This window comes from Agelaius phoeniceus, chromosome 9, assembly GCF_051311805.1.
Source record: "Agelaius phoeniceus isolate bAgePho1 chromosome 9, bAgePho1.hap1, whole genome shotgun sequence".
In the NCBI taxonomy this organism is placed as follows: domain Eukaryota; kingdom Metazoa; phylum Chordata; class Aves; order Passeriformes; family Icteridae; genus Agelaius; species Agelaius phoeniceus.
In genome coordinates this window covers 54,666-174,918 of record NC_135273.1, presented here as the reverse complement: position 1 = coordinate 174,918, position 120,253 = coordinate 54,666, and the positions used below count along the sequence as shown (strand labels likewise).

The window sequence follows — 120,253 nt, the reverse complement described above, 5'->3', positions numbered from 1 at the left end:
TGCAACTCTGTACCAATAGGCTGTTCCAGTACAAGGGTCTGTAAAGAATTCAGGAGTAGATTCAATCTTTATCTGTACTACATAACCCTTCCCTGGCCACAGTACCCATTTAAATCAAGTAACTGTCTTGCTTCTATGAATATCAATGAACAGAAATAAAACTAATCTGAAATTAGGTGGGCAAGGAAAAACCCTATAGCAAACCTGTGTTGATTTCTGAAGCAGAAAGCAATATATTGGTCTTGTGTAATCATGTTAGATAATAACAACAGTGGCTTACTGGGGCCTACTGTGATATTTATATATATATATATATATACACACACACACACGATGTTTGTACCCAAACTTTGACTCAGGTAAGACTAGTGTCTCCTCATAAGCAAATAAGTATGTGAAAGCTCAACTGACTTCTGTAATGTAGAAATTAGCCAAAATGGCACCACCACAATATAAACATCTAAAATTTGTCTATTACTTATTTATCCTCATGAAATACCTAGGTGTTATGACCAGTTTAAACCCTGAAGAGCAAAGAAAACTAAGTCTCTCTGCATAAATTAGAAAGAACCTTGAAGGTTCAAAATATATCCAAAAAATGTGACTAAAATCAGACAAGGTCAAATGTTGTTGCCAAAAATGGGTATCTTTAATAGTAAAAGAGGCAAAGAGAAAGAAAGAGAAAATAAAGAAATAAATAGAAAAAGAAGTGTGCAAATACTCTTTTTGTATTTATGGGTTGGGGGAACCGGGGGAGACTGACAAGAGTTAGGGGGAAGCATATCACCCATCCGTGGGTCCCAGCGTCTTCTCCTTGCTCCCTTCGATCTGGTCTTCCTGGCGCTGAGAGTCCCCTGTCCCCGCCGCGCCACGCCGAGTACAGAATCCCGTGGATTAATACGGTTTTGGGCCAGGTGGGAACGCCCAGGTGCCTCCCTTGCAGGGGGCCGGGTTGACACTGTCCTTGCAAGACTCTCTCTGGCTTTGTTGCATCGTGCTGCCGTGCTTTGGTGCAGGCTCTGGGGACCCTTTTGGAGGGGCTTTGATGGGCCGTGAAACCCCGCTGCTGTCCTTGAGTGGTGGCGGCTTTTTCCCCGGGTGAAGGGTTCCTCAGCTGGGCTCCTCTGCGCAGTGCCGGATGGGCGGTCACTGCGCCTCTGACCAGAGGATTCTCCAACACACACACAGAGCCTTTTTCCTCTCACCCTTTGGTGCAAGGGTCTGTGCGAAGCCTGGCAGCTGGTAGCCCTGGGGCTGCGATCTCCGCCCTGAAGGTGTTAAGCTTGTGCTTTGGGAATGTCCCCAGCCCTGAGTTGTTACTTCATCTTATCTTCGTCAGTGAGCCGTGTAAAGCCTCAGTCAGAGTGTGGTGGTCTTCTCTGCAGCTTTTGTAGTACAGTTCTGCTACAACAGACAAAAGTCTTTAATGAAAATGTTTAAGTCATAAACTATAACATTTCAGTCTCTGACACTGTGCTAGGAGTCTGGATGTATTATCTCCAATTTCAATGGAAAATTACTGGCTGCTATATAATGAAAAGTGGTCACATGGTTTGTGACTATCAAAATCAACTAATTATATCATGGTGAAATGACCAGGAAAACATAGGAAGGAAACAAACAAGACGAAGTTAAAATCAATCATATGAATTAATTTTTAAGTTAACTGAAGGGAATTAAATCAAGGAACTGGCTAAAGAAAAAAATAATAATTGTATATTTGGGTGATGGTCATATATCCCCTCACTAAGCTTTTTGACTTTTCTAAAATCATAACCCAATATAGAATGACTGGTATCCAAATCTGAAAACTTAAGAAATAGGTATTTGTCCTCCCATTTGCTATGCAACAACAGTTATGGTCTCCTGATACTTTATAAAACAGAGACCAGTGGCAAATTGCTGGTAGATTCTGGTAAAGGGTCTGTGACCTTTACTGCCACTAGAGACACATGTCTGTACAAATGAGAGATTAAAGTAGTCATATTAACCCACATAGTAAAAACTTTAAAAATAGAGCATCTCCTGTAAATGGTCAAAAGAAAGTGCACCAGGGAGATTACTTTACACTCCACTTGCCTTCTACAGGATTTCTTTTATTTTCCTTGAACAGCTGAGGTACTAGATGACATGCCTGATTCCAGTCCTCCTAAAGGCAAGGTGAGTCTAGAGAGAATGAGAAATAGTACAGACCAAATACTTTCTAATGAGAATTATATAGATGTCAAAGGAACAATTGGTTTGCTCCATCTGCTTTTTTATTATAATTACTTCCTGATTCTTTTGCACTCTGATTTCCAGGTTCAAACATCTCATTTCATGTGTTACATGCTTGTCCTTCTCAAAGGCCTTTGATGCAGTGTGCTTTTTTAACATGTAAGAAAATACAAAAAATTTCTTACATTAAAATGTTTATGGTTTTTTTACAGTTTTCCGTAACATTTTCTCACCTGTTGCTCCTCTCTTTCTGTTCTGCCCTGAAGCAGCTTAAGGCCAACTTCATTATCTGTACTGTGAGTGCTGTTCTTTCTCATTACATACCGTGGAATTCGTGTGACCCTGAGGAGACTAGGCATATAGATTCTGTTTATTCCCAAGCTGCATACTAATGTAGAGCCATGAATGCACATAAAGGGTAAAGAAGGGGAGAAACAAAAGGTTGCAAAGAGATTTAGACAAACTGGAAGTATTACCTATAGACACTATGCATCTTATTCTTTTTGTTCAGAAATTGATCATGATCACATAACTTGTATTATTATTTTCCATTATCAATCTGAATAAAAGTTTAAATCAATCTTTTGATTTTTTTTGTTTTATTTAGGTTTAATCACTTGTTCCTAGAAAGCACTTATAACAAAATCACTGAAACAGTTAATCTACTGAGGAGTGGGTGTATTTCATATAGAATGAAAGACAGTAAATGATAAGTAAATATCCAATGGACAATGACTCTGTTGTCTGTGCTGTCCTTACTTGCCAAAATGTAGTGGCTTAAGGTATCTGTTCTCCATCTTTGCTTCTGGTGAAAATTTAGTACACACTGAACATAGGAATGAAACTACATCAAAACAAAGGCCTTGCCAGTGAGCTTTCCTTTGACAGACATGAGCAAGAGAAGGTTAAGGAAGAGTTTCAAACATGGTATTGCAATGTTTCCAGAGTAAGGAATCCCTGAAGTATCCAACAGCTTAAAACCAGCAAACTTGAGCAGGCCCGTCACAGTACCCGCATTTTTGAAGACCTTTGGCATGCTTCCTTTCATGAATCTGGCTTGACTCCTTGAATGCATACTGACTTTTTAATCTCCACTATATTGCGCCAGTCAGATTCAGATGTTAGGTAGATATTGCCTGAAAAAGAACCTCATAAAAAGTACCTCGAAAAATATTTTTATTTAAAAGATACAACTGTAAAAGCCAAACTCTTCCAGGACTTATCTGTGTGGAATTTTAACTAAGCTCTGGCAGTTGTTTGGGAAAAATTTTCATGACGTCAAAATTAAGAATCTTCTCCTATCTGGTCCACTGGGTAGAAATGCTTCTGATACAAAGTCTAGAATTAGTGAAACACTGTGTTTTTACCTAGGCAGCTCTGCAGACCAATTTATGCACTCTAACGTAAAGTAAAGCAGTGATTACTTAGTGACCAACTCAATTTATAATTTAATATAAATTATATAAATGATCCCAGAATAGGGTAGCTCATGTTGAATGTTAGACACAACTGCTTTTAGCAAAGTCATTATGACATAATATGAATTCATTAATGGTAGATAATTGCTAGTAGCTGTCAACATAGAGTAGCTACAGTTACCTGAAATTAACTCTTTTAAACACGCTATTTTAGAAGAGCACTGCCCCGCCCTGCCCCGCCGGCCGGGCCCCGCCCCTTAGTGCCGCGCAGGCGCTGTGGCTCCGCGGGGTGTGCCGCGCTGGTGGGCGGCCATGCGCGGGTCCCGCGCGGTGCCCCTGCGGCTCCTGCTGATGGCGTCGCTGCTTGCCCTCAGCCCCGCGGGCGCGGCCCAGCGCTCCGGCGGCAGCAGGTGGGTAGGGGATGGGCTTCTGCCGCTGCCGGGGCGGGCCCGGAGACCGGGCTCGGGCCGCGCTCCCGGCGGGAGCTGTGGCTTGGCTGCCTGTGCTTCGCGGTGGTATTGCCGCGCCCCCGGGCCCAGGGTCATCTTAGCGCTGGGCCGGGGACTGGGAAAGGCTTCCCGGGGCAGACAGCACAGTGGCCGAGATGAAGGGAGGCTTGGTTACTCCGTAATGAGACAGTTGGAGGTGGGAGCTGGGAAGTCCGGGTTTAAGTAAAAGGTGCTTTGGAGTGCTGTGAGGAGACGCTCAAACAAGTACAGACCGCAAGATGCTGTCAGTGAGGAAGATGGTTTCAGCTATTGGAGAGTAAAATCTGTCTTTGCAGATTGGCCTTGTGATGAGAACCGAGAGGAACTGTAATATATGGGCACTGATTTTCTTTTTAATCATTTTTTTTCCCAGGAAATGTTAGAGTGATTTTTAATTACACTAACCGAGTGTCCACAAAGTTACTACAATGACAAGAGAGGCTTTCTGTAATTGATTATCAATGCAGATTGTAAACCAGCTCATCTAAACTGATGAAAAGTTTATTTTCATCAAATAAAACTGTGTTGCGTTCTTGACATTATGTAATGTAAAAGATGAAATTATGCAAGTATGGTCAATTTTATAGTTTGCTGGGGGGGATTGGGGGGCTTGTCTTTACAGGTCTATGAGTCAAGTGTGTGTGGAAAAGTCACTAATTTTCAGAAGTAATACCCCTTATTCTACAGACATCGTTTCTGATCCTGGTGGACAAGATCCACTGTTCTGTGTGCAGTTGGATGACTGTAAGCAATCTTTCTTTTCGCATATTTTGATTGCCTCTGCTTAGGGAATATTTTTTTGAACTACATGTTGTAATTGTTGTTAATTATTTTGACTAGAGTTACAGTTTTGGAGAGACCATAGTGAATCAGGATCTTGATCACCAAAGACAAAGATCATTGCACTATTATTAAGGGTAGGGTTTCTGGCTGAGCACAAATAAGTCTTTATTAATTGCTTATGTATCTGAGATACTGTACCTAGTTGGCTACACATAGAGCAGCAGATAAGGGTTGACGTTTAAAGTATCCCACTACTATAATTTTCAGAAAGTGTTTTTCTTATTGTGTCTTGGATTCTTTATTATATATGCTTATTTTCATCCTTTCTTCTCTACTGGTGGTGATTTTTTCCACTGGTAATCATATATACTGTAGGATATGCCATTAACATTCTTTTCTCTTTTTGCTTTCCACATTGTACTTCATTTGAGTGATTCAATGTCCAGTTCCTGGCATTCAGTGCAATTGCTGCGGTCTCACATTTGAACACTTACCATTTTCTTTTTTGAGTTGTCTGGGAATTGTGACCCACAGTTCCATCTGCTTCTGACCTAAATCTTTGAGTATTTTAGGTTGAGAGGGGCTCAGGAGATTAACAGGTACAACAGCTGGTCAAAACAAGGTTAGCTTTTTATTATCTTGTCCCGCTTTCAGCTCTTTACAGATTTTGTCGGAGTGTTTTGCATACAAGGAAGAGCAAAGAAATTATAAGAGGATACCAATAGGAAGTGTGGGTTTTTTTTTAGGATGCCTATTGTCTATTCATACTTATCTTGAGTTTTACCAATTACCAGTTTTACTTAACTATTTTGAATACATTTAATATTGCTTTTAGTGAACTCACAAATGGGTGATTAATTTTGTAATTCAGATTTCATGTGTGTCTAATATGGGCATCTCATGGAAATCACAGCACATATTAATATAGCTGTTAAGGAGTCTTATGCTTTTTGGAAAGTCGCTTTGTGTATTAATACTTGTTTCCTATGAACTGTATTCATGATATCATCCTGTTTTGTAGATCATATTAGCCTATTACAAGTATAACTAGCCTATTATAAGTATAATCCATTATTAATTAATATAAGGCACCAAGTAGCTTACAATTACTAAAGTTATTTATTTTAAAAATATTGGCACAGTATTTACCCTTATCTTCTCTAGTAACTTAATATTGGTGGATTTATTTTTTTTCTCTTTTCAAACTCTAGCAAAGCTGAACTATTTCCAACAGCCACAGGATATCAAAGAATCTGATTTTGCGGAGTTCTTAGAGAAGTATGGCAGGCACTCTTTCTTAGCACCATCACAAGTTCAGCCATCATTCTCTGCTTTTTACCGCGTGAGTTGAAAGAAAATAGCAATCAATTTGCACATATGCTTTTACTAAGCCTCTCTGTAATGATGTCTAATGAGAACAGATGGAAAGATTCTTATTTTGTACCTAGAAGCCATATTATCATAGGATCATAGCATATCCTGAGTCGGATGGGACCCACAAGGATCATCAAGTCCAGCTGCTGGCCCTGCACAGGATGCCCCAGCAATCCCACCCTGTGCCTGAGAGTGTTCTCCAAGTGCTTCTTGGGCTCTGTCAGCCTTGGGACTGTGACCATTACCTGAGGAGCCTGTTCAGGGCCCAGCCACCCTCTGGGGAAGAACCTTTTCCTGATATCCAGCCTGAGCCTCCCCTGACACACTTCCAGCAGTTTCTTTGAGTCCTATCCCTTGTCACAGAGAGCAGAGATCAGTGTCTGCCCCTTGGGAGGAAGCTGCAGAGTGCAGTAAGATCTCCCCTCAGTCTCCTCCAGGCTCAACAAGCTAAGTGACTTTAGCGATCCCTTGTGTGGTTTCCCCTGGAGACCTTTCACCATCTTTGTAGCCCTCTTTGTAGCCCAGAATGCTCTCCAACAGCTTTATGGCTTATGTTGTGGCACCCAAAAGTGCCCTCAGGGCTCAAGGTGAGGCCATACCATGGTGCAGAGCAGACTGGTAGCAGTTGGTGATGCTGAGCCAGATGCACCCAGGACACAGATGGCCCTCCTGGCTACCAGAGCACATTGTTGAACTGTTTATCTCTCAGTACTTTCCATACCTTAGCGTATAAAGTATTTCTGGTCAGTTGCCTTGTATTTAAGAGGTTGGACAACCTTTTAGACAAAACCAGGTGTGCACAGAGAAATATAGATATGTCTCTTGCCCTTGGCATTAGTATTCCACTGTAACTTTGTGATTTCTCCAATTTCTCTTTTCAGGCTGGTGATCCAATCCTCATCTACTTTGATTCATCATCTGTATTGAGCGTGCTTAAACAGCCAATAAAAATGGGAGCCAGTGGACTTTGTGTTGATGGGAATCCTGCTGGTTAGTAAAGGGGGAAGAATATCTTAGGGTGGTTTGCTTCTGTTTTATCTGTTGTCATGTCTTAACTCACGCAGGCTTCCTGGACAGTAAAAGCACAAGCTGTACTCGGATTTTTGCCAACTTGAGCAAGAGCTGCATGACTGACCCTGCCCTAGATGCTGCTTCCTACTACCATGACTTCACTGTGCTAAAGGTGCATTTCAAATTTCTTGCTTTTTGTCAAAATCTGAGTTGTTTGACTTTGCATTGCCTTCCACTGTGACTTCAGATAACTGTAAAACTGAAGGTCATTTGGTATGTCATTCCTGATCTCCCAATTGCTGAGGCCTTCTTGCTGGGAAACTGTGGTAGCTGCTCTCTGGCCTCAGAGAGCAGCAGGCACAACTTTGCCAGGCATAGTCCCAGGGAAGACTGTGAGAAGATCAGAGAAAAGAATGATAAACAATTCTTATCTTCACTTGCTGCACCTGTTGTTGTGAACATGTAGAATGTGTTATGGAGATTTGTTTACCCAGGGGTGATTTCTTAATTGGCCAATGGTGATAGTGTTTAGATTCAAGGACCAATTAAGAAAAACTGTGTCCGACTGTTGGTAAGGACGATGTGTTTCTTAATAAGTATAGTATAATAAAGTGATTGATCAGCCTTCTAGAATCATAGAGTCAATGCTAATTATCACCACATCGGGGATGCTGTGCTACAACAGGAAACCTGTAAAAAAATGTCATGACTGGTGGTAATCCTTCATTTCAAACTACTTTCCAATAAACTTCCATTATTAGCAAATTCTTAATGTATTTAGCAGGTACTTCATTGATACTTCATCGTTCTAATGGCCTATCTAAAATTCTCTCGCATTTTAAACAGATTGTTTATCAAAGTATATCTTGTTTATTCCATCAGCTTGATCAACCAAGCAGTACATGTTCTCAGTAAAGAATTAGGGTGTTTTTTTTACATAAAGTGGTATCTCTAAAATCATACTGATGCCCTCTTATTAATATTAGCTTTATTTATGTCCATATCAATTTCTTTACTATTTATCCTGACAATAAATTCAAAGTAACCAGTTTACTGTTCTGGGTTCATCCCACTCGTTTTACTGAAAGCTTATATGAAAATGTCTCCTCTCAGCTTGTAGAGTTGTTCTGGTTTTCCAAGAGGAAACAACATTGTAAATAGGAGTACATATTAAGGCTGATGACTCAGTATACCCTTCTACTGGAAATCTAAATCTACTTAACTAGTAGAGAATAGTCTATTGATCAGATTTAATTAATGTTTTCAGGACTTTCTTTGTCACTGTTGCCAAAGTACAGTTTTTCCTTAACTGAAGGCTGAAGTATTTGATTGCAGAAGATGGAGTTTCAGGAATGGATCAGAGATGTGGCACTTAAAAGTACCTGCATTCTGCAGGACATTAACTAGGCCAAGCTTAAATTTGTCTTTTGGTATTTTAAAATGCCTTCTGTGAACTATGTCTGTGATTTATAAATTGCAAAATGATGACGTTTACACATCTGGAATAAACAAAGTAATTTTGACAATAACTATTCAGGTTCTTTTGTAACAATTTTATGGCTTTAGTCACAAACACAGCAATTTACTTCACTTTTTCTTGGAATTGTAAAATGGTTTGCTTTTTTTCCCCAGGTCCCAATTAATGACACCGTTATGCCATCCATGAAGGTCAGTCTCATTTCTGGTTCTGAAGGGAAAATGGGAATGTGCTGTGTCCAAGACAAGATTTTTCTTGACAAAAGTAAGACATTATAGAAAAAAAGGACATAATAAGGGTGTATTTTTGAATGAATGGTAGGGCTAAATTCATGGAGGTAGCTTACTTTCCTGGAAAAAGATTGAGGATCTGGAGCAGTGTGATGTGCCCCCCAGATCACAGCAAGGAGGTAAATCTGACTTAGATGGAAAAGCAGTGAAAAAGAGTAAAAAGTGCACTCTCCTTTTAAACAGGTACTGATTGTTAATGTGCTTACTGTCTCCAGGTAAATGTCACTGCAGTCTCACCACCTGGAGCTCCCCACATGAAAGACAGTACATGCGTCAATGTTGTTTCTGAGGTATGTGAATCTTCTTTCCTTTTCGAGCAGCTTACCACAAGCTTCAAGCCATTGCCCAATTAGCTTACTCTGTCTCCTATTATTCTCTACATTGGACTTTCAGGTGATCTATGAGATAGAATATAGTGGCACAAGTGGGATTCAGAGTGTTTCTGTCCAGTTCAAAGTCAGCAACATCTCTGTGAACTCCAGATCCTCTCTGCAGCAGCACTTCACCATGCACTTCTGGGTTAGTATCCCCATCCTCCCTGGAATTTTACCAAGTTTGTAGTCTAGCTTGTGATTAATTTTTGTACAGAAGATACCTGGAGGGGTTAGAGCAGTTTCACTGTGATATAGTAGTAACAGAGTCCTGGGGTACAGATGATTGAAGAGGGGAGGCATTTCTGGTCTCAAATAAAGCATGCTAGTAGAAAAGTCCAGGCTCAGCACAAGCATGCAGTCTTTCATTGCAAAAATTTCAAGGAGCTGATTATTTTTATATGATGAATTTTGCTCTTGGTTTGGTCTGGTGGTTGTTTGGGTGTTTTCTGTTTGTTTGGGGGTTTTTGGTGGTTTTTTGAGGGTGGGATTTTGGGGGCTTTTTTTGGTTTATTTGGTTTTGGGCTTTTTGGCACTGTTTTAGTTTGTTTGGGTTGTTTGTTTGTTTTGGGGGTATTGTTTTGGTTTTTTGTTTGTTTTGTTGCGGGATTTGACTTTGGTATTTTTGGAGGGGGGTTATTTTTTGTTTTTATTTGTTTGCTTGTTGAGGTAGAAGGGAAGATGATAAGTCAGCAGCTTGGCCTTGTGAAGGGAAGGGTTGAAGCTAAGGCTGCATGTGACGTGTTTAGTGTTTGTGAAAGAAGTTACTAAATTTATTCCAGGTACTTAACACTTTTGCCTGTGCAGCAGGAAAGAAAGTTACTTTGAGGGGGGTGGAAATCTGGGAAATACTAATGTGTGTTAAGTTCACATAAATCATGTCCCATGATTTATGTAATTCAATGTAAAATTGAATAAGTGATGACCTCAGGGGTTGGTAAGTGTGCAATGCAATTTTGTTGAAGTTATGCCCAGACTGCCATACAACCATTTAGAAGTAGAATGGTCCACTAAGAATCAGCATCAAGGCAGGGTTTGTTCTGCAGTTCTTCTGTAGAATTGCCCTGACTGATCTGTTCACTTCCTCAGAGACAAATGTTGAGCAATAGCAATTCATTGTATTGAGAGCTTTCCTGGTATTACCCACATTTCAGGATATTGACATTTAGTTTTTTACCTCCTGGACTGCAAATTAAATTGGCCAGGTAAGAAAGAGTCCTTGGAAACAAATAGTTTAAGTAGTGTATAATGATCTGTCATTCAAAAAACAGCTTACATCTACATTTTTGAGAATGCAAATTTGATCTTTGGAGATGAATGGATGTCATTGATGCTAATTTTTTCATCTTTTTCCTCTATTTCTTCTCTTTGTTGCTTTGTAGACCAGGACTCTTTCTCATATGTTGCCTAGAAGCGGAAACCCTGGCTATATCACTGGAGCACCACTGTTGATTGCAAACAGTGGTGCCAAGCAACATGTATCCTTTTTCTGCTATGAGTTTTTGTTTATCACTGGGTTTTTTTTGATTTCTGTTACTGCACTGTCTGTACTTTTATAGTGCCCTAATAGGAAAAAGGAGGAATATGGGGTGAGTGGATTGTTAAATGAGATGAGTGTTGTATGTTGTCTGTTTATACTTTTGTTTGGCTTCTTGATATGCAGTCTGTCAGATGAGCATATTAAGGAGTGAAAGTGATGGAAGTTGTTCACAATTCCTCAGGCACACAGTACAGTTTGGAAGGAATATGAGAACAGGCTGCAAAATCAGGTAACAACACACTCTGCAGTCATCCTTTCCAACAGTTGGAAGTTGTGGACTCAGAATGTTTTTCTGTAGTCTCTCATGTACTTCTGTGGAGCCTAGGTCCTTCCCTGAGGTCACCAGTGTTTCTCTACAGATCTTTCACAAACTCCTAAGAGAACATGAATATAGTAAAGATGGTGGACTGCTAGAATAATCTGAACATTGTGAAGGTCTTCTGGGACATTTTGAGGCTCTAGTCTGGCAATACGTCTTGGGCAAGAGTAGAGTTGAGGAGTGAATCTTGAAAGGTGGTTGTTTTGATGATTTAGATTATTCCTTTGACATGGCAAGTGTAGGACCACTGATGCGATAAGATGGCTGAAGAGCTGTCAGTTTTCCTTATCATTGTCCCTGCCATATTTTTCTCCTTTCTTGTTGCTAAAAGGATTGAAACTGCATCTGTTTAATGCCAATACTTGTTGACTCATTATAAGAGCAGAAGAAATAATACTTATTGCAAAGAAAGGATGTTGACAGTGGTTTGGATTTTTTTTTTTGTCCTGGAAATCACTTTCTTAAAGGTGTTCTTTTCTCATTTCCAGCCTATCCCCAATATTGGAAGACAGTAACTGTAGTTACATACAGCAGAAGTTATACAAGGCTTTTCAGGGGATGAACAGAACAGAAGACTTTGCTGTAACTGGCAGTGCTCATTCAACCCAGGCAGAAGAGTGGATGACCATTCTGATTGAGAACTGCAGTGTGGAGGTAATATGAATGCAGACACACTAACTGTAAATATTTTTCCTTTCATATCTTTGTATTGCCTCAGGGAGGTGGGGTTATCAGGACTTCTTTTGTATAATGAACCTATGACTCTCAGGGGTCTTAATATGTGAGAGCAGTCATTATGGTTCATGTTCATCTTATTAGAGTACTTAGCAAAAAAAACCTCAAACCCAACAAACCCTGACAGATTTCCTATCTCTTGAATCCTGGTCATGCTATTTAAATGGGCAAAAAGAGTTAATTGCGGAATCCAGTGTTATATAATTTTCTGACAGCCTTTTGGAACTGAAAGTAGCTGGCTACTTCCTATTAATTATTATTATTATAATCCCTTCTGCTTTTCCAGAATAGGGAATATTTTTGTAGGGATATTTATATCCTATTATATTTCCTAATAAGGTTAAAGTTTGTGCGCCAAATGCTTTGTAATAATTGTTAATCTGTGGGGGGATGGCTAAGTGGAATATGAAATCCAAGGGGTAAAGCTGAGACGAATTCTAATTGGAACTGAGATGACAATGAGATGTATGTAGCTCCAAAATGGGTGGTTGACATGACCAGAAGTTATAGAGATGGTACTGAAGTGATTGATTCAGGTTCTGTTACCTGTATTATCCAAAATATTAGACTTTGGCCATAATGGTCCTTTATCACTGTTGAAATACTCTATTAAATTGATTAGCGTGTATTTTATTTTCAGGCTGTGAATTGCACTTCCTGTTGTATGGTTCCTGTGACCCTGGAGATACAGATATTGTGGACTAAAGTGGGCCTCCTGTCCAACCCACAAGCTCAAGTAGTGGGTACACGGCACTTTTACCAGTGTCAGCCCCTCAAGGTATGGAATCAAAAACCCTCCATCACACACAGAGGTTATTGAAGGGGGTTTACAGGTTATTTAAGAACCAAGGAATCAAATGGTCTTGAAACTAAGTAAGTTGAGATTTATTGAATTTTAGCAGTTGTCTGGCTGCAATGGTAGCCTTCTATAGAGGAGGGTTGTTTTGTGGTCTTTTCAGTACTGTCCTCACTCAGTTGTATAACTGGAAAAGATACCTTCTTTCCAACCCTGAACTACTTTCTGCCACTTTAGGACTTAATCTTTAAACTTTCAGTTATGGTTGGTATAAAGTTGTACTTACAAACATCCAGTAACTCCATGGTTAATATTTAGTTGTCTCTTAAAGCCTTAGTATGGGATTTGAGTTTAATAATATTTCAGAGACTCCGCAGGATGCTGATAATCTGTGCAGAAGATTCTTGTTCCTCTAGAGCTTCTGAAATCACCAACAGGTAGCTGAGGAAGTGACTAATGCTGATGGCAGCATATTTGGAGAATTGGGGAGGAAGGCTGTAAGCCAGAAAAGAGGGTATTCAAGGCCAGGTTGGATGGAGTACTGAACTATCTGATCTATTTGAAGGCATCCTTCCTCATCATAGAAGGCTTGAACTATGTGACCTTTAAAGGTCCCTTCCAGCCCAGCCCATTTTGTGATTTTGTGATGTCAGCAGGAATGTGTCAGCTAACATGACCACAGAGGAAAATGAGCAGTTGAGCAGTCCTTTTCAAGCATGTCAGTGGATCCCATTGTGGTTTTTTGTTTTTTTTTTTTTTTTGATATCACATAGTCTTTTGGGCAGCAGAAATATTTCAAGGCTTATACTTCTCTGTAAGGGCTTAGGCTGTCTGATGTGTTAACACTCTTTGAACTTCAGACTCAGTCTAAATGAGATTTTACACACTTGTTTGAATGCATCTCATGGTACCCTTTTGTTCTCCCTTCTTGCAAAATACATGAAGAGAAGAAGCTAGGAAGATGTTAACCATGTAAAACTCATTGCCCTGAGGCAAAGTGATACTCCCACCCCATGAAAATATTTTTTAAATCACCTGTTACATGGCTTCATTAATAAATAAATTATTAATAAAATTAATTAAAAAATCTTCTGTCTGAGGAAGAAGATTTGCATTCCTAGTAAAAGTGTAGGGTGCAAATCCCTCAGGATTAGCTAATCAAGAAGAATGAGATTCAGATTTGATTTGCTTGAGCAACTGATGCTAATTACTTTAGATCCTTAAGGTATATTGCAAAGCTAATTAGAAGAAAGCAAGTTTCTGACAGCAAAAAAACCCCATGTCATTAAAATCAGTACTGACTTCATCAGTGACATCACAAATCCACAAACTAGGATTGTTAGTAAAGACATTTTAGGAAAGGACCAACTTGCTCTATAGCCAGCAGTTATGAAGTGCAACTATTTGTAAGCATACTAGGCTGCACATTACTTTCAAATTATGCCACTTCCCAGCTTTAGCCTACAGATTCTCTATCTGAGAACTATCCTTTAGTTCCTTTAATATTTTTTAGAGAAATCTTTTTTTATTTATACAGCACTGTGTCACTGGAAAGTTCCCTAAGTAACTGACCAGAAAACAGAGAACCCAGGGAAGACATCCCGATTTCCACACCCATACACAATATCTGATCACAGTTATATTTGGACTTGATGAAAATACAGGACGTTTTAAAATGATGTGGAGTTCTACAAGAGCATGCTGGAAGTTGCTAATGGTTGCCTTCTCCCAGCTGTTCAGGAGGGTTTGTGTATGGAGCTTTTTTCCCTGCACTAATCTCTCTGATTTTAAGGCAGTTTTTCAAGGTCCAGGCACTTAAATCAATCATCTTGAGGCTTCTTATTGACTAGGGCAACTTGGCCTATTTTTGAGTGTGTTTACTCATTGATAGGAGAACTTGTATCAGAATTGTTTGGGAAATTCTATTTGTAACTGCTCAGCAGTGGTGAATTGTGATCAAGGTCTGATCTGGCATGGAGGGCAAGAAGGTTGTAAACTGGCTGGAAGGAGGAACATTAGGACACTTTGCAAGTGAGCGAAGTTTCCAGGTGATGACAGAAGAAATAGCCTCAGCATTTTCTTGTAGCCATTCTGGAATGGGAACTGCTCAGGGGCCACCTTTGGGCAGCAGAGCAGGCCTGGGGAATGGACCCACAGCAGGCTGAAGTGCCACATGCTGATGCTCTCAGGACTGGTGCTGCAGATGCAAAGGTGCACAAGGAATCTGCTCATGATGCCTCCGCACACTCCTGTAGAACCAAGACTGTACTCAATGCATTGTTCATTTTGTTTGGTTGGTTTTTTTTTTAATTTAGGCACAGTGTTTTTTAATTCACCTTGAGGATGCCACAAAAATTCCCCAATAGGAGTCGCAGTATTTTTTTCTTAAGAGTCGTGAACTCTATCTTGCAAATTTTTTGAGTGCTTCCTACAGAATTTTGCTCTGAAGGCAATCTTTGAAATTCTTCTCAGTGAAGTGATTGAGATGGTAATTTCACAGGTTGGCATAAACGAGTGCAAGCACAGAAGGTGTGCTGCCAGTAAATGCCCTCTCAATGTTGGCACGCAGAGCTGGGAAGTAGGGCAGAGAGTGAGGTTGCTCTTTTGGCAGCAGCATGGTCTTAAATCAGCCCAAGGTAGCCATGAAACTCCATGCAGTTCAAAGAGCTAGTGTATTAGTTTTCTTGCTGCATTCCGTTAAAACAGAAAAGAACTGAGGCCTTAGAGGTTCAGTCCCCTGTGTGATCTTCACTGATCTGTCTCCTTCCTGAAACAACATTCTAAAACGTGAGCAATATATTTATATTGTATTGGGTCCCTGCTTTAGTTTACTGACATTTATTGATTGCATCTTGTGGCAGTTCTTTCTGGTAGCAAGCACTTGTCCAAGGAGTCAGCTGATCTTTTATAAAAAATAAAGCTAGCTTGCATCTGTTCTTATTACTAACTATTTGGTATGTCTTTCCTCTGAGTAGAAGGCTTACTGTAGCAGAGCTTAAGTCACTGCTGCCATTTTGGAGATCTCTAGCATACGATACACAGTAGCTACTGATCTTTACTATACCCTTAATTTACCTGCTAAGTATCAGTTTTGGGAAAGAGGTCTTACTCCTAGGACACTGAACTCTTACCATCCCAAAGACATCATGCTTGCCAGTCATCTACAGTGAGTCCCCATTAGAAAATTGGGGATGGGTATGCCTTTTGTATTAAGACTGTTAAACTCTTTTTGCTTCCCTTCTTGCTGCAGTTTCTAAACATGAGCACGGTACCTGTGACAACTATTGTTACCTTCACTGACATGACGGATTGGCCAGAACCTCCACGAGGCCAGCCCCAAATGCACTGGAAACTCCCATTTGACATCTTTTTTCCATTCAAAGTAGCCCTGAATGTAGAAAGAACTTACAGAGGTGATCTGGCTGGGTATTTACTATTGATTCTAATAATGTCTAGTATTTTCTGCTTTTGAAATAGATGGAGCCTGTATTTAAAGTGTGGTGAGTGAATTGATATATTCAGGATATGACCCAGATGATGGACTTTAGTCATCAGGTTTTTATACTATTTCTGTGATATCTGTGTGCCTTCTGTTCTTGGATTAAGCCATGTGGGCTGCTTGTCCTCTCATGTTCCTGCTCTTTGTATGTGAACCATCTGTGAACATCATTGCAGTGACACACTTGAGAAATGTAGAGATCCAGGGACATTGCTTTAATGAGGAACTAGGAAGAGAATATTAAAACTATTATTCCGTGTTCCCAGAAACCAAGAATGCTCTCTAAACCAGGGAGTATGGAGAGAGAAGCAAAGTTCAATCAAAGCATTTTGGAGCTGCTTTCCTGTTGGAGAAGCATTTGATTTTTCTATGCGAAACTAATCGAACATTTAAAATACAGGAGCTCTCCCAGGAGGCCTGAATTCTATTTTATGAGTAAGCATGTGTGCCAGTCACCCCTAACCTGTCCTTGTTAGATGACGACAACTGCACCTCTGTGAGATTTTTTGAATCTTGCTTTTTTTGTGTCTTTTCAAATACAGATATTCAATTGAAATTTTCATGGTTTAATCACTTTTTACATTAGCAACACTGTTGCACAGAACAAAGTAATTGTGAATGCTCTGAAATACAGTTGAATTTTAGTGGTTTGTCAAAACATCTTCCTAATCTTTTTTTTCTCCCTGGAAGAAATGGGCCTGAATAGACTTTTTCCTAGATAACAAACATTCTCTTGTTCCAGATAGGAACTGAACTGAAAATGATAACTACTGAAATTCTAGTAGCACATCAGAGAGACTTGTGAATAGTTCTGAAGCTAAAACATTGAATATTTTAGGAAAATTTGTGGATGTATTGAGACTGAAGCTTGCTGCAATACCTTACCTCTGGCTCACTCTCTGGGACTAGGAAATAAATTTATTGTTTTTGATGTTAAAGGTGGTCTGATTATCTAGACTGCCCTCTACCATCACACAGGAAATCTGCTTAATTGTTCCAGGAAGCTGTTGGATGAAAGTATATTTTTTAGCAAAAGATTTTATTATTTATCTTCTTCAGATGATGGAAAAATCTGCCCCATCTGATGCCAAGTGCTCCAATGGAATCAATAAAAGCTAAAAATTTCAGAGCCTAGTTTTAATAAAATATATTTGTTGCTTTTGTACCTATACTGCACATAGCAGCTCTGTTGCTTCTCCTCATTACAAACTTTAAAAAGAATGCAAAAATAAACTGAAAAACTAGTAATTAGTCAGGATATCAAAGGAGATAACACAAGTAAAACAAAACTACAACCCATCTAAAAGCTTCTGGGTAAATGTTACATATTTATCTTTGTCCTTATTTGCATGATTTATTAGCTGGGAACGAATTCTGTGCAAGTGTCTTCAGTGTCCGTTGATTTCTATTCTGGGGCAGCCCAACCAAGGTAGTGTGAAGATTCAGAACTGCGTGCATTCCAGTATTACACAGGACTGTACCATTACACAGAAACAACCTTTGATTTTTAGGTAGATGTGGCTTCTCAGATGTGCCTGTAATACCTTTGAAAAGTTTTTCTCAGAACACATTTGTAATGTGTCCCATGTCCTCTCATGTCCCTAATTTGTGGAATCCAGGAAATTAATTTAGAGGTGACAGCAACTGAATTACAAAGGGTTAGCCAGAGAAACTTCCCAAATGTAACCTGGCAACACATGATAAATGTATTGGGATAGGGCTTGAATGAAAAGGATCTGGCATCCTTGTTTTCTGCATTATTGAGGTAATTCACTTAGGTATAACCACAGAGATACTCTTTGCTCTATGGGCTGTAAGAATGCATCACCTTTTATACTATAATTATCTGAGCTCCAACGTCCTATTTTTTAGCTCATGTTTGTCTCCTTTCGCATTTTGTCATAGCAAGAAATAAGAGCGGGAAAGAGCCTTGTCCATATTCTGGTCCAGACTGAATTAAGGCATATTCAAATTCTAGCCACATGACATCAGTGCTTGTGGGTTTAGAATCTGTAGTTTCCTATGGCAGTGCATTTTCGTGTCTACTTTATCATGTTGTGTTTTTCCCCCCCGCCTGATCTGAAATAGCCTGTGTTGCAATTCAGTATCAGGCAACGTTATGACATTACCACACACAAAGCAGACCCATATGTTGGATGTACAGGAATGGAGTGTTTGTACTCCACGTCAAAGGGCTGAGACAAAACTCTTTTTCTGCTGCCAGCATTCTAGCCAGAGCCATCTTTCCAACATCTCCCTTTTTTGAGGAGGTAAGTCTGTTTTTCACTTTCCGAGTGGAAACGATCTTTTCTAGGTAATTTTTAAAGTCCTTTCCAAACCTATTCCTCATTTCTTTAGAAGACGTAATTTAAAATTTCAAAGCAGGAGCAATTTTCGAAGCCGGGGGCGGGGCGGGGTGGGGCCGGAAGCGACGGGAGGCAGAGGGGAGCCGGGCCGCGCCGTGCAGAGCCAGGCGGGTGAGTGGGGCCGAGCCGAGCCGAGCCAGGCTGGGCAGCGCCGAGCCGAGCTGGCCACGGCGGCCTCGGTGGTGCCCGGAGCGGAGAAGTGGGCTGGGCGCGGGGTTGCGGCTCGGCTCCAGCCGGCCCGCCGGGCGGAGGTGGCAGAGGGAGCGCGGGGTTCCTTGGCGGAGGGGCGGTCCCGTGCGGGGTGGTGGCCGCCGTTCGTCGGTGCTGCCCGTTCCCCTTCCCTGTGGAGAACCGGGAGCGGCTGCTGTGTCGCCCGTGATAGAAGGTTGAGGGCTCTGGGGGAAAGAAGTGAGCTCAGCCTTAGAACTGCCGCGGTGCACCGCACACCGCCGATCTCTCGGACCCCTCAGACTCTGCAGAGCTGCACAGAGTCGGGGTCGCTTTTTCTCGGCGGTCTCAGAGCGTTACTGCTGCGGGGAGTTACCGGCAGTGTGAAATTGCAGTTTGATCCCCAGCGAGCACCCGGCGAACTGGTAAGAGCTGCACGGGCCTCATCCATCCGGAGGTCTGTGAGAGCAGACTGTTGCTCCTCTAGAGGTTTCTTTTTCCTTGCCGGTCTCTTGTGCCTACTTACAAGATTTCTCCATGCTCAAAGAAAGTATTTAAACCCTCCTGACGCTTGCATGACAGCTAACAGTCACTCCCTAGGTTTTGACCCAACTTTGTGATAAGCCTGTGTTCTTCACATACTGTTTCTTCACAGTAGACAGAACAGGATCAGATTAGAGGTTTTTTTAAGTAACCTGATAGCTCTCTGGAAAGAGTAATCAAACTCTAGATAATGGAGACTTAGGCAAAGTTTAAATGGTTTACCAGAATTATTTGACAACTGTGTCCATACTATGAAGTCAAGAGTTTTAATTTTTTAAATGAAAAATAACTCAAATATTTCCATATGCTTATAAAAATTTTCCACCTGCTTATGCCTATGCCGATGCTGTACCCTAAAATTGATGGATACTTCGAGTGTTTACCTTCTTTCTCTTCCCAGATTTGCTCTTGGGGATACTGAGAAGAAATTTACGAAGGGTTAAAATAAACTCTTCTTTTCTGCTCTGTAGTAAACTATTTATGTTTAGTCACTTTGGAAACAATATTGCCTGTTCCATATTTCTGTCAGTGAATATTTTTTGTTGTGTAAACTGCTTTGCTGGTTTATTTTTTGCTGTATTTCCTTGCTCTTCTAATCTACTGTTTTGTCATGATTGTCGTAAAAATTGTCTTCAATAGCAAAGTAAGCATCTTTCAAGCTTAGCTTCAGTAATTGTTCAGCTGTTCTTATTGCACGTTGTTTTACTAGGAATACAAAAGCAATGGTATTTTTATGGTTTTCTGCAGCATCTGGGGAAGAAAACATCTGAGAGTCACTGTGCATGATAGTCTGAAAAGTCAGTTCAAGATGTAGTGGAAAAGAAAAAAGTGAATAGAATAATAGAAACTATCACTTAAGGAATGAAATGCAGAATAAAAAACCATATTATGCCAGTATATTAATCCTTCATCCAAATTTGAGTACTCTGTTCTCTACTGCAGTTCCGGACTCTCCCTTGGCTAGCATGTGGCACTGTGTTTGCACTAATCAAGGAGGTGGAGGAAGAGCAGTGGAGATCATTATATATATATGAAATAGCTTCAATATAATAAGCTATTCGATATGCAGATGTCTTAATGGCAGTGTAGTCTAAGGAATTGCTGTGCTTCTCTCTTTCTGGTGCTAATATTCACTTGTATAGATGGGTGGGTCAGTTAGTCTCTGACCAGAGTATTACCATGATCAAGCTGTCTTGCTTGGGGACAGGAATTGCAGCTTTGATAAGAAGGAGTGGCAAAAGTGGTTGTTCAGGGACAACTCGAGCGTGACAGCAGATGGAGGAATGAGGAGGTAGTTGCACTGCAAGTCTGTAAAATCATCAGTCGTATGAAGGTGAATAACCCCAGTCTCTACAAAGCTGGAAACTAGGAGAGTACTCTACTAGTTTTGATTGCTTTCTTGTCCTACGCATGTACTTTATCTGGGCATCTGATAGACTGCTGTTCTACCTATGAGTTTGTTTTATTGTTTACTTACGCGATGTCTGGCAATTGTACAACCTTCATTTGATGGATGTAGAGAAACTGGAACAGAATGGGATGGTTAGTTTTATCATCTTTATCTTAACAGCTGGTGCAACCTGATGTTTTGCTGCTCAGTGCTCAAAACAGGTGGTAGAAGAAAGTAGCAAGATTTAATTGAAGCAAGAGTAAAGAGATGTTAGGAAGAAGGAAATGTTTGAAAGCTGCTAATTAATCCTATCTCGAGGTTTATTAGTGGTTTAATCATGCTTGATTAAATTAACCTATCCTTATGTTCTTCATTTAGAAAGTTTGATTAAAGCAGATACTCTGTGATTTTTTTTCTTCTTTTTTTGTCTTTTTAATTAACTGGGGAATAAAATATTTGCACAGAGATGTACTTGTGTTTCTTGCAATTATGTCTGGGATGGAGGCAGGTGGACTGAAGCATGTGTGCCTACACATATGGTTATTACCATTAAGATAGTTTCATGCTTTTTCTCGAAGATGGAACTCTCTTTAGGATTACTGAAGGTTCACTACCTTTAACTGTCTGAAACTGCAGTTTTACATTGCTCACTTCTTAGTATGCTTGCGAAGTACACTAAGGTAAGTAACTGCTGACCAGATAGGAAATCTAGGATTCCCTGCCACTAACAAGGGTCCTTCAATTAAAACTACTGGTTTCATGTGGCAAATGCAAGTACTGATTTATTTTGTATGCAAAAATGCATTTTGTATGGGGAACCTGTTGCTTTTTGTTTGGAAGGACATTTTATAGAAGTTGCACATACTAAAAATTGGTCAGGTGAGCTTAAAATGGAGCATTTCCATTTCTTGTTAGCTTTTTGAAATGAATCACAGAATATTCTGTGTGGGAAGGGACCAGCAAGGTCCCTTCCCAACAAGGATCAGCAAAGTCCACCTCCTGAAAGGCTTGACTTAATATAGAAAAAAGGCTTGTCTTAATACAAGAAAAAATAAGTCAACTGTTGTGATATACCTTTAGTTACCATTCTAAATCTTTTGTGAGTGACCAACATTCTGGTGTTGTCCTTCGTTTTACTCTGCAATTGCTAATAATTGGAGTGGGGAGGAGGGGAGAGCAGGGCTTACATGCATTATGATGATTAAGCCAAATTCTACTTCTGGAAAAGTAGAGATCTCCAAGTAGTCTTCTAACAAAGACCTTATGATGACCTTATTTTTCGGCTACGTTTTTTTTGTTTGTTTGGGGTTTTTGTGGGGAGAAGGGTGGGGAGGATCTTATGGTTTTGGTATTTTTTCTTCTTTTTAGCAGGAGCTGGGGGAGTTGTTTAATTTCCCTTGTTTGGAGAGAGTGATGTGTTAATGTCAGATAATTGTGAGTTGGATTTTCTGTTAATTCTTGATACACTGAAGTTTTTCCAAATGTATTGAACTCCATTTCCCACCACTTGAATATTCTACATTCTTTGTGAAATTTTCCTCTGCAATTTTGAGACCTTCATTTAAGATTGTTACTTGATCCCAGAAGGTGATGACTAAAAAATAAACAGCCCCCCAAACAAATAAACAAAAATAGTCCACAGAACAACTCCCTTGCAACAATATAGGAATTTATACTGTTGGGATTTATTTGAATTCTAATAGAAATATAACAGTGGCAATATAACATAGGTGAGGACAGGAAACAGTATATCTAGTGTCTGAGTTAAACTGGGGCATTACTGTGGATTTGGTGGTGTCTTTGAAGATGAAAAGCTGTAGATTTGTGCTTTCTACCAATTGCAGTGATGAGTGCTTGAAGATGACACTGAGTTGGGCAGGAGTGTTTGTCTGCTGTTGTGCAGGAAGGCTCTCCAGAAGGATCTGGACAGGCTGGATTGATGGGCCAAGACCAGTGGTATGAGGGTCAACAAGGTGAAGTGCTGGTCGTGCCCGTGGGTGACAACAGGCCCATGGAGTGCTCCAGACTCGGGGAAGAATGACAGGAAAGGGCAGGGTGTGCTGGTCGACTGGCAGAATATGAGCCCACGTGACAAAGAACACCAATGGCATCTGGCTTGTATCAGCCATGGTGTGGCCACATGCCCAGGGCAGTGATCACTGCCCTTCACTGGGCACTGGTGAGGCCTGCAGCTTTAATCCTGAAGTCAGTTTTGGGGCTCTCCACTGTAAGAAGGACAGTGAGGGACTAGAGCATGTCCAGAGAAGGCAATGGAGCTAAGGAATGGTGTGGAGCACAAGTCTCATGAGGAGAAGCTGAGGTAGCTGAGGGGGGTCAGCCTGCAGAAAAAGAAGGCTCAGGGGGAAACCTTGTTCTGTGCCATCCTCCCTGACAGGAGGATGCAGCCAGCTGGGAGTCTGGCTCTGTTCCCCTGGAACCAGTGACAGGATGAGAGGAAATGGCCTCAAGAAGTGCCAAGGGAGGTTTAGGTTGGATATCAGGAAAAATGTCTTCAAAGAAAGGATGGTCAGGCACTGCTGATCATTGCTCACAGCAGCGATAGACTCACCATCCCTGGAGGGATCTAAAGCACCAGGCAGTGCCCATGGCAGCTGACAGTGCTTTTCCTAGCTGTGTAGATGTGACACTTAGGGTTGGATTAGGGCCACCACGGTTGTGGGATTGGTTGCATTCAAGGCCACTGCAGTCAGGGATGCATCCAAAAGAGGGCTGCAAAGATGGTGACAGGTCTCCAGGGAAAGCCATACGAGGAGCTGTTGAGGGCTCTTATCCTCAGTCTGGAGGAGTCTGAGGGGAGACATCATGGCACCCTGCAGCTTCCTCCCAAGGGGCAGTGGAGGGTCAGGACAATGACCTCTGCTCTCTTTGACCAGCGACAGGACCTGAGGAAACCACTGGAGCTGTGTCAAGGGACATTTAGGCTGGACATCAGGAAAAGGTTCATCCCCTAGAGGGTGGTCAGGCCCTGGTCATGGGCCCAAGGCTGACAGAGCTCAAGAAGCATTTGGACGACTCTCAGGCATGTGGTGTGATGGTTGGAGCTGTCCTATGCAGGGCCAGGAGCTGGTCTTTGATGATCTCTGTGAGTCCTTCAGTGTTCAGGGTGTTCTGTGGTTCTAAATTACCCCAATTCCCTTAATTTAGAAGTGACTTCAAATGGGATATGGGAAGTAAGTGGAGAGCAAAGCCAGCACTCTTGCACTTGTGAAGAGGTTTGGGCTGCAGTGGAGAAAAGAAAGGATGTAAACGGTTTAAGGAGCTAAAGCCAGTCTCAGAAGATTGGCTGCAGGTCCCTTTCATCTGCTGTGCACCAGACGGCAAACATGTGGGAGCAAGGAGAATCCAGGTTAAGGGAGGCCGCTGTGGGAGATGGCTCAGCAGCTCGTGCTTTGGGTAGGGCAGTCTGAACTAGTCTGGGGCTAGACTAAACAGTTGTTAATGCTGTAACATACAAAGGCCAGGATTTTGTGCTGCAACGTGGAGTGGAATTACATCATCTACCGCTAGCGCCGGGGGGAAGGAGCGCGGGCGGGTACGGCGAGGCGGCGGTCGGTGACGTGACGTGGCTGCTGCCGCCGCCGCGGCCGCGGATTGGCTGCGGTGGGTCAGCGGGGCCGCGGCGGCGGGAGCGCGCCCGTGTGTGGCCGGGCTGCCTGCGCGTGCTGCTCCGTGGGCCCGCGGAGCGCGCGCGGTCCGAGAGCCCCGGGGAGAACCGCGCGGCGCCGCGGCCACCGCTCCGCAGCGAGGCCGCCGAGGGCCCGGCCCTGCCGCCGCCGCTGCCGCTGCTGTACAGCCCCTCCTGTACTGCACAACTCGTTTATTGGCTGGGTCTGGCAGAATGGACTAACACCAGGCTCCTGCAGGTACTGCCCTGTGAAGCACTCGGAAGGGTTCCGAGGCCAGGACAAGGTGCTGCTCTGCCGCGCCAGGCAGTACTGCCGTGACCGCACTGTACTGCTGGGATGCGTTCTTGAGAGAAAGGAATCGCGTGGTACTTGCTGCTCTGAATTGCCGCTTCTCTGCGCGTATACCATCTGCAGAACCCCGGTGAACCTATATGCAAGCTGCTCTAAATACCATTTATTTGAAATTTTCATTTATTTTAGTCAGTTCTTCTGAACTGGCTTCTCTCTGGGAATGTTTCTAGGGTTAAAGTTTGCAGGAAGAGCTTCAGATTGGGTTTTTTTTCCCCCTTGCAGTTGGTAAGGTAATGAAGCGGTTTAAATAATAAAAGCCTCTGAATGTTACCGAGGACTTAAAATTTGTGTTGTGGGAAAGACTCACTTCATAGACATTGTGTGCATTTCCTTTGAACTTGTTTTATCTCTGTTTCTGTGCTTAAGTGTTTTGCAAAAAAGTTCTATCGATCAGAGTTTGACTTCCAGATTTTTTCACTTCTGGAATGTTTTAATGCTCAGATATTTGCCTTTATATCTAAAACTGTGAAAGCAGTTTATTTAGTTTAATCAATTTACTAAAGGTAATTGTGGACATGATATGGCTCTGCAGCCAACAGACTGTACAAGCAGTGTTATAGACTCTGGTTTTCAAGACACAAATTTTAGAATTTGAGATCGCTGGTTGCTTTGGAGGGTAACTAAGTCTCTTTACACTGATCTGGAACAGCATCTAAATGTACTATGCTACTTAACAGCTGTTTTTATGATAATAAGTACATTAAAACTAGGTCATGGTATTTCTTTCTGTGAGCAATAATACAAGGATAACTTTCATTATTTAAAAAGATAATAGGAAAATGATATTTTTAAAGGTCATATTTGGAGACTAGTTTGGAAGAATTAGGTTCTAATGGTAGTGGAAAAAAAAAATTAAGCTGATGCTAGGGGGAATACCTGAATAATGCATTTTGCTTTTTCTTTATTGCTTCCTCCAAGTAAGGCAGGAAAGTTTTATTTTTTAAAAAATTGTTTTTAATTCTACACCTTTTTTTATTTTTTTGTCACTAAATCTCAGAACCCTTCCAGCTATGGAAGTGGTGGAAATGTGAGTGGAATGGAAAATGAGGATTAAAATTAACTTTAAATCCTTGACTGAGTGAGAGGAGAGAAGTTTGATTAGCCTGAAAGAAAGCCTGTAGTTACATACCATAAACTGTGCTCTGTCTGTGGTTTCAGGCACCATCCATTTCCATTTCACATACTGATACTTGCTGCTGTTTTAAACTCTCTGTTTTCTTGCTAACTTGCTGTCCTTGCCTTCTCTCACAACCCAGTTTCAAAAACATGCTATATTTTATAATCTTTTTCCTTCAAAAGATCCACACTGACACTTCTCACTCTTCATTGTCTGCCCGCTTTTAGCAAAGTTGTCTCCGGTAAAGGGAAACGGGAGACAGTCTTCCAGAAGGACAAGGTTGCTCTTAGTTGCAAGCAGCCTGTAGTGAGAATGTGAAGTGGTTCTCCAGCAGATCAGTAGGAGCAGCAAAGGAGATGGCACAGTTTGATCTGGCCAGTGTGGGTCTGTATTCTGTGATAGCGAAGCGCCAGGAGGTCATTACTGTAGCAGGAGTTGAAGGTCTGACAGGAGAGGTAAGAAGAGGTGTCTGGAGGTGAAACTTGAGGTAGCATGCCTGTTTCTGTCCTTTAAGGGGCATACTCTGTAGAGGGAGCTGAAGAGGACCGGGCAGTTCCACTCAGGGTATTTGTTGTGGAAAGGGGTCTGGATAAAGAACCTGGTGTTTGCCAGCTCATGTCAGGAGCTGCTGAATCTGGAGCATCTCTCTTGAGACACAGCTAAGACCCCCTTGAGAAGACAGTGTCTAACAGAAGAGGTCATGGTGAGCTTCAAGGTGGAAGGTTGAAACATAAATAGTGGGAATTGTGCAGCCCCGGAGGCAGGTGCATGAGGTTCCTGGTAAGGGTTCAAAGGGGGAACCTTTGTCTAGGTACTACTGGTCCCCCGCTTTAAGCTTACCCTGTTATGAGAAGAGAACTTTGTGACAGCGTTGCATGGTCTGCTCAGAATCCTTTGTCTGCCTCACCCTGGAAATACAGAACTGTGAAGGACATTGCAGATTAATATTAAAGTGCCATGCAATGTAAGCTTTACTAGACAAAACAGGAGGAGCATTATGTGCTGGTGGCTGCCTTGTCTAATGTAGATGTATATGGGTATAGGTGTATATTTTGGTAAGGATTTTAATGAGGGATAATAGTACCCCGATGCAGAGTAATGAGGCCTCTTCAAGTGTCCTCTTTTCAATGCTTCCTCTGTACCATAGTTTGTGCAGTATTTTTGCTTTATTTCAATGTTGCTGGAAAATGGATTGAAAGCAAGGAAAGGAAGGAAAATTTTGTAAAAGGGGAAGGAGAGGTTTTGTGGTTTAAATACTGTCTGGGAGAACTGGGTTCTTCTTAATCTTGTTTGTTTCCATGGTGAAACTGGATGCATTACTTGAACTAGACCTGTCATAAGAGATGGGTAATTTTATATCCCTTGTTTGCTGTGTACTTACTGTAGTGAACTTTAGAGTTAGAAGAATCCTGAGTGTTTAAAGGTTCAGTCAAGGGAAACTAATGCCAAATGCTTGCAAATTTGTGTCTTTACTTGTAATCATGGATAAGTAATTTGATAGTGCTCAGGGAAAAGTGAATGACCATATTTCCTGTATTGAATAGGGCTGAGATTCATGAGAAATATAGTAAGATGCTTTGTTGTGAGGTGTACAGAGAAGTCTGTATGATAGAACCTCTCTACTTTTATCTTTTTCTTCCAGGCTTTTATCCATTGTAGGTACATTCACTAATAGTGTTATCCCTTCTCAGGGGGCCATGTTTTATTCTTTACCTTTAATAAAGATCTGGCAGCAAGTAAGGAAGAGGGGCCTTCAGTTCTTCTATATCATAGTCTGTGTGCAAATTCTGCAAAATGGAGAGTTGGCACGAGGAAATTTTATTAAAATGGTACAGAAAAGAGGAGTTGGACTGAGGGAGTGGGTGAGGAGAGAAATATAGATGAAAAGTCATTGTTATTTAACCATCCTCCCTTCGTTTTAACTTGCAGATATCCTTGATTTGCAGAAGGCATCTCAAAATGTTGTGTCGAGCTGCTCTGAGCCCTCTTGTCCGTTCCCCTGGATGGTGCTTTGTCTCACCGCCGCATGTCACCGCAGCCATTTCTCGTTTATGTATGTATGAGAGAAAGCACACATTTCTAAAATGTTGGTTTGTGTCTGGGCATGCCTCTGCTCTTTCCTATGTTGGAAGGAAAACCACCTCATTAACGTCATTGAAAACTTACAACCTCTGAAGTGAGCTGTTGTTGAAGCTCTACTTTTTCAATGTTACTTTCTCCCTTAACTCAGTAATATTCAGCTGGATGTCTGTGTATTTTTCATTCTGACATACATTTCAAGGAAAAAAAAGTTGTGAAAGTACTGCTGCTGTAAAAGTTCCTTATTTCAACTTCATACATTCCTGGAAAACAAGATCTGATTGTGTCTGCTCTTGCATTTTCAGATGTCTTGAGTAAAGCAAAGGCCAAAACTCAAATTTACTTGGATTAAATTCAAGTGGAAAGTGCATGCAGGTTTTATATAGTTTAAATACATAGGTGCCCTGTTAATAGTTCTTCCCTGAAAACCTAATTTAAGAGAACCATTCAGTGTCTACTTGATTAATGGTCTGAAATACAAAAGGTAAGGATAGATAAACTCTATTAGATCAAGAGAGTAGCTGTTTACCATTACGTGCAAGAATTATTTCCCACTGGTCTGTCTGCTAATAGTTTTCTTTTATTAATAACTATATGAATTAGATGTTAAAATCTTGAAAATTCTAAACTTTTTATTTATGAGCTACAGCTCTGTTGACTTCTGTATTTGTAACATTTCTAAGTATTCCTCATTTTCTGAAGTCAGTAATTTTCACAGTGCTACCTATGAGAAGTTTGTTCCCAAGTATTGGTAGTATCCAGCAGTGGAGCGACTCCTGTCACTTCATCAGTTGTGGTCTAAAGCTGGAGTCATCATTTATGACAGGGATTTTTTTTTTGTTCTCTACTGTTTTCTGTTTGTTCTCCACATTTTTTTCCTGTTCTGTTCAGCTTATGTGTTTGGAAATTCTGCTTCTTTACTCCTGAGAAGCAAGCCTTGTGCAGGCTACACAGTGAAGGATCTGCAGTTCCAAATACTGAAGTATGTTTCACACATGTCCCTTTCTTTATTAAGGAAGTGAAACTGTTGACAGGTATGGGATATAAAAACTGGAATCCCTTTAAGCCTACTTGTCCAAAACCTTGACTGGATGGCTATGTCAGTTTCTTCCTAATTGCATGTGGAGCAAATTAATGGACTTGCATCTCCATAAATGTTTAACATGTGTAACGTGGGAGCCAATTTCACATCTCAGTCCAGTGTAAAATGACTAAAAGACATAGACTTATGTGGCCATAGAGCAAGACTAATGATTAGGACTTCAGTGGGGATGAATTGAATTCTCTGCTTGTTCTAGAACTGTGGTCTTTTCCCTTATTTTTCTTTGAAAAAGTTAAGAGTTTCTTTTCAGATACTGGTTAGCTCTCAACAGCTACCTTCTTGGAACCTTCTAAACCCTGAAGCCAAGAGAACTGGAAATAAACTCCTTTCTGATTATACTGTGTAGGTTAGGCAAATACTAAATAGTAGTACTAAATAGTAAGGTGTAATGTTCACTGACTTGTAAAGATGCCTCTGCATCTTCAGATGATACATTAATTAGAATTGACTAGAATAGAATAGTTAGTTGTAAGACACTTAGAGTGGTCAGCTAGTCCCACAGCCTGATGCTTCAGGACTGCCCAAAGCTAAAGCACACTCTGGGCATTGTCCAAATGCCTCCTGAACATTGGCAGGCTTAGAACACAAACGCATATTCAAGAGGCCTGTTCAAGGGCTTGAACAACACCATGTCACCATGTGACTTGGAGTTTGTATATCTGTCGTGCCCCTTCATTTTCCCTAGTTGAGCAATGTGCAAAAATACCTGGCTTAGAGGTGTTGTAAAAGCTATGTTTCTTTTCTAAAAATCAGGCTCTCTGTGCTACTTCAGACAGGAAAACTCTCTGAACCTGTTATCTAATGAGGCAAGGCAAAGTAGATTGTTTTTAAAACTAGTCCTTGAGATGTGAGCTATATAGGCTGTTTTACAGTGTCTTTCAGTTTGGTCTTCTAGATTCCCAGAGTCAGAGCTCTGTGTTGCATGGGATATTGTCTTCTATATCTTAGGGATGGTTAATGCTGCTCAGATACTCCTGTTTCTCACTTTGTTTTAGTGAATTGAAAGCTAGCTTCTCATTCTTAGTTACTGGGAAGTGTATTGTGAAGGGTCAAAAGTCTCAGTGAAACACTTAAAACTGTTTTTTTTGTCTTTCTTTCTCTGTCCACAGATCTCCCTTGCCAAAGATTAAGGAATGAATCCATCCGTTGTTGGAGCAACATTCCATTTATCACCATGCCACTCAGCCGTGCACATGGAAAATCGTTTGCACACCGCAGTGAGCTGAAGCATGCAAAACGGATTGTAGTAAAGCTGGGTAGTGCTGTTGTTACTCGAGGGGATGAGTGTGGCTTGGCCCTTGGGAGGCTGGCTTCTATTGTAGAGCAGGTAATTCTGTGACTGAACATTTGTGTTTACTTCAGGTACTCAGTGATTGTTGGATGCTACAGAAGATTGTAGTAAACCATCATAAAATATTGATACTCTTTAAAACAATGTGTTAGCCTTTCCCTTTTCAACCCTCTATGCTTCAGTTCTATAAATCACGTAACTCAGTAAATTGTTTTTTGAAGGTGTGGTAGGTTGATCCTGACTATCAGCTAAGCATCCACACAGATTCTTGTTTGCTCCCCTTGCCTGTTCCCACCACCAGTGGGATTGGGAAGAAAACAGGAATAGCATAAGTAAGAAAACTCATGGGTTGAAATGAAGGTAGTTTAATAAGTCAAGGAAAGGGGAAAAGAAATCTGTGATGGCAATCGCTACCTCACACAACCAGACCAATGCCCTGCTAGTTCTTGAGTCGTGGCCACCTTGGAAGATAACCTCCTGCATCTTGCTATTCTGCAACTCTCTTACTGTGTGTGACATTATATGATGTGAAAAGTCCCTTTGGCCAGTTTAAGGTCAGCTGTCTCAAATGTGTCCTCTCTGAACTTTGTGCCCAGCTGCTACCTTACCTGCTGGGATTGAACATAGTGGAACAAGGAAAGCCTTGATGACTTGCTAGTGGTGCTCCTCATAGGGGAAAGATGAGGCTTTGATGCTGTGCAAGCACTATTTAGCAATAGGCAAAACATTAGAATGTTACCAAAACTGTTTTAGAACTGAAATCTGAAACACAGTATCATACAGACCCCTGTAAAGAATGTTAACTCCATCTTGGCCAAGCCCAGTATAGAGGGAGAAATTTGCACAGTGATAATTTTGTGCAATAAGTAAGACATGGGGCATTAGTTGTCTGTAGTGGGAAAGTGGCACTGAAGGATGTGAACTCTGCAAAATGAGTCAACCCTTCTTGATCACCTGAGCATTAGCAGAGTTCCTCCAAAGAAAAGCCTGACACCTCATTACTTGTAGGAAAAACTGATGGGATCAACTCATGTATTTCTTCTCCAAAATGAAAGGATTATCTTGGTGAGCACTGGACATGTCCTTCCTGGGAAGTAAAGTTAAGCTAATACATTAAATTAATGTAAGACATTTAGCTTTGGGGCTTTGAAAGGAATCTGGCCAGATACATGTAAGGAGGAAGTAATCAAAAGCTTTACTATTGGGAGTTGGCCTCTTCACTTCTAGAATTCAAAGTTACTGTATAATGGTAGCTTTGGGAATGGATGGATTCAAGTATTTTTCTGTCACAGAAGCTGGTATTGTGAAAAGAAGGTTTGTAAGAAGTTACAGATTGCATGCAGTCCTTGGCATAGCTTCCAAGTGGCTGGGAAAGTGTGCAGAAGTATCATGAAGGGTGATTGCCTTGCTTTGCACATCCATAGAGAAATCAAAATCCTTGTGTCAGCAGGAATTGGTGAGCACAAGGTTATAGTAGCCAGGACTGTTTTGCTCTTACTGATCATATGCCAGGCGCTGTTTCTTATTTCCTGTACTTACAGGTCTCAATGCTGCAAAATCAGGGCCGAGAGATGATGATTGTCACCAGTGGGGCTGTAGCTTTTGGAAAACAGCGGTTGCGTCATGAGATATTGCTTTCTCAGAGTGTGAGGCAAGCACTTCATTCCGGCCAGAGTCAGCTAAAAGATATGGTGAGAGGCTGGTGGCACTCCTGCTTTTCCTTGAGTGTTGGGTACTACCTGTTCAAGTCATTGCCTGACAGCTGCTCTGTGTCTTTGTAGGCTATTCCGGTCTTGGAGGCCCGAGCCTGTGCAGCAGCTGGACAGAGTGGATTAATGGCTCTGTATGAGGCCATGTTTACACAGTACAGCATCTGTGCAGCTCAAGTAAGGCACTCCTTCTTTCCTAGATTGACGTGATACTTTTGGAGCTTATTATTGTCACAAACTTGGTAGCTTATACAAGAATGTCTTGCTAAATATTTTGGAAACTGAGTTATCTACTATTAAGATAAAATGAATATGCTTTTTGTTTTTGGAGTTCAGGTGTGTCCTGCTCTTTTATAGGCAGGGAGGATCTGTTAAGATCTCTTCACAAAACCTGAAGTTGATGGTTCAAAGGGAGGGTTTAAAAACTGCAAGTGGCTAAACTGCGACACCTTCTGTAAAGCTGACAGAAGTACATATCCACACTTCAGAACTTGCTGTCCATCTCCTCTTGGAACCTTTCCAACTTGTGGATGATGTATCCCTGGCCTGGGTCTTATGAAGGCTGCAAGTTGAATTACTCTTGTATCAGTTGAATTACTCTTAAACAGGCTTTGCTATCTTAGATACTCTGAAAATGAAGAATTGCTTTAACTGTAAGGCCTTATTTGTTTAGACACTTTTAACAAATGTAGGAGCCTAGTATGAAGTTTTCTTGGAGGAACTCCTTACTGTTATATGGTAGAGCCAATATGTCCAAATTGTTTATAACATAGCTAAAAATCATGATAGGTCATGCTGGATTGTAATCTTGTTCAAATCTGTAGATAACCATCACTCCTTAGATATAAAATAATTGATTGCCCATGCCAAAAAACTTAGCATACACATTGATTCCAAGTGCTATTGTACATTTGAGTGATGGAGTTGTTTGCTTAGTTCTCAAATGTCCAATGACAGAGTAAAAACAAACAAAAAAAATCTCTCCAGAGCAGAAATTGAGGGTGTTTTTTGTCTTAAAACAAAAAAACAACCAAAAGAAAGGGGTGCTATATACATGCAGGAGGCAAGATTATTTCAGAAGAGCAAGTGAGTTCTAGTGAGTGGAAAAAAAGTTTTGATATAAAGCACCCCTTCTGCTTGCTACAAGTAGGAACATTAAAGTGGGAGGAAAAACTGGAAAGGCAGCATCTTGAGCAATCTATTGAATTGTCCAGTAGTTATCGTGAGCATCTATGTTCGATCTTGTTTTCCAAGTTCATTCTTGGAACATGTGACCTACCAGCTTGAGATAGGCTATTACAGGCTTCAGTGGGATAAACCTGCTCATATTATGGAAAGAATATTTCTCGCTTGTATTCTATATCTTTTAAATGTGGCTTTTGTTTCTGTAGTGACCCAAAAGGCATGACTGCTCTGTTATGACATGTAAATACATAAGTTTATATGATGTTCTTACAGGAAAGGTAGGCTAAATAGTTTTTTTTTCCTCTTAGATTTTAGTCACCAATCTGGATTTCCACGATGAGCAGAAGCGTCGCAACTTAAATGGAACATTACATGAGCTTTTAAGGATGAATATTGTCCCTATAATTAACACTAATGATGCAGTTGTTCCACCTCCAGAGCCAAACAGTGATCTGCAGGGGGTAAATGTGGGTAAAGTATTGCAATGGAGGGGGGTCCTGCTTGCAGATGGTGCAGCACTTATGTGTACTTGACTAATGCCATAACAGGGGAATTCTGAAGTCTGCAGCAGAGAAACAAAGATACAGAATTAGTATGTGGACAGAGAGTACTGGAAGACTCTCTGTATTTGGCATGATACAGTGTTGTGGTGTGAAACCAGGGCAAATACTGTCTGCTTTACCAAAAGCAAGCATGCCTCTGCAGCACCCCTTCTTAAAACAGTGTCAGTTAGTGCCTCTTGCCCTGTCACTGGGCACTAAGGTCGAGAAATGGAAGTACTGATGACACTGCTTGTCATTTGGATACCACTTTACTGAAGCATATGTACTTTCACACAAAAATCACCTTTGAAGTTTCCAGTGGGTGTGAAAAAAGTAGCACAGAAGGACTTGTTAGTTCTGAGGTAAATTGCTTTTTTATGTTGGCACCAAATATTTCTTAGTTCCTCACACTATTCACTGCTTCTGATATGCATGTGTATTGCAGGTAATTAGTGTGAAGGATAATGACAGTCTGGCAGCACGACTGGCTGTGGAAATGAAAACTGATCTCCTGATTGTACTTTCAGATGTGGAAGGTTTGTGAGTAATTTCTTTAATTTCTGATTTTAGTGAAACACGTCAGATTGTCAAACCAACCTCTTTTCCAATTTTACTTATCTCTTCAGTTCATCTGTTTTTCAAGGACAATTGCAATGTTCTACAATAACTCTTTAAGGCCTATACCCTGTGTTGATGCTGTGGCATCAACATTGGGTAAAGGCCTTAAGGAGTTATTGTAGTACATTGCAAACCAAACACTGTCTGACACACTGTTGAATCTGAGTGGATGAGAATGCATGTGAACCTGAGACCTCTTCCAGATCCCAGAATACCACATGTACTGTGGTACTTCTGATACTTTCTCAGAGTTGTATGATAGTCAGGAATAGTATGCAGGATAAAAGCTATGTGTCTTGAATCAGGAGTATAAACCAAATACTATTCTACAATAGTTTGTTTCTTCTGGCAGCAGGTTCTGTCAGTGAATTATTGGTGTATAGCAAGTCCTGGTCATTGTTTTCCAGGTACCTGGGTCTTGCTAGCTTTTTCTGTCTCCCTTACTTTTGACTTACACTGCTCTAGTCTTCTGAGCTGTGTTGTTGTGACGTAAGCCTGTCACCTATGGATGTTGAACTTCCTGTTCTAGAGAGAGGAGGGTAGTGGGTACAGTTTCAGATCAATGCAGTCCAGATCACCTTAAGTCACATATTCTTTTCATCTTCTCCAGATGGGTTTCTTTCAGTAGATCCTGGCCTTCAGCACATGCTTGTGGTCCTGAGGAGGAAAGAGGTGTCTTTCCATAAGCACTGTTTCTTTTAGCAGATGCAGCTGGTTTCATTCTAGTCTAGCTGGTTAATTCTGTTCTAGCTGGTTAATCCTAGTCAAAATGACTGTCTTAGAACTCAGAAATAGTCAAAAGAGTTTGTAAAACAACCCAAAACCAGCCCACCTCTCCTCCAAGCTTACTCATTCAATGTGACAGCTTGTTTATGGAGAGATGTCCTCTACTTCCCAAGCTATCAAGGATGGGCACAGATAGACTGCACTTGTGCTCTCTAGTTTGTTGTGGCAGTATTTGTGCATATAGCATTTCTGGGAAGTGTAGTGGTAGAGCTGAAGTTTAATATGTTGGATAAATCAAAGTGTCATTCAACTCCAAGCGTAGTGACATTAAATAACTTGATTTTAAAAAATGCTAATAAGAGCATGTCTCTGTAGTGTTGTGTTCCTTCTTAGTAGAATTGAATTGTTACCCTTTTTACATGTTTCTGAATTGCCTGTTTTCTCACTGTGCAATCCACCTTTCAAGAATATTGTCTGAGTGTTTAGTGAGGAGGACTATTCTTTCCAGTTTGGTTGAGGGTTTGTAAGTTCAGTTGAGGTGTATGTAAGGCCCGATTTTGAACATCTGAAAGCTGCAAACTGTCTCAAACCTCAACCAAATGTCATTACCTCCCAGCCTGCTTGCTGCTATTCAGCATGTGGGCTTTTGGCTTCTTACTTTTAGGTCTTCAATAAACCTATACCTTTTGGGTCTGCCAGTTAAGAATTTTGTGCTTTCAGTCCCATGACAAGAAAGATTCAGTGGAAGTTTTCAATCCTATAAAGCGAAACACAGCTTTTTAGCCTCATGTTGGTTGCTTTTGTTGTTTTCTCTTTTTTTCCTTTTTTCATGGGTGAGCTTTTGACATGAAGGTATATAACTGGTTTTTATGATTTATTTCAGGACTCTTTGACAGCCCTCCAGGGTCTGATGACGCAAAGCTTATTGACATATTCTACCCAGGAGATCAGCAGTCTGTAACATTTGGAACCAAATCCCGAGTAGGAATGGGTGGCATGGAAGCCAAGGTAGAAATATGGAACAATTACTTCACAATTGGGAAGGAGAGGGAGCTACATGAGATGGTTGTGCTTTGGGCTGCTGGATGGATCTTGTGCTTCAGATGGATCTTGGCAGGTTGCAGGAATGGGCAGGCAGGAACCTTAGGAGTTCAATAAAAGGAAATGCTGAGTCTTATGCCTAGGGACACTGGTATGAGCTGGAGAACTGACTGCCTTGAATGCAGGTTCAGTGAAAAGGGCATAGGGATCCTGGTAGACACCAAATGGAATGTACACCAGCAATATGGCCCTTGGGCAAAGCAGGCTAACCAGGGTTGTATGGAAAAGAACATAGCCAGCAGGTTGAGGAAATTATTACTTTCATCTACTCAGCACTAGTGAAACCACATCTGTAGATTTGTGTATGGTTCTAGATACCGCAGTACAGGAAGGACATGGCATGCTACAGTGAAACCATCAGAGAGACATGAATATGATTAAAAATTGGAGCACTGTCACACTAAGAGAGGCTGAGAGCTAGGATTGTTTACACTGGAAAAGAGAAGGTTTGGGTATAAGTAGCTGAGGGAGGGGTTTACAGAAGGCAGAACAAGATTCTTCTTGGTAGTATTCAGGGAACAGACAAGAGGCCATGGGCTCAGGATGAAATACAAGTGAATAAACTGAAATGTGAAAATGAGGTTGCTGAAGCACTGGAGCAGGTTGCCAAGAGAACCTGTGGATTCTCTGTTTGGAGATGTTCAAAACCTGGCTGGATGATGCTTGCTCTAGTTGACCCTGCTGTGAGCAGGCAGTTGGACTATATGATTTCCAGGGATCCTTTCCTGCCTCAGCTATTCTTTGAGTACCCTGAAATGGTATGTGGATTCCTTTTGCTTTTCTTTTAGGTCAATGTGAATTGAAAAGAGCAAGTAAAGAATTACACTCAAGTAGATTTTAAAAGGTGACATTTGGATCTGTATTTTTGTGGTTTAAATTAGAGTCTATCTCAATTCTTTCTTACGTGATTAATTCAAAGACTTTGGGAATCCCTGTCTCTTAAATCTGATATGGTACCTCCCTCTCCTTTCTGAGTTTGTACGATGTACTGTTTGCTTCTGAAGGATATATTGGTGGAGACCAAGGTACTTCAGTTTTTGAGCGGAAGATTAGTAGAGGTGGGAGGGCTAACGGGTTTTAGTCCTGTGTACAGTCAGGTGGTCTCAGTATTCATTTCTGTGGGTAGATAAACATGGGTGTGTTTGACTTCAGCATATGTCTCTCATGAGGCTGAGATATGCACTGCTGTAGTATTAATTGCTGCAGGTTTCCCTGGGATATATGTGGAAAGTTGTCTGTAAAAACCAAAGCAGATCTTGACTCAGCAGGAAAAGACCAAAGTAAAATTCTTCACCAGTTATGTTGTTGATTATTCCATTTTCTGAACACTCAGGTAAGGCACACTCTTAGGTATCAGAGCATGGGCTGGAAGGTGGCAAAAAGAGGAGGCATTTGTAACTATGGAATGTACAAAGCTTATTCAGGAATGACTTTCCTTTATCTGGCTTCTAGGATAATTTAAACAATTCCAGGTATTAAAGGTAAGGCTGCCAAGGTTAGAGAGTACTTTATTGTAAAAGTAATAATCTGTAAGAGTTACTTGGTGTCTTTTGAGTCACAGAGAGGCAAATCTTGATGCAGGTGTTGTAACAAAAATTTGCTACAGTTGAGAATGTAGGAGACATTTTTGGAAAACTGTAGCCTCAATAATAGAAAACAGATAGTGGTTCAAAGAACAAATCTTGTTTTTTAGCGTGAAATTTGAGCAATAATGAAGTGACTGATGATCTTTTGGTTGCTGAGTTTGATGGGATAGGCCTATCTGACATTTGTGTCTCATAGTGACTGTGGACTGTAATACCAAATTGTAGAACCATATTAGGAAAACATAGAAGTGAGTAAGCAGAGAAGCTTTTGCAATTAAATAAATGATGCATAATTAAATATAAGTAGTGGATAATATTGCCCATATTGGCAAGTACTTGACTGGGAAAATAAATGAAGGAAATCAGTGGCAGTACCTCTTCAGCAAATAGCATCTGGGGTTTGAGAGAAATAATATTCTGCTCAAAAATGTGCAAAGAGGCTTATCTTAGGACTAGTCAGTTCACAGGGATTTCAAAGGACCCTTACTAATGAGCTAATCGTTATGTAAACTTAACATACTGTAGAAGGATTAAGCAAATATCAGTATTCCAGCACTGGAGTTCAGAGATTCCCAAAGTGTGTTGAATGCTCTTTGAAAGCATAAGTGATCAATCTGGCCATCAGAGTGGACCAAGAAGTCTTGTTGAGAGTGGTGATTGAAATAACCAGTGGATCTCTTGTAACCTGCTCTGTCCTTTCCTGTAGGTGAAAGCAGCTCTGTGGGCCCTGCAAGGAGGCACTTCAGTAGTGATTGCAAATGGAACTCACCCAAAGATCTCAGGTCATGTCATCACAGATATTGTAGAAGGGAAAAAAGTAGGAACTTTTTTTTCAGAGGTAAAACCTGCAGGTGAGTACAGAGTTAATGTGTATCTTGAGAGTTGTGGAGATTTCCTGAAAAATTAGAGTTAAAATTTGTCTAGAGCTGTGCAATAACTGGAAAAACACTCTCTGTTTGCAAAATGTATTTTGAAAGGTATTTTCTGAAGCAGGGGTAGAAACTGCTGAATTCCCTGCTCTTCTTCCCTCCAGCTGATAAACTGGTACATCAGACTTGCATTTGAAGAATGCAGTGAGTAGAGTAGAAGTTTTGCCTTTTGTAGTCTTAAGAGTTATCATCAAGTATCCATGATTTCACTGTGAGAATATGGATATAGAATGTGCTACTGAACTAAGGTAGTGTTTAGGTTTTGTTTTTATCATTAATTTCTTTTATGACTCAGTCTTCTAGTATGGTAGGTAGGAATGTTTTCCTGTCACTGCATTGCTGGAACTGTGTAATAATTGCTGGATAAAATCAGACCAAAGATCCCTCACCTTAGCAGAATAGATTCTGGAGTGGTACTTTTGACTTTAAGCCAAGTGAATTTCTTTGTGTATAGTAATCCTTAATGGATTTCTTGTATAAATATGTCAGATCATCCTTTGAACACACTTGGTGTCGTTATGCTCAAGTACCTTTTTGGTTAGCCTCACTATAATAAGTTGGTATCAGCAGTAAAGCTTCTAATCTTGTGGTCCTGTTCTGAGTCACAAACATTGTAAGTAGCAAAAGTCTGTCCCTGTGGACTGTTGTGGTCTTTATTCCAGTCATCTCTTTGTCTTCTATCTTCCAAAATCCACACTTCGGAAATTCAAGTAACTTTTAAAAATCAAGTATATCTGCTTACATATGTAATTTTTCTCCAAGAATACTAAAAAATGCCATATTTTGTAAAGTATGATATCACTTCAAGAAGCTGGCTTAAGATGTCTTAAATTAGTCTAATTATTCTCATGTCCACACATTCTTTTCTTACACTTCCCACTATACCTCTCTATAATTTCTACTCTGGCAGTTTCCATGGAACTCTTCTTAAATGGAAGTTGGGTTCAAGATACCTGGTTTACAGGCTATTTCAGGAGAGTTGAAAATGGCAGATTTTTCACAAGCTATTTGAGAATTCTTTGCAGAAATGCAACCTGAACACGGTGACTTGAAACAGAAACACAATCTGTCTTCCGCACCTTGCTTCTAAAATGCATACATGGAAAGGCAGGGAAAGCAATTTTTCTGCAAGCTGTTTCTAGGATTTTGGTTTCCATTATTGTTTGTGTGTTCCCATGCATACATTCCTCAGCTGGATACTTAAACTTTTCAAAGTTTGCCTCTTTTCTTTCAGTAGCCTACTATGCCCTAGTGACTTAGCTATCCTGTTGTTCTTTTGGCCTTTATCGAGCCTTTTTGATACATGCTGCACACTTGCTGTTACACAGAGACAGAATCCTTGTGATGATTCTTTATGTAGGGACCATAACAGTATTTTTGTGTCAGGTACAGACTTTTCTGTATTAGGATACAAAATTTTTCTTGAATTTGTCTGTTAAAAACTGTTTCATGCTCTAAATAAAGAATTGGAAGACAAATGGGCTAGTGCTCACTTCTGCCTGTGCTGTTACTTTGTCTGCATACCATATTTTTGGGGTTTTTTTGCAGGCCCTACTGTAGAACAGCAGGCTGAAATGGCTCGAGCTGGTGGCAGGACCTTGGCGGCTCTACAGCCTGAGCAGGTGACAGAACAATATGACCAAATTGTTAATAATGTGCATGTGTGGCAAGTTTTACAACATAGGCTTATAACATAAATGAACCTCTTGGGATAAGAATCTATTATTTCTGTGTCAGATCCATTGTTTGTATTGTAGCCTGCTTAAAGATGATAAAAGCAAAAAGATCATGTTCCTTGGGGTTGTGAAGTAATATGAGCTTTCATGTGGGGTTTTTAAAAATTTTGATAGCATCAAGTAACACACAGAAGTGAATTGTGATTCAAGCTGCTGAAGAATTGGCTGGAATAACTTGCTCCATTCACACCTGAGTTTAGCATACAACATGTATACAAAAGTGGAGCTGTAGACAATTACTACTCTGCAGCTAGGTGAGTATGATGTGGTACAAGGTAGTCTTAAAGGAAGAACATGTGAGTTTGGTGAAGAAGACTGGGAAGGGAAAACAAGAGAATAAAAATCAAGGTAAAGGCTGAAGCAGTGTTTGGTCTTCTTTTTCAGTGTGATGCGGTCTGGAAAAATCAGCTCCCCAAGTATCGGGAAGCTTAAGATAGTGAGAGGATGTGGTCAGCGTAAATGGACTATAGGAACTAGGTGTCAAACAGCACGGACTTTGAGTAAGGAGTCAGTTTAGAAAATGTTTTCTCTTTCAGAGAGCAGAGATTATTTATCGTCTTGCTGACTTACTAACGGACCAGAGGGAAGAAATTCTCTTGGCAAACAAGAAGGACTTAGAGGAGGCTGAAAATAAAGGTATTACTTCAAACCTTCCATAGTAATACTGTCATCTTGGACCTCTCTGGGCCTCAAGACAAATGAGCAGAACTAGAATCTTCTGTCACCTGGGATTGGGCAGTATTGCTGACACAGATTATTGAACCCAGGACTTTGAGAGCTTGTCAGTGTAAACAGCCGCAGCCTCTTTCATTCATAAAACAGATGCCTTCATCAGAGAAGATACTGAGGCAGTGCAAAACACCAAGTGGTGTATCGTAAAAAAATTTTTAAAAAATGGAACAAATATCTCTGTTACTGTCATGAACAAAGTGAGTATCTTCTGGGCTGGTTAATGTAATGTTTGGTTCCTGAAGGAAAGGCTATCATCTCTACACCTAAATTGATGCTTGCCAAAGCATCAGTTGTCCCCTTCTGATTGAAGAAGATTCTCTTTAGGTGGCTCAGATGAAGCCCCCTCTTCTGTGTTAGACTGATACATTCATTGAGAAGCTGGGATTGAGATGTGTACTCGGTGGCATAACAAGTATATGAAAAGGACACGTCATGAATTGTAATACTATGTGGAAGGCATCACTGACCAGAGTATTTGAGGGGACATTGCTGGGTTAACTTACTGTATGAATGTATTCAGACTAGAAATTTCAAATTGTTCTTGCCCAGCCTGCACAGAAATGCTATGCATGTGTCTGTGTTTTGATGTTTCTGTTTGTAAAACAGAAGGATGCAATTACTGCCTAGACCTTCCAGAAATACTGCAAGGATAGAAATTTGTAGGAAATTCAATCATGCATTCAGTACATGAAATAGGACAAACCTTATCTTTCTGGGTGTTGGTAGCTTGTGTGGTTGCTTCATATACCGAGCACTTAAACCTCATTAATTGAAAATGTGGTGCGTGAGATAGTCATCATATTTGAGGGGTTTTATTGTGACTACTAGACTTGTTGCTATGCATTTTTAATCTCAGGTAGATTACTTGCTAGGGTGTGGGAAATATCTTAATTTTCCTTAGGTTCAGCACTCATTTAAGTAATTTCTGCTTGAGCCTAGGAAGACCAATCTATCTTCAGCACAACTTTTTCTTTCTTTTAGGGAGATTAGCCCTCCCTTTGTTGAAACGCCTAAGTTTGTCTACTTCAAAGCTAAACAGCTTGGCTATTGGTCTGCGTCAGATTGCAGCATCCTCGCAGGACAGCGTCGGCCGTGTAATTCGACGAACTCGAATAGCAAAAGACCTGGATTTGGAGCAGGTTACAGTGCCAATTGGTGTCCTTCTCGTGATCTTTGAATCTCGTCCTGACTGTCTTCCACAGGTTTGTAAGCAAGGTAGATTACACCGTTGAGTATTTCTTTTGGCAAGCAAACAAGAGACTACAAAAAGTATTGTTTCAAAGGACTCTTGCTTGGATTCTTCTACAAATGATTTTTTTGGCATCACTGTTTTTTATGCAGAGGTGTTTTCAGGATTTGCTTCTGCAGTGTTCAGGTAATCATTTGTCTTATTCCAGGAATAAGGCAGTTATGTTAAGGACAAATGCTTTCCTCTGCAGCACTGTGGAAGTGTTGCTATAAGTAAATCCTGTTAAAAAATGCATGAAAATATGGGTGCTTAACTAATGTTGCAGAGGCAACCTTGGTCTTACTTTCTAACTCCTGACTAGTTTACTGAGCAACTGAAGTAGATTTTAAAATGAAAACAAACAAACCAAAAAAACCTGATTAGCAACATTTCTTCCCACAATTAACATTAGGTATGTAGGAAGCTTGATTGAGGAGTTTTCTAATGAGCAGGTGTTTGAGTAGAAAATGATGGGTACAGCCACTTTGAGGATGTGAGGCTCAATGAGTGGACAGCTTCGTACTTCATGCCAGATTTTTGTGAGTAGTCCCCGCTTACAGTGAAAAGGAGTATGTGGTAAGAAAAGTTCTATGAAACAAAAAGGCACTAGTCTTCTTTGACTACCAGCACTGTTTGTTACAGATAACCAGTATGTTAACATGTTGAATTTGTGTCTGTCTTCCTGGGCTTCAGCCCAGGTCTCTTGCCTTGCATAGCTGATGCCTTCCTCTTTCTCTCTTTCTCTTTCTCTCTTTCTCTTTCTCTCTTTCTCTTTCTCTCTTTCTCTTTCTCTCTTTCTCTCTTTCTCTTTCTCTTTCTCTTTCTCTTTCTCTTTCTCTTTCTCTCTTTGTTGTATCTTAAAACTTACACCAGACTGACTCCTGCTGGCTTCCCTGCCCTCCCTTCCCCTGCTTTGTTTTACAGACTTAGCATAGCTTGTCTTGGTAGTTGCTTTGCTTCTTGCTAACCTCCTGTCCTCATACTCACATTAGGCTTCCTGATGCAACTTCAGAGGATAATCTTTGATAACTCTGCATTTGAATTGCATTATTTCTGTCCCATCCTGTATCTGATAGTAGGAGGGTCTCTGATTGAGACGAGCAGTCTCTCCTCTTGGTCTGCTACTGCATCTCATGCTTATTTGGGTTAAGATTTAATAAGCTTCAAGTGAGCATATACAAAAGCATGTTTAATACTTACAGGGTGAAATTGCAAGCATCCTTCAGAGACTGTATTGTATAGATTCCACCAAATCCAGTTGTTGTTCTGAAGTGTAGTCATGTTCTACTAGTCTTTGAGGCTGAACCATTTTGAAACCCCTTACCTGGTGTTCTACTTTTAATCACAGAAATTTTTGATTTTTGTGTCTTAATTCTTGGTATTTTTTTCTTTTCATTTTTTCAAACCAGGTCAAAACTTTTCTTTTAATCTTATGCCTCTTTACTTAAATAAGCTTATTTGTTTAGTTTCCTTTCGTGATAGTGATCTGGAGGGGCAGATAGAAGGTACTTTTGAAATACAATCAGATGGCTTTTTAATGTCTAATTATATAAGTTAAAAAGATGCATGATAGTTATGTAAGGCAGATTTCCCAGATGGTTACACTTCAGTGTGTTTTTCTAATATGTTTCTTGTTTTCAATATTCTTTTCAAATGAGGTAGATTATCAAGCATTTTGATTATTATTACCTATTTGATTCTAGAAGGGGAAAGATGTATCTGGCTGGTTATTTTATGAATCAGGATCTAAAGTGTGCCACCAAGCTAACTTCTTATTAGATGTGAGCCTGGCTAATTTTGACTTCAGCATCTCAACAATATACAATAGATACTCTAATGAGTGTACGTTTGGTGAATATATATACAAGTGATGATAATGATACATATAATATTTCCCAGAAGACTGTAGTACAGCAAAATAACTTAAAATACTGAGTTTGTTTATTCTAAAGAGAATAAACTCACCTCTGGAAAGGAGGTGATTTTTTTTTCCAAAGGAGTGCATGCTTTTAAACTTTTTTTAAGTAGGTGGACAAATTGTGAGGCCATAGTGAATGAAGTTGGAATGACGAATACAAAAAAGAATACAAAAGTAAAATAAGTTTTGAAAAAGAGCTTTTTGCATGGGATGTACTCCGAGATAGAAAGGAGCAAAACCCTCTTGCGTTGCTGGACTTAAATGGGTGAAATCTAACACCCTGAACAGAAGGGCAGCAATATCTATTGGTTTCTTCTGGTGATAAACATGGAAGCAAAGATGATGCTGGGCCTAGTGTCTCAAATTTTTTTTTATTTTTGCTTAGAGCAAGTGTTGTCTGTTTATGACTCCTGTTTTAGACAGCATGATGAAAATGTTTTTCCTGTTCATAGGAAGAGCTTATTTACCTCTCTGCTGGAATGGTTCGAGACAGGAGTTCTTGCAGCTAAAGTTATTCTCCTCGGGGTAATTGCCCACACAGCTGTGCAATTCATATGAAGCCCTATGTCCATAGTTTCTTCTGACTTGTTCACTGTAGTCTCTCCATCGCAATAGTACCCTGAAAACTCTAGTTTGTTCTTGAAATTAGTATATTTAATTTCTGGAGTTAAATGTGCTGCTACTTGTAATGGTTTTTCAGAGCCATGAAAGGAAAACTAGATTAATATTGAGTAAATCAACTGAACAAAAAATCTTGCTTTTATTTTGTGGGTGTTATTCTGACAAAAGAACCAGAATACATTTAAAGTTGTTTTTTTTTTTTCCCAATAATAAACTCCTTTAACAGGTGTCTGCTTTGGCCATAGCCAGTGGAAATGGCTTACTACTTAAAGGAGGGAAAGAGGCAGCACATAGCAATCAAATCCTCCATCATCTGACACAAGAAGCACTCTCTGTTCATGGAGTCAGAGATGCAGTGCAACTGGTAAGTGCCTAGAGTTAAATCAACTATTTCTTTGCTATGGTTTGTATAAAAAGTGTGGGCAAAACCTGAGAGGTAAAACTGTAAGCTCTTTGTATTGCAACTACCACAGGTGAACACAAGAGAGGAAGTAGAAGATCTCTGCCGTTTGGATAAGCTGATAGATCTCATCATTCCACGTGGTTCATCACAGCTAGTCAGAAATATCCAGAAAGCAGCTAAGGGAATCCCAGTGATGGGTCACAGTGAAGGGATCTGTCATGTGTATGTTGACACGGATGCCAGTGTTGAGAAGGTCACACGAATAAGTAAGCTGTGGGAGGGTGACTTGAATCTCATGGGTGTAATTGAACTTGGGAGTATGCAATGTAGTTATGGTAATTTATAATTTATATATTATCCAAAAATCTTTGTTGTAAATGCTATGTAACTAATTATGTACTCTTAAACCTCAGTCAGAGACTCAAAGTGTGAATATCCTGCTGCCTGTAATGCTCTGGAAACTCTCTTAATTCATCGAGACTTGCTGAGAACCCCATTGTTTGATCAGATCATAGACATGTTGAGAGTAGAACAGGTTAGTCACTCATATTTGTGTTTTGTTCTGTGTTTTTTGTCTGTTTGTTTTCTAAAACTTTTCAAGCATTTGGTCTGGCTGATGTAGCCCTGTTTCCATGGCACAACATTTTAGTTACCCTCATGTGTCTTTGTACATGGCAATGAACTTTGGTACTCCAGGCAGCATCAAGTGTTTCTGTAGAAATGATCTGAAAGCAGCTTATTCAGTACAGCTACAGGCGATTACTGGGATACCTTTGTTTTATACTTCCTTGTATATAGCAAAAATAATCTTCTGCCATGAAAACATATACACAACCTTTCTCTACCTTTTCAAATTCAGTCAGATGCAAAGCCTTGTCTTCCTGAATCTGTTAATTTAGCTTCTTACCCAAGTGAATTCCTTTCTGTTTTCATCCTTTCTGAATTTACTTCATACATGTGTTTTTTAAAATTTTCCTCTTGGATGCCCTTTGTTTCCACCCATTTTCCCTCCTGGTATGTCAAAGGATATCAAAAGGCCAGCATACTAATTAGTTGTCTAGACACAAGCAATGTTTTTTCAGTAACGATAGCAGAGATGCATCAGGAAGAAGTATCCATGAAGTAGTATGAATTGCACATAAATCAAGGGTTTTCACACAGCACTGTGTATTTGACAAATAGAGTGCACAGGCAGTGATTAATGGAGGATAGAGAGGTCATATGTTTTGATGCTGTTAAAAGGGTTATAGTAAAAGAAGCTGGTAAGTAGTCAAGGAGCAAGTTCTCAATGTTTGGGGCTCTTTAATGTCTAGTTTAGTTGTTTCTTGGGAAGGGTAGAATGCAAGGTAGATGTTTGTATTTTGGATGGGAGGAATATGTGTACCAGAACATTTCCACCACCAACCCTAACCGATCTCCTTATACAGTGGTGAAGATACTACTTCTGTCTAACTTAACCTGACAACAAGAAATATGCAAATATTGGGCAGGATTATGCAATTAAAGTAATTCATAGTTGCACAAGAAAATGCTGGTTTACAGATATTGTCTTAAAAGCCTTCATGTTTAGTAGACTTAAGCCTTATTTCCCATTTATGCTTCTCTTGTCAAAATTTCCTGTTTGAATGGAAATTCATCTGCATGGAATTTCTGTGCTGTATCTGTTCTAAATTATCTCTCATTGTTTAGCTGTTTTGGCAGAGGTGGTTAATGTGTTAAAATTTTCTTTATAATAAATGAAAAATATCTGTGTGAGTTTTTTTGGTTTTGGACCCAGTAACTTCTTTGTGTCTTAGATGTGCTTCAGAGATGGCTGGTATCAATTTATAAAGTAAAAGGATAAAAGTCATTCAAGATCTTAAGACTTCTGTAGGTGCAAACTTGGAAGCATTCCTTTCGTTATTCTCTGCATTGCAGTTGCTGTCTTAAAACAAAGGCTGGCATCAGTATTTTAGCTGTTTTCCTAGCAGTGCTGTACTGGCCTTTTTTGCCTGGTGACTGAGTGATGCAATTGCTTTAAGTAATTTCAAATGAGTCCTGAATTAGTGTTTGTCATGGTAGGTAGCCAGCCTAGCATGTAATTTGTTGTACCTCATAGCTAATTCACCTATGTGCCAAGTTTCCCAAAGTGTAGGTGTATTTTTCTTACACTGCGTGCATGTTGTGGATTAACTCCACTGAGTGACTAAACACCATCCAGCTGCCTGCTTGCTCTCCCCTGCTCCAAGTGGGACAGGAGGAGAAAATTAGAACAAAACCAAGGAAGCTTGTAGGTTGAAAGATAGCTTAATAAGTGAAGGAAAGAGGAAGAAGAAAGGGGACAAAGAGGAGGAAATAACCCAACAAAAAAAGTAAACCCTGAAACAAAACTAAAAACCCACCAGCAACACCCACAAGGCAATGCCCATCCAGTCTCTTGGGCAATGCCTACCTTCTTCAAAAACCCCCTCCCCTCAGCTTGTATTGCAGTACATGACATTATACAGCATGGAATACCCCTTTGGTCAGTTCTGTTCAGCTCTTGGCTGTGTCCCCTCCCAAATTCCTGCATACTCCCGGTCTTCACACCAGGGGCCCTGAGTTGGAACAGGGGGGAAGAGACAACCTTGTGTTGTGCAAGCTCTGTTCAGCAACAGCCAAAACATTGGTGTGTTTTTAACATGGTTTAGTCAGAAGTCCAAAACATAGCACCACAGGGACTGCTATCCCTCCCATATTGAGTACACTTTCACCTGAAAGGCTCTGGTATGGTCAGTAGCCACAAACAAAATGTTTCTGGTGTTGCAGGTGAAGATTCATGCTGGCCCAAAGTTTGCATCTTACTTGACATTCAGTCCTTCAGAAGTGAAATCTCTGCGCATAGAATATGGGGACCTGGAGTGCTGCATTGAGGTGGTGGACAGCGTTCAAGAGGCTGTTGAACATATCCACAAGTATGGAAGTTCCCATACGGATGTTATTATCACAGAGAATGGTTAGTGACCTGGCTCCTTCTTTAAGCTGCTGTTTTGGTTTGACTGCTAATTCCTGGTCTTAGTGCAACTAACCACATACATTGTAGTAGTTCATCTCTTGGGTCTGTGCCAGTTCAAAACCTTACTAGAGCTGTGCCAAGACAAAGGTTGACTCTCCAACCAAACCAAGCCCAGAACTTCTGTGAATCAGCTGCAGTTAAGGTCATGTTGATCTGTGGCTGGCCAGTATGAGTCAAGTAGGCTTCTGTTTTTCTACTTCTTGCTGAGCTAAATGCTTGTCACTAAAAGGCATGCATTCAATACCATAACTACTGCCACAGGACCTGGTGAACTAGTGATTTATATTGGAAATAGAGTTGCTCTTGAATGTCTGTCTTGTTGCTAAGGGCTACTGACCTCCAAGTAACTTACGTGTGGCATTTCTGCTTAGTAGTTCTCAAATAGTACTTGCAATAGCAATTGAGTTTAGGATTCTCAGTATTTGGAACAATTCCATGTTTGAGACTAATGGAGAGCTGACTGTAGCTTAATTGTCTCAAAATGCTGTTCGGGTCAGCTGTTCTTTCTCCTTGGTCATGCAACTAAATCTCTCTTTAACTAAACTGAATGGAGTTAGAATTAGACATCTTTTTGCTTGCTTCTAATCTTTGTGAGCTTATTCTAAGATTTGCAGTTGTGTCTAATTGATAACCATACTGGGAGGAAGGTAAAAATGAGCATGGCTTAGCCCAGGCTGTTTAAGTACTGTCTGATAAGGTCGCACGTGAAAGTTGTATTGTTACGTATGTTCACTGTTTTATGCATACATGGCATACATGATCATTCTGTATGTAATGGATTTCATTTTTCTCTGCCTCCTTCCCAGAGAAAACAGCAGAGTTCTTCCTCCAGCATGTGGACAGCGCTTGTGTTTTCTGGAATGCCAGTACCCGATTCTCTGATGGCTATAGGTTTGGACTTGGTAAGAGGGAAGATATTGTAGGGTTGTGACTGCAGAATTTTGTGGTGTGTGAACAGTGTGGCGGTATGAGTCTTGAAAGATAGGATTAGTCTCTTATCTTACTGTCTAATAAAAGGTTTTCAGGAAAGGTACTGTACCAAAAGTTGAAGCCTAGAAATTTCATCCACACAAAGATATTTTGGATCCTTTGAAGCTCTATTCAATTGCAGTAAAGTATGCTGCATGCATATAGTGATAGAACAATGCAGTACAGGATGTGAAACTGCTGAACAGCTTTCCTTTTGTTTCTCCTTCTAACGATGCTGTAAAGAATGCAATGCTTCAGTCCTGCTGGGCGGATTGAGGTGCTGTCCAGTGTGTGAGTCCTGCTGTGTTAAGGAATGAATGGTAGGAACTAAACTGACTATCAACTGATAAACAGGTGCAGCTACTGTGAATTGCAGAAGATAAAGGAAACATTCCTTGAAGAGGTAGAAAATCAGAAGTCTCCATTACACGCTGTTACTGTGTTAGCTGGAACAGTGTTCCATGTGACTGAAAAGTTCCAGTTAAGGTCTTCCAATATCTCCTCAATGTGATAAAAAAGGACGTAAGATCATAATCTTTACTAGTTTAGCTTTTTTTCTTGTTTGAAGGATTATGCCCTTAGATCAGTCTAAGAGCAGCAATGTAGGAGATACCTCTCTCTATCTCTCTCTCTTGCATCTTTCTTTCTGAAAGTAACTGTAGTAGCCAGAAGTATAAGCATTACAATCTATAATGTAATATTTAATCTCCTCAATCTTCTCTAATGGGGAAATGGAACTGGTATTTGGAGAGGACCAGAGAGAAAATGGCAGGTCCCTGAAAGGCAGGCAGATTTTTCTACTTTGAGGTACAAAAACATTTAGTATGAAGTGGACATCATCAGAGGATTAACTACCTTTATTTTCGGTGTTTCCTACAGGTGCTGAAGTGGGAATTAGTACTTCGCGTATCCATGCACGTGGACCAGTGGGAATTGAAGGACTCTTAACAACGAAGTGGTTGCTGAGGGGGGACAATCATGTTGTTTCTGACTTTTCAGAGCATGGGAGCATGAAGTATCTTCATGAAAGCCTCCCTCTCCCTCAAAGAAATGCCAACTGAAAACTGGGGGGAAAACCCAGGATATAATTATTTCCTGAAGTTGTTCAGGCTTCAGGATAATCTCTGAAGGTGAAGGAGTTTGTTTTTCATCGTCAGAAACATTGTCCTTGGTCATTTTGCAGTGCAATGAATACAAAATTATCCCATCAATGAGAATTCTTCCCCTTCCACCCCTTTCACTTTCCTTAGACAGTATCTGCAAACTGACCTCACTTCTCCCAAAGACAGATTTTTTCAAATCATATAGGTAACATAAGGATTTCATTATCGACTACATTCCTTTTTTATCACAGTGCTCTCTGTAGCAAATATGTTTGGTGGTGGAGCTTAATTTTTTTTTTAAGTTTTGTTTTATTCAAGTATCTGTTCTGGAGAACAGACTCAGTAGTTTTGGTTTTGAGGGTTTTTTTCTTCAATCTTAGGATCATGGCATCTCTTGAGGGCCGGAAAGCTTTATGCTTAATTTCTTTGTATTTGACCAGTCTTGAGATGGGGGGACAGATGTTCCAAATGTATAGTAAACTTTTGACCAAGAAACCTTTTATATCTAATTCTTTGTATTGTTGGCTATTTTAGATAAAAAACATCATTGTCTGCTACATTAATTTTGGTACTTATTTGTATCAAAGGTTTATTTTTCTTCTGTTTATATAAAACTTACTCCAACAGCATTTTGATCATGGCTTGACCAGAATGAAGCTCTCCACTTGCATGAACACTTCTCATGGTGCACTGCAGCCCCGCCACACAGCTGGCAGCCAGAGCTCCCCGATGGCTGCAGGACATCCCGCTCTCAGTTGGGGGGTCCCGGTGTCCTCCTGCCCCTTCAGGGCACTGTTTCCCATCCTGCCAGCTGCTCTCCACTGCTGTCCTGGCATGGGTGGTGGATGCACCGTGCTTGGGATCTGGTGCCGCTGCACCCCTTTCTCCAGTCACAGGGGCATCACGATAGGGCGCAGGGTGCATCTCCCCTCTGAGCAGATGCCATAGGCTGCTGGACATGGGTGAGGCGAGTGAGACGCCTCGGTAGGTGTGGATGGCTCTTGTTCACCGAAGGTGGCATGGCAGGAGAGCTCAGATTTGCATCGGAGGGTTGCAATGCAGAGGCTACGATGGGGTTTTTGCCTGGTCATGAGGGCCATGGTGCTGTCATGACCACAGTCAGTGTGTGCAGTCAGCCCCAGGTGCACAGACACCCAGCAGTGGGTGGGCCCCAGAGCAGGGCAGTGGTACTGAGGCTCCCCTGCCTGGGCTTGCTGGCGAGTAGCACGGAAAGTGGCTTAAGAACCCCATTCCTCCAAAGTGAAGGTGAGGGAAGGATGCTGAGGGTGGGGGGGGGGGATGTCTCTGTGGAGAGGAGGCAAAGTTGGGAATTGCAGGGAGGGGTTTAAAGTCAGTGTAGGGGACAGAGCTGCTCAGGAGCAATTCCCTTGGAGCAAGTCAAGGGAGCAGGTTAGTTCTCAGCAGGATGTGAGAACTGTGCCACGGAAAGCCGTTCCAGCATGTGTCTGTGTTGTATAAACTCTGTTAGTCTATCTTCTGCATTGTACACTGTACCTTCCTTGAGTCTTGATGTCTCCATAGCTCTTAGTGATCACTAGGCACCTTGATAGCCTTCCTGCAAGCTACAAGTGCATTGCCATATCAGCTTAGTGCCTGTCAAGCCTTTCTTGTCTTGCAATTCCAGGTTAAGGTGTGGATCTGTCTGATGTCTATCATATTGTAGATGTTTCTGAGCAGTCATCCCTCACAGTGGTGAGCCAGGTAGTGCCTTCAGTTCCATTTCTGTGAGGGTTTGTTTGACAGAGTTGTCTCCAGGGATTGCATCCCCATGTCCATAACAGTCTTTTGTTAAAGCTTGGCTTCGTGGTCATCCATCATTCTGCATTTGATGGCTCTCATCCACATCTCTGCTGATGGCCACAGCAGTCACCACTTTCCAGGGCTGCTGTAGAGCACCTGCACTGTCAGGGCACTGTTGGACCTCACTGCTGGTGGGTGCCATATTCCCTATGGAAGTCATTGTTGCTTGTGCACTTACTGCATCTCACAGTCACAGTGTTTGCAGTGTTGGGTGTCTGTGTCGCGGTTGGAGCTGCCCTGCCCAAGGGTGTAGCAATACTAAAGACAGGGTAGCACAGCCTCAGGGTGGTGTAATAGTACGTTGATCTATGTAGATACTTTAGTCTACTATGTAGACCATAATGTTCATCTCTGGGCTGTAGAGAGCAGGCACAGTTATCTTTGTTTTTTGAGGGTGCCAGGCTCTCGCCTTCAGTGAGCAGTAGTTGGGATGGTAGTGGAGTGGCTGGATCTTGAATGTGCCTTGCCTTTTACAGGTGGGGCTCAATATCTAGGTTCTTGGGTTCTTTTACCTGTGTTAGCAGAGAGTAAGCTAGAACTGGACAAAGTCAATATTTGATAGACCTTTACTTGTCATGGATTTCAAAAACAAAATGTGAATTTGAGTGCTCAAGCATTTCTAATGAATTTTTAAAGCTTACAGGCTTTTAGTTAAGGTAAAAACTCTACTCCTTTTAACTGCCCACTTGCCTGATGAATTCTTCAGTCAAATCCTGGAATTTTATCTTTCAAGGTTTGGGAAAAAAGTTAAAATTAAAAGCCTTACAAAAAAGGCCTTGTGTTGAGTGTGAGGGCGTGAGAACACTGATCAGGTTTTATTTAACTGTAAAGGTTAGCCAACAATTTTAAAGTAGTTTTTTTAAATTTCATTTCTTTGCAAGTGCACTTGTTTTCATCCAGGAAAACACAGTTTAGTAGCTAGAAAGTTGCTATTTTTCCATGTTCAGTAGACAAAATGGAATTGTCTTCAGAGTTTCTCATCTCTTACAGACTGAGATAGCCTGGGAATTAATATGTGGGTGATATTGCACTGCAGTGTAGAACATTTCACTTTAGATTGAAATCCTGTTAATATTATTGGAGTTCTCTGATGAAAATTTGATCAATGTAATTTCCTAAGTCAACTGTGATTTCTAAAGATCTTATACAATTATAGGTTAAAAAAGGTGTGAGTATATGGAGTGTTTCATAATGCGAGTGTATTTAGTGCCAGAGACAAAATAGTGCCGAGTCAAAATGTGAATTGAAACATTTTAGTCGTGTATTTTACATGATGGTAATATACAAAGCAGTGTTAGTGTTCTAAAACATTCCTACAAGCAGGTGTTTAAGACAACTACAGAGGTAAACTAGCCTTGTGGTTATTTTGGGGATCTTTTTGTACCCAAACTCCTGAGCAGGAAGAAAACATTGCTGAAGCTCATGCTAAAGTCTGAATGGTGAAGAATTAATGCCGGGTAAAATACGTTGAAACGCAGTGCTCTTGCTTTAAATAGCAGAACAAGCACTTCTCTTGCGTGGCTGTGGCCCTTGCATATTTATAATGAAACCTGTTGCAGGGCCAGCAGCTCTGTGCACTGCTGTATCGTTTACAGCTGCAGTAGAGCTCGCAGCTTTTACCAGCGGAGCCCGTCTCTGGGCGCAGCAGGTCGGGCCCGGGTGCCGCCGTTGCCGGCGGTGGGCGCGGGGCTGCGCGGGCCGGGGCCGGTGCTGAGGGCTCGCACCATGGCGGGCGCGGGCGGGCGGGCCGCCGCCTCGGCCACCTCGGAGTCCTACACGGGCCGCGGCTCTTCCACGCCGGGTGTGGGCGAGCGGACGGAGCACACACCCCGCTACACCCTGGGGCTTCTGCAGACGCCGCACAGCTCGGAGAGCACCGGAGGCGCCTCCAGCGGCGGGACGCGGCCGGGCGGCTCCAGCGGGGAAGGCCTCGCAGCCCGCCGGGCTGCCTGGAACAGCGCCGTGAAGCCGTCGGTGTCCGAAAGGGGAGGTACGCTCTCTGCCTGGGCCTTCACCTGTTTATTTCTGCCGTCTTTGCTCGGGCCGGGTTCGAAAGAGCTGTTAAAAGCGGTCCTTACTGAGATGGGGCAGCTGCAGCTAAGCTTCATAGCGGCCTTTGTCATTTAGCTGGACAGAACAATGGAAATAGTCCTTGAAGTAGCTGAGCTCTCTGGTGGGAACAATAAACGTGTTTGAATTGCTGCACAGCGTTTGCTTTACAGGAGAGAACCGAAACATGGATTTGTGTTTGATTTGTTGGTTGTTTCAGGAGTTTTGTTGCTTTTTGGTTTTGTTTTTATTTTTACGCCTGGCTTTGAAATAGTTTTAAGAGCCTGTCGGTCTCGGTGTGCGGTAAGAATGTTGTGTTCCTACAATGCAGTACTGCTACTTGCCATTCTTTATAAAAATCTACTGTCAAAGTCTGTATCTTGGCAGGCAGCAAAAAGAAGTTAAAATTGTGGTATTTTCAGACGAAAGGAAACTATGAAAAGAGTTGGAAATTATTTTAACACTTGCTGAAATGAATTCTGATGTACGTGTATCTCCATTGTGTATAAATTGGAAATTAGGTAAAATGCGTTTGGGTATTATATATGACTACTGAGGAGTCCTAAAAAAAAACAAAACCAAACACAATGCTAATTCAAGCAGGACGATCTAAATGTTGGGTTTGAGAAATAGCTGTATATCACTTGGTTCATTTGGTCTTTTAAATTACTGTTTTTCCCTGTTCTGCCAGATTCGGTGCCTTCTACAGGAAGTCTCTTCTGCCGAAATTCTGACTGAACTTAGGCCAAAATCTGAGTGACTGCTATTAAAAAAAATATGCTGATATGTCCACTCTTAAAGAAGTCCCCAACCAAAGATCTGAGCTAATATTTTTTTCACTTGTCACAGTTTTAAGATTAAAAAAAAACTCCCAACCAAACAAACACAAAGTAAAGCCCACCTCACCTGAGTAAACTCCAGAATCCCAGTACAGTAGATGTTTTTCTACCAGCCAGCCTCGATAAAGACTCATGCAGTTAATTGATCATTGAAAACCATTACTTATGTATTTTGTCTCGTGTGTCAGGTTTTAATGTAGTATAAGAAACAGAAACATTTGTGTTTGCATGTTTTATAATACATGGAGTTTTTTAAGTGGATCTGCTGTTTATATTTTCATTCATTTTTTAAATCTTAGAAAGCAATTATCTAAACTAGATTAAGGATGTCTTCAGTCATCTCGAGAGAATTTAAAACAAGTAAATTACTTAAATAATTTATTGAAAATTTAAAGTGTTCTGAGGCAAAGATATTTTGCAGGACTTTAAAAACATAGGTAGATCTTAAATACATGTGTGAAAGAAACCGCTGTTAACAAATACATCCCAGATTACCATATAATTTCTGAGAGTTGATCCCCATAAATTCATAGGGTTATCATTCCGAAGTGGTTCTTTTTTTTCTTTGATTGTCCTGTTTTTCAAAAACTTTTAAAAAAGGTTTTAAAAAGGATTTCATAAACATGTGTGCAGTTTTAGATAATGATTTTTCAAATGATGGGCAAATGTGAGATAAAGTTGATTTAAAGCATTCTTTCATAAATTTAGAATTCATTAGCATATGAAATGATACTTAGTAAAGTGACTTCTGTTGTATTATTTCTGTTCAACAATGTAAATAATTTTTTTTATTAGCACTGCAGATAATATCATTGTAAAAGAATCATTTTAATGCAAGCTTGTTTTCAAAGCAGTCTGATTTATTTCATTTTATACTCTGGAGAGCTTTCATAGAATGACATTTTGTTTGGATATCTCTATTTCTGATAATAAAAATTGAAGTTTTGTAAGCTGTTTTTTTGTATGTTGCTTTCTGAATAAAAATTTGTTGTGGCTGTTTTCATAATTAACTTATTTCTCTCCCCTCAGAATCATATTTTGGGGACAAGAGTTCTTGTGTAGAAAATGCTAACACATTGAATCTCACGAGTTCTTCTTCTGTGCGAGGCCTGAATAGCACATGTATAGGAAAAACACCTCTATCTTCTGGTAGATCTGGTTGCAGAAGCCATACCCCACTTATGGGATATTCGGGTAAGATTAACAGCTCTTAGAGGAAACAGTCCAACTTATATTTCTGATGTTATTTTATTAAACAGTTTAATTTTTAATATTATTATTTTAAGATACTCAAAAAAACTCAAAACACAATGTGTTTTGTACCACAGAGGATACTGCCAAGGAACTATACACGAACAGGAATACACTATTTTGTGTACTAAGAAGATGTTTTGGTATTGCATCCTCTTACTACTTAGTTTGCATTCATGTATGAATTATCAATGTAGTTAGAATTCAGACTTCTTTCAAATTGTCCAAAATCAAATTTGTGGACATGTAGTGTGGTCACTAAAGAGCCCAAATTCATGCTCAGAATCTCTAATCAGGGTTCATTTTTAGCCTTGTAATGCATTAGACATCATATATAACATATTATCAAGTTCTTGATGCAAGTTTTATGTATTTTATGTTGACGTGTTCAGAGGTGTAGAACACTAGTTCTCCTGAACCCTTAGTAGCTGATGGTACATCTTGCAGTGCTTCATATGAGCAAAATGGTGTTACAGGGTAATGATGCCTTGTGCTATGTTATATGTATCATACGTGCTCTCATAATGCGAAAGTAATGGGATTTAAAGTTACTTCTTTCACAGTCTGACTAATCATTATCAGTTCAGTCTTTAATGTTCTTAAAGACTGAACTGATGATGATTCCTTCCTGCATCTGTATATTTGTTTATGCTTGCTCTGTCGTTCTGTGATGCTCGTTGATCAATCTTTCATTAATCTGTATTTAATGTAACTGAATATATATGACTGTTTTACAGTTACATCCTCATCTGCAGTTTCTGCTCATACTGTTGCATCAGTTATTGTAGCTGTAGTAGAAGGAAGAGGCCTTGCCAGAGGTGAAGTAGGAATGGCCAGTATAGATTTAAAAAATCCTGAGATGATATTATCACAATTTGCAGACAATACAACTTATGCCAAGGTATTTTATAGTCTAATTATTGTGATTTACTTTCTTGAAAAAAGCTTATGACTAATGGAAAATTAAATTTCTAGTTTGTGGAAGAGATTTCTCAGAAGTGGAAGTAACAAGTTCTAGAAAATGTGCAGTGTTGAAAAGATTGCTCTTTTCCTTACTGTGCCTCAGATATTAAAGAGGCAAGAATGTTTTTCAAAAGAAAAATAGCCTTTCTGCAAAATACACTGTGGGACTGAGATGCCTTGTTTTGAAGAGCATTGGGCAATACATGGTAGTAGAACTTGCAAGTATTCTTCACCAGGCAAAACAACTCTGAGATGTGCATAAAATGTGTGTGTGTGTGATAGAGTAGTTATAGTTCTGGCATTGGTTACATAAATACTCTGTCTCAGATTGAAAGGAAATTCACTCAATTTACAGCCAGCACTGCATATTCTACATTTGGTGAGTAATCTCTGGTTTATGCAGCAATGGCTTTAGTGAAACATCTTATTGCATGGGTTATTTTGTAGTTATGCATGCTAGAAAATAATGTGGCTTGTAGCATCTTTACAATATTCAAAGAAACAAAAGCTCTATTGGGACAGTAAGTAGCTCTGACTCAGAATATAAACAACCATCAAATCTGTTTACTAAAACAGGTGTTGTATAATGTTGTACAATGTCTATTGTACAACATCGGTGTGCATTACAGTTGTATAATGTACAATGTTGTATAACGGGTTTCTTTATTTTTAAGCATTAGTGCTTATAAAACCTGTTCTGGTCTTAATATACATAGCTACATATTGAGCATCCTTTATAGCTGCCTCTCAGGCCATGGTCAGATTGTTCATTGTTTTCCTGCCTTACCAATATAAAAGCTGGCATTTTCTTTGTACACATATGTTCCTAATTTTCCATTAAGATTACTGAGTTCTCCGTTCTGTGCTCAGACCTGATACTGCATTCACCATCCAGTCAAAGAAAGAGAGATCCTAGTGTACAACTGCTTTTCCCCTAATGCAGGAAATGGCCTAACAGCCCAATTTCTTGCCTTAATCTCTCACACCTTTAACAATGTGTGAAAAAATCCATGGTCAGAAGTTTATGTCCACAGAGGAGACAGAGGAGTTCTGTACCTTTTATTCTTGAACAAAGGGAGAGGCCATGGGGCATTTCCTGATGGGGTCTCTCAGGTTGTTGGAGGACTGCAGCCTGCTTTTTATCCTAATTTTCCCAGCTGCAGAACCTTTGCCCGTTCTCTACTGGCTGAGGTACTTGGGAGGTACAGACTTCCTGATCTGCCTGCTAAATGTGCCCCTTAATATGCTCCCCCCTGTAAAACATATGATACATGACCATTAAAATTAGCTTTAAGTCCACCCTGGCTGGGGAAGTTAATATTCATAACCCTATTAAGTCTTTGTTATTCTCAAAGTTCAGGAGTTGAGCATGACCTTGGCTAAGCAGCAATCCATGTCAATTAGTAACATTTTTTGAAAGTAATGGTTTGTCCTGTTACTTCCTTATCTACAAGTCTGGCCCTATCTGCAGGCAGGTTCACACAATCTGTTTGTAAAGACGTATTAATCGTATTCCTGTCAACAATTCTGTGTTATCTGCTGATCAGCTGTTTACTTACACTCAGAATCCATGCTTTGCCTAGTGATTGGAATCCAGCCTACTGTGTTTTCTCTTTCTTGGGCATACTTCTGGTTTTGAACGTTCTGCAGATAATTTCAGGAAAGTTTTCTTGTATTCTTTAAGTTCTTCAAAATTTGCTGAACTGTGATGCTACTGGAAAAAAATTTCCTAGTGGTTAGCAGCAATGAAGGGCAGTGACAGCCTTCTGACCCCAAATGCCCTTAGATAATTTTTTTGGTGTATTTTTTGTACTTGTTTACCTTTTTACTGGGACATCATCTGTCCCTTCTTGCACATCTTAACTTGTAAGCAGTTAAAATATAGTCTGTTTTTTCATGTTTCTCCCTTGAGAATTTGTGAACAGTAGATAAGCTCTAAATTTTGTTTGTTTTTAATTTAGTTTCATGTATATTTAGATGCATATTAATTTGACACAATTAATTTGACTCACTACATGCTAGTGTAGAAGTTAGCACATAATTTGGAACTTGAACTGATTCTAAAATACAAGGGTTCTGTATTTTGTTATTGCTGGTCATTATTTAAAATATTTGAGATTATATATTTTTTTATTGAACTATTTTGAATTTTTTGTCCAGGTTATTACTAAACTCAAGATTTTAACACCACTAGAAATAATAATGTCAAACACTGCCTGTGATGCAGGGAATACAACAAAATTGTTTAGTCTGATAACGGAGCATTTCAAGGTAATATCTAAAATTTCATTTAATGTTTTTGAGTTCTTGTTGATCACTTTTATATGATGGCTGATTTAAGAGTTTTACACAACTTTCAAAATCTTAAGATTTTGTTTTCTATGATTTTCAGGTCTAATTTTAGAATGGTAGTGAATAAACTGAATGCAGCTCCCCTGCTGCTACTTCTAATACTGACAGTAACAGAGATAGGTATATTGCTGATGAAAGCTGAAAGTTTTGAATTTGTGGCATTGGGTAATACCAAACCTAGGAAAGATATAGAAATTAAAAAATCAAGCATTCTCCCTCATTCTCTCAGCCTGATAAATCAATGGGGCTGATGTATCATAGAATCAGGAAAAGAGCACTGTCAGGGTAAAAGAGGATAAAATGAACTAGTATAAGTAATTTATGCATATGAAAGCCTCAGAACCTTTAAAAAACCCTATTAATTACTACCTGAATTGCTTCATTGCTGCAGAGCTGATGGCTTCTTCATCAGTGTTCTTCTACTTCCTGGCCTCTCTCCCCTTTCTCTCACATAAATCACTTGTGCATCACACACCTCCAGTTACATTGACCTGCTTGTGCTAGTAAGCTAGAATGAATACTTCTATGAAGACAGATTGCAGAATCAATTGATAGATTTCTTGGAAGCATGTATCACTAGAAAAATACAGAAGTGTCTCTGATGTAACTTTTAAAACTATTTGCTTTCATCCCCATCTTCACAGAATGTGACTTTTACAACTGTTCAGAGAAAATACTTCAATGAAACAAAGGGTTTGGAGTACATAGAACAATTGTGTGCATCTGAATTTAGCACCATTTTCATGGAAGTCCAATCAAAGTATGTTTAAATAAGGAAAAGCATACTGTGTCCAGATAAGTTTTTAACAAAATCATTTTATGTATGTACTCATTACATATATCTGTGTCACGTTGCAAAGGTTAGAAAACTCTTAAAAGATCTTTTTATTTTGCCCTCCAGTACTTTTGATATATGTAGAAATGTAAATAGAAAGCCTGTTACATAGCCTGTTACAGCTTTCCACTTCATCTTCTTCATTCTTTTCTTAAAGATACCCTTCAAGAGCTAGCTGTGACTGCCTTTCTTTCTGGCCTCAGCAAGCATTTTCTATGTATCAACAATTTTAAGTGCTGATACTTGGTGACCAGGGTCTTCAAATCACATGTGTCTGTTGAAATATGTATGTTCACAATACCAGTGATATAGTGGAGGCTGTCAAGTGTACAGAGACTCAAACATTTATGAACATTTGATCTGTATGAATATATGTTCACTAGGTATGGGTTTGTATATTTGAAATATACTGCCTTTTCTCTGCTATTAATCACAGTAGTTGCCAAGCCACAGTAGTGTAAATGTTATTTCTGTAGTGCACTACTTTTGTGGTATTTCTGTAGCAGTATTCAACGTTCATAAAAGATTTTTTTTTCCAAGGTATTACTGTCTTGCAGCTGCAGCAGCTTTGCTAAAATATGTTGAATTTATCCAAAACGCCGTCTATGCTCCTAAATCACTAAAGGTTCGTTTCCAGGGGAGTGAGAAAACAGCTATGATAGATTCATCATCAGCACAAAATCTTGAACTAGTGATTAATAACAGAGATTCTCGGTAAGAATAGTTTTTTCAAGTTACATTTTTATAAAGATGGATTTCTCTAAGTTTCCTTGATGTTTGTGTCAAAGAGCTGACCATTATATTTATTTCTGTGTGAGAGAACTTGCATGCTATTCAGAACTTCTTAAAAAATATCTTGACAGAGAAATATGTTACAATTCGGCACAAAATTTCTAGCACAGGAAATCCTAAAGTGAATTGTAGAAAGAGATGATGCATAATCATCTTTACATTGATGTGTATGTTTTATTCAGACTTTAAAAATTTATTTATGCAAAATTTTACAGACTGGGAAATGAAAGAGGCAGTATTTCTGCAAGTTTCTTATGTTGGATTGAAACACCTATATTTTACTCATTTTACACAAGAGACATGCTTCAGCCTTGAAAGGTTGTTTTGTTTCCTTTTAGATATAATAGTGGGAAAGAGAGTAATTTCTATAATGAATGGGAATGTGCAATGTGGTACTTGGTTGCATGGTAGTTTTCCACATTGAGATCAATGCTTGGAGCACTTCCTTAATTGGCAGTTAGTTGCCGTGTAGGCAGAATAAACTTCAAGGCTTACCTTCTCCAGACTATTACACTTAAGGTTAACAAGAGAAATACCTGGAACTTGCGTTTTGCTGCCTGTCAGGTTCTGAGATTCTCCTCTGTTTAGATATCTTCTTAATCACCATGTTATAAAAAGGGTAGCCTGGAGATTCCTCACTCTCCAAGTACTGTTCATAAGAGCTTTCCCCTTGGGGAGATACAGTAGAACACAGAATGCCTTGCATAGGAAGGTACTTTAGGAGCAATATTTTTCTGGAAAAATACTTTTCTGTTCCTTATTTCACAGATGGTTTTGAGAGGAAAGTGGTTACAGGAGGAGCTGAGCAAACTGCTTTAAGTTTCTCTGGTTTGTTTTTTTTAGCATTATTGATGCAGAATTTTTGCTGATCCATTGGCAAGTTTGAATCAGCGAGACATAGCTATTTTTATTACATAGATCTTACCCCAAAGCCTGGTTAGATATCTTTGTATGAGGTATTAGCAGGTAAAAGTTAATAGCACAGGCGCACACCAGAAATACCTAAGTCAAATTTGGGTGCCAATCTTAATTCTGGAGGGACTTGTCCTCTTCATTTAACTGTGCAGGGAAATAAGTCCTCAACTGCATAAATACAGGCACTGTGGATACTCTCCCAAATATAGAGTTGCCCTTAAGTGTTGTCACGGGTTGTGTCATGCAGTAAATGCACCCTTGATACAACTGGGTTTGAATTTCCCCATTTTTAAAAAATTCTCTTGACTATTGCTTTGCTTTTTTATACCATGGTATTTCAGGGTGTTTCTGCACACTCTGTCTACCTACCTACCTACCTACCTACCTCCCTCCCTATCTTACTACCTGCCTACCTATCTACCCTCTCTATCTTCATGGTACGTGTTTTGTGTATTTGTATCAGGCTTCTTCCTGTTCAAGTTCTGGTTTAAATCAAATGTTGTTATGGCCCCGGTATTTCATGGGTCATCTTCCAGCCAATAGCATAGAAGATTTCAGGTTTCTAAAACTATTTGACTGTGTAGTAGGTGTAAATATTATAGATGGCTTATTCTGTGTAAATGCAATCACCTTTAAGTATGAAACCCTGGGATATGTACCATGTAAAAGCCATAAAGCTGAAACTAATATGTAGAAATTATAAGCATTTTATTTAGCTCCTATATTGACTGAAATATGTTCTTTAAAATAATAAAAAATTATTTCTCTCTTTGATTTCTAAGTGTTTTAAATTATTTTCAGATATGTATTTCAAGTAAATTATTCCAATTAATATTTGATCTCTGATTATAACTTGATTATTATCTCTTGATAATTTGCCTCCTTGTATAGGGTTGGTTTGTTCATTTTAATTGGTCTAATTGAGAGGGAAAATGTGAACTTTACCACTGCAGTAGCAATGAAATACTACTACAAAATATGAATAAAATACCAAGTTCAAATGTATTTCTATACTTACATAATTGAGGGCTAATATTATATTAAATTACATTGAATTACCTAGCTTCCAAAACTGCTGGAGTTCATACAATACATGGCAAACAGGGAGATGCTAAGCATGCCAAAGCATGCCTCAGATTTGTAGGATAGTTTAGCCTATAAATGTCTCCTGACACTTACCATCTCTTTTTTTGGTCTGTGTATTCTTCACCTCTATTTTATTTCAAAGGAATGGTCACACACTTCTTGGTGTTCTAAATTACACTAAAACTCCTGGTGGAAGTCGGAGACTTAGATCCAATATCCTGGAACCTCTAGTTGATGCTGAAACAATTAACACAAGACTGGACTGCGTTCAGGAATTACTCCAGGATGAGGAGCTCTTTTTTGGTCTTCAAGGAGGTAGTAGTTTATATTGTAACAACTAATACTATATTTCTTTTTAGACATTGTTTTTCTAATATAGGAAAGTATGTAGTGTGACTCAGTATCTTTGAAAAGTATTTTTTAATGGTTTGTTAGGTGACACAGTAAGCACTTAAGTTTTTAAAGTAATCTATATTATCATAGCAATACTTTTCTCAAGTACGTTGATTAGAAAAGTTGAATTTCTCTGAAACAGTGTATAGAATCTGTGAGCCAATAGCTTTGTGAAAGAGTTGGAGTTTGTCTCTTTACCTCTATGGCTGGGTATGCATTATGTTTGATGTATACAAGTATATATAATGTATAAATGAAAAAGCAGACATATTGCTTAAGTAATACTTGCATATAAATATTCTTCCTGTTGGTTCATAAAACATATGATCCAGAGGAAGGCAAAATACAATACTAGAATTAGTCCACCTGAAACTGGATCATATAATCTTCATCTGTGTCCCAAGAGAAGCACAATTCAATCTAAGAAACAAAAAGTATTTCTGAATTGACATAATCACTGCATGCTTAGGTATAGTAAGTCGTAAGTATAGTTATGACAAAATAATTCAGATGTTAGCTATTTTAAAGCTAGTTTTTACCCTGTAAATAATTTGTGACAGTAGAATGTAAGAAAAAGATTAGCATTAGTATAGCTAATTAATTGTGTCCTTTCAAAGAAAATACATCTTATAATTTCAGTTTAATTTCTGATGTGTATACTTTTGTTTTACAGTTATCTCAAAATTCCTGGATACAGAACAACTACTTTCAGTTTTGGTACAGATTCCAAAGCAGGATACAGTATGTTTCAAAATACACCTTGGAAAAATCAATTATCTGTCCATAACATGCAATATATAAATGTGATGTCTATAATTCATCCTGATTTATGCAAATGTACTTCCAAAAATGTTTGCTCTTTCATCACTCCCCACCTTTATTCTTCATAAGTGTACATTTTATTCAACAGTACTCAGATGAGAGAGAGGAATTTTCTTCACATCAGCATAAATGGAAAAAGTGTTTAGTGACTTACAGTCTTAGTGACTGTTATGTCTAAGAGCGAGATGATTTTTTCATTAGGCCTTGCCTCATATATCGGTCTGCATGTTAACACACGTAATACAAATATCAAAATGGAATAAATACATGTAGTTCACCAGTGAATCTTGGTTGAGACTAGATTCAGCAGTTAACTACAGTGAGCTTGGGGTTACTGAACGTCAGCTCTGTTTCCACTAAGCATATTGAAACCATGGTGTTAAAAGTTACATTTGCCTAGTTGTACTTGAGTTGGATATGTCTGCCACTGCTTTTGAGCTTATATTTATGCTTGTGTGCCAGCATCTTAGATATTCTCAACTCTTTCACCATTCAGTGTCTTCTCACATGCTGATTTACCTCCTTAGAGAAAGGATTTGCCTAATTCTAGTTAAAGAAATCAGGTACAGACTCAAACAGGACAGTAGTAATAAATGCAGATAAATCTCTTTAATGACATAATCAAAACCCAGAATGTTTATTTTTCGCAGCTTTCCTTTAGTAATGTGTAACATGAATTCATGAGTTCTTCTTAATGAGTAAAACTGCCACACAGGATGCTTTTATGTATGCATAGGACCATGTACACCAAACATTTTTACTGCAGTGTTTTCACTGTTGACTGGTTCCAGTATAGCAGAGCATACTATGCACACAACAGACATGCTTATTCAAGTGCTAGTTCAGTTGCTTTTATCAAATGCTATATTAGGCTATTCACTATGTTTCATTCCTACTCTCCATAAAAATTTTCATTGTAAATCTTCCACCAGTCAGCAGATGAGATGCACATCTGAAAGGCTACAGTTTCAGTTACTAAGTATGTGAGTGGTATGTTCAGCATGAACATTCTTTTATCCTAAGGAGGCTGTCACTCACACAGAATCACAGAATTACCAGGTTGGAAGAGACCTTCAAGATCATCGACTTCAACCCATGCCCTAATATCTCAACCTAACCCTGGCACCTAGTGCCACATCCAGTCTTTTTTTAAACACATCCAGGGACGGTGACTCCACCACCTCCCCAGGCACTACTTTAAAAAATAGGTTGGGAAAGGTCAATTTTTTAAAAATTACTGCTCTCTCTCCAGGTTATGTCATGCGGTTACAAAGTAGTTAGGAAAAAGCATGAGTTTCTTGAGGGACTAAGTGTCTTTTTTGAAAAAAATTAATATTCATTGCATAAATAACATCTTGCACTTCAAGAAGACTCCAAGGCAGAAAAGCCTTAAACTTCAAAAACTGCTTGATCCAGTCTTGTTGAGATATGTGTTTGAAAAGTCAGGTCAATGGTAAAATAATTTACTGCCTTTGGATTGGAGTGTATCATGTGCAGAGATTCACTTGTAACCCTAGTTCAGTTAAAATTCCTGTAAAAACTAATTACTCAAAGATCCATTGCAGTACCACGTTTTTATATATGACCACATCAGTTCTTTTTCAGAAGAAAAAGATTCCTTCTTCCTTTCCCAGAAGGAATCATCTCTGATTCCTTCATGGGACTTAGAACACATACTTATTTGGAGATTAGCATTCTTTCATTCATGCATTTAGCACTGTTTAGTTTTGTCTTTACAAAAAAAACCTTTTATATGACTAAGTTACGAGGTGCCCTCAGCCACAAGAGTAAAGAGATATTACATATGAATGAGAAAAGATTTCACATGGGGTCATGCTCCTATGTTCATGCGTTTATCTACATTTATCTTTATATTTCCTTAAAATTCGTTTGCATAGTGTATGTGTACCGCATATGTTATACCCTAATGTCAGCAGCAAAATTCTTTATCGTGAGTGTTAGTGGGGCATACAAAACAAGGTCAAGGGCTTCTGTGAATGAAAGATTTTGAAGAACAGTCATTACTGCGAAAAAAAATTTTGAAGTATTTACTGGACTTTTTTTTTTTATCACATGATCAGATGTCTAAGATATATGTTTATTAACCAAAGACAAATCAGCCAAACTGGGTTATGTTGTGTTTAACAGCATTAATGGAAAAGGTTGTGAGCTTCATTATAATACATAATGTATTTGCTTTGAAAAAGTCTACAAATTGTGTAGAGCTTGTATAGAGTTAAGTATACATAGAAGAGTAAAAGTTTTCACAGCTTGGGCTAGCAGGGTATTCTTAGAGTCAGTCATTATCAGTTCAAACATAGGAAAATCTTAACTACTGATGGACAAACTATCACAGCAGGCACTGTAAAATTTAGGTAAACATTTTTTGTGCAGATGCAAAGTTGTCAAAGTGAGCTTATGAAGTGTTCAAGGAATTTTCATTAAATGTATAAGCCTCTTACTGTTAAGAATATGAGTTCTACTAGTTCTTAAGTACTTTTTAGAACAGTCATACAGATGCCTTCAATATTCAGAAAATTTTTCAACAGGTTAAAACTGCTGAATCAAAAATAACTAATTTAATCTACCTGAAGCATACCTTAGAACTTGTGGAACCTCTGAAAGTAAGTGACCTTTGGTTTTTTTGTTGTTGTTTTGGGGTTTATTTTTTGTTGTTGTTTGTCTTTGGTTTTTGTTTTTTAATAAAGTACAGACCATTTTTCCCTTACTTTTATGAAGTGCAGTTTATTAAATTTCATAGAGTATCTCAAGTTGGAAGGGATTGATAAAGTAAAAAAATAATATAATTACAGAACACAATACTGCCAACATTGATTCTTAACACCAGTCGGAAATAGCATTTGTGTCTATGCTCTGAAGAGCAGGATTCCTACCATTACCTGAATAATGGATTATATACCAAACATTTAACTGAAACTCCTGCTCAGATTCCACAGACTATTTACAAAAATGCTGATTAGCCTCACTGAATCTAAAAACTTTCAGTCCTTTAAAAAGGCTGCAAAAAGAAGTAACTGTCATGTCCATGTTTTAATCTTCAACAGGCTGCTTTAAGAAGCTGTAACACACAGCTGCTAAAGGCTTATTACAATTCTCTTGAAGATACAAGGTATTTCTCATAATACTTAGCTACTTTGTTGGAAACTCTCATCTCAAAAGTGCCAGTAAGATAAAAGATGTTGCATCTTTGCCTATTTATAGTTAGGAGTATAGCTCAATTCTTTTGCTTAAAGCTGATTTTAATTATCAGAAAATCTTAATTTTCAGCTAATGAATACAGGGATAAAAGCAAGAGAGCTGGCTGTGATAGTGGAGTTGCTGCTAAACTAAACTCCCTTAGAAATAATTCTGAAAAGACAAGAGTATTGGTTTCCTAGAGTCTCCATAATAATGCAAAAATCAAGTGTTGTGTATTTGAAAAGAAATGTATATTTGAGAAATAATTTATATCTCCCAAAGATGTGAATAGTATTTTTATTTTTATTCAGACTTCGGTATAGTCACGATTCATTCTGAGGTGAAAATAGAAATGTAATGTAGTGTTTTGTTTTAACAGTAGAAAATTTAAAAGTAGCTTCACTTACTTGTAATACTGCTACTTGTAATTTGGGGATGGTACCGCAAGTAAAAATCATAAAGTATTATGTATCTAATTAGTGATACAACTAATATTGCAGATTTGGAATTATACTTGAAAAGATTACAAGTGTAATTAATGATGATACAAGATACACAAAAGGATGTCTGAGTATGAGGACCCAGAAGTGCTATGCTATTAAGCCTAACATCAATGAATTCCTTGACATAGCTCGTAGAACATACACAGAAATTGTTGATGACATAGCAGGTATTTCTAAACTAAAATTTGTATTTATTTGGAGTTTAAAGTAGATTGCACTTGACATATAGAAGCCATGTAATTTTATGTGTTATAATCTCATATGTAAAAAGTATTTAGTATTCGTCTGGATGGATTGTCATTGATAAGCAACCGAGATTCTCCATTTCTGGATAATACCTCAGTTTTATCTTAATAAAATTGAACAATTATATGGTGATTCCTGTATTCAAAGCTCTGCTAGTCCTTGTTCTCTTAAAGTGCAAAAAAGTTGAAGTAATGGAACAGAATTACTCCATCTAAAACATTCTGCATAAAACATGTAAATCTTTGGTTTAGTTTCTTCATTTAAAGTATCTGTGTTCTATGTTCTTTGTATTTAAGCAGTCTTGATCTATCTGTGGACTACCTTTTAGCTAAGGTATTAAGAGTTGGAAAATATGAACAAAAGGAGTTTTAGCATAATGTGCATTACTGTGTTTTACTAACCTTCCTGTTTATCATTATGTCAAAATAGAAGAAAAAAGTTTTGTCTGAAACGGATTTCCTTTTTTTTAGTTTAAATTACTGATTTCTAGAAAGGACCATCTTAGTTTAGTCTATAGTCGGAAACCTTAAAGAGCATCAGAAACTTTAGCACCTGTCATATGTCATGAAGTTCCTGTTTTATTCTAATCCTATATTCATACATAGTGAAAAATACAGATGGTACTGGTTTTGTATTTCTGAAACCTTCCATTAGCAGTTTCCATCTTTGTACCACCACAAGGAGGAGAGGGAGAGGCATGTACCTGAATGTATCTAATTTGGGTTAAATCTTTATATGTGGTATGTAGGTATGATAACGCAACTGGCGGAAAAGTACAGCCTGCCCATGAAAACAAGTTTCAGCTCTGCTCGTGGATTTTTTATCCAGATGAATGCTGATTGTTCAACATTACCTAATGGCCAGCTTCCTTCAGAATTTACAAAGGTATCTGTACAAAATATATTTTAGCATAATATATTTACTTTATTTACTACACTTTGTTTGCTTTTTATAATATATCATTAAACTGTACATTATGCAGTAAATAACAATAAAAATAATTTCACTGAAGATATTTAGAAGTAAATTAAGTTTTAATTGGGATCTTTTTATAACTACCCTATATTCAGTTATATAATCAAAAATGTGCAAGTACATGCAATTATGTTTTGTGCAAGAATAAAGCTATATATCTTGCTAATTGTTATCTTAAATGGAATTTTCATAAAAAATTATGTCGTAAAAATGAAACTGGACATTGTTTTTTCTCTTTTGTTTCCCCATATGGTTCCCAATTCTGGTTTTAGAAGCTGTTTTTCTTACTGATAATGAGGCAAGCTCTTACTGTTGGTTTCAATTCCCTGTAGATCACGAAAATGAAAAACACATACAGCTTCACTTCAGCAGATTTAATAAAAATGAATGAAAGATGTCAGGAGTCCCTGAGAGAAATATATCACATGACCTACTTGTAAGACCTCTTAAAACTATTATATAAATAGACTTATTTATATAAATATACTTATTTAATAAATATCCTATATTTTTAATAAATAAATATACTTTGCTAAGTATATTTGTTTTCTCCAATTATCTACACACAGGCTTTTAAAGCTCTCTTTCTGTTAAATTATGGCTACTTACAGCCATATTCTAAAGCAACACTGTTCAACTGTACCTCCTGAGACAAAAAACCCCCCATAAATCATGTCTTGTATTAAACATGTTTGCAAATATATTGGCATTTATTAATAGAAGTGGTCATCATGTAAATTTTTAACGGATTAATTACCTGCACAAAATGGCACAATTAATGCATTAGTTTTGGATTTGTAATGCAGAATTGGTACTTTTAGTCAGTTCCTTATATTTAGAGCAGAACTGTCTATTTCTGTATCTTGTCCTTGCTGCATGTCATGGTGCTCTCCTCTGATTCACAAGTTAGTACGTGTAATGTTACCTGTCAGTTGAATGGAAATTCTTTCTAGCAACCATGTAGGGTTTTTTTAACATGAAGATCTAAGGGAATTAGAGTCACATTTCCCATGTTAGTAAAACATACTTGATTCCATAGCTGTGTTTTTAGTTCATTCTCTGTGTAAAGCTTTCATGTGAGCTGTTGGTATTTGAGATGTGTGTCTTACGTCTGATCAGCAGAATGTTAGCTTAAGATGATGGTACAAGATCTTAATTTACTTCCAAGAAATTTATACATTTGTTCACATCTGGTATACATGATTGCATTTTATGAGTGACCTTTTATCCTAAGATATGCAGCATGGACATTATGAATCCTTTATTTTTGTAAGTTGTATAAAGTGACAGATGTGCCGTGCAACAGCTGAATCCGTGTCTTATTTCAGAATAGTGTGTAAACTACTGAATGAGATCTATGAACACATTCATTGCTTATACAAGCTGTCCGACATTGTGTCTATGCTGGATATGCTGCTTTCATTTGCCCACGCCTGCACTCTTTCCGATTATGGTAAGTTTCTTCCTTGATTCTGTTATGGGTTAGATAAAGACCCTTCTGATGGAGAATAACCAGACTATTTTGTTTGGTTCCATTCTTTTTCTGTCTCAGTAGTCCTTAGGTGGGTGTCTCTGCTCTGTCTTTGCCAGTTTCATGCTGATCTTCTTTCTGCTTCCATTCATCGAAATTAAATTCTGCTAGTTAGCTGCCATAAGCCTTCCCAGTCACTCTTCTCGAAATAGACAGTTTAAGGATATTCCACTCAAAAGCATGAAGTGTATGGATGCTCTCTGTTTATGCCTTTTTCTGTTCCATTAATGCTGGTAGATAAAGGAGCCATGTGTAATTAGTTCAGAAAAGAACTGTATTCTGACAGAAATCCATAGAGATAGTTCCAGCATCAAATGGATCTTTGTAGGCATGGTACATTTCCAAATAATCAGTATGGTAACATATAACAAAAATAGAAGGAATGCTACTTTCCTGTTTAGCATGCAAATACAGAGTACATATCTAGAAGTAACAGGAGTCCACGACCCTTGTACTTTACAAAAATACTTCAGCTCTTTGCATTTTTATTACTGGAGTTCAGCCCTACTCACTAGGGAGCAAAACCACAGAACATTAATTTAGAAATAATTTTTCAGTCATGGGTTTCTTTTTATAGTCATAAGTCATGAAGGCTTGCATGGTAATGAGAATCTGTACCTGAAAGTGGCTGGTAATTCTTCCCAAGAGCTCTGCTCTGGAAGAATTAACTTTATTTCAAAACATACTAGCTTAGTAATGTAAAGGTTCCCACACTAACTCCTCAGTGTTTTACATCTTTTTTCTTCATTTAGTTCGTCCAGAATTTACTGATACTTTAGCAATCAAGCAAGGATGGCATCCCATTCTTGAAAAGATAGCTATGGAAAAACCTGTGTCTAACAACACGTACCTGACAGAGGGCAACAATTTTGTCATTATTACAGGACCAAATATGAGTGGAAAATCAACATACCTGAAACAGATTGCTCTCTGTCAAATTATGGCACAGATTGGTGAGTAAGAGTGTACAGTATTAATCAACTTCTGCAGCACATTTTTTTCTGGTTAAAATTATTTATAAAAGTTGAATGATTTAGCTTCCAGAATAACATTATATCTAAATAAAATATTAACAGGTAATTTGTAGAATATTTTCCTCTACCAGCTCTTGCATTGCTTACAGAGGCAACTATAAGGTTTTTCATCTGCCGCTGGAAACATATGGGGCCCCATCTGTGTGTCTTGAAGCCTCCCCAGTCTGTCTTCTGAGAAGCACAATTGCATGCCCTAATTCTTTGGAGCACCCTAATCCAATCTAGCACCTTCTGCTAGATTGATAGTGAATGTCCTTCAAGTATGCTGATCAGACACGTGTTAGTCATCCAAAAGAAACACATGACTTTGAGCATACTTAAATTCCAAAGAGAAACATGTTTCCAGACAAGTACAATTAGTAGATAAATAATCAACTACTTCAAATAAAAGTAGTAACAAATATTGCAAGGTTCTGTTACTAAAGTTATAAAAGGAAACCAACTATTCGTAATGTCTAACTGAGATTCGTTCCCTTATTTAGGAATTCCTCATGACTTTTTTCTTAAAAGTAAGTCTGGTAGCACATGTTCAAGACCTAACTCTATAGAATGAAGCTACTTAGTAATGGAGAATAAAATTTATCCATCACACTTTTGTGGGTTCAGTCCCCAATAACTGCAAGTTCTTGAGGAATTGCTCTCAAAACTGTGAGTTTAATATGAATAAAGCAGACTGTGAAGTTTTTGGCAGAAGGTTCCTGTTTTTTCCTGTTCAGTAAAACTGCTGTGCTTTGAAGTCTGATAAAGGCAACATCATCTTGATTTTGGGAAACTAACATTTCTTAGGATTAGTAAATCAGTGGCCACAGAAATGTAAAACAATCCTAGAGTTCTGCATCCCTTTAGACTGACAAACAGCTTCAGGCATATGATTTCTTACAAGTTTCACTGATAAGCTTCCTAATTAACCTATCTATGTAATAACTTTTTTCTTATGAATTAATGGTAGAACAGAATTTAAAAAACTTTATCAAGTAAGATGCTTTCTCTGCTGTGCACAAAAACCAAGTGTAATTTTTTTTCCCAGTGACATATTCAGGCAAATGTTTTAGTGATGAGAGAAACTTGTATCTTACTTACTTTGTAGGTTCTTATGTCCCAGCAGAGTATGGTTCTTTTCGAATTGCAGAGCAGATTTTTACCAGAATAGGTATGGATGATGATATTGAAACAAATGCATCAACATTCATGAAGGAAATGAATGAGGTATGAAATACAACTATCCAGGTCCAAGGCCCATTTTTACTGTTAAGCTAATAGAAATTGTACTGGTCTATTTCCACTGAAAGAGTCTACTTTGAAAAACAGTAAAAAATTCAGCCTTCCTCTCTTTTATGATAAACCATAGAAAACTAGGCATCTCTTAAATAGAAAGATATTCCAGTGTAAATAAAAATCGGTGCTGTGTTGGATAGTACTTTCAATATTTTTGGGTCAGCTTAGATGTTAAATTATTGTTTGTTGGGGCCTAAGCTCTCTCAGTTTCCTCTCACAAACTGATATCATTTTGAGGGTAAGTGATATGTTCAGCAAAAAAGGGAAAGAATGCTGTAGTGTGACTCTGCTTGATTAGAATTGATAGCTGTTTGAAAGCTTTGAGAAGGTAAAATTGCTGTATCTCAAGAGATTTTTTTTTTTAATTTCTGCATTATGTTCCATCTGAATAACATAAAAAATTCCTTTTTAAAGATTCACATTTATAGGAATGATAACACTTTGAATATTTTTCTAGGTAACATACATCATACAAAATGCTAATGATAAGTCACTCATCATTATTGATGAACTTGGCAGAGGTACCAGTGCTGAAGAAGGTATTGGAATTTGTTATGCTGCTTGTGAATATCTGTTGAACTTAAAGGTAATTCTGTTTTAAAGGAATTTAAGCCTTGGAATTGTTTTGTCATCCTGAAAGTAAATACAGTATTTTCTCATAATTTAACAACAGTTTTGCAAAGATTTCTTGGCTAGATATGGTGTTTTGCATAACCAGTGAATAGTAAGATTTGCAATAATAGAGGAAACATGCTGACATAAGCTGCAGTTCTGCTCACTGGTTGTTGTGATTTAACCCCAGTCAGTTGCTAAACACCACGCAGCTGCTCGCTTGCTCTCAAGCAAGAGCCCAAGCCCAAGGACTTGTGGGCTGAGATAAAGATGGTTTAGTAAGTAAGGAAAGTCATATGCAGAAGCAAAATAAGAATTAATTCACTGCTTCCTATTGGCAGGCAGATGTTCAGTCGTTTCCTGCCTAGGAATGCCGTTTCCTCACAGTGACTGTTACCAGAACGGCAAATGTCCCTCCTTCCTCACAGTTCTTGTTGTGGTGGTGTAGTATGGTGTGAGATATCCCTGGGGTGAGTTTGGGTCAGCCATGCTGGCTGTGTCCCCCTACAGCTCCATGAACACCCCATAGCCTGCTTGCTCGTGGGACAGGGTGGGGAGCAGAACAGCCCTTGGTGCTGTGCAAACGCTGCTCTGCAGTAGCTAAAACATGGGTGAGTTATTAGTACTGTCTTGGTCACAAATCCAAAGCAGCCCAACACAAACTACTATGAAGAAAACTAGCTCTAGTCCATTTAAAACCAGAACACCGGTACCCATATCTTTTCAGCTTGCTTGCAACCTTGTAACTTTGTCTAGAAAGAGAATAACCCATTCTGTTTAGTTTTTCTTATTTAGTTTAGTTTTAGTTTTGCTTTATGCCTTAATGTTAAAAGCGAACCTCTTTACCTGGTGGCTACCTTTCAAAGTACAGTGGTAGTTCCACACAACTTATGAATTGGTCACAGAGGTTAGAAACTTGTTTCGAAAAGTGGCAGGTAATTTTAGATGGTTTGCAAGTTTCACCTCTGTTGCTAGTTATGTGATCAGTCTCAGGGGGCTGTTATGAATCTTTTCAGTGTGCAGGTGTTTGTTTCTCTTCAGAGTTTATTCAGAGTACTTTTGAGGGGGTTTTGGTTTGAAAAGCTCAGATACTTTCTGTCACTTGTACTTTTGATAAAGAATTCATTGAGAGAATTAAGCAACCATTTGACAGTCATTCCAGTCCACACCAGTCAGATTTTGTAAGCATAGTGGATTCTTCTTTGTTTCTGATATTGTTTTCCTTCTTTTGAGAAATGAGCAGAAGAATTCTCAGTTGGAAAAGATGTACTTGCCAGTGCTAGAACGCATCCCTTAAGGATTTTTGTTTGCTTTAGTAGTGTAAAGACAGCTTTTCAGTGTTTTGGAGGAAAACCTGGACATCTGTGAGATTATTTAATTTTTCTTATTTATTTTAATTTATTTCTGGATCATTGCCAAAATAAATTTTCTTTCTTGTTTCCTTATTTAGGCATTTACACTGTTTGCTACGCATTTCCTGGAACTATGTCATATAGACGCTTTATATCCCAATGTGGAAAACTACCATTTTGAAGTGCAGCATGTGAGAAGCAGTGCTGGAAATAAGGAGAAAATTGCTTACACTTACACACTTTCTAAAGGATACACAGAGGAAAAGAACTACGGTAAGGGATTCCACTGTGACTTACAGTTAGCAAAAGTTACACAAGATACTATTTCAGTTATTAGGCATCGAACAGTGTTTTTTCTGATGACAGGTTTCTCTTGAGTTTGTGTCTCTCTCAAAGAGAGAGATAGAGAGATAAGCAGGTCTATAATTTGTTCCAAATAATTACGTGTTTTAGGTAACCACATAGTGAGATAGCTGTTTTGGGTAGTATGAAGAACTTACACGATATTTTGTAGTGAAAAAAAATCTTACTGATGTCTTACTGATGCTGGTATCTCCTTGATTCATGTCTGTTTGAATGAGTTGAGTCATTCTGAGCATATGCTACTTGAGTTCATTTTATCTGCACTTATGGAAGTGAAATGAATGTATGTATGGCAGACACATCTTTAAGTTCTGTAGTGATATGACTGGTTAACAGCAGGTTGACCCTTTTTGATTAGCAAAAAGGAATCAAGTTTCTTTAAAAAAGGAGAGGAACTTTACAGGATATTAGGCTAAGACAATTTTGAGAGGGTCTACAAAAGCATCAGTGTTCTCTGAAAAGTGGATTTACTTATCTTTTAACTTCAGAATAAATTAAAGTATAGATTGTACAGATTGATTAATTATGGGTCAAGAGTGAATGACAAAGATTTAAAGAAATCTGTATGTTTCCAAATACTAGATTCGGATGTTGATTGCCTGATTTAGGTAACATTTGAGCAAGAGGAAATTAGCTACACGTTGCAAACTACCAATTGCAAGCTATTGGTAACTGAAGACTAGAAATTATTCCAGCTAAGCTTCAAGTAACAGGACTTAAACTGACCTTGATCGGAATTTCAGAATAAGTCTGTTTAACTTCAGCAGCACAAGCTCAATTTTAGATGCTACACCAACACTAACTCCACTGAATTGTATGTTTAGAGAGTAATTTCTGAGAACAGGAGACCTTTAGAAACTCAGTATTCATGTCTTGGCTTTACCTTACTTTGAGTAAAGTCACATTCTAAGAAAGGATGCAAGGGCTCTTCATGACCCTTTTTCATTTTTAAACCTGTAGTATTAAACCACCCAATGAACCACAGATTTTCCAGGGGTACGGATAAAGGAAGAAGTTAAAAAATCATGTTAGGGCAGGAAAAAAAATCTACATCTCTTTCTTACCGTCAGTATCTGGAAGTGTGCCTGTTGGCAACAAAGAAGTTGAAAAATGACATCCCTGTTCACTGGATGTCTGGATATAATTGAGAGTGCAGTTAGCAAAACCTCTGTATTTTCTGCCAAATTAAAAAACCTGAACTGAGAAAGCTGTTAACACCATGGTGCCTTTTTTTTCCTTTTTACCCCCTAATATGTCTCATTCTACCCATTTACGGTATTACTGGCAGTAGCTTGATGTTGAGGTGTGTTTCAGAGATAGCATTAAAACAAAGTAGACGTTTAATGAAATTATTTTAATAAAAATTAAAATTAAATCTTTACCCCTTAGTAAAACAGGCTAAGTTAATTCTGGAAGGTGTAAAATGGAAGGTAGGGATAAAAATTATATTAAAAAATCCTGATTTGTGTTTCATATGTTTAGGACTAAAAGCTGCAGAAGTGTCCTCCCTACCATCATCCATAATTTTGGATGCAAAGGAAATCACAAGTCACATTGCAAAACAAATTTTGGTATGTAGTAGAAAATTATAATGCTGTATTTCACAGTTTTTATACTACTCAAATGTATTTTCAGTTTCTGAAAGGTTACAGGATAAGTGCTGCCTATGTTTTAATGAAAATAGATTTCATTAAACTTTGTATTTCTGGAGCCAGTTCTTAAAGATTATACTGAAGGTCACTGTTACCTGACAACTCCTTTGGGTAAAGGAGTATTGGTGTAACGTTTGTATGCAAACCAAGAATTGGGAGATCAAAAACAGGCTAGAAAATAGCTAATACTAGTGTTTGGGTTTTTTTAATAGAACATAATTTCGTGTTTTAATGTATGTATATTTTTAAGAACAGCACAGACAGAAGAGCACTCCTGAGATGATGAAACAGAGAGCTGCATACCAGTTAGCAATGAGATTGGTTCAGACTGCCAGAAATTCTCGACTGGACCCTGACAGTTTGCGTGTATATTTGAAAGCCCTGAAGAAAAAGTATGAAGCCAGTTGTCCCACACCCAGAGAAAATGATGAGCAACAGTAACATGTAACATAGGCTGTTCTAATTTTTATGACTGCAAGATGATACTGGTTTTTCCCACAGTATTAGTAGTCTTTTCACATGGTGTTGTATTTTTAATTATTAGTCTAAATTACATTCAAGTAATGGAGGACCATATCCTTTATGGGTTTCCCCCACCCTGACATACCTAGAATAAAAGCATTTGCCCTCTCTGAGGAACACAATTCTTTTTGACAAATAATACAAATCATTTTAGAGCAGCACTGAGAGGGAAGGACTGGGGCAACTCTAAGGAACTCAGAATTTCAGGTGTGATACAAAAGAAAGCTCAGATTGCAAAAAGGGAAACGTGTGCCCAGATTGCTTCAGAGCAGTTTTGCTGTCTGTTCTTTTTCAGTTGTGTCTTCTGAAAATGAGACCATTTTATTCACTTTTCTGTGCTAAACACTTCTCACAGTGCCAGGAAACATGATACTAAAACTTGAAGGAATTTGGATGTGTAAAAACAAGCTGTTCTCTCTTCTCCAGAGCAAGGTGTTTGGTGTTAGTTGGCAGTAAAGGATCCAGTTTTTCTCATACTCCTCTTGCTCAGTCTCCAAGTCACTGCAGGATTTCCAAAGACCCTGCAATGGAGAAGCCTCTCATCATGTTCCTTCTGATCACACAGAGATACTGGGAGGGGAAGAGAATGGATAAAGGTGAAATTTCTCTATGAAAAGGCTCAGAGATCAGGGTGTTTACTGGTGGCATGGGCTGGGTGTTTTGTTTGGTTGGGATTTTTTTGTTTTTTTGGGTTTTTTGGTCAATTTCATCCTACACCCCGTTCTTTCTTCCTCTGTCCTCTCCACTCTCACTTCCTGTTTCTGCCTCTTGCCTGTGACAGCGAGGCTGGGGAGGAACTTCAGCCCTTCTGGGGGTTGCCCCCTCTTTCTTGTTGCAGCAGAGTCCCTTTCTGGGGGGATGTACACGTGGAAAGGGCTTGAAAGAAGTGCTGCACTGCTGTCCAGGGCACTTTGACTCGTTCTGTGCCTTCTTTGGGGGTAAGGAAAAGGGGGTGAAGACTCGGAGCTCTGGTGTCATTTAGGGCACCCCAATGTCCCTAGGAGAGGGAGCCACACTGCAGTGGAAGAGCAGGTGAGTGGGGAACAAGGTGGGGGGGGGGGGGGGGGTCAAGCTGAGTTGCCCTCCCCCAGAGGGACGCAAAGCTGCTAGAAATTTCACAAGGAGGAGTGGGTGTAGAATGCTAAAACCTGTCAAGTTTTTCATTTTTATAGGTATTGGCAAATAATAGGAATTTATCTCTAAATTCATTTGGAAAGAAACCCTCTCTCTATCCACTCATTTGTATACAGGAAACTCTGACTAGAGATGGGTAGTAGTTTTGAAAATGAAGACATAACGTTTTTATCTAGGAATGAACCGATCAAGTGCCCTGAACCCGAAAGAACAGCTGCAGGGGCTGAAGGGAATGGAGAGGGCTCTCTGGCACCTTTTGCCTCCGTTCTCTGTCTGCCCCTAAAGGCCTGAGCTCGGCGGTACTGCTGCCGCCTTGTGGACAGAGAGCGGTACTGCCCCCCCCGACCCAGCGCGTTTTCCTTTCAGTTGTAAAACCGCAAACATCGCAATATTCCTCTGACACCAGCGGTTCTAGGAAGTAGAGCTGTAAGTGGCCTTGGCCTCCCTTAGGCCGTCATGTCAACATACTCTGAAACATTAGGGTGGAAGTTATTCTACCTCTTGAACAGAGGTATCTTTTCCCTACAGGTGCTTGTGCCATAGTTTGGATTCTGTTTCCTAACATTTCTAGTGTGACAGAGTTTACCATAGAGACAATCTGCTCGGAGGTAACACTTTGGGGGGCATGGCAGTCCTGGGTGTGTATTCTGAACTCCTTCCAAATGTTAGGTTTGAAGTATTTCTTAGGAAAACAGCACTACCTGATAACGCTGATAAGAGTCGATAAATCCTTCCTGGATGCTTAAGCTCTGTTTTTGTCACTGTTATCTTATCACTTAGTAGGGGCAGTCCGCAGATAAAAGAAACAGAATAATTGCTTTACACCATTCTCTGAGTTAGTTACATAGAAGTATTGTAGTTTCTATTTTAACATTTTGCTAAAGCCTACGATATATTTATCACACTACTACTCATATGAAATACACAGTGCATACATAAAGTGGCATATTACACTATACAAAGCAGTTAAAATAAGTACAAGTTGTACCGTATCAAAATACTTGTGATGCAAAAAGCTAATCTATGAATGGGAAAGCCAATATTGTTTTATCGTCTACAACACCCGACCACTGTGGGGGAGGAGGGTGAGCAGCGGGCCCGCAGCGGGCGGAGGGCAGGCAGGGGGACGCGGGCACGTAACTTCGGACAGGAAGCTGATCTCCGCCAGTCGGGGCAGGCCAAGTTCCCGCAGAAGCAGAAGCACTGCGGCAGAAGAGGCGCCCAGAGCCCGCAGAGGGCTCTGCACGCTCGCCCCACTCCCCGCTGCCGAGCCCCCTCCTCACCATGTCACCGCCGCTCCCTAGGCCGTGTTGCTGTCGCAGAGACCGCCTTTGCGACCCGGAACCACTCCCGGGCTACACTCCTCTCCGCCCCCTGCCCCGAGTGCCGATGGGGCGCTCGGGGAGGGGCTCTGCGGGGGTCTTTTCGCCGGGACCTGGGCACGAGAGAGGGCCGGAGAAGGGGACGTGGGGGGTCACGCGAGTCGGACCCACGGCGCCCGCGGACCCTTCGGGCAGCCCAGGCTCCGCCCCACGCTCCCACGGGCCGCAGCCTCACGGCTCCCAAGACTGCCAATCACGGCCCGCCTTTCTCTGCCCGCCCTGTCCAATCACAGCCGCCCTTTCAATCCGGGCGCCGTCCCGCCAATCTCAGCCCGCTCAGTCGCGGCCCGGCCCCTCAGCCTAGTCCCACTCCCCCGTACGCCTGAGGCGCCGCTCCCGCCACCGCCGCTTTGGGAGCCGGCGGAGCTGTGTTCCCGCTGCCGCTGCCTCGGCAGGCGCTGTTGGGGTCGGGAAGGGCGGCCGGGAGCTTCCAGTTCAGGTCCTGGTCGGGATCAGGTTCTGGTCCAGGGAAACGGGCAGACGGCGGGGAGGGGGCGGACGCGGCCCCTGCAATGGCGGCGGTAGGAGCAGCGCTTGAGGGGACTGCGGGAGGTCGCGGAGCCGAGCGCGGCGGGAATGGGCGGGCTGGGATTGGTGGGGCCGGCAGGCGCTGCCTCGGGTTGTGATTGGCTGGCTGGTCCGGCCCTGGGGCATAAATAGCGTGCGTTGAGACAGCGCAGGCATCAGTTCGGCGGCGGAGTTGGAGCGACGGGAGCTGTGGCGGCGCGATCGGAGGAGCGGCGACGGGAGCTGCGGATGCGCGATCTGAGGAGCGGCGCTGCGCCAGGACGGGACCCCAGTGGCTGCTGATCGGGGGAGCGCTGGTGAGCACGGACGCGACGCCTGCGGCAGCATCTGGGAGCCGGTCGTGTCCAGTTCTTTCTGCCGCGCCCTGCGCGGCTCGGGTAGCTGGCGGCTGGTGTGCGGCCTGGAGTGGCGCGGGGGGGAACCGGGTGTTGTCACTGGGGGCCGGGAAGAAGCCGTTTCGCGGTTTCTGGATTTAAAGTATTGTTCAGAATACGAGGAATAAAGCTTGCTTTTTTTGCATTTTTATTACTTTATTTTGTTTCTACTTAGAATGATTTTTTTTCTTTATTGTGTTACGTTATTATTGCTTGTTTTATTACATCTTTTTGGTTTGATTTGTTTACTAGATATCTGATGTTAATTCAGTAAGGGTTGTGGGACTGGGGCTGAAACACCAGTTGTGAGATCAGTGGGGACATAAAACCCCAGGGTGTGGAATAATGATGTTGACATGAGTCTGGCCCAAAACAATGTGGAGCGGTGGAAATGCTGGGGCTAGAAAAATGCCATGGGAGAAGGGCACGGAGCTGCAGCACAGGGCCTGCAGGACATGCAGCACAGGGCCTGCAGGACATGCCTGGGGGGTTCCCAGCTGCTGCCCCGTGGCATCAAGCAGGGACTGCGGGTGTGGGGGCTCAGAGGGTTCCAGGGCCCAAGAACCAGCTCAAGGGTGCCTTTTGGGATGGGGGAGTAGAAGCCCGGTGGCTATTCCCAGCCCCTGGAGCTGCCCGAGGAGATGAGGGGGTCTTTGTGCAGGTGCTGGGCTGAGAGCCAGAGTGAGGGAGAAGGTAGATGTTACGCTTCAGGCCTCAAGTGTCCCCAAAGTTGGGATCCCACAGGGGTGGGTGGGACAGCTTCTAGAGACATTGAAATGATGGCAGTAACTGATTTGTGACCTTATCAACAGCCCCAAGTTGCAGTGAGAAGCAGGAGCAGCTTTTAGCTACAGCCAGTAGGAAGCTGAGGAGCTGGAGCTGAGGCAGCAGAGCTGGAGGAGACAGAAATATGGTAGGGTTTGGAGTAAAACCCCTGTGGGGCTGGGAATAAGGAATGTGGAGCTGGGAGGTGAACTGCAGGGTTGGAGCTGAAATTGCTGTTAAGAGCTGCCATCTGAGCTCAAACCACAGAGCTAGAGCTAAAGTAAAGATCCTGCCCTAAGAAGCAGTACTAGCGTTATGTGGCACTGCTGTGAAGATGTTGAGCAGGAAGTGGAACAGAAGAGCTGGCAGTGAAATAAAGCATGTGGGACTGGAGCTGAAATCACTGGGGCCAGGGTGGGGACTGCAGTGCTGCAGCATCAATCGCTGCTCAAAGGGATACTCACTGTAGATCTGAAGAATAACCATAGAATGAGACACACAAACGAAAAAACTGGAAATAGAATGACAACTGCCAGAATGGGGTGAGAATGGTGATATGAAATGAATGAATGAATGTGGACATGAAATCTCACAACTGCAGCCAAAGCCAAAACCCTGTTGTCTTAACCTGAGAGCAGCTTTGCCTGTCAGAGCTGGAGAAAAGTGCCAGCTAGGGGGGAGACAGCTGGCAGTGAAATACAGCTTGTGGGTCAACAGCTGAAATCACTGGGGCTGGGAAAGGGGAACGGTGGGGTTGGGATTGAGACTGCACACAGGATGGAAACTGAGGGCGGACATGGAGACTGTATGATTTATGTGACAAACTCATTGCAGGCCTGTGATATGGATGTAGAAGCCTGGTATTGTGACTGAAAGTAGAGCAGGAATTGTGCAGTAGGGAAAGAGGGCTGCAGCCATGCGCCACAAAACCCGTAGATGCCATGATATTTCCTAGATCAGTGATTGCATCTCTCGTGAACGAGCTGAAATAACTGTGGCGCTGGGATTGTGGTTGAAAATGGATAAGAAACTGTAGGGCTGAGAACAGGGCTGTGGGCATGGAGGTGAGCTTACATAGGGGATGGCACAGAGACTTTAGTGTTCTTGCAACGAAATCACTGTAGGCCTGTGGCATGTATGCAGGGGCTGGGGATTGTGACTGAAAGGAAAACAGGATGTGTGGTGGGGAAAAGGGGGCTGCAACCTTGCGCCTGAAAACCGAGTCGATGATAGGTGGTTGCCTGGGCTTGTGATAGCACCTCTTGGGGTTGAGGTGACATCACTGTGGGGCTGGGAGAAGGACTGCAGGGCTGGGACTTTGAATGAGAATGGAAAAGGTACTAGACATGTGAATGGGGCTGTGGGCATCAGGGTGAACTTATGCAGGGGCTGGCACAGTGACTCGGGATTGTTGGATGGAAGCAAAAATCACTGCTGGGCTGTAATATTGCTGGTGGCGTTGGCTTAGAGAGCCTTGGGCGGGAGCTGAATTGTTGCCGAGCTGGAGCCAAAACCAAGATGCTTCCCTTTGAAGCTGAAGAACCACAGAGCTGGAGCTGGCAGTAAAATAAAGCTTGTGGGTCAAGAGTTGAAGTCACTGGGCCTGGAGCTGTCATTGCGCATCTGGGATCGGGGCTGAACAGGGCATAGGAACCATAGGGCTGGCACAGAGACTTTAGCGTTCTTGTGCTGAAATCACTGTAGGCCTGTGACATGCATGCAGGGGCTCGGTGTTGTGACTGAAAGTGGAACAGGATGTGTGGTAGGAACCAGGGGGCTTCAACCTTACGCCTGAAAACCCTGTCGATGATAGAATATTGCCTGGGCTTTTGATGGCACCACTTGGGGTTGAGCTGAAATCACTGTGGGGCCGGAAAGTTGACTGTGGGGCTGGGACTTTGAATGAGATTGGAAAAGGTACTGGACATGTGAATGGGGCTGTGGGCATGGAGGTGAACTTATGCAGAGGCTGGCACCAAGACTGGGGATTGTTGGGTGGGAGCTAAAATCACTGCAGGGCTGTGATATAGCAGGTGAGGTGGGCTTAGAGTGCCTCGGGTGGAAGCTGAATTATTGCTGAGCTGGAGCCGTGACAGAGACACTGACCTTTGAAGCTGGAGAACCAGAGAGCTGGAGCAGGAATACAAGAGCTGGGAGTAAAATAAAGCTTGTGGGTCAAGAGCTGAAAGAGCTGAAATCACTGGGCCTGCAGCAGTCATCATTGCGTATCTGGGATCGGGGTGGAACATGGCATCAGGACCATAGGGCTGGCACGGAGACTTTAGTGTTCTTGCACCGAAGTCACTGTCGGCCTGTGACGTGTATGCAGGGGCTGGGTATTGTGACTGAAAGTAGAATAGGATGTGTGGTGGGGAAAAGGGGGCTTCAACCTTGCGCCTGAAAACCCCGTTGATGATAGAATACTGCCTGGGCTTTTGATGGCACCACTTGGGGTTGAGCTGAAATCACTGTGGGGCCGGAAAGTTGACTGTGGGGCTGGGACTTTGAATGAGATTGGAAAAGGTACTGGACATGTGAATGGGGCTGTAGGCATGAAGGTGAACTTATGCAGGGACTAGCCCCGAGACTGGGGTTTGTTGAGCGGGAGCTAAAATCATTGCAGGGCTGGAATATTGTTGATGAGGTGCGTTAGATTGCCTCGGGGGCGAGCGAAATTGTTGCAGAGCTGGATCCCGGACTGAGATGCTGCTCTTTGAAGGTGGAGAACCAGAGAGCTGGAGCTGGAAGAAGATAGCTGGGAATAAAATAAAGCTTGTGGGTCAAGAGCTGAAACAGCTGAATTCACTGGGCCTGGAGCTGTCATCATTGTGCGTCTGGGATCAGGGCTGAAGACGGCATAGGAACCATAGGGCTGGCACAGAGACTTTATCGTTCTAGTGCCAAAATCACTGTAGGCCTGTGACATGCATTCAGGGGCTGGGGATTGTGACTGAAAATAGAACAGGACGTGTGGTGGGGAAAAGGGGGCCACAACCTTGCACCTGAAAACCGAATCGATGATAGATGATTGCCTGGGCTTGTGATAGCACTTCTTGGAGGTGAGCTGAAATCAGTGTGGGGCCGGGGAGTTGACTGCAGGGCTGGGACTTTGAATGAGAATGGAAAAGGTACTAGACCTGTGATTGGGGCTGTAGGCATGAAGGTGAACTTATGCAGGGGCTGGCAAAGTGACTGGGGATTGTTGGGCAGGAGCTAAAATCACTGCAGGGCTGTGATATTGCTGGTGGGGTGGGCTTAGAGTGCCTCGAGCAGGAGCTGAATTGTTGCAGAGCTGGAGCCAAGACCAAGATGCTGCCCTTTGAAGCTGGAGAACCAGAGAGCTGGAGCTGCAAGAAGAGAGGTGGCAGTAAAATAAAGCTTGTGGGTCAAGAGCTGAAAGAGTTGAATTCACTGGGCCTGGAGCTGTCATCATTGCGCATCTGGGATCGAGGCTGAACACGGCATAGTAACCATAGGGCTGGCACAGAGATGGTAAAATAAAGCTTGTGGGCCAAGAGCTGGAAACGCTGAAATCACTGGGCCTGGAGCTGTCATCATTGAGGGTGTGGGATTGGAGACGAACAGGGCATCGAAAGCTACGGCTGGCATAGAGACTTTAGCGTTCTTGTGCCAAAATCTCTGTAGGCCTGTGACATGGCTGCAGGGACTGGGTATTGTGACTGAAAGTAGAACAGGATGTGTGGTGGGGAAAAGGGGGCTTCAACCTTGCGCTTGAAAACCAAGTCGATGATAGATGATTGCCTGGGCTTGTGGTCGCATCTCCTGGGGTTGAGCTGAAATCAGTGTGGGGCCGGGGAGTTGACTGCAGGGCTGGGACTTTGAATGAGATTGGAAAAGTTACTAGACGTGAATGGGGCTGTGGGCATGGAGCTGAACTTCTGCAGGGGCTGGCAGTGAGACTGGGTATTGTTGGGCAGGAGCTAAAATCACTGCAGGGCTGGAATATTACTGGTGAGGTGGGCTTAGAGAGCCTCGGGCAGAGCTGAATTGTTTCAGAGCTAGAGCCAAGATCAAGATGCTGCCCTTAGAAGCTGGAGAAACACAGAGCTGGAGCTGCAAGAAGAGAGCTGGCAGTAAAATAAAGCTTGTGGGTCAAGAGCTGAAAGAGCTGAAATCACTGCGCCTGGAGCTGTCATCATTGTGCGTCTGGGATCGGGGTGGAACACGGCATAGGAACCATAGGGCTGGCACGGAGATTTTAGTGTTCTTGCACCAAAATCACTTTAGGCCTGTGACATGCATGCAGGGGCTGGGGATTGTGACTGAAAGTAGAGGAGGATTTGTGGAGCCTAAAAGGAGGCTGCAATATTGCCCCTGAAAACCCCGTCGATGTCATGCTATTGCCTACATCTCTGACTGCATCCCTAGGGATCGAGCTGAAATGACTGTGGTGCTGGGATTGTGGTTGAAAATGGATAAGAAACTGTAGGGCTGAGAAGGGGGCTGTGGGCATGGAGGTGAATTTATGCAGGTGCTGGCTCAGTGACTGGGGGTTTTTGGGCGGGATCTAAAATCACTGCAGGGCTGCCATATTGATGGTGGGGTGAGAATTTGAAATGGTTATCAGTGGAGACGGTGAACAGTATTTATCACTTGTTTCTGACAGAAGTCATAATGATACCTAAACTTCAATTGTATGGTCTTTTCGAGATTTATCAGCCAATGAACCCAAATAAAAAGAAGACATGAATCCTGTCAAGAATTACCTTTTTTTTTGAGGAAAATCAGTTTTTAGATGACATACCATATTTATCAGCTAGAATCACTAGTGTTACACACTATTCTTGATGACAGTGAATTTTGAAAAAAGCTCAATAAAATGTGCTTCAGAAGAAAATGCAGTAGTCTAATTAGAAAAACATATGGGATCTCCCAAGAAAAACAATCTACATAACTTTTTTCAACAGGATATTTACATTATGGTAATAATTTTAAATTTATATTTACCTTTCCTATTTCTTTTCTTTTCATGTAAAAGTTTAGTCCACTTAAACTGAAGATGTGAAATAAAAAATCAACTTTTAATGCTGTTGCAGTTACTTGTTTATTTTGTATAATTAGCGTGAGTAATGGCATAGCTAGGATTCACCTCATCACATGAAAATATTAAAGGCATTTTGTTGAGAAATGTTGGGTTTCCTGCCCCTTCTTTGTTTAAATTCAGGAAAAACAATTAAATCTCTTACATGTAATTACCATATAGTTTTAATGAACAGTAGCATTGCCCATATAGCCTAAATGGCTGGACCATGTTCTAGTGTTTGAGGAAGTCAGTTCCATAGCTGAACCCACTCTATTTGCAGCTGGCATTTTCTGTGAGGATTAGATGTATTGTGCATATTCACATACCCCTTGAAAAGCTCTGTCTTTCACCTCCACGAAAGTTCAGTATTTTTCTGGGAATGTTGCCAAACCTGATCTCCTTTTATGAGTGGGTGACCTGCCTAATAGATGAGAGAAAGGCAGTGGATATGTCTACGCAGACTTGAGTAAAGCTTTTGACATGCTTTCCCACAGAATGCTCCTGGAGGGGCTGCAGCCTGTGGTTTGGCTGCATGGCTGGACCCAGAGAGTAGTGGGGAATGATGTTAAATCCAGTTGGCAAAGGGTCACAAATGGGATTCTCCAGGGCTCAGTTTTGGGACGAGTCCTTTTTGGACTGTGGTCTGGACAAAGGAATCAAGTGCATCCTCAGTAAGTCACAGGAAGGACCAGTTTGTGTGGGAGTTTTGATTCATGGGGAGAAGGCTCTGCAAAGCCTGGATCCATGGGCCAAGGTCAACTGTGATGTCCAACAAGGCCAAGTGCTGGGTCCTGCACTTGTGTCACAACAACCCTGTGGAATGCTCCAGGTTTGGGCAAGAGTGGCTGGAAGGCTGCCCAGCAGGAAAGGACTCAGGGGTGCTGGTCGACAGGAGCTGTATATCAGCCCAGGTGTGCACAGGTGGGCAAGAAGGCCATTGGCACCTGTACCAGCCACAGTGTGGTCACTGCACCAAGGCAGTTGGTGTCCCTTGTGCTGGCACTGCTGGGGCGCCTCCAATCCTGCAGGCAGTTTTGAGCCCATCACTTCCAAAAGGACATTATGGTGCTGGAGCATGTCTAGAGAACGGTAATAGAGCTGGAGAAGGGTCTGGAACATAAGGCCTGTGAGGAGCAACTGAGGGTACTGGAATGTTTAGGCCTGAGAAAAGAAGGTTCAGGAGAAACTACCTGAAAGGAAGTTGTGGCAAGGTGAGGGGTCAGCCTCTTCTCACAGTCATTTAGTTACAGGACAAGGGAAAATGACCTCAAGCTGCACTGCAGGAGATTCAGGTTGTATATTAGAAGAATTTCTTCACTGAAGGAGTGGTTAAGCATTGGAGCAGACTCCCTAGGAAAGTAGAGGAATGTCCATCTCTGGAAGTGTTCAAAAAATGAGTAGATGTGGCACTTCCTGATATAGTGTAGTGTTATTTGGTGGTATTCAGTTAAAGGTTGGACTTGATGATTTAAGAGGCCTTTTCCAGCTTAATGATTCCATGATTCTTGGCTTTTTGTGCTTTGCTGCTTTCTTAGTGACTGCATGAAATGTGACCAAAGTATGCTGTAGCATCGTAAATGTATCTCCCAGGAAAAAACTATTAATTTTAAAATTATTATTAAAAGGGGATTAAATTAAAATAAATAAGATTATTTTTTATTAATTAATTTTATTAACTAATTAATTTAGGGGATTAATAAAATTAAAAGGGGATTAATCAATGCAGATATATTACATGACACTTTGAAAGTAAGTGTGACCGAACACATAGGGAATCGCCAAGACAGTTAATGATCTGAGTTAGCCTGTTTCTGTTAGGGAGTTCATTTGGTCTTTTGTTTACTGTTTGCAAGCATTAGGATAAAGGGCAGGTACAGGAACAAACCATAGACTGGATGCAAAGTTTTTATAAAGGCCATATCCAGCCTGCAGAAGTTGGTTTGACTACTCTGGCTTGAGAGTCTGTGTTTTTAAAATAAAATTATATGGCTCTCTCAGATCTCCTAGGATTACGTTCCAAACCTTGCATTACTGTCTTATATCAGTGAAATATTACAAATTGTGCTACTGGTACTTTTTTACAAAAGGAACTATAACAATATCATGGTTTTCTGAAGGAAAAGTCTTTGAAACTAAAAGCTGAAATGTGTGTGAGCTTATTTTGCATTGTTTATATGACTGTATTGTTGCTTTGAGATCTTCCTACATTTTGTGTGCTAAACTATATTTAGTTATTAAATACACAAAAAATTTATGTCTGTAATTTTAGATCTATTGTTGCACAGGATTTCTGGCTATAACACACCAGTTGCATTAAGTACATGTTGACTTGCTAGGTTGGTGGCTTTGTGAATATCAGTTACCTTCTGGAGGTCTCAATGGACGACCAGAGAAGGTATTGTGCGTGTTCTTTTCTTTGTTCAAACCTCAGCAGAGATTGCTTTTTCTGAAGCTGAACTATTGCAAAATGTCATGACTTCTATAAAACATTTAGTAAACTTTTCAAAGAAGTCAGGCCTTCATCCTGATTCTTTCTTTTGTTACTAACACCTGTCATGCAGTCCTTAGCCATGCTTCATTTGAGTCCTCAGTACAGCAAAGTACACATGCTGAAGGATGTCTTGCTGACCACTTGAACCATTATCCTGTTAAACTGGGTCTTTAATATTTTCTGACTTGGGGAATGATCTTTTCTATAGGATTTGTATAAAGATTACTGTTCTACTGGATGTAAATCCTGAATGTCATAGTGTTCCACATCACACTAGAGATTTATGTAACCTAGAATAATCTCTGGCAAATAGATAATCATCCAACAGATTCCCCTGCTTCCCCCCTTGCCCCCAAAATACAAATAGTTGATATGAACTTCTCTGTATTTCCTCTTGAAAGAAATGCTGTGGTTTTTCAGCCTCTCTCACAGAAGGTGAAGTCTTTAAAAATCACATTCTTGTGGTCATGTTTCTTGAAGAAGTTTGAAAAAGATAGTTTCCTTTCCTGAAAACAGAAGTCCACTGAAAAGAGACTCTGTCAAGAAATTCTTTTACTCCAAAGAGACTCTTAAGTGTTATGTCTCCGCAAGAGTATTATAGCACACCTGATAATGTGCAGAATTACCAGTAAAATTTGCAACATTATGTTTAAAACCCAGGCAAATATTTAATCTGCCTCCCTGCTTGCCAGTTACCTGATGTATGTTATTCATGGTGGGTGCTAGCTTCTTTGAAGATGATTGGTAGGATACAGTGGATTGACAGAGAGAAACTGCGCTGCTTTATTTTGGCGTGCCAGGATGAGGAGTCTGGAGGATTTGCTGACAGACCAGGAGATATGGAATGTGATATTTTTTCTAAATAAAGTACACATGAAAATTTCAACTGGAAATTTCATCTTTTGTTTGAGTGCAACTCAACTCATGGTCTAGGTGGGTTTTGCAGAGGCTGCAGTTTACTCTGAAGTAAGAATAGTGTAGAATTGCCATTGAAGGCCTGCTTGGGGAGTGCATTCTTTATAATGCACATGCATCCCCCAGTGAAGTCAGTTGCCATTCCTCACAAAATCTGGTTTGGTCCCCCATAACACACTCAACACAAACCATTTCTCACAAGACCATTTGGAAGATGTGTGTAAAAACGCTCTGTTTGGTGGTGGGTTTTCCAGTGCGTGTGTGGGTTCTTTGGGTTTATTATTTTGTTTTGTGAAATGATCTGCAAGCAAAAGTTTGGTGTAGGTTAAATAGTCTTCAACTCTCTTGGTCGTTTTGTCTGATCTAATTAAATCAAGAGTTTTTATTAAGAATCCCCATACACTAACTTTCATTCTTTGCTAGCCCAGCCACTGAATAAATCTTGTAGCTGACATTTGTCTAGCTGAGGGAGGAAGAAGCTTTTGTGATAACATCATCAAGAGGCTGGTGCTATGGATTTTTTGCTTGTTGAGAAAGCAGTTACAATTTTGCCAGTCTGTTCTCTTTGGTTTCAAGTGGAAGTAACTGATATTGTCCCAGTGAAATGGCAAATAAAGTTTTTATTTTTCAAGAGTGCTGGACAGATAAAATAAAAAGTATTGTTAGACTTCATTCCTTTTGAACACTTGGCTTATTTGTTAATGGTCTGGAAAGGTATTGGCTGTTTTTATTGCAGCTGCCCAGTCTGCTCCCTTCTCCAGAAATACATTAAAAAATAAAGTAACTTTTTATTTTTTTGCAAGCAGCTACTTTATTCCCAGCTGGGGGAGAAATCTGTTAACTCCGATCTGTCATTTGGAAAGTGTTTTTGTGTTCTTAAAATAGGAAGAGTTTTGTATTTCTAAGGAGCTTAGAGGAAGACCTTTTCTGTTTTCAGAATACTTGAAGAAAAGCCCAGACTTGAAGTCTAAATGCTTTTCTATCTTTGAGTAATGAAATCTTTGTATCTTCTTGGAAGAGTATCTCTGAAGAGCCTTTTCTCTATAACTAAGGAGAGCACCTTTGGGACAGCTTTTCCATGTCACATTAGCAGTCATTTAATATTATTTTTACCCATCTTCGATTGCTGAAGTGTAGAAATGTATACTCCTGTAGAAATGAGGACTCCCAGGTTTTTGCTTTATTCTTGCAGAAACATAGTCCTAACAGACCTTGTTGTTTTGGGGTATTTTGTGTTTGGGTTGTTTTTTCATTTGTTTGTTTTGTAGGGGGGAGAGGGGGTGATGGTCGTGTGGTTTAGGAGTTTGGGGAGTAAAGAACTTTTTATTTCTTTATTTTTTATTTTATTTTTGTTTTGTATTTATTTTTTGTTTTTACTTATTGTTTTTATTTTATTTTATTACTTCTGGGAGGTTTTGCTGCTTCCCTCTGAAGGTTTTGCAGCTCAGCTCTGTATTTGGAGACCAATAAGGAGCATTATGATGTTTCTGAAGAACAAATGGGGAATTTATGGAAGTGGTACCTGTAGATGATCCAGTTTACTTTTAAAATGTTAATTATCTTTGCTTCTACCACCCTGTGATATTGCATGCTAATAGACAAATGTGAGTGCTTTCTGTCTAACTCAGAGTTGAAAATCATCTCAGCAGCAGACAATTGACAAGCATGCCTGAGTAAATCATAGTATTGTAAATGCCTGCTAAGGAAATTTCTTGCCTGTCGGCACATGTTAGCACAAATGAAAATTTATTCAGTTGTATTGTCTTCCCCAGAGAAGCCATGGAGATTTTCTGGTTTTTTGTTGGCAAATGAAAATTCATTCCATACAAGTGAAAAACCAGTTGACTTTTGGAAACAGACACAAGATTTCTTTTTTCTTCCAGGTGGATCCATTTGACACCTTATTTGGTATTGCTGGACAATCTTTATTAGGAGAAGAACAAATTAAGGCTGTCAATCCTGTCTTTTGTATGCCAGAAGACGTCCTTCGAAGAATAAACGTACAGCCTGAGCTTGTAAGCTAAGCCTCGTAAAAGACAAAAGCTTTGTATTGCTTTTTGGTTTTACTAATTTATAATCTGATCTGTGAAACTGTCAGCATATTCTTCTTTCAGATGTGTTTACATTATGGAAGTAAAGCAATAGCTTTGCTATGGACTTTGTCACTTTATAAATTGTTTCAGAACAGGCTGGTTCTCTTAATCTGAGTGTAACATGTTATTTTGTTGTATTCTAAGTTGTGTAGAAACATTTCAATTCTGTATTTAAATGTATGGGCCTTGGCTTTTTTTTTTTTTTAATATAATATTCAAATCAGAGCTTGACTGTGTGAATGCTTAACTTTTCTATTCCTGTAATATCAACTATGCTAGTACTGGTCTTCATACAGGCCTCTTTTGATGGGGGATCATGCAAAGCACTTTAAAAAAACAAAAAAAAACACCCCAAACCAAACAAACCAATAAAATCCTACCTGAAGCATGCACACTTACCACACACTTACATATTTAATTATTCCTGTTCACATTTGCCATCACTTTTCTATACTGAGAAACAGCTGCTTCTTCTCACAGTAATTGATACCAGTAATACCGTAATACCATAGTTATGGTTCTTTTAAATATACAGATGTCTTCATTTATTGATGAGTCCCTTAAACAAAATTCCACTGATGCCTGAGATACAGCACATCTTGAGTATGTAGAGTGAAACTTGCTAGCATTAAACATTCTAGAGAAGGTCCCTGTTGGATGGTGACTTGTAACTGAACATAGAGTTGATGCTAAATCTCTTGCTGGGTTGAAATCCTGATTTTGTAGCTTTTAAGACACTAATTGACAACACTTGATTTTGGTGTAGTTGGAAATAAAATAAGCTGTGGAAAATACTTGGGTGTATCCTCTTTGTCTTCATAGAAGTGCTAAGATTGCCTCTTAATTTACATTCCATACATCCTAGCTGAGATTGAATGATATTCCACTTGTAATATACAGTAAAAGGTAATTGGGAAGGGGAAGAAGTCTTTGATAATCTCTATACTTATGTTTAAATAAGGCCTAAAGTTGTTTCACTAGTACTTCACTCAGCAGAGATAGCCACCCAAAATTTGGCCTGCACAGTTTTCATACTAGCAGAACTGTATATTGATTTGTAGTCATTTAAAATAAAAACCCAAACCCACTGAATATAAAATATTTCCTTAGGCTACAATATTGAGAATTAATTTGATAACAGTAAAGACTACTCTAGCCATGACCAGCTTTTGAACCAAGTTCAGACACAGTAACAAAAGTGCCTTTTTGCACTTTTTAGTGCCTTTTTTAGCACTTCAGAAGCAAAGGCTTTATCTTGAGTACAGCAAAGCAGTCCAAAGTCCAATTTGGCTGGAGAGAGTGCCTTAAGTCACAGCAGTTAGGTGAACGGTTGAGCTTTTTCTATTCTTAAGGGTGTGTCATTATATCATTCTTGTAGCTCTGTAGTAAGAGTGCCTCAAGCGGAAGAGGGCTATAAAGCTATACATTTCCTAACACCTCAAAGGATCAAGAACCAGCCTTAAAAACATCTATTCCTTCTCCCAAGTTTATATATATATATGTATATATCTCCCAAGTTTATTTATACACACACACACACACACACACACACATATATATATATATATATATATATATATGTATATCCCCCCTCACACCTCCACTACCGTCCTGAAAAGTGTAGTCTCTTCCTGTGTCTGGCAGCTCTGAAATCCCACATCACTGTTGCACCACAACTACAGACCTTGAATCAACCTTCTCCTACCAAAACGCTGACCCTTAAATTATCAGAAATTTGACAGATCTCAAAACTGACAGGCTGTGCTCTGTCTGGAGTAGCCTTGCCAGCATCTCCTGATTCCAAATTCCAGGTCAAGAAAAACCTCTCTCATTGTCCCAAAACATGTACACAAACTCCATTCACTGCATCTTATGCAGAATTTTCAAGGACAAAAATCAAACCCACAGTATAGCCTCCAACTTTTGGGCAAATCTTTCTTCAGAATAACTAGAGTGATCTGGGTCCCTTGCAGTGGTAACTTCAGAAATAGCTCAGCATTTGAATGAAGTGAAAGGAATGGCACAGCTGGCCATGTGGAGTAGGTGAATGCTTATGGGCGTAGTGGACATCTTGTTTCTTTGTTTTTTTGGGTGCCATAGGAGATGGCGTGCAACAGGTGAGCGGAGTATAGTCCACTACTGAGGACAGAATTATTGTGGAATCGGTCCGTGTTGGTTGGCATACCTCCAGCCCTGTGTTTTTACAAATCATGAAGAGGCATCTACTGCTGATGGCAGCAGCATCCCGGTTAAATCGGTGTTGCAGTTCCAGCGTGATGCCTCCTCCGGCGGCATCTGTCCAGAGGCAGAGTTGTTTTTTCTGCGTATGGTAGTCTCGCATCCTACGGTCACGCCGTGTTACGTTAGCCTGTGAGTGCTCGGGGTGGAGCTGCAGAAGCTCAGAGCACTCCTGCTACTGCGGCCCCGCTGGGCCCCGCCTCAGCGTGCCCCATTCCACTACGGTTCGGCGCAGCCGTGCCAGCCGCCCGCCCGCTGCTGTCGGTCAGGGATCCCGCGGCCGCCCCCTCCGCAGCCCTGCCCCTCCTCAGCACGGCCCGCGGCCGCAGGTCTCAGGCGCGGGGCGGGCCGGGGCGGTTCTGCGGGGCGGGGCAGGGTGGCCTAGGGGGCGGGAGCGCCCCGTCTGCCGCCTTTCCGCGGCGAGAGTGGCCCTTGGGCGCGCGAGCGTTTCCGGGGCAGCGCCATCACCGTCACGCTCAGCGTCGTGATCACCATCATCATGACAACGCTCCGCGCCTTCACCTGCGACGACCTCTTCCGATTCAACAACATGTGAGCGCCGGCTGTCCTCTCTTCCTGCCCCCGAGCCCCTGCGCTCTTCCCCATCCCGCGGCGTCCTCCCGGCGCCCCGCCGGCCGGGCGGGCCCGGGCCCTGGCCCGTGCTGAGCGCCGCACTCTCTTCCTCCACAGCAATCTGGACCCGCTGACCGAGACTGTATCCTTCCCGCCGGGGCAGAGGCGCGGGGTCGGGCGCGGGAGGCGCAGCCTTGGCGGCCGCAGTTACTCCTTAACCAAGCGCCCAGTACGGGATTCCCTTCTACTTGCAGTACCTCGCCCACTGGCCCGAGTATTTCATCGTCGCCGAGGCGCCCGGCGGGGAGCTGATGGGTTACAGTGAGTGCCGGGTGTCCCGGCGGTAACGTCTCCCTTCGTTGCCTCCTTCGGGGATTATAACGCGGGAGTTTTTCTTACTCTTCGCGTTGACCAAATGTCCAACATGGAAGAGGAACCTTGCGTTGCATCTTCCCATTTCTTAAATGTCTTGGGGTATTATGCAGGACTCATGACCATAGCTTCCAGTTTGATGTTCCTAGCGCAGCGAGGAGCCTTGGCTGTGGTATCATCCACCCGTATTTGGCGAATGGGTATTTCTGTAATCTGGAAGATTAAGTCCCTACCCACAGGTAGTAAAAGTGCTGGGCTTGCGTTTTGCATTGCCCTGTAAAGGAAAGCTCTTTACATCTGGGCCTGGATGTCATTTGCTAATTTACTGTGGAATATTTTTGTTTTTCAGAAATCATGTCAAAGAGAACTGCCAGGAGATGGGGGGGGGGGGGCAGAGTAATGGTTTTTGCAGGGACCCAGGAACTAAAAGTATTTGACATACTAAAGCAGAAAGTATGTGTGCTGTACAGAACATTTCTCTGTATCCACCACACTTGTTGCTTATTAGCAGTGACTGCGATATCTATTAAAAGCACAGGGTGGAAGTGTGAATGTTCATTAATAAACTAACATTGGATTGAAAGGAGAGAAACTAGAAAAAAGCCCCCCAAAACACCATCCCCACCTCCACTTTTTTTTCTTTTTTTTTTTTTTTTTTCCCTTAAACATATTGTGTTTGCAGGGCCTTAGCTTTCTATTGCCAGACTGGCAAAGCATCCCAAGCTCTATTCCCTCATAATCTCCAAAAGTCTCAAATAGTTGCTGGGATGGTAATTTTGGGTTTCTAGCCCTCTGTTCCTCCTTTATTTCAGTCAGATTTCAAATTTTGGTTCAGTGAGACTTGTGAGAATTGCTTAAAATTTGCATTTAGAAGTCACCTCAAGCAAGGAATTTGCAAACTTGTTTGGTGTTTTTTTACACTAGTCAAGAAACTGCTGTAATATTTGAGTGAAATGACATCTTTAGTGGCTGCTGAATCATAGAGTGAAAAGGTAGACATCCCTGTTTTAGCCTTTACCACAACCATTGTATCATGTGTTTATTCATGGCTTATTCCTCTTGTGAAGTTGTCTGGCTGCAGGCAGTGCATTACTCCAAAGGTGCTGCTGCTCTGATGCTCTGTATGTTCACAGTCATGGGCAAAGCCGAAGGCTCTGTGGCTAGGGAAGAATGGCATGGACACGTTACTGCTCTCTCTGTTGCACCAGAATTTCGACGGCTGGGTTTGGCTGCTAAATTGATGGAACTTCTGGAAGAAATTTCAGAAAAGTGAGTAGTATGGCTATCTTTAAATTTATCTTTTAAAGTAACATTTAAAAGTAGTATTTCTACAGAAACCTGTCCCTGTTTTATGTGGCAAAATTTTGCTTTACGTGGTGTTCTGATTTTCTGAAATTCCTCATAGTTGGAGAAAAAGAGTTGTGAAAGTTGCTTAGCAGTTTAAAATCTCAGGGTTTCTCTGAAAGCTGACTTGCCAGAGGGAGGAGGAAATAGCCTGAATTCCAGTAGAGACAGTGTATAAAAGAACATTCCTTGACAGAAAATGAGCTTTGTGAAACATCAGCACTGTTTCCTGTAGGGCCTCCAACATACTTGTTCAGTAACTGTGGGCTTTGTGCAATGCCCTCAGGCACAATCCTGAACAAATTTTGTACTGCAGAGAGTATCTTAGTTTACTTGCCATCCCCTGCTTGGTTACTTGTACCTGAGAAAATTTAATTTAGTGTCAGATGAACCCACTGGGAAATGTCCTTAGCTGATTCTAGTAGGGCAACCCCACTATGGTTGATAAGACTGGAAAGTAGTATGCTGTTTTGAAAAATTTGCCTTGTGGAATTAAGGGTCTATCGTCTCCTGTTAGGCAACTGAATTTTGTGACTGATTCCACTTCTCCTAATCCAAGCAATCCAAAATGTGGATACTTTTTAAATTGGATTTAGGCCTGTGGGGGCATTTAACTTGTCTTGTTCTTTCTGATCAAATTTCTGAACCCACTGACTGGTGAAAAATGGCCATGTGATAAAAATAAAATTAAATCCTTGTCTATGATTGAATTTTCCCTTGGTAAATGAGTGTATCTGTTATTACATTGGGAAAGATGTTTAATTAGTATACTACATTGGACTTGCTTGTGTTACATTACCATTTATGAGTTGTTATTTAGAAATACATTTACCTGCTATTCCTTAATGTGGTTTTGTTTGTTTCTTTTCTTCCCCTGCTAAAGAAAGGGTGGATTTTTTGTCGATCTCTTTGTGAGAGTATCAAATCAGGTTGCTGTAAATATGTATAAGCAACTAGGCTACAGTGTGTACCGAACAGTCTTAGAGTACTACTCAGCTAGCAGTGGGGAGCCAGATGAAGATGCTTATGGTAAGTTCTTGTTTGGTCTCAAATTGAATGGAACTATTCTCATGTTAAAGGTTGCTGGGATTGTTTGTAAGACTGTTACTATTTTTTATATGAAACACATTAAAAAACATGAAACAATTTGAAACAATTATATAAACAATTTCAGATAGTTGCTGATTAATGGGAATTTTGTATTTTTGCAACTTTCCCTAATTAAGATTATGTCAGTTACTAAACTTAATCGTGCCACTTACACATTTTGTAGCATCTCTGGCAAAATCAACCACAGAACAAGAATAAATGAGAAGGAATGTCAGTGCTTTCTTCCTTTCATCCCATAACAGGGACTTGAAACTTTGTTTTTCTCAGATGTCTATGTATAAATTAACAATTGTCAGCGTTCAGCAACGGCAAAGAATTGGGTACCATTTTCAATTTAAAAGGGAAGGAACATGGAAATTCAAGTATGTTAATGTTAATTAGGTTAACAAAAGTGAACTACCAAGTGCTTCCTCTTTCTAGGTCCTTTTTAAAATTATCCTCCCAAAGGGTTACATGGCCAGGCTGTGTATCGTTTCTGTTCTTGCACTGTTTATTTGATACGTAGGAGCACTGTGAAAATACAAGGGCTCAGACAGACAGACATCTACCATTGCTGCATGTGACTTAAGTCATATATTTGTCTCTTTAGCTTGTCATTTCCTTTCCATTTGGGTGAGTTTCATGCAGTGTTTTATATCAGTTGATATCATTGCCATTGAGCAACATTAAGGACAGCAGTGTGTCCTGAGGAGAGCAACCAAGATGGTGAGAGGTCTCAAGAGCAAGATTTAGGAGGAGCAGCTTATGTCCATGAGTTCGTGCCACTTGGAGAAGAGAAAGCTGATGCGTGCCCTTGTCACAGTCTATAACTTCCGAGGACAGCAGAGAAGGGTGTTGATCTCCTCCCTCCGGTGACCAGGACATGAGGAGATGGAGCAAAGCTGTGTCAGGGAATGTTCAGAGTGCACGTTAGAAGGCTCTTCACTGAGAGGGTGGTTGGTAACTGCAATGGTCTCTCCAGGGAAAGGGTCATGACACCAAGCTCATCAGAATTCAAGGAATATCTGCACAATGCTCCTAATCCTACAGTATAATTTTAGGTAGTACTTTGTGGAGCAGGGAGTTGCACCCTTATGGGTCCTTTCAAACTTGAGGTAGTCTTATGATTCTAGTAAATTTTCTTGATTAAAAATTATCTTATTTTAATGGAGAATTCACTTAATATGGTTTTGTGCAATGAATTACTATAATAGCATTTTTTCCTGTCGCTATAGATATGAGAAAAGCTCTTTCCAGAGATACAGAGAAGAAATCAGTTATACCTCTGCCTCATCCTGTGAGACCAGAAGACATTGAGTAACTTTAAGCTGCGGTTCTCATGCAATGTACCAAGGGTCAGGTTCTGTCTCCTATAACCCCCAACAACTTATGCATAAGAAGTTTTAGGCCAAATGTTTTTCCCATAAAATACATATAAAAGCAATGTTGAGAAGCTGACTAACACTGCTTCTATTGGTAATGCCTGTATACTGCCACACTTACTCTATTTTTCCTTTCACATGTTGGAGAATTGGAGACTATTAAAATGGAATTACTTCCTGTATGGTCTTTTCTTGGTTTTCTTGTTGCAGCTAAAATTTATTTCTGTTTCAGGAAGCATCTCATTGTATAGTCTGTGATTTAACAGTTCCCATGCCAAGTTAATTGTGGTGAAAGAAGGCAAATTAAGCCAGGACACTTAACTAGGATGCCCCAAAACCCTGCCAATCACAGGTTGCCAAAAAAACCCCACCCCAGGTTACAAAAATATTTGAAACTCAGGTACAAAAATAGCAAATCCCCCGCCTACAGAAATACAAAAAACTCCCCCTACAAAAAACTAGGTTCCAAAACACAACCCTAGGTGTATTTTTGTTCAAAACCCTAGTTTTGAGCCCTAGTTTCAAAATAATAGAAAACCAGGTTTCAAAATCACAGATTTAAAATACCAGAATTTTAACCTAACCCAAGTTCCAAAATACAAAAGCAACCTAATTTCAAAATACCAGAATAGCAAGTTCAGAAATATCAAAATAACACAGTTTCAAAACACTAGAATACCAAGTTCCAAAATACCAAAATAATTCCATTTCAAAATACCAGAATATCAAGTTCCAAAATATCAAAATTACCTCATTTAAAAGTATCAAACTGCAAAATACCAGTTTTCAGATCTCTTATGTGGTCAGGATTCCCAAACCTAAAAGAATGCAATATTGTCAAAATGGAATCTGTGCTACCAAAATGGATATTTTCTTGTCTGAAAAGCTTTCCTCTGGTAACCATCAATACATGCATTTATTCTAATTGTACAGCCAGATGCAATAAGAATTTTACTTTAAAAGCAAACACTTGTAGTAGCTGTCTGCTTAGTTTGTGTCTGTGAGACCTGGCATTTGGGCCGGAGAGCTGTGGTCGGGATCAAAGGATGGAGTAAATCTTTTCCCTGCAGATGCACAGCAAAAGACTGCGGAGCAGGCAAAGGGAGCATTTATATATTTCACTGAAATTCAGGGCACAACAGCATGGGGGTGCTCAGGTTCATCAGGATTAGTCATAAACAACACAGCCAAACCCATGACCCCTCAAGGGATGTGTCAAACGCTTCAACAGAAACACAGTTAAGTAATGATTACAGAAGAAAAATTACCAGTAATCACTTATGGTCCATGGAGAATTTCCTCGGTAATTACAAAGCTAGGACATACGGAATTTTGGAGGCAGAATCCACAATTTTGGCCACGGGCACCAGGATGAGAAGGCTGGTTCTTTTCCACGGAAAGGACAGCCCAGCACTCTGGTGTTTCAGGGGCAGACAAGGGGCCATGTAGGGAAGGGAACGACGACCGGGACTTTTCTCCACCTCCCCCCCCCACTCGAAGGTGCAGCAGCCCCAGGTGTGACCAGTGAGGATGAGGAGGGGGCAGCTCTTGCCAGAGGCTGCTTTCAGAGGGTTACACGGGCACACCTGCACAGGGAGCTGAGAGTTGAGAGGGGGCAACACAGGCATCCCGAGAGTCCCTCCAGGATCAGTGGTTACAGGATCCATCAGGGGCTGGGGAGCAGCCAGCTGCACCTGAGCATGGAGCAACACTCCTAGAAAAAGTCCAGGGAAAAGCCCTCATGCCAAGAGACAGAACCTGAGCAGGCAGAGCAGCACGTGTGGTCCCAGAGGGAAACTTTCAAGTTTCCCCTTTCATCTGGTCAGTCCCCCCCTCCCTCCCAGAAAAGAGATGGGCCATTAGGAGAAAAGGAATTTAAAATAAAGGAAAAGGCTCCCTTTTCTGTAACTGTCTGTGTCTAAATTGAAGAGGAATCTGCTTCCCCTGCAATTTTAATGGTTTCAATTAAAGGAAACCCTGCCTTTTCCATGGTGCTGGGGGTATTAATCATCAGGGAATCCCCATTTTCCATTATTTTCCAGTTTAAATGGAAGGCAAAAACCTTGATGATGCTATTTTATGGGTTTGAATTAAGGGTAGCTTCCTCCTTTTCATCATCTTAAGGTTTAAATTGAGGGGGAAGCCCAGTTGTCCCTCCTTCTAAAGGGTTTGAACTGAGGGAAAATCCTCCTTTCCCCATCACCAGAGATATTTAAAGTGGAAAAACTCCACCTTTCTCCAGTAGTTTAGGGGATTAAATTAAAGGGAAGAAGCCGCTTATTTGCCATTTTATCAGTTCAAGTGGACGTAAGCTCCACCTTTCCCTCAATTTAAGGGGTTTAATTGAGGGAAGCTTCTTCTTTTTCAGCATTTTAAGGGTTTAAATCTACATTTCAGGGTGCTCCTACCCATGTCCCAGTACCAAATGGCACATCAGTGTGGGCCTAGCACTGCCCACAGTCTAGTCTCCCACTACCCAGGAGTCTTATTTTTTTTTTCTTGGTTTTATTTATAACGTATATAGGTCAAATTAGAGGTCCCAGTGCGAGTTACACTATTCATATTAGTACTCTTCTCCACCCTGCTTAGTCACACCTGGAGTACTACTACTGAGTAATCACTAGGGAACAATTATGCAAGTTAACAACAAATTATCAAACTTATCTAGCTATACTGCCAAAACACAAACCTTCTTATCAGTTTTATGCCCTTTTTCTTAGTGCAGTCGCAGTAAGAAACAAAGCACTGTCATTTCCTTGAAGAGTTTTCTCCTTCATCAAGCCCTTTACCCACCTTGAATTTAGTCAGAGGAGCCATACAGTTGCAGTTCCTCTGAGGGCTTTTATAGCTGGTGGGATTTGCCCCCTCCCTTTTCCCGGATATTGTGGAAATGAGAGGCAGCACAACCAGGGATATATTAACCCCAGCCTTTGCTAAGGGCCTTCATTCTCTCTCTGGGATCAGCTAGGATAAGAGTTCTCCTCTTATTTCAGTGAAGAGGCTCTTTCAGCTTATCTCAGCTTGTTTTCAGCAGGTGGTTTTGGGCATCTAAAGCAACAGATGCTTTGAAGATACTGTGCAGAGAATAGCATTGAACACAGGGAGTATTTAAGTTCATGATTTTGGATTGCGTGTTCAGGGCTGGTGACATGCTTTTATAATTTCTGGTTTTCTTGGGGTTTTTTTTAGGAAGAATGCAACTCATGAAGAGTTTAGGAGGAGAAGCTCATAAAGAATTGCAGCCCATGAGAAGGACCCATATTGGAGAAATTAATGGAGAACTGTCTCCTGTAGGAGGGATTTCATGCTGCAGCAGCACAAAGACTCCTCTTCCTGAGGGGGAAGCAGTGGCGTGAACTGACTGTACCTTCTGTTCTCATCTTCTTGCACTACTAGTGGGGAGGAGTGAGAGAATGGGAATAAAGTTAAACCTGGGAAGGAGAAAGGGATGGGGGAAAGGTGTTTTAAAGACTTATTTTACTTCTTATTATCCTACTCTGATTTTGATTGGTAATTAATTCAATTAATTTCTCCCTTTTTTTCCCTCTGATGTCTCCCTGTTCTTATCTCAGCTCATGACCTTTTTTATATTTTATCCAGCTGAGGAGGGAAGTGATTGATAGAGAGGCTCTGGTGGGCACCTGCCATCCAGCCAGGGTCCACCCACCACAGCAGTATTCTGAACAAAGTGTGCAGGCTTTCACTGAAGGGAAGACTTAGTAAGGGAGTTTTAGTAAATATTGTCATTGGAGTGTGAAAGAGTGAGTGATCATGTTTAGAGTAGCTACCAACAGTTTTCTAGGCAGGCTCATGCTCCAGGCTCTAGTGGCATGTATATGTCTGCAGTCTTAGAGCTTCTGCAAGGAATCAAAACCTCATGGTTGGAAAACTGTCATGTGAAAAGGGAAGATTTCCTTGACCCTTAGTATTTAATTTGTCTGTCAGTGCCCCAGGAAAGCTGAGACCCTTGTGCCTGACCAGTCTATCAGTGTCCTGTTACAGGGACCCTTTGTTGAGCAGTCCTGCTGGATTGAAGTTTGACTGACATTCAGGGAAATAGGCCAAGATCATAATGGAGATCCCTCAGCAGGTCTTCCCACTTTATGACCCCTCAGTAGGACTTCTTATTTGAATATGTTACCTGCTGCTGGCAACTGCTAGCACCCATGAAGGAACTTTGGAATTTTATGGAACAGTTTATGAACTATACTCTTATTATAAATATAAAATTGTGACAGGTTAAGGTTCAGGGATTGTTGGTGATGGTATCTGTCAGTGATAGTATTTAACTGCAAAAAATTACTCAAAGCAATATACAGACAAGCTGTAGTCCCCAATAAAAATATTCAGCAGGCAGAGTGCATTTCTAACCCAACAGGTGTTCCTATGGGGCAGAAGACAGGCTCAGCCCATTGACTGATCCCAGCAGTTATGATGGTGCCTTCACTAACTTTTTCTCCATTCTTGGCTTACTTTTATAGTATTTCTTTATATTTAGGTGAAGCTTGAGTGACTCTACTCATGCATATATTTGCTACTGACTGGTGTAAAATCCTCTCACTTCACTTTCAAAGATACAATCAAAAAAATGTATAGGGCTCATGCCAAGTGAGAGGTTGTTGTAACTTGGAGGCAGGTAACTTTGGGATGCACAGCAGGCAGCCTGCCCTCCATCTGGGTGTGAAGAAGGCAGGGCTGGGAACTGTCAGCAACATCCCACCAGGTCTGGCTCATGGTGCCACCCTGAGGGTTTCCCCTGTCTTCGGGCAGTCCTAGCTACTGCAGCTCACTTGACAGAGACTCGCTGTCTATACTGTGCTTGGCTACACTGGAGAGGATGAAGCTGAGGACAGCAATGGTTGCCTTCACATCCCCTGACTGCAGACGGGAGGGAGGGCGAGCTCTGTCACCTTGGGAAGGCATCTGCAGATTCATTGCTGCCCATCTCTGGAGCATGGCTCCATTGGGGGATTGTGGTAAGGACACCAGTACTCACCTAACTTTGCACCTGAGGACAGCTTCAGGATCTTGTCATACTGTGGGAGAGCAGAGCTTCACAGTAAACACCAGCTAACACACTTACTACCAGTGTTAACACTAACAATTCTTACCCAAATAACACTTACTATGCATATTATTAATGCTAGTAGAGGCTGGTAGCGTTCTTAACGCTGAGGCTTGCATGAAGAACACAAAATTAATTAATGTTGCTGATTATGCTATTGTGGTGTTGAAATACTTGGCCTCCACTGCAGTAGCCCCACACTTACCTCGATGGCCTCCCCCAGCAGGTCCCGAAGCACTGGGATGCAGATCAGCTTAAGCATCACTGATGTGATAAACAGAGTTCACTCTTTAAAATTTTTAAAAGTTTAATAAAGGATAAAAGGACAAAATAATCTAGCACTGGGGTGCTTTTGGCACCCGGCCACAGAGCACAGAGGTAGCTTAAAATCATGTTCAATATATATGGTTACATTGCTGGGGTTACACGCATATTCATTAGCTTATACATTATTCAAACATTCCTTTGAGTTTTTGGTGTTCCAGGAACTCTCTTGTTTGGTTTTAATCTCTGACTTGTCTGCAGAACATTCTGTAAATTAGGTCTAAATATTTTATTTCTTCCTGTAGTTTTATCCTGTTGCTTCACACTCCCTGATAGCGCCGACAGAGCTGATAAATCTTCCTGGATGCTTATGCTTTGTTTTTGTCACTGTTATCTTATCACTTGGCCGGGCCAATCCGCAGATACAAGAAACACAGTAATTGCTTTACACCATTCTCTGAGTTAGTTACATAGAAGTATTTTAGTTTCTATTTTAACTTTCTGTTAAAGCCTACGATGTATTTATCACACTACTATTCATATGAAATACACAGTGCATACATAAACTGGCATATTACACAATACAAAGCAGTTAAAAGTAAGTACAAGTTGTACCGTATCAAAATACTTGTGATGCAAAAAGCTAATCTATGAATGGGAAAGCCAATATTGTTTTATCATCTATAACATCCGACCACTGTGGGGGAGAAGGAGGGTGAGCAGCGGGCCCGCAGCGGGCGGGGGGACGCGGGCACGTAACTTTGGCCAGGGTGCTGATCTCGGCTAGTCGGGGCAGGCCAAGTCCCCGCAGAAGCGGAAGCACTGCAGGGGAAGAGGCGCCCAGAGCCCGGAGCGGGCTCTGCACGCCCTCCCCACTCCCCGCTGCCAAACCCTCTCCTCACCATGTCGCCGCCGCTACCAAACCCCCTCTTCACCAAGTCGCCGCCGCTCCCTAGTCCGCGCTGCTGTCGCAGAGTCCGCCTTTGCGACCCGGAACCACTCCCGGGCTGCACCACCCCCACCGCCCCCCTCCCCGCCCCTGCCCCGAGTGCCGATGGGGCGCTCGGGGAGGGGCTCTGCGGGGGTCTTTTCGCCGGGACCTGGGCACGAGAGAGGGCCGGAGGAGGGGACAGGGGGCGATTTCGCGAGCGGGACCCACGGCGCCCGCGGACCCTTCGGGCAGCCCAGGCTCCGCCCCACGCTACCACGGGCCGCAGCCTCACGGCTCCCAAGACTGCCAATCACGGCCCGCCTTTCTCTGCCCGCCCTGTCCAATCACAGCCGCCCTTTCAATCCGGGCGCCGTCCCGCCAATCTCAGCCCGCTCAGTCGCGGCCCGGCCCCTCAGCCTGGCCCCACTCCCCCGTACGCCTGAGGCGCCGCTCCCGCCACCGCCGCTTTGGGAGCCGGCGGAACTGTGTCCCCGCTGCCGCTGCCTCGGCAGGCGCTGTTGGGGCCGGGAAGGGCGGGCCGGGAGCGAGCTTCAGTTCAGGTCCTGACCGGGATCAGGTTCTGGTCCAGGGAAACGGGCAGACGGCGGGGAGGGGGCGGACGCGGCCCCTGCAATGGCGGCGGGAGGTCGCGGAGCCGAGCGCGGCGGGAATGGGCGGGCTGGGATTGGTGGGGCCGGCAGGCGCTGCCTCGGGTTGTGATTGGCTGGCTGGTCCGGCCCTGGGGCATAAATAGCGTGCGTTGAGGGGCCGCAGGCGTCAGTTCGGCGGCGGAGCTGGAGCGACGGGAGCTGTGGGTGCGCGATCTGAGGAGCGGCGCTGCGCCGGGACGGGACCCCAGTGGCTGCTGATCGGGGGAGCGCTGGTGAGCACGGACGCGACGCCTGCGGCAGCATCTGGGAGCCGGTCGTGTCCAGTTCTTTCTGCCGCGCCCTGCGCGGCTCGGGTAGCTGGCGGCTGGTGTGCGGCCTGGAGTGGCGCGGGGGGGAACCGGGTGTTGTCACTGGGGGCCGGGAAGAAGCCGTTTCGCGGTTTCTGGATTTAAAGTATTGTTCAGAATACGAGGAATAAAGCTTGCTTTTTTTGCATTTTTATTACTTTATTTTGTTTCTACTTAGAATGATTTTTTTCTTGTGTTATTTTATCATTGTTCGTTTTATTACATCTTTTTGGTTTGATTTGTTTACTAGATATCTGACGTTAATTCAGTAAGGGTTGTGGGACTGGGGCTGAAACACCAGTTGTGAGATCAGTGGGAACATAAAACCCCAGGAATAATGATGTTGACATGAGTCTGGCCCAAAACAATGTGGAGCGGTGGAAATGCTGGGGCTAGAAAAATGCCATGGGAGAAGGGCACGGAGCTGCAGCACAGGGCCTGCAGGACATGCCTGGGGCTTCCCAGCCCCTGCCCCGTGGTACCAAGCAGAGAGGCTGCGGGTGTGGGGGCTCAGAGGGTTCCAGGACCCAAGAACCAGCCCAAGGGTGCCTTTTGGGATGGGGGAGTAGAAGCCCGGTGGCTATTCCCAGCCCCTGGAGCTGCCTGGGAGGAGGTGAGGGGGCCTTTGTGCAGGTGCTGGGCTGAGAGCCAGAGTGAGGGAGAAGGTAGATGTTGAGCTTCAGGCCTCAAGTGTCCCCAAAGTTGGGATCCCACAGGGGTGGGTGGGACAGCTTCTAGAGACATTGAAATGATGGCAGTAATTGATTTGTGACCTTATCAACAGCCCCAAGCTGCAGTGAGAAGCAGGAGCAGCTTTTAGCTACAGCCAGTAGGAAGCTGAGGAGCTGGAGCTGAGGCAGCAGAGCTGGAGGAGACAGAAATATGGTAGGGTTTGGGGTAAAACCCCTGTGGGAATGTGGAGCTGGGAGGTGAACTGCAGGGTTGGAGCTGAAATTGCTGTTAAGAGCTACGATCTGAGCTCAAACCACACAGAGCTAGAGCTAAAACAAAGATCCTGCCCTAAGAAGCAGTACTAGTGTTATGTGGCACTGCTGTGAAGATGTTGAGCAGGAAGTGGAACAGAAGAGCTGGCAGTGAAATAAAGCATGTGGGACTGGAGCTGAAATCACTGGGGCCAGGGTGGGGACTGCAGTGCTGCAGCATCAATTACTGTTCAAAGGGAGACTCACTGTAGATCTGAAGAGTAACCATAGAATGAGACACACAAATGAAAAATCTGGAAATAGAATGATGACTACCAGAATGGGGTAAGAATGGTGATACTGAATGTGGATATGAAACCCCAAAACTGCAGCCGAAGCCAAAACCCTGTTTCAACCTGAGAGCAGCTTTGCCTGTCAGAGCTAGAGAAAAGTGCCAGCTAGGAGGGAGAGAGCTGGCAGTGAAATACAGCTTGTGGGTCAACAGCTGAAATCACTGGGGCTGGGAAAGGGGAATGGTGGGGTTGGGATTGAGACTGCACATGGGATGGAGACTGAAAGGCTGACATAGAGATTGTATGATTTATGTGCTAAACTCACTGCAGGCCTGTGATATGAATACTGGGGCTGAGTATTGTGACTGAAAGTAGAACAGGATATGTGAAGTGGAAAAGGGGACTGCAACCTTGTGCCTGAAAGCCCCGTCGATGCCGTGATATTGTCGAGATTTGTAATGGCATCTCTAGGGAACGAGCTGAAATCACTGTGGGGCTGGGATTGTGGTTGAAAATGCATAAAAAACTAAGGCTGAGAATGGGACTGTGAGCATCGAAGGGAACTTATGCAGGGGCTCGCACAGTGACAAAAGTGTTCTTGCAACGAAATCACTGTAGGCCTGTGACATGGATGCAAGGGCTGGGGATTGTGACCAAAAGTAGAACAGGATGTGTGGAGTGGGAAAGGGGGCTGCAACCTTGCGCCTGAAAACCCAGTTAGTGGTAGACTATTGCTTCCGCCTGTGATGGCACCTCTAGAGGTGGAGATGAAATGAATGTGGGGCTGGGATTTGAAAGTGGAAAAGGTGCTAGACCTGTGAACAGGGCTGTGGGAATTGCGGTGAGCTTATGCAGGGGCTGGCAAAGTGACTGGAGATTATTGGGTGGGAGCTAAAAAACCTGCAGGACTGGAATATTGCTGGTGGAGTGGGCTTCGAGAGGCTCGTGTGGGAGGTGAATTGTTGCTGAGCTGGAGCCAAGAGCAAGATGCTGCCCTTTGAAGTTGGAGAAACACAGAGCTGGTGCTGGAAGAAGAGAGCTGGCAGTAAAATAAAGCTTGTGGGTCAAGAGCTGAAAGAGCTGAAATCACTGGGCCTGGTGCTGTCATCATTGTGGGTCTGGGATCACGGCTGAGCATGGCATAGGAACCATAGGGCTGGCAGGGAGACTTTAGTGTTCTTGCTGCGAAATCACTGTAGGCCTGTGACATGGCTGCAGGGACTGGGGATTGTGACTGAAACTAGAACAGAACATGTGGACTGCAAAAGGGGGCTGCAGCCTTGCGCCTGAAAACCCCGTCGATGGTTGAATCTTGTTGGCACCTGGGATGGAACCTCTAGAGGTGGAACCAAAATCAATGTAGGGTTGGGAAGTGGACTGTGAGGCTGTGATTTGAAAACAGAAAAGATCCTAGTCCCGTGAATGGGGCTGTGGGTCTCGAGGTGAACTTATGCAGGGGTTGGCACAGTTACTGGGGATTGTTGGGCGGCAGGTAAAATCACTGCAGGGCTGGAATATTGCTGGTGGAGTGGGCTTTGAGAGGCTGGTCTGGGGGCTGAATTGTTGCTGAGCTGGAGCCAAGATCAAGATGCTGCCATTTGAAGCTGGAGAAACAGAGCTGGTGCTGGAAGAAGAGAGCTGGCAGTAAAATAAAGCTTGTGGGTCAAGAGCTGAAAGAGCTGAAATCACTGGGCCTGGTGCTGTCATCATTGTGGGTCTGGGATCGCAGCTGAGCACGGCATAGAAACCATAGGACTGGCAGGGAGACTTTAGTGTTCTTGCTGCGAAATCACTGTCGGCCTGTGACATGGCTCCAGGGACTGGGGATTGTGAGCGAAATTAGAAAAGTATGTGTGGAGTGCGAAGAGGGCTTCTACCTTGTTATTGGAAACCCTGTTGATGGTAGAATATTGCCTGCACCTGTGCTTGCACCTATTGGGTTGGAGCTGAAATCTCTGTGGGACTGGGAAGTGGACTGCGGGGCTGGGACTTGGAAAGAAAACAGAAAAGGTCCTAGTCCTGTGAATGGGGTTCTGGGTATCGAGGTGAACTTATGAATGGGCAAGTAAAGTGACTAGGGGATTGTTGGGTGGGAGGTAAAATCACTGCAGGGCTGGGATATTGCTGGTGGAATGGGCTTCGAGAGGCTCGTGTGGGAGGTGAATTGTGGCCCAGCTGGAGCCAAGAGCAAGATGCTGCCCTTTGAAGCTGGAGAAACAGAGCTGGTGCTGGAAGAAGAGAGCTGGCAGTAAAATAAAGCTTGTGGGTCAAGAGCTGAAAGAGCTGAAATCACTGGGCCTGCAGCTGTCATCATTGTGGGTCTGGGTTGGGGGCTGAACACAGCATCGGAACCATAGGGCTGGCACAGAGACAGTAAAATAAAGCTTGTGGGTCAAGAGCTGAAAGAGCTGAAATCACTGGGCCTGGTGCTGTCATCATTGTGGGTCTGGGATCACGGCTGAGCATGGTATAGAAACCATAGGGCTGGCAGGGAGACTTTAGTGTTCTTGCTGCGAAATCACTGTCGGCCTGTGACATGGCTGCAGGGGCTGGGGATTGTGAGGGAAAGTATAAAAGTATGTGTGGAGTGTGAAGAGGGCTTCTACCTTGTTATTGGAAACCCTGTTGATGGTAGAATATTGCCTGCGCCTGTGCTTGCACCTCTTGGGTTGGAGCTGAAATCACTGTGGGGCTGGGAAGTGGACTGTGAGGCTGGGACTTTAAATGTAAACGGAAAAGGTCCTAGACCTGTGAATAGGGCTGTGGGTCTCGAGGTGAACTTATGCAGGGGCTGGCACAGTTACTGGGGATTGTTGGGCGGCAGGTAAAATCACTGCAGGGCTGGAATATTGCTGGTGGGGTGGGCTTTGAGAGGCTCGTGCGGGAGCTGAATTGTTGCTGAGCTGGAGCCTAGATCAAGATGCTGCCCTTTGAAGTTGGAGAAACAAGAGCTGGTGCTGGAAGAAGAGAGCTGGCAGTAAAATAAAGCTTGTGGGTCAAGAGCTGAAAGAGCTGAAATCACTGGGCCTGGTGCTGTCATCATTGTGGGTCTGGGATCGCGGCTGAGCATGGTATAGAAACCATAGGGTTGGCAGGGAGACTTTAGTGTTCTTGCTGCGAAATCACTGTAGGCCTGTGACATGGCTGCAGGGGCTGGGGATTGTGACTGAAACTAGAACAGAACATGTGGACTACAAAAGGGGGCTGCAGCCTTGCGCCTGAAAACCCCGTCGATGGTTGAATCTTGTTGGCACCTGGGATGGAACCTCTAGAGGTGGAACCAAAATCAATGTAGGGTTGGGAAGTGGACTGTAAGGCTGTGATTTGAAAACAGAAAAGATCCTAGTCCCGTGAATGGGGCTGTGGGTCTCGAGGTGAACTTATGCAGGGGTTGGCACAGTTACTGGGGATTGTTGGGCGGCAGGTAAAATCACTGCAGGGCTGGAATATTGCTGGTGGAGTGGGCTTTGAGAGGCTGGTCTGGGGGCTGAATTGTTGCTGAGCTGGAGCCAAGATCAAGATGCTGCCCTTTGAAGCTGGAGAAACAGAGCTGGAAGAAGAGAGCTGGCAGTAAAATAAAGCTTGTGGGTCAAGAGCTGAAAGAGCTGAAATCACTGGGCCTGGTGCTGTCATCATTGTGGGTCTGCAATCAGGGCTGAACACGGCATAGGAAATATAGGGCTGGCACAGAGACAGTAAAATAAAGCTTGTGGGTCAAGAGCTGAAAGAGCTGAAATCACTGGGCCTGGTGCTGTCATCATTGTGCGTCTGGCTTGGGGGCTGAGCACGGCATCGGAACCATAGGGCTGGCACAGAGACTGTAAAATAAAGCTTGTGGGTCAAGAGCTGAAAGAGCTGAAATCACTGGGCCTGGTGCTGTCATCATTGTGGGTCTGGGATCACGGCTGAGCATGGTATAGAAACCATAGGGCTGGCAGGGAGACTTTAGTGTTCTTGCTGCGAAATCACTGTCGGCCTGTGACATGGCTGCAGGGACTGGGGATTGTGAGGGAAAGTATAAAAGTATGTGTGGAGTGTGAAGAGGGCTTCTACCTTGTTATTGGAAACCCTGTTGATGGTAGAATATTGCCTGCGCCTGTGCTTGCACCTCTTGGGTTGGAGCTGAAATCACTGAGGGGCTGGGAAGTGGACTGTGAGGCTGGGACTTTAAATGTAAACGGAAAAGGTCCTAGACCTGTGAATGGGGCTGTGGGTCTCGAGGTGAACTTATGCAGGGGCTGGCACAGTTACTGGGGATTGTTGGGCGGCAGGTAAAATCACTGCAGGGCTGGAATATTGCTGGTGGGGTGGGCTTTGAGAGGCTCGTGCGGGAGCTGAATTGTTGCTGAGCTGGAGCCTAGATCAAGATGCTGCCCTTTGAAGTTGAAAAAACAAGAGCTGGAGCTGCAAGAAGAGAGCTGGCAGTAAAATAAAGCTTGTGGGTCAAGAGCTGAAAGAGCTGAAATCACTGGGCCTGGTGCTGTCATCATTGTGGGTCTGGGATCGCGGCTGAGCATGGTATAGAAACCATAGGGTTGGCAGGGAGACTTTAGTGTTCTTGCTGCGAAATCACTGTAGGCCTGTGACATGGCTGCAGGGGCTGGGGATTGTGACTGAAACTAGAACAGAACATGTGGACTGCAAAAGGGGGCTGCAGCCTTGCGCCTGAAAACCCCGTCGATGGTTGAATCTTGTTGGCACCTGGGATGGAACCTCTAGAGGTGGAACCAAAATCAATGTAGGGTTGGGAAGTGGACTGTGAGGCTGTGATTTGAAAACAGAAAAGATCCTAGTCCCGTGAATGGGGCTGTGGGTCTCGAGGTGAACTTATGCAGGGGTTGGCACAGTTACTGGGGATTGTTGGGCGGCAGGTAAAATCACTGCAGGGCTGGAATATTGCTGGTGGAGTGGGCTTTGAGAGGCTGGTCTGGGGGCTGAATTGTTGCTGAGCTGGAGCCAAGATCAAGATGCTGCCCTTTGAAGCTGGAGAAACAGAGCTGGTGCTGGAAGAAGAGAGCTGGCAGTAAAATAAAGCTTGTGGGTCAAGAGCTGAAAGAGCTGAAATCACTGGGCCTGGTGCTGTCATCATTGTGGGTCTGGGTTGGGGGCTGAGCACGGCATCGGAACCATAGGGCTGGCACAGAGACTGTAAAATAAAGCTTGTGGGTCAAGAGCTGAAAGAGCTGAAATCACTGGGCCTGGTGCTGTCATCATTGTGGGTCTGGGATCACGGCTGAGCATGGTATAGAAACCATAGGGCTGGCAGGGAGACTTTAGTGTTCTTGCTGCGAAATCACTGTCGGCCTGTGACATGGCTGCAGGGGCTGGGGATTGTGACTGAAACTAGAACAGAACATGTGGACTGCAAAAGGGGGCTGCAGCCTTGCGCCTGAAAACCCCGTCGATGGTAGAATCTTGTTGGCACCTGGGATGGAACCTCTAGAGGTGGAACCAAAATCAATGTGGGGCTGGGAAGTGGACAGTAAGGCTGTGATTTGAATGTAAACAGAAAAGGTCCTAGACCTGTGAATGGGGCTGTGGGTCTCGAGGTGAACTTATGCAGGGGCTGGCACAGTTACTGGGGATTGTTGGGCGGCAGGTAAAATCACTGCAGGGCTGGAATATTGCTGGTGGAGTGGGCTTTGAGAGGCTGGTCTGGGGGCTGAATTGTTGCTGAGCTGGAGCCAAGATCAAGATGCTGCCCTTTGAAGCTGGAGAAACAGAGCTGGTGCTGGAAGAAGAGAGCTGGCAGTAAAATAAAGCTTGTGGGTCAAGAGCTGAAAGAGCTGAAATCACTGGGCCTGCTGCTGTCATCATTGTGGGTCTGCAATCAGGGCTGAACACGGCATAGGAAATATAGGGCTGGCAGAGAGACAGTAAAATAAAGCTTGTGGGTCAAGAGCTGAAAGAGCTGAAATCACTGGGCCTGGTGCTGTCATCATTGTGGGTCTGGGTTGGGGGCTGACCACGGCATCGGAACCATAGGGCTGGCACAGAGACTGTAAAATAAAGCTTGTGGGTCAAGAGCTGAAAGAGCTGAAATCACTGGGCCTGGTGCTGTCATCATTGTGGGTCTGCAATCAGGGCTGAACACAGCATAGGAAATATAGGGCTGGCACAGAGACAGTAAAATAAAGCTTGTGGGTCAAGAGCTGAAAGAGCTGAAATCACTGGGCCTGGTGCTGTCATCATTGTGGGTCTGGGATCGCGGCTGAGCATGGTATAGAAACCATAGGGCTGGCAGGGAGACTTTAGTGTTCTTGCTGCGAAATCACTGTCGGCCTGTGACATGGCTGCAGGGGCTGGGGATTGTGACTGAAACTAGAACAGAACATGTGGACTGCAAAAGGGGGCTGCAGCCTTGCGCCTGAAAACCCCGTCGATGGTAGAATCTTGTTGGCACCTGGGATGGAACCTCTAGAGGTGGAACCAAAATCAATGTGGGGCTGGGAAGTGGACAGTAAGGCTGTGATTTGAATGTAAACAGAAAAGGTCCTAGACCTGTGAATGGGGCTGTGGGTCTCGAGGTGAACTTATGCAGGGGTTGGCACAGTTACTGGGGATTGTTGGGCGGCAGGTAAAATCACTGCAGGGCTGGAATATTGCTGGTGGAGTGGGCTTTGAGAGGCTGGTCTGGGGGCTGAATTGTTGCTGAGCTGGAGCCAAGATCAAGATGCTGCCCTTTGAAGCTGGAGAAACAGAGCTGGTGCTGGAAGAAGAGAGCTGGCAGTAAAATAAAGCTTGTGGGTCAAGAGCTGAAAGAGCTGAAATCACTGGGCCTGCTGCTGTCATCATTGTGGGTCTGCAATCAGGGCTGAACACGGCATAGGAAATATAGGGCTGGCACAGAGACAGTAAAATAAAGCTTGTGGGTCAAGAGCTGAAAGAGCTGAAATCACTGGGCCTGGTGCTGTCATCATTGTGGGTCTGGGATCACGGCTGAGCATGGTATAGAAACCATAGGGCTGGCAGGGAGACTTTAGTGTTCTTGCTGCGAAATCACTGTCGGCCTGTGACATGGCTGCAGGGGCTGGGGATTGTGACTGAAACTAGAATAGAACATGTGGACTGCAAAAGGGGGCTGCAGCCTTGCGCCTGAAAACCCCGTCGATGGTAGAATCTTGTTGGCACCTGGGATGGAACCTCTAGAGGTGGAACCAAAATCAATGTGGGGCTGGGAAGTGGACAGTAAGGCTGTGATTTGAATGAAAACAGAAAAGGTCCTAGACATGTGAATGGGGCTGTGGGTCTCGAGGTGAACTTATGCAGGGGCTGGCACAGTTACTGGGGATTGTTGGGCGGCAGGTAAAATCACTGCAGGGCTGGAATATTGCTGGTGGAGTGGGCTTTGAGAGGCTGGTCTGGGGGCTGAATTGTTGCTGAGCTGGAGCCAAGATCAAGATGCTGCCCTTTGAAGCTGGAGAAACAGAGCTGGTGCTGGAAGAAGAGAGCTGGCAGTAAAATAAAGCTTGTGGGTCAAGAGCTGAAAGAGCTGAAATCACTGGGCCTGCTGCTGTCATCATTGTGGGTCTGCAATCAGGGCTGAACACGGCATAGGAAATATAGGGCTGGCACAGAGACAGTAAAATAAAGCTTGTGGGTCAAGAGCTGAAAGAGCTGAAATCACTGGGCCTGGTGCTGTCATCATTGTGGGTCTGGGATCACGGCTGAGCATGGTATAGAAACCATAGGGCTGGCAGGGAGACTTTAGTGTTCTTGCTGCGAAATCACTGTCGGCCTGTGACATGGCTGCAGGGACTGGGGATTGTGAGGGAAAGTATAAAAGTATGTGTGGAGTGTGAAGAGGGCTTCTACCTTGTTATTGGAAACCCTGTTGATGGTAGAATATTGCCTGCGCCTGTGCTTGCACCTCTTGGGTTGGAGCTGAAATCACTGTGGGGCTGGGAAGTGGACTGTGAGGCTGGGACTTTAAATGTAAATGGAAAAGGTCCTAGACCTGTGAATGGGGCTGTGGGTCTCGAGGTGAACTTATGCAGGGGTTGGCACAGTTACTGGGGATTGTTGGGCGGCAGGTAAAATCACTGCAGGGCTGGAATATTGCTGGTGGAGTGGGCTTTGAGAGGCTGGTCTGGGGGCTGAATTTTTGCTGAGCTGGAGCCAAGATCAAGATGCTGCCCTTTGAAGCTGGAGAAACAGAGCTGGTGCTGGAAGAAGAGAGCTGGCAGTAAAATAAAGCTTGTGGGTCAAGAGCTGAAAGAGCTGAAATCACTGGGCCTGGTGCTGTCATCATTGTGCGTCTGGGTTGGGGGCTGAGCACGGCATCGGAACCATAGGGCTGGCACAGAGACTGTAAAATAAAGCTTGTGGGTCAAGAGCTGAAAGAGCTGAAATCACTGGGCCTGGTGCTGTCATCATTGTGCGTCTGGGTTGGGGGCTGAGCACGGCATCGGAACCATAGGGCTGGCACAGAGACTGTAAAATAAAGCTTGTGGGTCAAGAGCTGAAAGAGCTGAAATCACTGGGCCTGGTGCTGTCATCATTGTGGGTCTGGGATCACGGCTGAGCATGGTATAGAAACCATAGGGCTGGCAGGGAGACTTTAGTGTTCTTGCTGCGAAATCACTGTCGGCCTGTGACATGGCTCCAGGGACTGGCGATTGTGAGGGAAAGTATAATAGTATGTGTGGAGTGTGAAGAGGGCTTCTACCTTGTTATTGGAAACCCTGTTGATGGTAGAATATTGCCTGCGCCTGTGCTTGCACCTCTTGGGTTGGAGCCGAAATCACTGTGGGGCTGGGAAGTGGACTGTGAGGCTGGGACTTTAAATGTAAACGGAAAAGGTCCTAGACCTGTGAATGGGGCTGTGGGTCTCGAGGTGAACTTATGCAGGTGTTGGCACAGTTACTGGGGATTGTTGGGCGGCAGGTAAAATCACTGCAGGGCTGGAATATTGCTGGTGGGGTGGGCTTTGAGAGGCTCGTGCGGGAGCTGAATTGTTGCTGAGCTGGAGCCTAGATCAAGATGCTGCCCTTTGAAGTTGAAAAAACAAGAGCTGGAGCTGCAAGAAGAGAGCTGGCAGTAAAATAAAGCTTGTGGGTCAAGAGCTGAAAGAGCTGAAATCACTGGGCCTGGTGCTGTCATCATTGTGGGTCTGGGATCACGGCTGAGCAAGGTATAGAAACCATAGGGCTGGCAGGGAGACTTTAGTGTTCTTGCTGCGAAATCACTGTCGGCCTGTGACATGGCTGCAGGGGCTGGGGATTGTGACTGAAACTAGAATAGAACATGTGGACTGCAAAAGGGGGCTGCAGTCTTGCGCCTGAAAACCCCGTCGATGGTAGAATCTTGTTGGCACCTGGGATAGAACCTCTAGAGGTGGAACCAAAATCAGTGTAGGGTTGGGAAGTGGACTGTAAGGCTGTGATTTGAATGAAAACAGAAAAGGTCCTAGACCTGTGAATGGGGCTGTGGGTCTCGAGGTGAACTTATGCAGGGGCTGGCACAGTTACTGGGGATTGTTGGGCGGCAGGTAAAATCACTGCAGGGCTGGAATATTGCTGGTGGAGTGGGCTTTGAGAGGCTGGTCTGGGGGCTGAATTGTTGCTGAGCTGGAGCCAAGATCAAGATGCTGCCCTTTGAAGCTGGAGAAATAGAGCTGGTGCTGGAAGAAGAGAGCTGGCAGTAAAATAAAGCTTGTGGGTCAAGAGCTGAAAGAGCTGAAATCACTGGGCCTGCTGCTGTCATCATTGTGCGTCTGGGTTGGGGGCTGAGCACGGCATCGGAACCATAGGGCTGGCACAGAGACTGTAAAATAAAGCTTGTGGGTCAAGAGCTGAAAGAGCTGAAATCACTGGGCCTGGTGCTGTCATCATTGTGAGTCTGGGATCACGGCTGAGCATGGTATAGAAACCATAGGGCTGGCAGGGAGACTTTAGTGTTCTTGCTGCGAAATCACTGTCGGCCTGTGACATGGCTGCAGGGACTGGGGATTGTGAGGGAAAGTATAATAGTATGTGTGGAGTGTGAAGAGGGCTTCTACCTTGTTATTGGAAACCCTGTTGATGGTAGAATATTGCCTGCGCCTGTGCTTGCACCTCTTGGGTTGGAGCTGAAATCACTGTGGGGCTGGGAAGTGGACTGTGAGGCTGGGACTTTAAATGTAAACGGAAAAGGTCCTAGACCTGTGAATGGGGCTGTGGGTCTCGAGGTGAACTTATGCAGGTGTTGGCACAGTTACTGGGGATTGTTGGGCGGCAGGTAAAATCACTGCAGGGCTGGAATATTGCTGGTGGGGTGGGCTTTGAGAGGCTCGTGCGGGAGCTGAATTGTTGCTGAGCTGGAGCCAAGATCAAGATGCTGCCCTTTGAAGTTGGAGAAACAAGAGCTGGAGCTGCAAGAAGAGAGCTGGCAGTAAAATAAAGCTTGTGGGTCAAGAGCTGAAAGAGCTGAAATCACTGGGCCTGGTGCTGTCATCATTGTGGGTCTGGGATCGCAGCTGAGCATGGTATAGAAACCATAGGGCTGGCAGGGAGACTTTAGTGTTCTTGCTGCGAAATCACTGTCGGCCTGTGACATGGCTGCAGGGGCTGGGGATTGTGACTGAAACTAGAACAGAACATGTGGACTGCAAAAGGGGGCTGCAGCCTTGCGCCTGAAAACCCCGTCGATGGTAGAATCTTGTTGGCACCTGGGATGGAACCTCTAGAGGTGGAACCAAAATCAATGTGGGACTGGGAAGTGGACAGTAAGGCTGTGATTTGAATGTAAACAGAAAAGGTCCTAGACCTGTGAATGGGGCTGTGGGTCTCGAGGTGAACTTATGCAGGGGTTGGCACAGTTACTGGGGATTGTTGGGCGGCAGGTAAAATCACTGCAGGGCTGGAATATTGCTGGTGGAGTGGGCTTTGAGAGGCTGGTCTGGGGGCTGAATTGTTGCTGAGCTGGAGCCAAGATCAAGATGCTGCCCTTTGAAGCTGGAGAAACAGAGCTGGAAGAAGAGAGCTGGCAGTAAAATAAAGCTTGTGGGTCAAGAGCTGAAAGAGCTGAAATCACTGGGCCTGGTGCTGTCATCATTGTGGGTCTGCAATCAGGGCTGAACACGGCATAGGAAATATAGGGCTGGCACAGAGACAGTAAAATAAAGCTTGTGGGTCAAGAGCTGAAAGAGCTGAAATCACTGGGCCTGGTGCTGTCATCATTGTGGGTCTGGGATCACGGCTGAGCAAGGTATAGAAACCATAGGGCTGGCAGGGAGACTTTAGTGTTCTTGCTGCGAAATCACTGTCGGCCTGTGACATGGCTGCAGGGGCTGGGGATTGTGACTGAAACTAGAACAGAACATGTGGACTGCAAAAGGGGGCTGCAGCCTTGCGCCTGAAAACCCCGTCGATGGTAGAATCTTGTTGGCACCTGGGATGGAACCTCTAGAGGTGGAACCAAAATCAGTGTAGGGTTGGGAAGTGGACTGTAAGGCTGTGATTTGAATGAAAACAGAAAAGGTCCTAGACATGTGAATGGGGCTGTGGATCTCGAGGTGAACTTATGCAGGGGCTGGCACAGTTACTGGGGATTGTTGGGCGGCAGGTAAAATCACTGCAAGGCTGGAATATTGCTGGTGGAGTGGGCTTTGAGAGGCTGGTCTGGGGGCTGAATTGTTGCTGAGCTGGAGCCAAGATCAAGATGCTGCCCTTTGAAGCTGGAGAAATAGAGCTGGTGCTGGAAGAAGAGAGCTGGCAGTAAAATAAAGCTTGTGGGTCAAGAGCTGAAAGAGCTGAAATCACTGGGCCTGGTGCTGTCATCATTGTGGGTCTGGGATCACGGCTGAGCAAGGTATAGAAACCATAGGGCTGGCAGGGAGACTTTAGTGTTCTTGCTGCGAAATCACTGTAGGCCTGTGACATGGCTGCAGGGGCTGGGGATTGTGACTGAAACTAGAATAGAACATGTGGACTGCAAAAGGGGGCTGCAGCCTTGCGCCTGAAAACCCCGTCGATGGTAGAATCTTGTTGGCACCTGGGATAGAACCTCTAGAGGTGGAACCAAAATCAGTGTAGGGTTGGGAAGTGGACTGTAAGGCTGTGATTTGAATGAAAACAGAAAAGGTCCTAGACCTGTGAATGGGGCTGTGGGTCTCGAGGTGAACTTATGCAGGGGCTGGCACAGTTACTGGGGATTGTTGGGCGGCAGGTAAAATCACTGCAGGGCTGGAATATTGCTGGTGGAGTGGGCTTTGAGAGGCTGG

General features: G+C 42.1%; 4 protein-coding genes and 1 long non-coding RNA gene across 22 annotated transcripts; 4 read left to right on the top strand and 1 right to left on the bottom strand.

The window, feature by feature from the left end:
• The first annotated feature begins 3,907 nt into the window (after nt 1-3,907).
• On the top strand, nt 3,908-51,069 carry ALDH18A1 (aldehyde dehydrogenase 18 family member A1). Of its 13 annotated transcripts, none has more exons than XM_077182720.1 (29): nt 3,908-4,045; nt 4,811-4,867; nt 6,118-6,248; nt 7,162-7,270; nt 7,345-7,463; nt 8,924-8,959; nt 9,274-9,348; nt 9,452-9,577; nt 10,812-10,907; nt 11,101-11,198; nt 11,777-11,942; nt 12,664-12,801; nt 27,830-27,953; nt 30,191-30,408; nt 31,914-32,063; nt 32,154-32,258; nt 33,575-33,733; nt 34,254-34,344; nt 36,036-36,160; nt 38,546-38,690; nt 40,317-40,390; nt 41,041-41,140; nt 42,218-42,438; nt 45,230-45,367; nt 45,477-45,672; nt 45,820-45,941; nt 48,194-48,380; nt 49,247-49,342; nt 50,289-51,069. In XM_077182720.1, the coding sequence occupies exons 4-29, from the start codon at nt 7,231-7,233 to the stop codon at nt 50,468-50,470; spliced, it is 3,327 nt and encodes a 1,108-aa protein (XP_077038835.1). In that variant the 5' UTR covers nt 3,908-4,045; nt 4,811-4,867; nt 6,118-6,248; nt 7,162-7,230; the 3' UTR covers nt 50,471-51,069. The 13 variants fall into 13 exon arrangements, 12 of the variants coding, with proteins under 12 accessions (XP_077038835.1, XP_077038836.1, XP_077038837.1 ...); XM_054637379.2 differs by having other exon boundaries at nt 3,911-4,045; nt 4,746-4,867; nt 33,575-33,727; XM_077182718.1 differs by having other exon boundaries at nt 3,911-4,045; nt 4,746-4,867.
• Nucleotides 51,070-51,838: 769 nt separating this feature from the next.
• On the top strand, nt 51,839-78,003 carry MSH4 (mutS homolog 4). 2 transcript variants are annotated; one of them, XM_054637735.2, is made up of 20 exons: nt 51,839-54,323; nt 56,251-56,415; nt 57,210-57,373; nt 59,596-59,706; nt 60,432-60,547; nt 61,163-61,336; nt 63,558-63,730; nt 64,482-64,549; nt 67,180-67,254; nt 67,696-67,760; nt 68,329-68,498; nt 69,326-69,462; nt 69,885-69,988; nt 70,881-71,005; nt 71,836-72,036; nt 73,205-73,323; nt 73,850-73,978; nt 75,455-75,629; nt 77,202-77,290; nt 77,627-78,003. In XM_054637735.2, exons 1-20 carry the CDS (start codon nt 54,059-54,061, stop codon nt 77,810-77,812), a joined length of 2,811 nt encoding a protein of 936 aa, XP_054493710.1. In that variant the 5' UTR covers nt 51,839-54,058; the 3' UTR covers nt 77,813-78,003. The 2 variants fall into 2 exon arrangements, with proteins under 2 accessions (XP_054493710.1, XP_077038843.1); XM_077182728.1 differs by lacking the exon at nt 67,180-67,254.
• On the bottom strand, nt 77,055-80,444 carry LOC143694747 (uncharacterized). The gene is made up of 2 exons (XR_013183402.1): nt 80,311-80,444; nt 77,055-78,463 (listed from the first exon to the last, which is right to left on the bottom strand). It is a non-coding gene; the product is annotated as an uncharacterized LOC143694747 (long non-coding RNA).
• Nucleotides 79,285-93,413, top strand: LOC129123291 (uncharacterized). 3 transcript variants are annotated; one of them, XM_077182731.1, is made up of 3 exons: nt 79,285-80,930; nt 81,090-81,233; nt 92,410-93,413. In XM_077182731.1, exon 1 carries the CDS (start codon nt 80,055-80,057, stop codon nt 80,733-80,735), a length of 681 nt encoding a protein of 226 aa, XP_077038846.1. In that variant the 5' UTR covers nt 79,285-80,054; the 3' UTR covers nt 80,736-80,930; nt 81,090-81,233; nt 92,410-93,413. The 3 variants fall into 3 exon arrangements, with proteins under 3 accessions (XP_077038846.1, XP_077038845.1, XP_077038844.1); XM_077182730.1 differs by having other exon boundaries at nt 81,085-81,233; XM_077182729.1 differs by having other exon boundaries at nt 79,285-81,233.
• Nucleotides 93,414-95,066: 1,653 nt separating this feature from the next.
• NAA20 (N-alpha-acetyltransferase 20, NatB catalytic subunit) lies at nt 95,067-105,317 on the top strand. 3 transcript variants are annotated; one of them, XM_077182732.1, is made up of 6 exons: nt 95,078-95,409; nt 95,548-95,572; nt 95,661-95,751; nt 96,936-97,071; nt 98,030-98,175; nt 102,807-105,317. In XM_077182732.1, exons 1-6 carry the CDS (start codon nt 95,357-95,359, stop codon nt 102,971-102,973), a joined length of 618 nt encoding a protein of 205 aa, XP_077038847.1. In that variant the 5' UTR covers nt 95,078-95,356; the 3' UTR covers nt 102,974-105,317. The 3 variants fall into 3 exon arrangements, with proteins under 3 accessions (XP_077038848.1, XP_077038847.1, XP_054493092.1); XM_054637117.2 differs by lacking the exon at nt 102,807-105,317 and adding an exon at nt 99,471-99,799 and having other exon boundaries at nt 95,097-95,409; XM_077182733.1 differs by having other exon boundaries at nt 95,067-95,572; nt 95,661-95,773.
• The last annotated feature ends 14,936 nt before the right edge of the window (nt 105,318-120,253 follow it).

Coding starts and splice junctions, on each gene's coding strand:
- NAA20 (XM_077182732.1), top strand. CDS start 95,357: ATGACAACGCTCCGCGCCTTCACCTGCGACGACCTCTTCCGATTCAAC. Junction 95,573..95,660: donor TGGACCCGCTGACCGAGACT/GTATCCTTCCCG, acceptor CCAAGCGCCCAG/TACGGGATTCCCTTCTACTT. Junction 98,176..102,806: donor GCCAGATGAAGATGCTTATG/GTAAGTTCTTGT, acceptor GGTTTTTTTTAG/GAAGAATGCAACTCATGAAG.
- MSH4 (XM_054637735.2), top strand. CDS start 54,059: ATGGCGGGCGCGGGCGGGCGGGCCGCCGCCTCGGCCACCTCGGAGTCC. Junction 60,548..61,162: donor TTCATGGAAGTCCAATCAAA/GTATGTTTAAAT, acceptor TTTTTTTCCAAG/GTATTACTGTCTTGCAGCTG. Junction 67,255..67,695: donor AACTTGTGGAACCTCTGAAA/GTAAGTGACCTT, acceptor AATCTTCAACAG/GCTGCTTTAAGAAGCTGTAA.
- LOC129123291 (XM_077182731.1), top strand. CDS start 80,055: ATGGGAAAGCCAATATTGTTTTATCGTCTACAACACCCGACCACTGTG.
- ALDH18A1 (XM_077182718.1), top strand. CDS start 3,948: ATGCGCGGGTCCCGCGCGGTGCCCCTGCGGCTCCTGCTGATGGCGTCG. Junction 4,046..4,745: donor CAGCGCTCCGGCGGCAGCAG/GTGGGTAGGGGA, acceptor TTGTCTTTACAG/GTCTATGAGTCAAGTGTGTG. Junction 48,381..49,246: donor TGTTATTATCACAGAGAATG/GTTAGTGACCTG, acceptor CCTCCTTCCCAG/AGAAAACAGCAGAGTTCTTC.